General features: G+C 46.1%; 2 protein-coding genes across 7 annotated transcripts in view; both read right to left on the bottom strand.

Annotated features, from left to right (window-relative positions):
• Positions 1–21614, bottom strand: part of LOC119455593 (transmembrane protein 192) — a 26134-nt gene extending 4520 nt beyond the window's left edge. The window contains exons 1-5 of one of the 4 annotated variants that reach the window (XM_037716999.2): positions 21421–21614; positions 19904–20041; positions 16743–16977; positions 6830–6985; positions 2141–2249 (exon numbers count right to left, since the gene is read on the bottom strand). In XM_037716999.2, coding sequence (XP_037572927.1) covers positions 2141–2249; positions 6830–6985; positions 16743–16977; positions 19904–20041; positions 21421–21453 — 671 coding nt within the window. In that variant the 5' untranslated portion in view covers positions 21454–21614. Of the gene's footprint in view, positions 1–2140; positions 2250–6829; positions 6986–16738; positions 16978–19903; positions 20042–20184; positions 20333–20905; positions 21050–21420 lie in introns of those variants that run through there. The other 3 variants (XM_049668888.1, XM_049668887.1, XM_049668889.1) reach the window with 3 other exon arrangements.
• Positions 21615–42918: 21304 nt separating this feature from the next.
• Positions 42919–121064, bottom strand: LOC119455595 (monocarboxylate transporter 13). 3 transcript variants are annotated; one of them, XM_049668883.1, is made up of 6 exons: positions 120145–121064; positions 56437–56852; positions 53029–53172; positions 48670–49836; positions 47394–47519; positions 42919–46376 (listed from the first exon to the last, which is right to left on the bottom strand). In XM_049668883.1, the coding sequence occupies exons 2-6, from the start codon at positions 56744–56746 to the stop codon at positions 46117–46119; spliced, it is 2007 nt and encodes a 668-aa protein (XP_049524840.1). In that variant the 5' UTR covers positions 56747–56852; positions 120145–121064; the 3' UTR covers positions 42919–46116. The 3 variants fall into 3 exon arrangements, with proteins under 3 accessions (XP_049524840.1, XP_037572934.1, XP_049524841.1); XM_037717006.2 differs by lacking the exon at positions 120145–121064 and adding an exon at positions 59217–59342; XM_049668884.1 differs by lacking the exons at positions 47394–47519; positions 120145–121064 and adding an exon at positions 59217–59342.
• Positions 121065–130673: the final 9609 nt, after the last annotated feature.

The raw sequence follows: 130673 nt of genomic DNA on the forward strand, positions 1-130673 counted from the left end.
GTGTTTCACCGTCTAACAAGTGTTATTGCTAAGTGCAAGTTATTAGTTATTTCTAAGTGCTAAGTGCGCGCCTGCATGTATCAGAATTTTCTCAGATGTTATCGATGGTTGTACCTGCTGCATCAACAATCCTCACATTCAATATGAATCAAATAATAAACTCTCTATTCATATTCAAAATAATAAATTGTGCTTGAAAACCCTACAGGCATCTACAGGCAAAAGTGCCACATGCTGTGAACAGGTTACTTTTGAACAGGCACTGTCCTTGCGCAGCGCAAACCTGGCTTTCCTGAATATGTCGTGGCCTATCCAGTCGCACCCTTACGAAAGCCGAGACCAATTACACTGTCACGGAAAAAGAATGTCTGGCGATCATCTGGGCTCTTACTAAGTTCCGGCCTTATTTGTATGGCCGCCCATTTAATGTCGTCACCGACCACCATGCACTATGTTGGCTGTCATCGTTGAAGGATCCTTCAGGTCGTCTTGCCCGCTGGGCACTTCGCCTGCAGGACTACGATATCTGCGTGCTGTACCGCAACAGACGCCAACATTCTGACGGACGCCACGCTCTCCCTTGCCTGACGACAATACCTGCTGCTCACTATCCCAGCTGCTGTTTCTACAATTGACCTTGAGACTATCGCTTCAAAGCAGCACAAGGACCCGTGGATTGCCTCGATTATAGACTTGCTTGCTGACCCATCACCACAGTCAACCACTTGTACGTTGCGTCGTCATGCTCGCCATTTCACGGTTCGCGACAACCTGCTTCACCGACGCAGTTATGCTGCAGACGGCCGCCAGTGGTTGTTAGTAGTTCCTCGCAGTCTGTGCTCCGAAATCTGCGCATCCTTTTACACCGATCCACAGTGTGCACACTCGGCAGTTTTCAAAACCTACCAGCGCCTTTGACAGCGCTACTACTGGTGAGGAATGTACAAGTATGTTCAACAGTTCGTTCGCTCCTGCGCCGACTGCCAGCGCCGGAAATCTTCACCCCAGCTCTCGCCGGCTAGTCTGCAGCCTCTACCCTGCCCTACCCGGCCGTTCGGGCGCGTTGGAATTGATTTGTATGGGCCACTTCCCTTGATGTCGGCTGGTAACCGCTGGGCTATTGTGGCAGTAGATCACCTCACGCGATACGCCGAAACCGCCGCTTTCCCAGCAGCTACAGAGCGCCATGTTGCCTCATTCCTGCTTTGCCGATTCATCCTGCGGCATGGTCCACCCCAAGAATTTCTCAGTGATTGCGGACGTGTCTTCCTGTCGGAAGTGGTTGAAGCCATTCTTAAAGAGTGCCACGTTATTCATCGTTCAAGTACAGCGTACCACCCCCAAAGCAATGGCCTCACAGAACGCTTCAACTGCATGCTCGGCGACATGCTTTCCATGTACGTCGCCTCCGACCACACGAACTGGGACGCCATTCTGCCCTTCGTCACCTACGCGTACAACACCGCTACTAAGAGCACCACTGGCTTTTCGCCCTTTTTCTTACTATACGGTCGGCACTCGTCGCACACCATCATCACAATTTTACCTTACCAGCCGCATGCATCCGAGGGCTCGCCTATTTCTGCCACAGCAAGGCATGCTGAAGAATGCCGTGACCTCGCACATGCGTTTACTTCCAACGACCAAGAGCACCAGAAGAGAACTCGCGGCGACTCCACTTCGCGGTCACCTTGCTTCCTGCTGCGCTTGTGTCTCTGTCCCATTCACCGCCCCTGGCCTCTCATCGAAACTACTCCCGAAGTATGAAGGCCCTTACTGCATCGTCGAACGCGCATCTCCCGTGAATTTTGTCATCGAACCAGTTGAACCGTCTTCGGACCAGCGCCGTCATGGACGAGACATTGTCCCCGTCGACCGACCAAGCCATACTACGACCCTGTCATCCTGACCAGCTGTTAGGTCGCCAGACGGCTCCCTTATCACCCCGGGGTAATTGTAGCGAAGAGAGACGCTAGTGGGTCCGGCTCTAGTGGGCCCAGACGCTAGTGGGTCTAGCGCTTTTGCTCGCAACGGCGCTCGTGCTTGAAAGCTGTGTCTCGTTTGACTGTCGACGGTGCGCTGCTCCGATCTCTAATAAACCCTTTACAAAGCAAATGTGAGATATGTGCACCTAACTTACCGAAAACCAAGATCACCAGCTGATGACTGTGAATGCATGAAGCTGAGAAGAAGCTCATCATGAAGAGAATCTAGCTTGTGCTTGTTCTTGTGGAAGTTCAGTGTCATCACTGCAAAGAAGCATGAAGAAAAGTTGATGCTGAAACCTTTTCAAGAGAACACATAATGACATTGCAGCACATTTCTAGCAGTCATTTTAATTTACAGTAAAACCTCGTGAATTCGGATTTCACGGGACCGAAAAAAATGTCCAAACCGACTGTCGAATTATCGAGAGTATCCAGAAAACAATAAGCAAATGCTTACCTCGTCAATATGTTTTTACTTAGTGAATGAGTGAGCAACTCCTGTTGCTATTTTGCACAAAAGCAGAGCAGAAGCTGAAATTCTTGTCATCTCGTGACTTATTGGCTCTCGCAGCGGCGATCGAGGCCTCGCGACTTTCTTCACAGCATGGCCGCGGCGTGCGCCTTCATTTGCGACATGCTTCATACTATCACAATGTAGCTGGTGCTCTTAAACTCGACAGCTTTGCATTGAGTCAAAACGAAAACGTTTTGCCGCAACCGCTGCAGAGCAAACCACGACTACGCAATTATGCAAGCCTGCGACCAGCGCGGTATTATCAGTGGCGGTAAGCGCAAGAATACAGGCTTTAAAGACACCAAGAGGCACGAAGCGTTCCAGCATTGCTGTCATTCCCATACGATTTCAGCTGATAACAATGGCGATGAGGACTCCGCCGCTTCGTTTCGGTTGGACGCTAGCACTGTTCTTGCTCTTTTGCGTCGCACATTTGCGGTGCTCCTAGCTCGCCGAGCTCCGAAAGTTGTCCGAATTAACTGATGTCCAGCCAAATAAGTCCGAATTAATGAAAGTTTGATTGCATTGAATAATGCATATGCCGGCCGGGACCAGAGGACGAGTCCGAATTAACCGATTTTTCTAATTAACGAGGGTCGAATTAACGAGGTTTTACTGTATAGTGAAAAAAAAAGGTAAGGCAGCTTTTCCATTTCAATATATGTGAAAGCTGCTCTACTTCATTTTTTTTCCACTGATGTAGGCTCTGGTGTAACCATGCACTACGTATGTTTTAGCCCCAAAAATAGGCATCTGGGAATGAATCACATGAACACACACACAAGCGTCACACACAAGTAAACATGGAAAGAAAAATGCTGTTTGTTTTCTTATACTCACGTTTTTTTTTTGTGCAACAGTACATGGCACTCAACATCATGTACTCTGACTCACTGACTAGATTTCACAAAGCACTTAGTAACAAGCTTTGTTAAGGGTCCTTGCTATCGTGCCTGTTGGGACTTCTTTCATGGAGGAAAGAGGGGCAATCATCATCATCATGTCATCCTGCTCCTTGTGCCACTAAGCATTCCTTGGCCAGCGGCCATGTTTCCATAAATTAATCTTTTTCACATGACATATCCGCCCGGGGTTGACTGCTGTGTAGTACGACTAGCAGGTGACCTCTAGAAGGTCCACTACATGGCGCCGAAACCCGGGGCCTCTTGCATATTGCATCATGATGCCAAGCTTCTCCTGACGTGCGGAGCCAAGTGCTCGTAGATCTCGGCAAGTTGGTCAAGAGGTAGCGTAAGCTGAGCCTGCAGAATTGCCTGGAGGTGCGGTGGAAGTCGTTGAAGCCAAAGTGCTCGCAGTAAGGAATTCGTAACTTCCATGTTGCCCGCGAGAGCACGCATGTGGTGGAGGAGCTGCGAAGGCTTGCGTTCGGCGAGTTCTGTGGACTGGAGTTGTCGCACCTTCTGGTCTTCCGAGAGTGACAGGCGGCGGATGAGTTCAGTATTGAGGTGTTCATAAAGATTGGCCATTGGTGGGTTGGCAAGGATATCTCGGACCTCGTTGGCGTAGCGGGCATCGAGGTGGGCGACGACATAATCGTAGTGGGTCCGGTCTTGCGTGATGCGTGCAAGGAAGAACTGGGCCTCGACTCGGGTGAACCATGCCTCGGGCGAGTCGGCCCAAAACAGCGGAAGCTTGACAGCGACACGCCAGACGTCGTGCAAGGCAGCGTGCGGGATGTCATCTGCCGGGGTTCTGATGACCTCGGCGGAGCCAGCAGGCGCGGCGAGCATTGCGGGAGGCGTCGCCAGGATACTGTTGCACGGAGTTGGCGGTTCCGTTCCTGAAGCTGTTGCTCTTGCTTCTGGATCACCTCCTGCTGCGTGTGAAGTCGCCTGTGGAGAAGCTCCAGCTGTTGTTGAAGGGCGTCTTTCTCGTCCATGGCGATGCGTTATTGTCCGTTGTCCGGACCACCAGATGTGGGATGTCGCGTCTGCTGAAAGACGAATCCCAACATAAAAACGTAACACTGTTTATTCGATTAGTGACAGCAGCAGACGAGTATACCGATGCTACGCTCATCTCGGAGGCGGAAGAAAAAAAGTCACAGGCCTGCACAGCACGCGCAGAACAGTCACAGCGTAAGCTGGTGGAACAGCTCAAGAGTAGCTCCAATTTGGGCACCACGCACAACAGGGTCTTCGCGGCAGTCTGTTCGCCTCATTTTGACGAGAACGATCTTGTCGATCTCGAGCTGCGGCTTGTAATGCTCGCTGCAGAGCAGTCTGCTGAGCCCGATCAAGCCTTACAACTGCAACTTACATGTTGGGCGCGCTGTCTTTGCAGGCACCTTAACTAGATGGCTCCACCATACTGGCAGAGGCTCGGCAGCTCGGGAGCGCGTTGATTGCGCGCCTCGTCTGAATCACATATCGCCGTCTGCGCCTGCGGACGCTGCGTTTGCAGGCATCTTACCTAGATGGCGCCACCATACTGGTGGAGGCTCGAGTCGTCTCCCCCTGCGTGCTTGCCATATATATGAGTATTTTCTGCAGCCCGATATCAAGCGCTTGCGTGGCTCAGTGGTAGAGTATCCGGATCCCACGCAGCAAGCGCAGGTTCGATCCCGGCGGGAATCGGGTGCTTTTTTCGCGTTTCCGGCGATAGCGGTCACGCAGTGGCATCATCGCCACCCGAAACGGCTATTGGAATCAACCCTTAACAGCTTACACTGTAAAAGGACCCCCTTCGAAGCTGGCCAGCCTGTTTTTATAGCAGCCATCGGTGACGTATAACTCGGGAGACGCTGCGGTGGTTGACGCAGTGCAGAGATGCAGTGCGGTCGGAGACGCAGTGCATCGGAGACGCGCAGAGTGAGTCTCCGACGCATCTCTCTCTCTCTCTGCGCATCGAAATATGCGCAGAGCACGTCGCCACACTTCCAGTGCCTAAACCACGGCCATATGACAAGGTAGTGTAGAAGACAAGTCACTTGTGAGAAGTGCTCGCGAAGGCCCACTGCATCTATGCGCACATCTGAACTCGCTGTGGAAAGGCATGAATTAGTTACAACCGTACCAGTCAGCCTTGCTTCGACACTAGATGGGCCTCTTGCACTCCTGCAAACTATCAATGTAAAGGTGGCAGGTATCCAGTAATCACAGAGTTCTCTTTGACAGCGGAAGCCAACGAAGCTTTATTATCACCAACATCTTGAAGAGATTGGGATGCAAAGTGCCCGAAGAACAATCCAGGACAATTGGCGTATTCGAAGGTAAACAAATGCAAAGAATTATGAAAAAAATATGTGTTCACCTCCTGCAGCAACTTAATCAACAGCCCATCTGATTATTCAGAGTTCTAGGTACCCAGCGAAGTCCAAATTGACGATTTGTGACTAACCGCTAGACCAATACAAAAGTGAACCCTTTAATTCACATGACAAACTCGTCAATTTAAACATGCCATCATAAACTACCCGCAAGCTTACTTTGTACAAACACTATCCCCCAAGAAAGACATTCATGACACGTCAAGCTGAGTTAGATTTGTAGATTACCCTTCGGGAGAAGGTAGGTCAGCGTTACCATAATTTGCAGCTTGCCAAACTTGACAAGCTGGAAAGGTTGTAAAAAACAAAAAATGGACAGCAACATCACCCTGTGTTCCTACACCAGTGCTACATGATGTTACAGATTTTGAGAGCATGTGTTTGAGGCTACTTAATAAATGCCTGAAATACTCGAAAGCATCAAGAAGCATGTGTTGTCACACTGACTTCACTGTTTGAGAGCAATATTCAAAACTATATGCATGAATAACTTTTTCTGCTTCTAATCAGCTATATGGCAAAGAAACTATAAACTTTTAAAATGATACTCTATGTGTCTAAACTGGTTTGTCAAGACCCTTTAGTGACCGTTTAAAAAACAAGATACCAACATCACAGATTTTATTTATGAGTAGGTAACCAATGCACTTGGCCAAGCTGCCTTGGTATAACGAAATGACTATCACGAATTAGCCTCTGCCATTTTCTCGTTCCTTGTACGTCTCCTCTGAATCTCATTCTCTTCCTCCGCACACCCCTTGGCTGGCGCCCCTCATTGAGAAGTGCTCTTGTCTGCAGAATTTTCCGGCAGCCTTATTATAACCATATGTCGTCTCACATGGCTGCACTGTAAGTGGCAGGCGTATGCATGAAGTTATATGGCAGGGTAAACAGGAGTCGCAAAATATGTAGGTTATAGCCCATCCTGCACTATAAGCAGTGACATCATAAGTGGTCTAAGCTTTATATGTTCCAAGCCATGTCATGGCCTCTTTAACAGATGCAGTGCAATGCAGAAGATTGGCATGGTGATCTTACCAAGGTACTTGATAAGGAAAGGCAAGGCCAAGATTGTCTCGAGTGTGAGGAGAATCTGGATGTAGTTGACGGGCTTCAGAGAGGAGCCAGGACAGGCACCTCGGTCATGGCAGTAGTTGTCAACAAGCACGGATAATAAGAGGAGCATTGTGCTTCCTGGGAGAGGAATGACAAAAGACACCAGTGCGCCCCATTTGAGGATGAACCAGCAATTGCTATACAAGTGTCAGGCATGCTCGTGTTACACTGAATCGCTGGTCTACACGAAGTTCTAGGTTTTCAAAACTTGAAGGTTTAATGTAGACCACTGAATGACAAGGCCCGGGCCCCAAAGCCCAGGCTTGCTGGAGAAACTCAGTGTATGTGCCTTAAAAATGTCACTGCTTAGGTGGCGTATTCAAAGACATTACAATAAAATTGCAGTGACAATAAAACATTCAGACAAAAGTTTTTCTGACAGAATGTGTGTACAACTAACAGGAAAAGGCCAACAGAAGCAAAGGCTGGGTTAAAAATTTCTGGCAAGACATTTTATCTAAAGCTCTCGTGTACACTTTATGCTGTAAAAGCTAAGGAATATACACATATTTAAAAAAACGAAAGCAGACTCAACTCTAGTTGACATATATGCAATGCAAAGCATGCCTGGTATCGTAGGGAATGGCTGTTACGAATCATTTAAGTGCTCTGCAGTGAAACGGTAATGCTTTTGCGACATCTGTATCCTATGGGTCTGTCTATGGACAAGTATACAGTGTCCGAACTATAATACACCAAGATTAAAAAATATGTGAATGCCACGTAGCTGGACACAACCGAGGTAATGTTTTTTGCTGTCGCTTGGAGATACTCAGATAATTTTTGCACTCCACCTAATTACGTAATTAGTCTTAATTAACTTCTAAAATATTATAATTAGATTAAAAGCGGCAATGAGAGAATTGTACAGCACCATGAAAAACTTCTGATACAGCTTTCTGTTGCTCAATACGTGCTGCATAAAAGTGTTTTTCCGAGCGTGAAAGACACCTGCAAATACACGCAACTGGCATATATATATATATACACACACAATCACTTGATGGGATTTGGCTTCGCTATTTTTGTAGCTAAATACACTCTGCGTCTCTTTATACCATCCATAACCTTACATGTGTGGGCCTCGCAAATACACCTCTGGTGTCCTAATTGCTATTGCAATAAAGTGGCTCTTGTAAACAGTTCCAACATCAAGAAAAAGCTTAAAATTATATAAGGTGTAAAAGAAGCGGAACGTTTAAATGCATAGATTCTAAATAGGGCACAATAATAATGAAGGTCGGAAATGCACATTTTGGAACTTGTGAACGTTAAGGTTCATGAAAATCTTCCAGACATGAAATATCGTGTTCAGGAGGGGGGGGGGGGATAACAAGTACGTTTTTTACAAGTTTGCTCTCAGCGCTCACACTGTTGCTCTTAGCGCTCAATTAACAATTATCTTTAGAGACAGCACACAAGCAGCAGAAACATTAGAATAGCAGAGGCTGACAGCATTATTTTTATATTGCAGAGAGTGTTTTCAGCGCCTCTGCTGCTGCTGAGTCTCCACATATCTGAATAAATATCTGGATAAACTTGCCCTAAGCAAGTTGTACTACTTTTAGATGCTTTTTTGCAGTTTGCCTGCTACTAAGAAGGTGGATCAAGTACCACACCAATTTTGTGCGTGCATTTTAGCAATCTCATGCCGCCCCATCTTTTGACAAGCTTTAATACTTCTTCGCAAACAGAAAGTATCTTTCTTAAAGCTTGATGCAACATTCACAACATGGGCCAAAATTTTTAAACTTCATGAAAAATTTGGGAGAGTTGACAGGTATGGAAATGCAACACCACACCATCCCTGCCAAGACGAGCCCATAGTGAGCACTTCTCATGCATAAATTTAGGACCCACAAAGAACACTGAATATGTGATTAAGGTGTAAACCACCTACGTATACTGCAGCAATCATAAAGCAATGGTCAATGTGGTACAGTGGATAAAAAAAGAGCAGCAATATGACGCAGCTGCCAGTGGTGCTAATGACGAAGCGAGATTTGGAGCAATTATCGGAGCAACGAAATCTTAATTTTGGAGAACCCAAATACAGATTTCAGAGCACACTGGAACTAAAAAATGCCAACTGCTAGACACGTCCTAGGCTATTTCGAACACCTAAAATTGACTAGCGTTATTCCAGAAAATATTTGCCTGCTGTAAAGCAATGCTGCTCTGCCTCTGAATACAAAAATAGGGGAACCTAAATTTGAGTATTCCTTTAATTTAAATGAAGACAACAAACCTATTCACACAAAGTGCTGTAATTAGTTTACTTCAAATTGAGTGAGACCGCTCCGACCGTTGCCTTTTACATCTTATGCATTTTTCATTGACAGCTGCCAGCTCAGCCATGTTTTCAGCAAGGCTCTAGCATCAGTCAGAAACACCTGGCCAGACTCAATGTCATCAATGATTTTCTGAGCAAGACCAGCCTTGATGAGCCCCTGGTAACGCTCAAGCATTGCTTTAGACAACACCACACAATTTTCAATGGTCTGTTTTTCCTCATAGAGCCTCTGTTCAGCAACTGGCCGTTTCACAACTGGCGCCGACCGATAATTTGGACACCAGCAATTCAAACAAGCTCGATTATTTGGACTACTTCGAGGCACCATCATTGGCCCATAAGTTTCCAATTCCACACTTCTTGGAAACCAAAACCAGCGAAGCCTAGTTAATCCAGCACCGACCGCCCCCAAACCGTAGGACAAGCGAACCCCAGCAAGCCATTCGCGAGTCCCATGGTGTTGGCTCCGTGCACCCAGCATTTGTTCACTGACGTGTTAAATAGCGAAACAAGTTGTTTAAGTGGCGCTGACTCCACCCTCGATGTTTGCTCTGACAAAGACAGTGAGTGTTGCTAAAAAAACAAGCCGTCATTCGGCTATGATAGCGCGGTCAACTTCTGGGCCACGATTTTGTAGCAATGGATTCTGCTCAATTCTATACGCCGCCCTTATCATCCACCGTTCACGGCCGACTTATACCATTGATAACGCAGGCGGAGCGCGGCACTTACCACTGATGAAGTGCAAGAACGAGTGGCACTGGAAAAAGCATCACTACATAATTGCGGTCCTGCTATGCTGCCAAAGGATGAAGATTCAGTGCATGCATTGATTGTACTTTCGTCTATGTGTGGTGACAGCATGACAATGGTAGAGATGCAGACTGACCAGATTGTAGGCAAGTGTGCACACAGCAACATGTTTACAAACTTCAAACTTATTGTTGGATCATACCTTTCGGGGATGCTTTCACTTTCGTGACATTTTGCATAGCTAACAGTGGCCACGCCAACGGGTGATAGAGTTCCTGGCACAGTGCCGAGAATGCTGTCGCTTGTAGATGTCGAGGCGTCTGATGCTAGTCGCGCGAAATCCCATGAAAGTGGTATGCCCGAGAATATCGCACACTTTTTTAGCCACTTGCGGAAAAAAGTCACTTGTTTTCTGGCAGATTCGGATGTTTCAGACTCCCGATTATTCGGACCTTTAGGCGTTGCCATAGAGTCTGAATTGTCAGTCGGCGACGTATAGATAGCAGGAAGCCCAATTTTTTTAATCGCTCTAGTCATGCGTGCTATGCACATCTGCAAACCACTGCGGCCACACAAGTTTTGCGCAGTCACTAATTTTGGCACACTTCGGCGCAAAATCATGTTTCTCTATCAGGATGGTGTAGGTACTCTCATTTTGGTGCAATTTGGAGCAGGAGCGGGAGCACTGTGAAATAATAAGCCCATATTCAGCATGACAGCTTTAGGTTGAAAAGGAGACAAAATTTCTGGTGGAGCTTATATTAGACATGAAACATAGCCCTCCCTTCAGCCATTCTGCTGAATGTGTGACCACTTTGAATTAGCAAAGATAGTACACGAAAATCCAGTGAGACTTGCATAAAAATCACTGAGTAAACACAAATTCATGCAGACAGCTCCAAACTTAATGTCACTAACAGGCAAACCAACCTTGGTCAAGAAGATTTATTGTTGCCTCATAAGTTGCTTTCAGTACGTGACCATCGATTTGGCAGGCAAAATGTGGCTACTGATTTGGCAGGAAAAATGTTCATCAAATTTTGATATCACAAATATAATTGATGTAGTTTCTGAGAAAATGCATAACAGACTTACGATGTTTATGTCACAACACTCATCCAAGTTTCAGAGGAAATACTCATCCAAGTTATGCAAGCATTTTTGTATTTCGCTCCACATCACAGCCTGACAGGCTTGTCATTATCACGTGTCCATTTACCGCCAGATTTATAACCTGAACGATTAAGACACATATCTAGTGGCTCAACTTTAAAAACGCGGACTGTAAGGAGCAAACATAAAATGCCTTGGAAGGATGATGCATTAAGTTCGACCATTCAAGAAATTTCTGGCATCTTCCACGGGAGAAGCAAAAAGGCACTTGAGGCGTGTCAGAATCAAGTAAGATGAAGGCTGTACATGATGCATATCGTGCATTCTCAAACTGTAGCTATGACCTCCTGTGGTTCCAGAAAATACTATGATTGCCTATAAATAATGAGTTGATTGTCAGCAGCCTCAATCGATTCGATAACCACTGACTGCGCTGTCAGCATCTCCACTGTCGTTGTTAAGCTCTGGTTTCCTTTACAAATTAAAGTTCCACTAATAAAGATTAATTAAGTTGAAACCTGCAGTAGTGAAGTTTGAGGGGAAAGGGAAACAGTAGCTTTCGTGATATTTTTGTTAATGTAAGATGAGAGAGCACTGACAGAGAATTTGCTGCAAAACGAAAGCTAACAGTCAAAATTCTGTCTAATTACTTTAGCGAGCCTTGCTTGAGGCTATCCAGATCCACATTTTCGATGGCACAAAGTGTGCCCCATGCACTGTTCAGTAAAGCAGCACTACACCGACAGCACTAACACAGAGCGGTATCCTCTGTCGATCACTTTCTGGGAGTATTATCACTTTCGTGAGATTTCGTGCCACTCAGTACCGGACACATCGGCATCTACAAGTGACAGCGTTCCTGGTGTCATGCCAAAACAGCTTGCTTAGCACTGGAGGAACACAGTTGCTCGCAGACACCGATGTGTCTGGTGCAGAGTCATGTGAAATCTTGCAGAAATGATCAAGTGACAGTGCGTGGTCTGCATCTTCAGACAAATCTTTGTTCGACAACGCTGAACCCAGTGTAGTACCGAAACGTCATGCTTGAAGCAGAGGTCATATTCTGAGGCAATCATTTTCGGGGACAATACAGCCTCAGTTCTCAATTATGGCCAGAGGCGTGAAAGCCCGTGCTGCGATCCTCAACTTAAGTGCCATAAACAGGTCCACGTTGGTGATGCGTGGATTTTTTTGTTTTGCTGCACTTATTTTCCCTGCACCACAGGCTAACTTAAGGGGGGACGCGGGTTCTAGAATGCGGGTAAAAACGGCCAAAGTGGTAAATGGTTTTTTCCAATGGTAAAAAACGGCCGAAAAAGTGATTTTAAGAAAAACGCATTTTAGGAATGTTCGGGCCTTCAAGCACCTGCCCTCAAATTATTAACCATCATTTCGATCAGGAAATAGGAAAAAATCGACTTTGAGAACGCCACGGGAGCCGCGAAACGACCTGCGACAGGCAAAATTTTTTCAAACTTCCCGCGCGCGCCGCGGGCGCAGCCGCCACCCGATCGTCGCCATCTTGGGCTTGTTTTGTAGCTGGTTTCTTTGTGAGCATTTTGCGCCAGCTCAAAATGGCGCCGCTCAAGCTGAACGACCGCTCTCGCCACTTTCCCGAAGGGTGGTTCCGGGCCTCTGATTGGGCGGAGCGTGCGCGCGCAAGACGAGCCCCCCCGTCTCGCGCCTCCCATTGGCTGGCGCGAGTGAGTGAGGCGGCCATTTTGCTTTTTTATTTGTGTTTTGCACGCGCCGCTGTCAGTCCTCCGTCTGCCTCCGTTGCTCCGTGTTATCGGCGGTCGTCTGCTACTCTTGCGTTCATGCGGCTCACGCACATTTTTTTCATCTTACGGTGAAATGTCAGGAGACGCTCGCCTAAAGAAGAAGACGCGTCAGTCTTACGGGAAAAAACGAAAGCGTCCATGGAACGCATGGCTGAATATCGCGGATGACAGCGCGCTGACGCAACGACTTTCTGTTGCGCTCGAAGCGGAGCATTCTACCGAGGAACGGCCGGAACCACCTGATGCGTCCGAATCGCAGTCTACCGACGCCGTTGATTCCGCTGGGCCTAGCTGCATTACATCTGGTGCCATTGGATCGACTGCCGGCACATCCAGCGGCATCCAAGGCCGCGTTGACATGAAGTTCTATTCAGTGGGCGAGTCGGCCGAGCGCGCGAGAAGTGCGGCGATTTTGAAAGAAAGCCTGGCATCGCAGTGCGCAACGGAGCGGAAATTCAAGCTGCTAGACGTTGAACTGGTGAGTGACGACAAGGAAAACGGCACTGAATTTGTTATTGTGGACTTGGCCGTGATAAACACGTTGTTCGGTATCGCGCTTTGCCCCGAGTGCGGCACGAAAACCATGACTTTGTCGAAGGCGGACAGCAGAGACTTTGGACTGTGTTCGAAGCTGGTGCTCTCTTGTCGCACCTGCGACTTGTGCGAAGAGCGGTTCTCTTCTCCAAGGGTAGCCGGTGATACTGGTGCGAAAATAACGCCTTTCGAAGTGAACTTGCGTGCTATGAAGGCCATGAATAGCATCGGCAAGGGAGCAACGGCTCTGTCCGACTTTTTCGCCGCTATGAACGTTTCGCATCGTGGCCTGCACCACAAGATTTTTCCAGGGCCACATGAAGGTTATGGTAGAAGCGTGCAGTGCGACTGCTACTGAGTGCGAGGCCGCTAGCGTTGCTCGGGTCAAAGAATTGTACGCGGAGTTTGGCAACCTGCCAGGAAACATCGACGTTATCTACGACGGCAGCTGGCTGACTCGCGGACATCGGTCCCACATCTGTGTAGGATCCATAATTGAGATGTACACTGGTCTCGTCATAGACCATGTTCTGTCAAACTTTTGCCTGGGCTGCACCAACGGGCCAAAAGAAAATGAGGACGGACATGCTGCCTGGCTCAGTCAGCATGCTCCACTGTGCCAAAAAAACATAGATTGTAAGGCTGGCCAGATGGAAGTGGAAGCAGCCCTGCGCTTGTTCCAGCGCTCATTACAGAAGCACAAGCTTCGCTACACGACTATGCTTTCGGATGGTGATAGCCGAACATTTCATGCCCTGACGGAAGATGCAGTCTATGGCTATATAAAAGTGCAAAAAAAAGACTGCATCAACCACGTGCATAAGCGCATGGGAGCTGCCTTGCGCACACTTGTCGACAAAAAGAAAGCTCAAGGTGAGCCACTTGGTGGTAAAGGAAGACTCACACAAGATAGGATCAAAAAGATCACTTGCTACTATGGCTATGCCTTGAGGAGCCACAGAAACGATGTGCCAGGCATGCAAAAGGCTGTGCAGGCCACACTGCAGCACATGTCCTCGACGGACAAGGCACCCAGACACGACCTATGCCCGAAAGGCCCAGAGTCATGGTGCAGGTTCAATAGAGCTGTGGCTAACAATGAGGAGCATCCACCACATAAAAACAGCCAGCCAGATTTTGTTGGCGAGGCACTGGAGCCTGTGTTTAGGCGTCTTGGTAGTGAAGCTCTGTTGGAGCGATGTAGTGATGGAATCACCCAAAACTCTAATGAAAGCCTGCATGCCATGATTTGGGAGCAGGCCCCAAAAACGCAGCATGCCTCACTGCGCAGCATTGAAAGGGCAGTGGCTGAGGCTATCAGCCGCTTCAATCAAGGCATCACGAAGAGCAACACTCAAATTGCTGAGAAGCTGGGCTACAGAGCAGGGTCTTGCTTTGTGCGCCGCAGCCTTGAAAAGGACAAAAACAGGCTTCAGAAGTCGCAAAAGGAGCATGTGGACAGTCGTGTTACCAAGGCCAGGCTATCGAAACGGCACAAGCCAGCAAAGGATCCTGCGTACAGCCCTGGCATGCTGTAGAGTGAAGTGTTCTTTTGCTGCACGACAATAATAAATTTAGGTAATTGAGTAAATACTCCATGTGTGTTTGTGTAAGTTTACTTGCCTATGGCAAGGATACCTTACAAAATTTTTATATTCCTTTAGCTTGCAGGGCACATGAAGTGGTAAATATAGTTTCTCCTGCTGGTTTAGGGGCAGTACATGGCTTTTTGTAACAAACTTTTCCCGGTTTTCTGGGAGGGTACAACCTTATATTTAGTGTGGATATTCTCATGAAGAATAGAGCTACAAAATGATGCCATTAATATTGCTGTAGCTGCATTCTAGAAAAAGTTACAGCTGTCTAAACTTCAAATGCGTTTTTCTCAGTTCGATGTTTTTACACACCGCACTTAGTCTTACGGGGCTTTTTTCTATGATGTTTTTGAGTGACAATAACAAGTTTGGTATCAGTGTATTCGTATTGGAATGATCTAGGGGGTGATGCTATTTATGTTACTCTAGCATTATATTATAAATTACAATTAAGAGTAATAATGAGTGAAAATAAGGAAAAAATATTCACAGTAAATGTTGGGCTACTTTCTTGCCTTAAGAATGCTTTCAAACAAATAAAAATAGCATCACCCCCTAGAGCAAGTCTTTGGCATTAGGGTCATGCACTTACTTTTTGTGTTTAGCAAGGTGAAATTGCCAAAAAGTCCCGTAAGAACTACCCATATAAATTTATTTTCAGACTTCAATACTTTCTGAACCAGAGTAGCTATAAAAAAACTAATTATGTATTTGAAACCAGTGTGAAAAACTGAACATAACTGTGAAGTTTAGTTAAGATTGAAGCAAAAATAAAGAAAATTTTTTTAGAACCCACATCCCCCCTTAAATGCACACTGAGCTGGAGAGTATGCACTGCGCATGATATGCAAAGCAACCACGGCTATGGCACGTATCCAAGGCCTACAATCACTCCCAGTGCATTGCTGCTTTTGTAAACGAAAATGGCGATGGCCATACAAGTGTGCTGTGGCAGTATTTTATACCGTTTAACTGGGCAGGAAATGCATTTGAGTACTTTTTGGGCTCTGTTAGCATTACATGGTTAGATAATATGAGGACTAATGTTCTGGCAGCTTTTGCTAATGTGCGACTGCAGTTTAGCGATGTTTTGTTGTGGAGAGATATGAAATGCATTGAATTCTATGAGATTTCGAGTGTAGATATGGAAATTATTTGTTGTCTCGGGCTTTCGATATCAGAGGGTTGAACTCTACTGAAGTGCTTCGCCACCTGCACGTCTGCCTGTGCTTGTCACTTCCACCTGACAGCAGAAAGATTCAGTTCTCGCTACTTTTTCATAACTTCCTCTAGCTTTTCCCCTAAGTTTTTGTAGTTGGCAGATGGTGAATTAACGTGGCAGAAAGAGCCAAGGGTGAAAAGGACGAGAGTAAAAAGAAAACTACGAAGCACAGGAGCAGAAAGTAAAGTGTGGAGAATGGGCAAGCGCATGCACAGAGTGGAGAGGGAGCTGCAAGATCGGTTGGTGCAACCAATGATGTCATGCACAAAGGGGCAGTAGAGAGCTAAGGAGGGCACCGCACCAGGCCCCATCTTTTTCACATGAAAAGCACAGCTCGAGAAATGCAGCTGGGCAGCCAAAACACCATCACTGACTGTGGTATTCCCTTTCGGTAGTTCCTGCGGGAATGTTTCCCTTTGCTACTCAACAAGGCTTGTGCAACACATTCTTAAAAACTTCTCCAGAACATCCGAAAAGCACATAACAGTGCACCATTAAAGAAGGGCAGTCCTTTGAGATACAGCTGCATTTCATGTGTACGTACCTGCTGACACAATGTACACATTTGCTCTGCGAAGGCGTCTGGTGAGCTGGTAGTAGTATATGTATCCACTGCAGTGGAGGATGTTGTGCTGGCGGCGCAGGTAGCAGTCGATCAGTATCATGGTCACCCACAGGCAGGTGTGTGTGTACAAGATAACTGAATAAGCATCAGTGGGAGAACGGTTGCCGCCACTGGATACTGCGGGCAACACGAAGCTCAACCCAGCCATGGCAACCTGAACGAATGATGAAACAAATAATGCATGAGAGAATAAATTCCTTCTATATGAATTCACTCAATTGTCATTAACTGCATTAAGGCACTAACTAGTATTAAGGCATTAGAGGCCTTTGAATTATGGTATAAATGATCAGATTCTTCACTGCATGACCTCTTTGAAAAGTGACAGTAGGAATGCATGCCGCATGACCAAGCATGTTTTGACCGCTTCTGCCAAGTGACACAACTGTTAAAAACTTTGCCAGTAGCAGCTACTCTCTCTTCGAGAAGAAATGGCAAAATGCAAAAAGAAAAACTTTGATAAAATTGTCTTCTGACAAGATAATGGATGCTTAATGCCTTTAGTTTATTTCAAAGACAAGAAGAAAACTTCTGGAACACTACAAAAGGGGCAAACCATAGTGCTACAAGAAAGGAGTCAGCAATATTTAACTAGCAAGCAGTAACCATGAACACTGCAGGTTCTCACACACACTAGTACATATTTAAAATGTCAAGAGAACCAGCCCCCCCCCTTGCCAAAACAAAGCTTTCCAAGGAATAAAGAATTAACTGGCTAGGATCATGTGGCTTATTATAAACAAAGTGCAATTTCCCATACATACAATGAAAGAAAACAGTGCTGATCCTGTCATTTTCTTTGTGTTCAACTCTTGCTCATGCTGTTAATTTGTTACCATATTATCCATGTTGGCCATATTGCATAGTATCCACTCTGAAGTTATGCCTATTGCCAGTCAGTGACATGCATTGTCATGTGTACAGCAGCTAAAGGAATCCACTTAACAAGCTATCTCTTTGCTTTGAGTTCCGATTCTGATAACAACAATGGTCTTCCTCTTTACTTTGCCCTCAAATGTCAACTAGTCTCTCCCGCTGAGAAGCAACATTGCTGTACCGCTTGTGGCTGGGAGTGGCATTTGCAAATGCTTATTCATGTCATATTGCAACCTGGCACTCCTGCAACTCCTGTACGTGCAAGCACCTGCTATGTACCTGTCCTTGGTATGACGCCTAACATCTTCCTCTTCAGACACCTTTAGACTGGCTGGTCTCCCCCCCCACCCTTTCCCAAGTCATTTCCCGAGTAAAAAATACTGGAACCATGGCCACATCGATTGCTTGTACTAAATACTATTCCCATGTTAGAGCAGTTCTGAAAGTGCACTGGCCTGAATGACCATTTACAGTCCACCATACATCCTCCAGCTGGCGCACAGTGCTCACTTTCTCCTCCTTTCTATTGACTCCTTTTTGTTACCCCTGTATAGGGTAGCAAACTGGATGCGCATCTCATTAATCTCCCTGCCTTTCCTCTCCTTGCTTTCATCCTTCTCTGCTTCACTGATACTTTATATACATTTTTTTTTTTTCAAGTAGTCATTCAACTAATGACCACTACCATAAGTAAAAACTACGAAATTATTGTTGCGTAAAATCTTGTGAACTCGATGTGAATTGTGCAATGACATACAAATGCATCATTCAAGTTGACAGAACCAATAAACTTGATTAAGACGTCCACCACAGCGGAACAATTACGATGACATAAGCAATGACAGCTAAGGTACCATCACTTTTATACTCTGGGGGAAAAGTGATCATCATCTAGAGTGACCCAGCATTCATTGTCAACCAAATAAAGAGCAATTTTCAGATTGCTACAAACTGTGCTACTACGTACATTCAATGATGCAAATGCAGAATGTCATGCACTAAAGCAAGAAAGTAAATGGCTTCACAACGTTATTTTGTGTGTTCAGTGATCTCCAGAATATAGACGATTAGATGTTTTTAGACTCATTATATCACAGAACTTGAGCATAATTATCTGTTGCATGTGACACCCTCTCACTGATTGAAGTTTAATGCAACGGTTGCCAGCTGTTAATTTATTGCTCCTAAATTGTGTTGCATGTTCAGGGCAAGAAACCTGATTTGCCATGAATACACAACAACCAGCACCTGTGCAAAACTGTATAATGTTAATATGTAGACTACCTTTAACGGGTAAGTTGCATATCCATAAAAACCACTGTTAAAGGGTTAAATATAATGTGATCAGTCATGACTTCTGCTTCAGAAGGCAAAGGGTTGGTTAAGCCAAATGGCCATACAAGTGATCTTCACCATGAAACAGTTCAAGTTTATTGGTTAAAATATATTAAATAATTCTGTATGACACACCAATCTCACTAAATATAGAGAGTCATAAGAATGGAAACACAATTTGATGATGATGATGATGATATATGGCATTTTATGGCACAAGATGATGCTCAAAGAATGCCACAATTTCACCTATCAGTGAACATTCAATGTCAGATAATCTTGAGCATTTTTTCTCCACAAAAATCTAACATTATGCACATATGATAAGCACACAACACAATATAAGGCACCATTGGCGATATGAAAAATGTAGTAATCATGTCACTGAAATAGATCTAGGCACAAGGACACAAGAAGGCAGCACAGCACAACACTAAACTAACAGCCTGCGCTTCATTCTGATATGTGCCTAAATAAGCAGACAACTGCACATAAACAAAGCACAATAAAATGAAATGCACAAAGAAAAATAAACACATGAAAAACTGCGTACATGTGAAACAGGACAGGTTTTATGGCAGGATAATGATTGACTTCAGTTACCAGTTTTTAGAAGAATGAAGCATGCTTCTTCAAGTGTGAGGAGACAAGAGGCTTACTGGCACATTCGTCAACAAACTTTGAATTTCTTAGGCTTTGACTAGTTACCCTGTTGGTTAGCCATGGTTTGTTTTTACCATATTCTTTTAGCCAACACACCAATTTAATTTGTTAGTACAAAATAAGCACAGCATGGAGAATATTAAGCACACTGTGCAACCACTTCTGCTGCACAGAGCATGTGCGGCCAGGTGTCAAACTGCACTTACAAGACTCAGACCCTGAAAGATGATAGCTGCAGAGCTCCTCACAATCCTGAAAGGTGGCTCAAGTTCAGGTGCTGAGACTGGGTTCACAAGTGGTGTTGCATCCTTGTACATAAAGTTTACACTGTCGGCCGTGGAAGCCTGCGAAATAGGAAAGCCATGAAGCTGATATGCAGTAAATGAAGTACAGAAATGTTGCTGCAATATGACCCGCAAGTCAGCGAACATGTCTGCTAACAGTGCAGTGAGTGTTCATACCCTGTCATATGCATAAATTCGTACACCTTTGTTAAGTGACACTGTTTCTTCTTTTTTCATTTCTTTTTTTGGTCAGTGTACCGATGTGCAGGTCATTCGACCCACATTTTTGGCCACAGGCCAACTCCCCATGCTGGTTGATCAGGTCTGATTTTCTCATTTGCTTGATTCACGCCTTGTTAGGCTGGTTCTTTTTTATTTATTTTTTTATTCAGGTCTTGTTAGGCTGGTTCTTTTTTCTGTTACGCATTTTCCCCCTTTTACTATGTACGTCCCAGTCCTGCCTAATGCCTTCTGTAAAGGCTGGCAGTAATTCTGAAATAAAATAAAACGAGCACTCTATGAACGGCATTTTGCTAAGCATAGTCGAAGCACAGTATTTCTAGTCGCTCTCAAAACAAAACTGTGCGTCACTCACGAAGCACTGTTTTACTAAACTGTCGAGACCTACATTGCTCAAATGCGTTGTAACATTATATACGTAAATTTAGTCTACTAAGAGGCCAAATCACTTATGGTACATTCCCTACGAAATGTTATCACCTGCGGCGGCACGCGAGTCACGAATTTAAAGTTAATAAAGCACACTCGAGCAGCACAGTAAAGGGAAAATCCCAAAGATATTTCACCACTCTGGTGCAACTCAAATGTATCGGCTGCATCGCGTTCGTATCTTTCGAAACACAACAGGCGCCCAATAACGAGCTACTGTTTCACTAACGCAGAGAAAATAATCAAATAGCGTACCATGATGTCGTCGTGCTGCATCAAGTATTCCCATATCCCCTTCATGTTTCACATGCATTAGCTGTCCCACTAAGTAACTATAGCTTCAATAAGCCAACGGCTAGAATCCGAATCAAAGCTGTTTCAATCAAAGCTGTGTCTGAACAGCAAGGCAGCGATCGACGCGCCAGAATCAAACAGTGACCGAACTGTTGCTATAGCGATAACATTGTAATGTGATCAGCAGCACATTGCAGACGATACGCCGGTCAGTCGCGCGATGACCTACCGTGCGCGTCGAACTCGGAAACTAATATCAAGAATGAAAACAAAAGAAAAATTGATCGTCAGGGAGGAGTTAAACTAGCGCCATCCTTGGTGCTTCAATAAGATTTTAGGCTGCCACTTCGTGGTAAATATTTAGGTAAGTGCACTGTCATTCTCACTGACTTATCTGCACAATTTGGTGATTAAGAAGCGAAGCAAACATCGAATCACCGCAAGAGCCAACGGCGAGAAGGACGGAATGAACCTACCTCAAACGTCTCGTGGTCTGCCAAACTGACCATGACTTTTCGGCCGCTTCTTATGCAAACAACATCAAAAGCTATGCGATGACACTCGTGGAACAGTACACTGAGATCGGAAAACACTTATTTTTAACTCAGCTGTGTTGACACAACGCCTCTCCATGATTGCGGCGGCGGCGGCTCACACATTGTTGCCACGCGAAGACATCAAGCCTAGCCTGCAGCTTTTCCTGCTAAAAGTAACGAAATCACTTTTTGTAGCCCATGTAGCCATGCCGTATCCTCTACAGAGTTGGTCGTGCACCTGATGTGGTACCAGAGTCTTTTAATAAGTATCGAAGGACACTGATCAAAGAAATCTGCTGGTACAATCGCCGCGTACACGAAAAGCTTACGCACAGTCCGTCGATCTGACCTTCTCCAGCTGACGGACGAGGGGAAATTAAATCTAGGAACGACTATGCGTTGCGCAATGACTTGCTCGTGGTAGTAGACAATGTCTGGAGGTTATGCACAAGCGTTATATTTTCATTAAGCTGCTATTGAGCTTCATAACACTTCGACAGCAATGTGCGTCAGTGTTGCATGGCCTCCAAGATTGAGGCGTTCTGATGTTTCAAAAGCGTGGCACGCTCTGATCTCGAAGGTCATGCCGTCATGCTTTTCGCGTACTGCGAAAGTGTCGCTGGTCGCTGGTCGTCCTAGTTAAACTGAACGCTCTGTGCTCAAGATAAAATTTACGAGAAAATCTCTCGACTAAAATTGAGAGAATCAAAGCCGATAGTAAATTCAACTGTTGGTATGGGTTGAGCTGGTGTAAGTACACGAAAGAAATCGATATAATTTCTCTAAGTCATTGGTAACCGCACTGAATGCTACGTGAGGACGTCCTATTTTTGTAATAATATTTTAGAGTTCTATGCGTGTTCGCTTGGCACTCAACAGAACAAAGGCAAGTGTCACTTCAAAACCTTATGGTAAACCTTTGGACCAAAAGAAAGGACACGAAGCAACGCTGACTCCGCCATCACTCGCTCATATTATGGAATACCCCTCGGATATTCTCTAACAACGCCTCCTATAAAGACTAGTTTATAAAGTTTATAGGAGGCGTCGTTCTCTAGTTATGCTTCAAATCACCTTTGACACTATCCGTAGACTGCCCTAGCAATGCGTCACTTGCGGTCCGCTTCGCCAAGCTACAACGTCTAGATAACTGCATCAGCTTAACATGTTCGATAATCGCTCGTCACAAAGACACCAGCGAAGCGAAGCGCATCAATTTAAATGCAAAACGACAAAAAAAAAAAAAAAAAAAAAAAAAACGTGGCGGACGACGCACTGACTTTTCAGCAGAAACGGCTCGGCGACCATGTTGGCAGTGGAGCGATGGCCAAGTACGCTTTCCACTGCCGGCAAGTGTGTTGTGCCAGGTGCTGGTTGTGCGCACGTGAATAAGCTTTGTTACTGAGAACATCCCCTCCTCCCCCCATAAAACAAACTTCGAAATGTATGGCACAGTGTGTCCAGATGGAAGCGCGAGAAAGGAGTCTGCAGCTGCAGTGCAAGGCTTGTACATGACCCGTTTGGCTAGCGGCACTACTGTGAGTCACTTCATTGCTTGAATGCTAAACGCATTAGCGTCAACAACCCGTGTGAGATAGGTTCTGCTAAAATTTGTTTTTCTTTTTTTTTTTTGGGGGGGGGGGGGTGATGGCTCGGTTCGGGTTCACGCTTTTCGGTTTGGTCCAGGCTTGGAACTGGTTCATAAGGGGTTCAAAGCAGTTCGAGGAAAAAAAAAAGTCAAAGAAGGTAAAAACAAAAAAGCATTCACGTACCTTTGGGTGAAAAATGTGCGATGCCCCCTTTTGGAGAAACATACAAGTTTGCTTGGGCACTTACTAGCTGTGCGAAAACTACTGCAGATAGTATTTTTTCCAAGGGTGTTAACTTGAAAACAATTATCACGACAACGCATGCGCCATGCACATTGTATCTGACGGGTCGGAATTTGTACGTTCAGCAAGCTTCGTGGTGGCCTGTGCACCCTTGCGATGCATTACTGAATTATCCTTCCCTCAAGTTTTCTTCTTCATTAGGTAATTGAAGTTACCCTGCTCTCATTGTCCATACTACACAAAATAATCTAAAATACCTAATTTACTGCATGTTAACTGCGCATATTTTGCGTGCTCATATTATTTTAATGAAAGAATGCACCTAGTTCAAAGAGAGCAGGTAACATCATTGTAAAACGGACTGCTGGGCTAGTTGGTACATATACAGGGTGTTCATTTTTAAGCTTTACGGTATTTTTAGAAATCGCCTGTGGCAGTTAGCATAATTCTTATCATTGAGCTGGGTTGTTCGGTGGTCATTAGTAGCACGAGAAATCGAAACACATATTCAACTAATTAAAAAATCACTAATTAACTTCTTAGTTGATTACATTAAGACACATATTGCAACTTAGCCGGTGAGCTTGTCAGGTGTATCCACTTGGAATGAATTTCCTGAATGACACCAGTTTGGAGATATGCGCCATCAAACTCGCCCTAAAGATGTACTGTAACGCTTACTTTTTACCAAAATGCTGCTTTATACATTGAAGCACAAAAGTAACTTGAACACTCCCCTATTTCGTCCCATACTTTGGGAAATAATATCTCGAAACTGGTGTCATCCTGGAAATTCATTTGAAGTGGATGCTGCGTGCAGACTCACCGGCTACAATTTGTAAATTGCAATATGTGTCATAAAGTAATTAAATAAGAAGCTCATTGGTCAAATTTTGTTAATTAGTTGAATATGTGTTTCGATTTCTTGTGCTACTAATGTCCGCCTCTTCGAATAACCCAGCTCAACAATAAGAATTTTGCTACCTGCCACAGGCAATTTTTAAAAATTCCGTAAAGCTTAATTTTTCAACACCCGGTATATGTTCAAAACCAGAAACCGAGCACGATAGCAGGACAGGTTGAGAGAGGCGACTGAATGGATGCTCAACACGCAATATTTTTTATTTTTTTTAACAGAAGGACAGCAGAAAGGGTAAATAACTGGACCAGCGTTCTACCTTTACTGCCGTTATTTTTAGCTCTGCAACTCTCTTCATTTTTCCTATGCACTGCAACATGTCTTTGTCTGGCGTAGAAAGATACAATTAAGTATGACAGGAGTCTTCCGTCCTGCCAAGACCCTAACAACTTCTTGGTTACAATTGCAACACGGCTCCAGATCATCCACTATGTGAGCAAGATGCGTTGATATGGACATTGCGGCTTTCCTCCTCCTCCTCATCAGCCTATATTTATGTCCACTGCAGGACGAAGGCCTCTCCTTGCGATCTCCAATTACCCCTGTGTTGCGCTAGCTGATTCCAATTTTCGCCTGCAAATTTCCTAACTTCATCACCCCACCTAGCTTTCTGCCGTCTTCGACTCCACTTCCCTGCTCTTGGCACCCGTTCTGTAACTCTAATTGTCCACCGGTTATCCATCCTACGCATTACATGGACTGCCCAGCTCCATTTCCCCCCTTAATGTCAACTAGAATATATCGGCTATCCCCGTTTGTTTTCTCATCCACACCACTCTCTTCTTGTCTCTTAACGTTAGGCGTAACATTTTTCTTTTATTTATTTATTCATATTACCCCACAGGCTCCAGTGGAGCATTGCGTAGGGGGGGTTACAGAAAAAAGGCAATAAATACGGCATAAAAATAACTACATAGTAGGAAAGAACAAGTAAATTTGTACATTGGAAGGGAAATAGGAACACTGGTAATAGCTCTTTGTGCGGTCCTTAACTTGTTCTCGCCATTAAAGGGATAAGGACACAAAAGTTGGCGGGTGGTTTTTTGCGTCGGAACAAAAGTTGAACTGTTGAAAATGACGAATACAACAAGCTGCTTTGAAAAAAAAAAAAGAACGAGAAACATCTTTTTTTTTTGCGATTTTCTGTTGCACCTTGCCTCCAAGCGGCCGCGAGCAGAAGCTGAAATTTGACGTCATAACACCCAACCGCGGCCAAGGTCGGCCACAGCTGTCGCAGTGTTTCCAGGGGTGTTGGTCCCTTGCAGCATTTGTTTAACCCCTTGCGGCGATCTTCGCATGTGGTCCGTCTGAAACACTACTACCGTCGGCGCTCCACGCAGGTGGTGCGTCTTACATGAGGCTTCCCGCGGTCGTCGCTCGGTATTAGAGAGGTTTAACTTGTCCGGTAATCGGGTAAACGCGGGCGGACCGGGCGTTGGGGCACTTTGCCGGAACCGTAAAGGTGAGCGGCCTGTATGGTGCTGCCACCTGGTGGCGCAGAAATCAAACAGACAAAAAAAAACAGTTCATATTGCATTAACTGTGCGTATTCTACTTCTCTGCTGGTGTAAATTTTCGGCGGCAACACAATTACGCCACTGTCGAATATTTACATTAGCAGCGAACTAGAATACACTTGGTTACTGCAATATTAGCTGCTTTTTGTCTGTTTGATTTCTGCGCCGCCAGGTGGCAACACCATACAGGCCACTCACGTTTACGGTTCCGGCAAAACACCCCAACGCCCTGTCCGCTCGCGTTTACCGGATTACCGGACAAGCTAAACCTCTCTATTGACGCGTTCATCGCGGCGGAAGGAAATGCCCAGCCGCTATGTTTGTGAACTTGCAAGTCTAAAGAACCACGTGCTGTAACATTGCTGTTATAACAGCATCGTCGGTCATGACACGCCGTCGCTTACGTTTCCCAGAGACGAGAAGGTGCGTAAACTTTGGATACCTGCCTATTTGAGAGATTTAGCTTGTCCGGTAATCGCGTAAACGCGGGCGTTGGGGCGTTCGGGCGGAACCGTAAATGTGAGTGGCCTGCATGGTGCTGACACCTGGTGGCGCAGAGCTCAAACAGACAAAAAACAGCTACTATTGCAGTAACCAAGTGTATTCTACTTCGCTGCTGGTGTAAATCTTCGGCAGCAACACGATTATGCCACTGCCGAAAATTTACACTAGGAAATGACCAATAATTCTTGCATAAGTGTCTGGTGCAGATAGAAATCTTCGCGCTACGGTTCGCGAAAACCTGATCGTCACTTCTACGGCCACCTGCTCTTCTTCGTCGCTTGACGCGGAAGGCTCGTAACCGTAAGTGTTAATATTTCTTGCCAAGTTGAAATGGTCCTCGTCTGCAGACGTGTACTCATCGCTGGTAGACGCACCAGAACTCGTTTCCATGCTCGCGACGGCGGCGTCGGCTCGCTTCGAATGACCGCGGCCGGCCGGCTGGCTATCCAACGAGGGTGTCGTGACGTCACGCCTTCCAACTCCCGCGGGTCGTGCGGCGAGGCGCGCGCTCACAAAAAAGCCAAAAATAAGGCCCTCGGCTCAAAAATGGGCAAAGTGACTACTTCTTTTCGATGTAATCACACACTGAGAATTCATTTTCAGCATTTTCGTAAAATTTTCAGATTTTGTGTCCGTATTTCTTTAACCTCCAAGTTTCTGCCCCATATGTTAGCACCAGTGGAATGCAATGATCGTACACTTTTATTTTCAACGACAGTGGTAAGCTCTCAGTCAGGATTTGGTAATGCCTACCGTATGCACTTCAACGCAATTTTACTCTTCTGTAAATTTCCTTCTCATGATCAGGGTCGCCTATTTCACTTCGATAAACGTACTCCTGCACAGATTCTAAAGTCTGACTGGCGATCCTGAATTCTTGTTTCCTTGCCAGTTTATTGAACATTATCTTCCTCTTCTGCAGATTAATCTTCAAGCCCACTCTTACACTATATCTAGTTAAGGTCGTCAATCATTTGTTGTAATTTGTCCCCAGTGTTGCTGAATAGGACAATGTCATCTGCAAACGGAAGGGTGCTGAGATATTCGCCGTTGAACCTCACTCCTAAGCCTTCTCAGTCTAAGAGCTATAATACTTCTTCTAAGCATGCAGTGAATAGCATTGGAGAGATTGTGTCTCCTTGCCTGACCCCTTTCTTGATAGGTAACTTTCTACTTTTCTTGTGGAGAACCAAGGTAGCTGCGGAATCCTTGTAGATATTTGCCAAGGTATTCACGTATGCCTCATGTACTCCTTGATTACGCAGTGCCTATATGACTGCTGGTATCTCTACTGAATCAAATGTCTTTCCCTAATCTATGAAAGCCATATAGAGAGGTTGATTGTACTCCGCAGATTTCTGGACTACCTCATTGATGACATGGATATGATCCATCGTAGAATATCCCTTCCTGAAGCCAGCCTGTTCTCTTGGTTGGCTGAAGTCAAGTGTTGTCCTGATTCTATAGCAAATTATCTTAGTGAATATTTTGTACACTATTCTTTAACGTCTCCCTTCTTATGGATTAGTATAATTCTGGCGTTCTTCCAGCTCTCTGGTACACTTGAGGTCGTGAGGCATTGCGTATAAGGGCCCGGGCCGCAAGCTTTTCCAGCATGATATCTCCTCCATCCTTGATTAAATCGACTGTTAATCCATCTTCTCCAGCAGCTTTTCCCCTGGACATGTCTTGCAAGGCCCTTCTAACTTCATCACTAGTCATAAACGGAGTCTATGTATCCTGTTCATCACTACTTCGAATGAAAGTATCTTGTCTGCTCTGGGCACTGTACAGGTCAGTATAGAATTCTTCCACAGCTTTTACTATGTCATCGAAATTGCTGATGATATTACCCTGCTCATCTTTAAGGGCATACATCTCGCCTTGTCCTATGCCAAGTTTTCTTCTCGCTGATTTCATGTTGCGTCCAGATTTTACTGCTTCCTCAATCTTTTCAACGTTATAATTTCTATCTCTTACTTTCTTCTTGTTGATCAGTTTTGACAGTTCAGCGGATTCTATCTGATCTCTCGAGTTTGCCACTTACATGTTTTGTCGTTTCTTTATTAGGTCGTTTCTTTATTAGGCTTTCCTCATAGCTTTAGCCATATTAATGTGACTCACACCCATTAAAATGGGGCAGAGAGCATACTTTATTCTGCTCTTTAAGAAGCAGTACTAGACATGTAGCTTGCTATATTCAGTTAATTTCGTTTATATTTCTCCTAATATGGAGTTAAAGCCTCGAAAATTCTACTGTGACATCCATCTGTGACACCTCATCCTGTGACAGCTGCCGCAGAGAGTTAGCCATGATGCAGGCAATCCTGAATGAGTAACGTTAGCTGTGCCAGCTAATCTAAAACTGCTACCCAAACAGCTTGGTTGACCTGTTGTGCCTGACGGGATGCAGGTGAAATTGTAGCACCCGCTCAAGGTGATGCGTTAATTGTTGTTCCTGTTTATTGACGTCGCAGAGCTACCAACTATATATGTTTGCGAAGGCACAACAACTATATGTTGAGCTTTAGGCGTTTACCGGTGTAAGTGTGTCCAAGTCGATCGCGTGCTGTACACTTGCAAATGGTCGTTAGCTCCTTCTGGGCCAATTACTCCTGTAGGAAATACTTGACATGGAGAAAAACAAACAACAAAACAACTTTCAAAAATGTAGGTGCCAGAAATGCTAATTGCATAACTTGTTGACATTGTGCCGCAGATAAATATGGATCTCCCTGAGATTTCACAAATGTCCACGCGTCGCATCACGCTGAGGTTACGCATCTGCGCTCAGATTTTTGGAGCCTGCTGCCTAATGCATATATATATTATCTTGGATGACAGATAAGAGGTCCTGGAGTAATCTATGGCCGCTATATGTTTGTGAACTTGCAAGTCTAAAGAACCACGTGCTGCTTACAACACACCGAGTTTCTGGTAGTTCATGAGAAAGAACATTTGATTCATTGCCGAAAGCTCCAGTGGGTTTTTTTTTCTGTGTATTTTTCAGTTACTTTTGTCATTCAAATGCACGTTATATAAATTATTCACTTAATTAAAACAATTTGGACCAGAGAAGGTTAAACAAGAACAGCGTTCTTCGTAAGCACCAAAGAAGGCTTCGCTTAAACCGACTGGCAGAGCCCGTGGGCTCTCATTTTTTTTTTTTTTTCAATTCAGAAATGCTACTTCAACGGTGCCTCGTCCAGAACAAGCGCCTCCATTTCATCGAGGAATTTTAGGGAGAACATTGAAAAAGATGTTTTCTTAGCTGGGCGTTTGGAAGGCATTCTTTTCCTTTTTTTCACGTTTTTCTTTAAACCCGTTCCGCCATGGTACTTTAGTATAGTCACTGGAAACAAGATCTTCACTGAACACCGTGACCACGGATTTAACATTTGAGCGATTCGGCATTTCATTTCGGTTGCAAAGTCAAATAAAGAGCTCGTGTGAAACGTACCTAATTGCATTTTAGCGAATATGAACTCTTTGAACGTCCTTATAATGGGTCGAGTAATGCAGTGAAGAACCGTTTTATGATACTTCCGCACGGAAAAGAATAGGTGCCCAAAATCTTCTTTATCTTTCATTTTTGTTTTACTGGTTACCCGGTGAGTTGTTTTCAAAGTTTTTTTTTTTTTTGCCGCACGTGGAAATGCATCTGGCTCTTGGTCACGCAGTCAGCCTTTGTCCCATGCAAACAATCGGTACAGTTAAACTGCAACTCTGTTTTAGCCTTAAGAAAGACCGATATACTTCAATAGACTGCTGTGGTACAGATATTGTTTGGTCCTTCATGCAACCGATCTGTGAGGACTGGCACAATGTCCCGAGGCATCCATGTTCTTATGGAAAATGTCACGGGACCCTAACATTCTCAGCATGACCACCAACATTGAGGCATCAGAAACAGCCAGAGGTGGACATCGTATGACGAGCAATCCCTAAGAGTCGAGCGTACCCTTTCGCTTCGGCTAGCTGGCTCTTCGGCATTTACACGAACAATGGCCTGTCACCAATTATGAAGTGGCTGTGAAACGGAATATAGTGCATAGCTTGGTGCATCGCAATAGTCATGATATTCCGCACTGAAGTGTCCACCAGGTGAGTACCAAAACAACTCCCGCAGGGCTGATCTGTGTGGAATGATGTTATGACGCTATGAAGCTGAGGCAGAAGAGTACAGACACAAAAGTTTTGACTTTTCATTTTTTTTTTGCGTTAAGTCAAAATCCTGGACTTCGAAACCCAGCGAATATGCTGAAAATTCTCAGAGCACCTCAAATAATTTGCTACACAGCAAAACCTCGTTATAGTGTAGTTGAAGAACGAGCTGAACTTACTTCATTATATCCATTACTTCGTTATGTCCACTATTGCCCTTTACTGCAATATATGCCCCCAGCGGGGTGCACAACTACGAACATGATTAGACGACGACGACTTCGCGGCCCGCGGAACCGCTACATTTCCAGGTATGCGATTAAATTTTAATAAACCAGCAAAATAATATTCGGCTTGGGCAACACACGACGTCTTAGCAGCTGACACGACTGCCTTTATGATAGCTACCTTCTATTCCAATGTGATAGTCGTTCGTTTTCCCTTTCCACTTGGCTCGCCTTAGAGCGTCGTGAAACCGGCGAAACTGCGGCGCGGTCGACGAAATCAGCTTGCAGGTTGCGACGCGAGCGAAGCCCGTCGTGGTCGGGGAGCACGTGGCTACACAACACTGCGCACCGACTACGCAGCTGATCCAGGCTGATCCGCCGATCTCACGTGGCTCCGCTGCTTGAATGAGGAGGCCAACGAACCCAAGAAGGTTTTCCGAAGTGGAAATGATGTTCCAAAAATGAAGCCGGACCGCCAGCGTCTTAGGAACCGCACGATAAAACATTAGCTGGTAAAGAAACATTGTGCACAAACCATCGACGATGATTGTCATTGCAAGCGAATAGCCCGAACGAAGGAAGGAACGAACTACCGAGTGAATGACCCTACGAACGAGTGAACGAGGTGGCCACACCTCTGCTCTTCTACCTTCTCGCCCCTGCCCGCAACTCGGTAGCCCGAGAATACGCGCCCTTTCCCTCGGTGCCTTTGTTTCGCAAGTCCGACTGCCGACCATCAACCACCGCCTACAACCGCAGCCGCCGCCAACATGCAAAGTGGCGAAAGAGAGCAAAGAAACCTATTCACTTTAAAAGACTGAGCGCTTTCCTCACGCTGCCCACGAGTTTAACCTCCGTATTCTTAACTGATCCTCGACTCGAAGCTCCTTCTCCACTCGACCGAGTAGGATGATGACGATGATGCTTTATTGGCATCCTCTTTGAAACGAGGCGGTGACAAATATTCACCTAGCCTGCTTCAGTTAATCAGGTATGCTATACATGTTTCCTATCCTAGCATTTTGTATACATCTCCTTAATCTTTTTTGTCTTGCTCAAAACTTCTCTATATACCTTGTACCGCTATCTATGCCGTAACTATCCATTCGTTTCAATCTCTTCTCTGCTTTATTGCCGTCAATACTCTAAATGTTTTTTTTTTGCTTATCGCGAGTTGAGTACATCGCTGTGCTCAAGGACCGAATTGAGCACAGCGTGGCCCCTCGACTGAAAAAGACGCTACACTTCTCTAGACTTGCTGGGGAGTGTCAGTGAAGCACAAATGCTTTTCTGTCGAAGGGTGGCGCTGCCATCTACTTTCTTTAGTAAAGGTGGAGTGTTGAGTGGAAGAACGTTAGATAGCTAAGCTTGGCCGTCCAGATAACGGTGGACTTGTGTCCTTGTGTTAGTGGTTTTACGATCATACCAGAACGTCTTGTAAAACTTTGCTGGGGAACGCGTCATCAATATCTATTCAACCAAAGAAATATAATGCTTTCGTTGAGAACAACCAGTTCTTATTTTTTCATTAGCCTATCATTTAGATTAAAGAGCAAAATCACTTGATTAGGGGGTGGACTCGAACCGACAGGCTCTATTTCAGAGGTGAAGTAGTGGCAAGCGCTGGATTAACCTCTGCTGGTAAACGCCTTGAACGAACCTTTGGCTTAGCTGATCGCTGCCTCCGATATTGCGCCGGTACCAATGTGATCTCGGAGGCCACACTTTGTATCACCAGCCTGCACGGCGCGCTGCAGTGAGAGAAAGAAGTGAATGCACTGGTCTTTCGCACCGCCACGCACAAGAACGTTGGCACAAGCAGCGGCTCACCATCGCCATCGCATTTCTCTTTCTCAATGTGACGCTTCGCGCAACTAGAGCTTCTTTGTCGTATTCCACCCGACCGAAAAAATCCCCAGAGAGAAACCTGGGGTCTTTCTGCTGCATTCTTGCTTGCTAATGAGAAATCATCAGATTTTGAAGACAACGGTCTTCTTGCTGACTTCGCATGGTTTGGAGTATCCTAGATTTGGGTATCTTGTAACCACTTCCAGAAAAAAAGACGGTCCCTTCGCGCCTCCAGAGTATCGTAGCGAGCCGCAAACGGCATCAAATTGTAGCTGTAAACGAGAGAAGGAGCGTGAATTAGTTTTACGGCACGGGAAGTTAACCGAAGGGGCCTAATTAGCGCCAATATGGTAAATGATTAACCAATATGTCCTGTACTCCTGTAAAGGGTGCACCGCCGCAGATATCGACATGTTGAGGCAAAGCCAGCATACGGCACGCTTTTGAAAAATGGAGCGATCTCCGATGGCGCGAGGCAATGGTTTCTGGAAGGTGGCTTCGCCGGTGGCCACAAGAAGCGAGAGTTAGTCGCAGAGTAGGTAAAATAAATGGTATGGGCGTAATAGTCGGAAATCAGCCACATTACACCATAGTCTGCAATATATCCATGGGAACGGCAAAGAAACGGGTCAACCAAGTGTCGACGCCAAAGAAAAGGTCGACGTAATTGCGCAGGAAATACGATACGAATAAGATATAAAATGAGTGAATAATGAATATGGAAAAGAGACAGAATAGAGATATATGACCAATAGTTAATCACAGAATCATGTAAATCACCATGTAAGTACGTCGATCTTGTCTTCTTTAGCGTCGGTATTCGTTTTTTTTTTTCGTCAGTTGTTGGTCCGTGTCACTGGGGTACAAGTAACATAACGTTTGCCGCTTCGCAGTGCGCTTTAGGTGCTCTGCCAGTGCCAGGGTCGTCGGCGACGGAAGGAGTACGTGTCTGCGCTCTGCGCATGCGCCGCCCAGCCATGAACAAGATGTTCAGTATAACCCGCAAATGAATATTGTACAATAAAACGAATTCTCAGTACAACCTGGCATTATTCATTGGTTTGCGGCCGCTAAAGCCGCATCTACCTAAACAGCTTAAAAACACGCTTTTTGTTTCGGCGTAGTTGACTGATAAGGCACGTGACTGGAAATTCCTTGGAGCCGCAGGCTCGCTGCTGCTATTGTATCGTAGCCAGCCTAATGGGCAGCAGCAAACGGTGTTAACCGCACAGCATGCAACCGAGCGAGCCAGAGTGCAGTGCTAAAACCAAGGTCAATCCACATGGCCACGAAGCTTTAGACGAAAAGCGGTCAGCCACAAGGGGGGATTTGGGGGAAGAGGTTTTACGCTTGATCTAACCTCCCACTTCTGTGCGCATGCGCCGAATTGTATTCTAAGGCGCTGTTATCCTATTAGACGGGTCTATGCATTCGAAAAACTTGTCTCCGGCATGGTCTAGTGGTTAGGATACCTGGCTCTCACCCAGGAGGCCGATTCCCGGTGTCGGAAATATATTTTTTGCGCTTATTTTATTTGCCTTTTATATTATTATTTTCTTTAGTACGCATCGACGAGCTTAGGTTAAGTTAGGTTAGGCCAACGGCACGTCAAACAAACAGTCTCACCGCCGGGTGAGATTAAGTGCAAAAACCTCTCCCATGAAAAGCTTTATTTTAAAACAGTTTAAAGAAAATGTAATTCTTAAATAGCTTTAAATACATGTGATGCTACGATAAAATGCGATTGGCTTTTACTTTAGTATTAAAAAAATATACTTTTATTAGCGCCCCTGAGAAAAAAAAATTGGCAGCCGATATGCACGAAGTGAATGCTGATGATGGAGCGAAGCTCCTTGGGCGATTACGGCTGCTGCTCGAGCTTTCGCATCGGGGTCTTGCTGCCGTTGCCGGCGTGCTGCTGTTTCTCGTGCTCGTAGCTCGGGGTTAGCTTCGTGGCCGGCGGCCGTGGAAAGGGCCTTTTCGTGTAGAAAAGTAGCGGCGCTGTAGTCGACAACTCTTGAAAGCGTCCACTGGCCTCGCGGGCGGCTGCTTGCCGGTGCGTTTGCAGAGACGGCGAGTTTCCACGTAAGGAACGTAGAAATTAATGTTTCATCGCAACGGAACTACATTACTGTCCCGGATACAATTAATCTGCGCCGGGCGAGCACCTGGCATGATCGGAAAGTTTCTTTTTTTATTTTATGACACGCAAAATGATTCTAAGATGATTGGTGAAGCGCGACAATAACCTTATTCTAGGAAACCGTATTATTAACCTGCTGCTTGGAAATTGGATCAAACATCGCTATTAGAGCGATCAATGCCCGTCATTATTTTTATTGCCTTCTTAATTATTATAAATGTTCCTGTACAAAACGCATTCTAATGAGCACAGCGGAGTGTGTGAGCAGTATTGCAATAACTGTATTGTCACGTGGTAGTGACGGTCGAGAACACAGCAGCAAAACTGTGAATGGCAAAACTAACTCTTCAGTGGGCGAACCTGTGGCCAGAAAAACCGGCTACACTCAAAGCACAACGAAAGCGGCGAACACAGTTGAAATCTGATCAGCGGGTCGAGCGCGTCGGCTTTTATACATGACTCTTTCTCTAGAATGAGTCATCGAAGGTTCCAGAGTAATCGCTGGTGCCAGCGTGTCTTCGAGAAAGTACTACACAATTCGCGTCGCGCATACATGCAATCAGATTACGAAAGGTTCGGTGACAACAGACAGTGGATAGAACCATCGATAACATTCGAGAAACTTCCGATACACGCGTCCTGCGCGGAGCGATAACACTTATTAGACAGTGAAACGCGTTCACCCGAGAAAAATAAACGAGTACGCGTTTTAGTATGATAATTTTTCGTGTAGTCGCAATTCTACCGAAGGCTATTGGTAGATATTGTCTGTAATCAGAATCCTTATCGGAACTGCAAGACGCTTACACATACCTCCTATACCTAAATGCAGGCGAAAAAAAAAGTAAGACGATCAGTTTGTTCGGCATCCCGTGCACCGTTCTTGGTGGGGTTTGTTGGATTTTGAAAGAAAAATGTCAAACTATCAAAATGTAGGACGCAGAATGTTTATTAAAGCTGTCAATCTTTTTTATACAAATATTGTGAAACTAAAACAAAAGGCAAGCATCAAATTTAACTCAGTATAAACAAAAATGTCACAAATTTTTATACTGCAATAATCTACTGGGGTATCTACGGTGCACAAAATTGATGTATTGTATACACTGCTCTGAAATACACCCATAATTTCTTAGGAATTTTCAAAAATGTTTGTAAACATTGCAAATTTCTTCTAAGCTGTACATTGATATATAACATTTTCCCGCTCGAGATGATCTAACAGATGCAGTTCACACAACTGCGATATGTGTTTTTAAAGCAGATTTACAGATTTCTAAGCTTTGTTGCGTTTTTTCTTTAACGCGCTCTCCTTCGTGGGTTTCTGTAAAGAGTGCAGTGTCTGAAATCATAATTCTGCTGCACACAGTTGCTTTTTTAAATCAGCATTCTCTCTTAATTGCAACAAATTTCGCCGTCATTATCAGACGCGAACGGACGCCGTTTCGTCAGTGACCGCGGTGCCGGTGTTTTATTGGTTAGATATCAAAGCACATGTTCGCCAAAATAGTCGGCACCGCGTCAGGTCGAAGAATCGGTTTCATTCTTGGCACTCAAACTTCTGTTCCGTTATGTGCCCGTAGTCTCTCACGATGAAATGAGACTCAAAGTGAAGCTCGCACACACTGCAATGAAACAATCAGTGCCGACGAGCTTATTAAGTCTGCACCCATTTCTCTCGCACACAAGTCTTCGCTCTTCATCTCTGGGAGCTTTAAAAAAGGGATAGCTTGCGGCCTTGCTCCGGGAGAGCGTACCCAGTCTTGCACCCAGGTGCATAACAGTGACTTAAACGCTGCTCCCCCCCCCCCTTTTTTTTTTGTTTTTGAGTCACAAATGTGCGACAGAGCTCGCATGCGCGCACGCACACACCCATTACAGGCCGAAGCGCGCCAACTTGCTTCAAGAGTGGGCGACGCCAGCGCCACCGCTACTTTCTACAAAACAGGGGACGCTGGCGCGCGGGCTTCGGTCGCGGCCACTCAATAGTTCTAGTACACTGTAGCCGCGTCTCGTTCTCGAAGTGTAGGATCAGAGTCACGACGTTTGCGCTTACGTTCGCGCTCCTCCATACTGCAGTGCTTATGGCGTTTTTCACTGGTCGATTTGGAGCGGCCGCCGAAATCCTGGAGCGAGCGCTCGCAATTCACCAACCCTAATATGCCAGCGGAGAGCGAAAATGCTCCGCGCTGGATCGTACCGGAAGTCTGCGCACACACATCACAAAAATCAACTTCCGCTCTGCATGTTTTAATGGCCACCAAGATCGCCGTCCCCCACCGAGCGGAAGTGACGTATCCTTTCGTCCTATTTCCGCCCGAATCCGCGCCTCGGCAGCGGAGCAAGTGAGAGCGATCCGACGCGGAGCGAGTTGATCCGAAACGACCAGTGAAAAGCGCGAACCCGCTCCAGATCGACCAGTGAAATTCGGATTCGCAGCCGTGGAGCAAAAAATCCTGCTCCAGATCGACCAGTGAAAAACGCCATTAGTGTAGCGACTGCGGCGCGGCGCCACACCTGCGCGCGGTCGGTGTTGCGCACTGCGTGCGCTCTGCGAACGGTTCTGCGCATGACGTCGTGCGCTTGCTCGGAGAGGGGTTTCGGAGCGGCGCCGGCGCAGCGCAACACCTGTGCGCGGTCGGTATGCGCGCTGCGTGCGTGACGGGGAGCTACGACGACGACGGCGACAACGGACATCGTGAGAGCCTAAGGAGCTTCGCTCCTTAAAAAAAAAAGCCACTGCGGAAAAACGCACTCGTGAAGTTCGTCGGCTACGATACGCCCCCTGAAATGTGTTGGTGTTTTGTTCCTCCATGTGTTTTCTGAATTCCCGTGGACACGAATTTTTCGCTTGCTGAGCGCAGTGTTTCCGAGTGTGTGTTACATCGTGAGGCAACGTGTTCAGTGAACAGATTTCACGAGAAGTGAGTGAAGAGCACCGGACAAGTGTCGGCTTCAGCATCCTTACGTTCGTCCGCTAGCTGTGACCGACAGGCTCGCACCTGAGGTAACCGAGGGTACACAAGGGGTACGTCGAGGCGACGAGTTACCCACAAGCAAGACTTCAGCTCACTGGTAAAAAAAATTGGTTCTTTTTTTCGTGCGCTCCGTATTTTCCGTCCTTATGTGATTTATGTGATTGATTGATATGTCGTAGCCGCCTTTCCACTTCCCACTACAATGTTTTCGAACGCGCAGCAGGTTGCGTGGTATGCACAACGCCAGATAAGTTAAGCCTGCGCCAAGGTTCGCGCGCATGCACCTTTCCTGCGATTCTGAGAAAGGGCGGAATATAAATTGTTTTACGTGGTTCGAAACACACAGCTCTTCTTTTTGAGGAACTGTGAAAATAATTCTGTATCCAGTGGAATAAAGATCGACCCTAAACATAAATCTAGATTGTTGCCACCTGCCTGCCAATTGAAAATTAATAAAGGGCATATATTTGACATACGCGAGGCAGGAATAAACTTTTGAATCATGAGCAAAAAGCTTTATCTATATTCTGGTTGTTACAGCAAGTTACGGTACGTTCGTGTGTTCTCTAGTCACTCTAGAATAGATAGTTCTCGCGTGACATCACGGACGCAGCTTCCGACCATGCTAGTACCCAAACATGACGGCCACGACGATATGAGTGCACCAGGTTATCACGCGTAGTACATTGTTTTGCTTTTTGGCGGTGTCCGTTTTTCGCTAGATTACCGCTGTTATCGATTTGTCTCTCGGCGCAAAAGGTGCCTGTCGTACCATCACGTTTCTCGCACACGTAGCTTTTCGACGTGCTATGATCGCATTGCTTACTCCTTCTCGACACCCGTAACCCTTTCCCTTCCCTTTGACACGCGCTCTGTTTTCATTGCCCGAAAATCCATCCTCCGGCGTGACACGCGTGCCCTCATCCCCCCCGTGTCCGCTCCCTTCCCCAAAATCTTTCTCGGGTGGAGGAAGTCTTTCTCCGGAGAGTTCGGGCCGGGGCGCGTATTTTGCTTTCGCGTAAATTCACAGATAGCACTCAGACTGGCGCGAAGGAACACGAGTGGAAGCCACATACGCGAAAGTTGAGACATAAGTAAGCACCAGCTCACGCGAACGACCTTATTATTTGGTGCATGTAACCTAGCGAAGGCCGCTTTGGACGCGCGCTGCAGGCACAACCAAATTTTGAAATAGTCAGCGTGGAGTAATGCATTCGTCAAACTGGAATACACACCACTCACGCGTCAGGTAACGTAAAGAGCACTTTTGAAGAGTTGCATTCATCACACGCCAAAAGTAGCCAAAAGAGTATCACAATAAATTATAAAGTAGGAAAATTTATGCTGCTGCTATCACGACTTCTTGCCTGAAAGGCGTCATAGAAAGAAACATGCGGTGCGCCCTGAGGTCCAAATCGCGCACTTCCAACAAAGTTGGCGCTAGCTTTCAGATGCTACTATGGCCAAGCGGCGGCATGACGTGAGGCAGGGGTGCTCCCGTACGCTGCAACAGCTGTAAACATGAACGCGTGCACAGCCAAGGCGAGAACCAATAGTGTGCCAGGGAGTCCGGCGAGAGCGGCGCCCTCCTCCTCGCCCTCCTTTTTTTTCTCTCTCTCGCGTGTGGAATCATCCGCGGAAAGCAAACTACGCGGCCGGCGTGGCCCTTAAACCAGCCGTCACTTGTGCTTGAGGTCAATCGTACGAAGACGTTGCCCAGTGTCCGAAGTGCTCTGCTCCTGCGTCTGCAGCCAAAGACAATTCGAGAAAGTGTTCTCAAATGCACGAAATTGAAGAGTGATCAAGTAGGAGACTATGATAGAGGGATTGTGGACAACGCATTTTATAAGTCGCTGTTGCAGTATCTCCATGAAACGGGCCTGCATGCTTATAGTTAACCCTATTATGATGGTATGCCGCGTGGCAAACCAAGCGAAAAAAGAAAATATTACCCCGGAATGGCGGCCATGATTACGTCAATGCAAACTATCTATTGAGGCCGTTGTGCATCAATATGTTGATCGCGCGTTGTGATTATTATGCGTAAGGTTTTCGGGAGCGCATAGCGCTGGTGCACATGTTTCTTTTTTCTTTCTTTTTTTTTGTTGCCACAGTTGGTGGCGACTGTATGCCACACTGCATAATTTTTGTTTTATGGTTTTCAGTCAATAAAACTCGGCTATTGTCAGAATGTTCGGAAATAAATATGATCTATGTTTCAACGCAAACTCACTAGCAATGCTGAGCATCACTCGGCATTTTACAGTACCCTACACACCCGAGAAATGTGTAATAAAGCAAGAACATATGGTACCTAGCCGGGTGTGCACAGCTGGCTATGTAAAAAAAGTTAATCAACGCTCAAGTTAATGTCAAGGTCACGAACACGAAGTGTAGTGATTCTCGCAGTGAGACGAACACGGAACAGCTGTATGCCTAAATTTCATTGGCTCGCCGCTAGACATGAGTCCGCATTTTATAAGGCTTTAGGTCTAAAAAGCCGGCATCGACTTCGCATTGGCAACGGCCCATCGAGTGGTTTGAAAATTTCAATGCCTAGTCCACATCGTGGACTCAATGTAGGATGATTAGAAATAGCGCCCTAATCGCAAGCCTAAAAAAATAAAAATATTTGTGCAAATAAACAAAAAGGCCACTTTTCATTTTTGTACCGGTTATGGCGCCACTTCCACTTTATTTTTTTTTCTACCGGAAGTGTGCCCTCCTGCCATAGAAGCGCTTGGATGTAAAGTGGATGGAAGCATCAACCGGTTAGCAGTAGAGATAAGCAAGAGGCGTCTGGAGTATTAGCGGAAAAAAAGCAGAGAAGCGATTGATACGACCGGATTCGTTACAGGCATATGTAGGGGTACAACGTAGATATAAAACTTATGAAGAAGACAAAAATGATTAAGGAGATGTACACAAATATGCTAGAAAGAAAAGCGTGTATAAAATACCTGATTAACTCAAGCAGACTAGGGGACCATTTGTCACCGTCCCGTTTCAAAGGAGGGTGCCAATATATCATCATCGTTGATGAACCGCCATTTTCTGAAAGCATGAACTTCTATGAAAGCTGCTCTACCACGTGGCGAAAACGTCTCAATGTCTCGCTCCTACGTGACCACCTTCTATGTCATGACGTCACGACGCAGGCATATATCTCCTTGGAAAAGAAACCGAAAGTTAATTGTTCGTACAAAAAATATTATTTGCTTAGGGCGCTGTAAGGCTTGCCAGTATATTTCCTCAGATTTGGAGGTCCAATTCCTTCAGCTCTCGCAAAAGAATGAACCGTAAAAAAATTTCTCGCACGCCCTGTCTCTGCAGGCATTGGAAGAAAACAACCGAAATAAGAACAACTACTCCCCTAAGCAAAAGTACAAGAATCAGTGATTCCGTAATCAAACGGATTTTCTTCTCTGCTTATGAATCTAACTTAAAATTGAGGAATGCCGTCCAAACTGGCCATGCGAACTTTTCAGCGCACTTGTGAATTTCACTTTGTGCGTCTGAATTACGAATAAATGCAGTTCTTTCTCTTTTTTTCCCGTGAGCTTTGTGGTACGTACACCTATGCTCACGTGTGTACACGCAAATTATCCGCGTGCCTTATACTCACCTCGCTCCCTTCTTCTGACTCTAAGCCGCTGGGCCGCGTCGTTCGTAGATCATGTGGTGTTGACACAAGCACTCGATTCGAGATGTGTCTCGCGGCCGTTCAAGGTCAAGCGCAATGATTTGCCTTCGATCGGATCCCGAGAGGGGCTCGTCCCAGCGTGCGACATTGGCTCTCATCTGATGAGGATGCGCGGGCCCGAGATCCGCACTCCTAAAGGTCAGCACTCGGATGCGCCTGTTTTCTTACTCGCGACGCCACTGGCCGTCTCCATGACGACCATATATTCTGTGTGTCAACGGTGGAGTGCGTTAAGATGCGGGGAAATAAACGGTCAGTGTACACCCGGCGTGTCGTTAAAGTAAAAATATAAAAATATTTGTATTTCAAACCTTCTAGGTCCTCCATCCCGCGGTAGCCCTTGTCCTTCGAATAGGTTGAAATAAAAAAAAACTATAAGTAGCATTTTGCGTTCATGATTTTCCCGCTATCAACTCTTGAAAAAGCGGAATGTCGGTCTTCAGCTCAGTGGGCATTCAACAAAATGCACTTGCAATTAATTGTTTCTGACCAGGCGGAGCCATTGATCGGCAACGTTTGATTAATTACTCTGAATGCAATATACTCTTTGTTGACCTTACTTCTGTCGCTCTTTCTTAGTATGTATGCACTATCGACCAAAAAAGTTTGCGGACCACGGGATCTCAGCAAACACGAAATATCCGAGCAGCCTTTAAAAATAACCAGTAAAACCGCATATCACAATGTTGTTCGCATATACCAGTAGAGGCTGGAAATGGGAATACCAGGCTGCGTTTTGAGGCTGTGGAGATATTCAGGTTTTTGTCAGATCCCTTGGTTCGTAAACTTTCTTGGTCGATAGTACGTATACTATTAGCTGAAATATACTTTTCACATACATTCTTTTCGGGAAGGCTTATTGAACAACAAATACGTAGGTATAAAGTAGGTTTACGACTGCTTCAATTATTTCTAAGGCGTGACAACAGTATCAAATGAAATATACCGTCTGATACACTATTCGACACACTTAATCATACGAGATATTTCGTCGAGTCATGTGACTTTTTCAACAAGTCGCACTGCACACCTATGAGCAGAATTCATGCAGAAACGCTTCACGAGGATCGTCGTCTCAACTCCAAAAGATGCAGCTCCACGCAACTGTTTCCTTTTCGACATGCCCAAAACTATTGGGCATGTTTTTTGTCTGTCTGTCTGTTTATTGAACTCTAACCTAAAGTAGGCAAACTAATAATTATTCTTTTCTTGTCTACTGTGGGCCTTCGCTTACACAGTACACAAGGCAGGCTGCACATGCTAGTTAGCTTATAACTCAACATGTATGTGAACTACGTACTTTGCCAGTTATATTACAGTTCCACTGTGTCAAATGACTTACATTGGTGCAATAATCAACAAAGCACCTCCAAATATTCAACTTTGATTTTTGAAACTTTGTTTTAAAGAACACCATAACCATGTTATAACTGCCCCATACTTCGTTAACGATGGCAAGGACTACCATGAATCCAAAACTAGCTTGAATGTCTGATGTTGGATTCCTTACGTATTACATGTTATTAATTATTGTATTGCACCACGCTTTGGTGAACTTAAATGTTTTCATGTGTTCTATTCAATAAAAAAAAGAGAGCACTCATCGCTGTTTGCTTGACTTGTTTTAATCAAACAGTCTCGGCTTATGTACAATTGCCACGCTTCTGTTACGCGTGGATGCTTTAAGTTGACAAAGATGTGGCACGCCTTGTAAACACGAAAGATCGAACGCTGAAGCCGGAATGAATAAAAGAGAGACAGAAAAAAATGTCGCAGTTTCGCCCGAAAGGCGAAGCATCGATTGCGATAGCAAATTAGTAGAGAGCTATTCGGAGTAGGGATAGTAGTTTTATCGGCTGCATAAACTTGGACACATTGGCCTACTTACTGAATTAACAACCGTGATGTCAGCGTGCACAAGCAAACATGAATAGATCACGCTGAATGACCGCAGCCAACGACTGTCAAAACGCTGGCAGCAAGCGCAGGTTCGCGCGGTCTATCGCTTCAATGGAAACTGAGCGGCGAATGCACAGCGCGTACAAAGGTCAGAGCCGTGTGGAGATAAGAGACGGTGCGGGCGACCGGCACCGGCGGGCAAAGTGCAGAGAAGTTGTTGGCAGAGGAGAAGCTGCCCCCCCCCCCCCCCCCGCCCTCTTCCCGTTTCTTGCTTTCACGTGGGAGATTGAGTGGCAAGATACGCCTTTGGTGCCGGATCACAGCGCCGCCCCGCCTCCCTCCCTCCCATACCCCCATGGCCTATCGCGCGACGGTCGCGTTTGCTTTCCGCCGTGCGTTCGCTCTCCGTGATAGCGTGCGGGGGAGTTCGCCCTCCGTGATAGCGCACGTCTTCCGCACGCTTTCGCTCGCGCATACGGCACGCGGCGACGATTTTATCACCCTTGGAATCTATACGGAACCTCACGGCGACGGCGACGATGACGGCGACGCCGAGGGCAGAAATCCGGTTGAAGTGTCCATATAATTGCTATCGCAATAAAAAATGACGAGACCACGTGGCGTCGACGTTTGAAGCAACGAACGACTGCTTTAGGTAGTGCTATACGAAGATATCTTGGAACTGCAGCGAAAAACCAGCTGAGCTTCAACTTCGAGTCTGTTTTGAAGAACCGCATCCAGCATTGGCTGTGAATTATATTGAATTACTTCGCAAAAGCGCTGCCAACTCCGTTGTGCATGGTTAACTGTGTGTCTCCCATTTAAGTGCTTTTCGGGAGTCACTGTGCTCCATATGGCAGTCGGTATTTGAGTATGGGACATGCATGCAGTCACTCCTGCGAAGGTTATGTGGGTGTTGAAGCGCAAAAACGCCCGTGTACCGTGCATTGGGTGCACTTTAAAGAACCCCAGGTGATCAAAATTAACCTGGAGCCCCTCATTACGGCATGCCTCATAATCATGTCGCGTTTATCGCACCTAAAGCCCAACAATTTAACTTTTTATGATTTAGTTTATCGAGAAATACATTGACTTTACAAGTATCAACACTATTACCGAAATCCGTCGATTATTAGTTTTTTTTGCTCATTAGTTGACAGAGACACTAAGGCTGAACATAAAATCACAGATCAGTATTAAGGCGTTATTTTTGATATGAATTCGCACTTGTTACTTCTCTTATGTAGCTGTCCTGATGTGATCGCAGCGGTGGTCTGTGGTAATTATTACAAATGGAATACTGACAATCACAAGTTATGAAATAATTGGTTGGGTATCGTGTCGGAGTATGCAGCTAAAACATTATGATTGGCCTAAATACTAAGAGCACCTGTAACGCAATGGATGCGTTGCTACAGATGGACAAAAATGTATAGTTTGAACTTTTTTTTTTTCAGCGAGATCCTTTTAAATCTGAAATGGTACCATGTTTGCAATAAAAAAAAGGAAACACACCAGAATAGTAGTAATTAAAATTGTGATTTAAAGACCCATAACTCTACAGTATTTATGGAGGTGTGATGGTGCATATGAATGAATATGTGAAGCCCAAATTACCTCAAACAGCTAAGCATATTGTGCTCATGTGGACTTTCCTTGGTTCTTCATTTTATACTGACACGAATTTTTTAATGGTTTCAATTTTTGGCACCGATTGCCGATGGCTAGGTAAAACAAAGGTACGCCATTACCATATTACTGGAGCTTACCAAGTAGTCATTCACAAACTGTTATGATAGCCGTGTAGTTAGAACCAAGTGAAAATACTAAAATTGATAACAATGAAGAATCGATGGCAAGAGCATGCTCTAACATTCGTCCTTACAAGCGTGTGCAAGAAATGACTGCGTCCGAAGAGCACTCGGCCATCCATCACCATACGTGCGTATAACCTGGTGCGTCCCGGAAATGACTCAACGTGTGACAAGCACTGCCTCCGCCACTCACGCCGACACTACAGTGTACTAGTACCGACACAGACCGCACAAGAATGAGACGAAGGTTGTGCACTAGTCGCAGTATCCCATCTCCTATCGTAAGCAGGAAGTACGCCGTCCGACGCTGTTGCGGCAAGCGATGTTGCTGCCATACGACTCCGTCTCTCGGCTGGTTATTGGCACAATTTGACTTAACGAGCGCGTAATCCTGCACGCCTTTGTGACCGGTGCAGCAACAACTCTTTCTCCTTTCCACTTTCGAGGCTGAACGTCTGTGACTCGGAAGGAATGTGCGGACTCCTCGGTGTCTGCAGTATGCTGAAGGCGCATGGACTCACTCACGGAACAGCGCCGCATGCGGACTCACTTCAGCACAGCGCCACGACAGTTTGGCACACGTTCTGCTTCTTAGACACTTACGTTGGCACTAGAGCCACCCAGCAGGCATTCGCAGTAATCCTGGAATGCACACCACGTCACTCAACGAACGCGCGCACCTATTAGTCGCAGCACGGAAGTAGTAGACGATGAAGTACACCCATCTGAACAGCCTGAAACGCCTCCTTTTCCGAAGGTTTGCAGACGCTGGCGGAATGTTCCCGTCGCCAGACACTCGGGACGGCTCCATTCGACGAAGTCGCCTTCCGTTTTCCGAGCGTCCGACAGAGCTCTTCCAGAAACACCCGCGAACGTATGGTGGCAGCATACGACACAATCTGCCCCAGTGGTTCCGAAGGCACAACGGCGTCCGGACGTGTCACCCACCACAGCTGTAGATTGGTCGACGGAACGAGCGGCGCAGGCCGACCTTCCTGAGTGAGTATGCGCGGGGTCGAGTTTGTCTTTGGTTGTCGCTTTCCTTTCGGTCCCTGTCCGAAACCGTGGCGAAATCATCAGGCTCGATCCTAGGTGGCCGCTAGCCCGGCTTCGCAGTCCTCGCTGGCGCAGGCACCATGAGGGTTGAGCGTGACCTCCTCGCCTTCGTTGTCCCCTTCCACGGTCGTCGTTATGATGGTGGGTAATTGGGGAGCGGCGGCCTCTTTTCGGCGTCTCTCCCAGCGCGAAATCCAGGGAAGTGGGAGGCACATGAGACCTGAGAGCGTGATGACCGATCCGGCGACGTAGAAGGAAGCGTCGTATGTCCCCGTCAGGTCGTAAAAGATACCTGTGGGTAAAAAAAAGGGGGGGGGGGAATTTTGCGAGACGTAAGCGAAGTTAATATGCAGGGTAACGTTATGGATAACTGTCTTATTGTTGAAATTTAGAAAAATTTGGCGCCATGCGTTCGTCAGCGTAATTTCGTGCAGTGCGAGCGGTACCGTAAGCCTTTCTCCTGAGAAAAAGAAACGCAAGGTTTGCAGGTACAGTTTTCTTTACTTGAAGAAGGCAGTCACCATTGTTAATATAAACAATCAATCGTACAAATACATGGAGCAATGCGTTGCTTCCATCTCTGACCCCACGGAGATCTGTTGCAGCGGACATTTGAACGTGACGTCACTCTCCTCTATTGCTTTCATTTTTTTAAAACCAAGCTTCTATCCTGAGTAGAAGTAACTTGTGTGGTAATTAATAAACGTAATGTTTTGGTGTTTTTAGAAACATAATATTGTCTTTCTTGTCTTTTCGAAGGACAATTCCCTTCTTCAGTGTTCAATTACTGAACCCGTCATGCGCGGCCCACGGCCACAGATAACGGCCTCTGAATTTAGCACTGTGATAGGTGGATCAGTATACATCGGTGAAGCAGGTGGAGAAAGCCTTTTTGTCGCGAACGATTGCGTTTACTGTCCTCGGCGCAGATCCTGTCGACTCTCTGCTCATGCCTCAAAACCATCTCACCCACGCCATATTGTTTAATTACGGTAAATATGTGCAAAGTACATCACTCGTCTTTCGCCATGTCATGTCTCGGTTCACGAGGTAGTCATAAGTCAGCAAACGAGGAGTTAAAGATGAGTAGCAACGATTCAGGGATAGGTAGTTGCTGAAACCAGCGTAGACCTCGCCGATAATATCTTTACCATTTATTATGAAAGTTTTGTAGGTGCATCTGATTCGTGACTGTGTCTCTCTTCTCTTGCTATCCGTTAATTTAGACTAAAAGAGCACCCATTAGAGTGTCCCACCACGACAGGCAATGGTAAAAGTTCACGTCAGTTTAAACTGAGTGGCAACTTACCGGCGACTGGGGAACCGATGACAGAAGCCACACCTTGGAATAGCAGTAGTAGTCCGAATGCATTCGTGAGTTTTTCGACTCCGAACATTTCGACAGCAATTATAGAACGAAGGGCGGCAAAACAAGCTGCAAAGAAACAAAGAGAGAGAGAGAGAAACCAAAAAGTGGAGTTGTAGTTCAGAAGTCCAAAGTGAAGCGGATCTCAATTTAGTTGATCTGTGTCGAGAAAAGGAACTGAATGCACTGGGTTGACGCTTCATGAATACGCAGTTATGCACACAACAAAGCTCGCACGTGAAAATTCGAGCAAAATAATAATTACGGGAATCCTTGCACACTTAAGAAAAACACTTCTGCGTGTAAATCGCTAGCTCGAAATTATATTCACCACAGCATGGTATGCTGGAAAGTTCTGTCCCTTACCAACATTTTTGTTTACTCGTGCTGTAGAATGAGCTATAGAATTATAATAAATTTCCTGAAATGCCTAATTCTTTGTTTCGCTGAATTATAATATTGCTGACATTAATGGTGAATTCATGTAAATAAAATAAACTGCACAGAGGTTCCTGTATGACGAATTTTAACTAGATCAGCTGTTGTACGGATAAAACACTTTGACACCGAGAAGTGACTAACAGGGGCCGAACAAGTGAAACCTCAGCGTGGAGCCAATGTTTGCACACGGGGACGTGACTTCAAGTTTTAACTTTATTTTCATTACTGATACATTCTGCCATGGAAATATGTAATAATTTGTTTGAACGAATAGCCAAAGGCTAGTAGGCCATATCCAAAAACTATAGGCTTCGTCAAATCCAAGCCCCCTTGACGAAAATTTGTCAGCATTCTGAAGCTTTCCTTGTTCGGCCGCTGTTCCACTTTCCATTGGCGTGTTTGTGTTATTTGGATTTCGACATCATGAAGCAATTTAAGAACCAAGGCAGATAAAACGAAATAGTTGCGTATCATCTACGTAATGGGGTCTTTGAGCAACCGTACATGGATGACACTGAGCTCTTACATGGATGAAACGAGACTTAGCTAGCAACTACTTTTCCGGAACTGACCACTTGTCCTATACTTAACAGCGTTTTCGGGCATTGTCGTGTCCGAAGGGCTACATTTACTCTTAATGGACAGAGGCAGGTTAAACGCACTCCGTATACTCCTTTGGAGTGAACAAAAACTCTCAAAATCTAGAGTTAAATTCGGGATATCAAAAAAAAAAGAGTGTCGCCGGCACCTCTAACGTTTTCAGATTGTGTGAACTTACCTATGGAGAAACCGAACACGGCACTGTAGACGAGGAGCATCGTGTAGGTCTCGAAGAAGGGACATAGCGCCGTGGCGACGCCGCCCACAGTGAGGGCAACGTTATTGATGAAGAGGGCGTTCACCTGAGGCCGGTCGGACACCCAGCCGGAGAACACGCGGCCCACCGTGTTGGTGATGCCGATGGCAGACAAGATGAAAGCGGCCTTGTCCGGTGAGATGCCCGACAAGATGGCCTTGTCTACGATGTACATGAAAGGAACGAAGAAGCCCGCCAGGGTCAGGAATCCGGACACGGCCAGAGTCACAAATGTAGGGCTCGTCAGGAGCGAGACGTCGAGCATCTGCGTCAGAGTGTCGGTCATCTCCGGCGAGAGGCATCCCCACGTTTTGTGCGGTCCCTGCTTGGGCAGGTTGGCGATGCTCTGGTGGTACGAGCCGATGTCCCTCTGTGAGCGGTACTCCGGAATGCGCAGAAGGCTGGCGCTGAACAGGATGTCCTGGCGGTAGAAGGGCCTCATTTCGGGCGCCGTCATTCGACGTGTCCTGCTGTTGTTGCTCTTGGTGAAGGACAGCTTTCGAAGAACGGGAGGAGCCTGGTACGCAGGTTTGTGCTCGACCCGGAGCTGGTTGTTGTTGTGGCAGCAGCTAAACTGCTGCTCAGCCTTGACGGCTTCGGAGTAGGGCGGAGGTGGGCTGTTGTTGCTGCCGCTGGTGGAGCTGGAAGCGCTGCGTTCTTCGCTGTTCAGGATGACGTCGTGGGCGATGCGGGGCGGAGGGCAGCTGTGCTTGCGGCGCGGCCCACCACCGGTAACGAGCGTGTCGTCGATGCCGTCCTCTTCTGAATCCCACTTGGTCATGGCGTCGCGGGCTTCCTTTATGCGCAGTAGCAGAGGCTTTAGTGGCACGGGCTCCGACTTGGGTTGCGTCTCCTCTATCGGCCGGAACAAGGCACCTACCACGCAGCAGTTCAGCGTCATGCCCGCCAGGATGAGCATGGAACCTCTCCAACCGAATGCGGAGACCAGTAGCTGACAACAGGGCGCCATCAGGAAGCCCCCTATTCCGGAACCGCAGACGGCGATGCCCGTGGCGAAGGCTCTCTTCTTCTCGAAGTAGAAGCTGATGTTAACGGCAGCAGGTAGGAAAATGAACCCGAAGCCAATGCCTGAAACAACATGAACGTATGCCATTATCTAGGCGGCACAAAGTGACGATTAAGATAGTATCGGCACATGAATCGATCAGTACAAAACAAATGGTGCAGTTTATGGAAGAATTTAGTGGTGATTTAGCGATAAATGCGATAGAAATGCTTGAGTATTAGGTCGCACCTCTTTGAGGTCCCGGATCCATGACTGAAACCGCGGCGTTCACTACATGGCAAATTGCAATGTGTTGTTCAAGAGCTCACTCGACACACTTCCTGTCTCTTCAAGGAGCGAAGTGTAACTGTTCTGTGCGCATCGCGAACGCACGGCCGAACTTACAAGAGGGAAGCCAGCCTCCCTTCTTTTTTATTGCTTTCTCTTTCACTGACCCCCCGCGGACTCGGAGCTGTGCGCGAGACAAAGGAGCCGCTCCCTTCGTGCGGTTCCTGGAACTGACCCAGTGACGACGCTGCGAGGTGTCGGGTGGTGTTTCCCGGGCCTGGGGGACCACAACGGGGACGGAAACCGCGGTTCGAGAAGCACGGGACCGCCAGACTCGCCCCACCAGCCCTAGAGACAGGACCACTTTTTTACGGGGCTAAAAACTGAACGTTTTGTGTGTTTTTAATTTGCTTTTTGACCTTCCCAATGTTATTAAAGTTTGTTTTAAATATTCAACTTCGTTCGACCCGTTATCTAGCTGGATAGCGGACGCTTTGATCCTGTCAAGTGCGATCCGCGAGGCCAGCATAGTAACTGTCCGGAGCAGGTCACCGTCAGCAGCACTATATATATACATATACGCTCTTTCAAGCCCTCCCCCGACGTGGTTGCTCAGTGGCTATGATGTTGGGCTGCTGAGCACGAGGTCGCGGGATCGAATCCCGGCTACGGCGGCCGCATTTCGATGGGGTCGAAATGCGAAAGCACCCGTGTACTTAGATTTAGGTGCATGTTAAGTAAGCCCAGGTGGTCGAAATTATTCCGGAGTCCTCCACTACGGCGTGCCTCATAATCAGATCGTGGTTGTGGCACGTAAAACCCCATAATTTAATTTTTTTTCTTTCAAGCCTTCTCACCCCCTCTCTACCTCTACCACGTAACTGCGTTCCCACACTGCACACACATACTTTTTTCTACTTTGATACCCCTAATGCTAACGCATTATTAAGTGGCTGTGGCGTTCTGCAGCTCGCATCACAGGTCGCTGCTCGATTCCCGGCCACGGTCACCACATTGAGATGGTAACGGAATGCAAAAAAAAAAAAAAAAAATGCTCGTGAACCAACCTTTGGGTACAAGTTAGGGAACGCCAGATGGCCGAAATTGAACCAGAGTCCTCGAAGACTACTGTTTTTAGCGGCTTGAGCCTCTGCGTTGTTTTGGTACGCTAACCTTATATATATATAAAAAAAAAAACGTTGACAGATGTATGAAGCATACAGCAAGGACACCTAAGCTGCATAAGTGAGTTTTCACAACGTTAGCAAGTAGTATATGTTTGTTTGCCAACTCACAGCCTCGCTCGCTCGCACGCAGCAGCAGTTGCTGCTGCGTTCGAGCGCGGTCGCGGCTGGATGTTTCAGTGGTGAAGTTTATTGAATCTTGTCATGCTAGAACCTACGTAGTCTTCCGGTAGTTTCATGAATGTTATACTCACTAACACAGTCCCATATATTATAGTATTATACAATCACTTAACTGTGTGGCCGACACATCACAAATTGGTTCTTTTACAGCAAAGCTGTTAGCTTCTAGTTGGTCGGGATTTTTCGTGTCCGCATGCGCGACCTTTGCTCACAAAAAATGTGGGCCGATCCCGGAGACAGTACAAAGAAGCTGGAAGCCACGCATCACATGACGTCATCACATGACGTCATCACATGACGTCATCAGGTGACGTCATCACTTGACGAAGACGTCATCGTGGCACGTCACGTTTGACGTGATGACGTCATCGGGCGATATCGTCGCGTGACAATGCCGTTATAACGTAACGTAGCGTTTGACGTGATGGTGTCATCACTCGACCTTTGGTGTGATGACGTCATCAGACGACGTTTGAGGTGATGTCGTAATCACGTTTCGTCATCATGTCAAACGTGACGTCGCCACTTGGTCACATGGGTTTTGGTGCCATCGGATGTTAACACCGGATTTTTCGCTTCATGGGCCACATAATGATTTCGTATTTATAAAAAATGCCCCTCCTCAGCAGATGTAGTAGCGGTTTTCCACAGCTTTGCTGGACATCCACTTTCGCGGGGAATGGATGGCGACTCATTTTTTTGCCAATACATTTCAATTAAATGCATTCATATTTTTCAATGCCGACTTCCACGCAGGCTGCGATGCAGTACCATGGTGTCAGCTTTCACCGCCACTGCCATACAAGCTCCTATATAACTGACCTCGAACGTGGAGCCGGTGCAACGCATAGTGAAAAACAAAAATTACGGATTACTGGTTAAAAAAAATATCGCGCATATAAGTTGTCTATTTGAATGAGAAACACGCAAGGTAACCTTTATTTTATAATTATGCGTAATTACGTTTCAAACTCGGGGCTCCGACACACGTTGCGTTGCATTTGCTCTTGATATCGACCACGCCGTCGCACGCCGGCCTTTGCCGCACGAAAACTGCTGTGGAACTTGCCTTAGTAGATTCACTGTAAAATATGTAAGATCTCACTAGGAACCAATTTTGAGCTCCCCATTCTAGGGCCAGCTGGGCTTAAAGCAAACAATGCGCTGAAGAGCTAGCTGCACCACATGCCCCCTTCAGGCTGATCTATCTACATTTTCTTGTTAATCAGCATTTAACATTTCGATGGGGGCGAAATGCAAAAGCGCTCGTTTACTTTGATTAAGGCGCACCTTAAAGAATCCCAGACGGTCGAAATCAATCGCCCACCGGCGGCGTGCCTCATAATCAGATGTGATTTTGGCACGTAAAACCCCAAAATTTAATCAACAAAATTAAACGAGTGAAAATATGCAAATAGATTCTTCAATATAGAAACGTCTTAAGAAATTGCTTCTCGAAATTCCAACTGATCCGTTGAAGCACATTTGAAGCCCCGCTTACACCCAAAGCAAGTCACCCGATCTTTAGGTGAGTGGTTTTTGCACTGTACGCTGCAAGGCGTTGAGAATATCATGGGCGGTTCGTATGTTGCCCAACGATGCTTTGACCGGTTAGCTTACCGCTAAAGAGTCCGATGGTGATGTAGAGCTGCAGGATGCTTTGTGCGAAAAGTGCACCGCAGAAGCCAGCAGCCGCAAGTAGGCTGCCGCCAATGGTCACGGGGCGACATCCGAAGGCATTCGCCAGGCCCGCAGCCACTGGGCCTGTTGAATGTTTAGAGGAGGTAACACGAACAAATCAAAGAAGGATACAGAAATATTGTTTTGTGTGCAAAATCTCTGTAGACGCGCGCCCGTCAGTTTAAGAAAAAAGGCACCCTAAAGAAAAGACACAAAATATAAACTTTTGTCGCCTAGTGCTGTTGCGTAGAAGAAGAAAAACGCTTAACAGATACTGAAACGACATACTTAAAGGGTGCAATATTGGTGAGCGAGTGAGCTGGCCAACCGACAACACAGCCGTCCGAGATACACAAGATCTTGTTCTTAAGAGCAGTGTGAGTGGAAAGGTTGATAGCCTATATCATGCGAACCATGATAGCCTATATCAAGGCAAAGAAGAAAGATGCCCGGTGCTTAAGGGCGTGGTGCAAGAACTTAGGTTGTTCAGGTTGTGCGCCACTGCGAGATGCTGGCGTAAATTGTGGTTAACGTCCTTCTAATTTTATATTGCCCTCTTTCGCTAGCTCCTTTCTTATTCGTTTGCACGCTGCTTCACGTTAGAACGAATTATTTTTTTGCCTGAATCGGTTTTTGTGCGCTAACGAGCATGCTGCGCATAATAGAAACACGGAACTTAAAACTAAATTACCTTGGCAAAGGCCTGCCCAAACAAATAATGTACTGGTACATGTGCCTGTCACTGCTTTGGTCCCTGATCCATGTCTTATTCCCTGTACACAAATCTAGGTAGGTAGGCAAAAACTCAATTTTTGTTCGGCAAGTTAATAGGGTGGGCTTTACCCTGCCTAGGCATCTGTCACGAGCCCTTGGGCTCTAGCGGCGTCATCGGCCGGCTGGATTGCCCAGAGTTGTTGTGGGGCTGAACTGAGCAGCACAGCACAAATGTATTCCACATTACTGGATTACAGTATGTCCTCGTTTGTAACTGCCGCCACTGGACACACCCAGTGCTAAAGCTATTCCGGGCATTAGCCAGACATCTTTCAGACTAGGGTTAAACAGAGAGATATGCAGAGAAAACGTAAGGCAGGTGGTCGTGAAGCATGCCACCAGACAGCACTCTGGGCTGCTGCGCCAGAAAAACTTGTGTGAACACAATTGTCTAAGGGTAGAGTGAAAGCCAATGAGCTTGTGAAACCATTCACCATCACATTGTCTATTTATTTGTTTGTTTATTTGCATACCAACATTCGCCCTATGCCATTGTTGTAGAGCGGTGTTCAGACTGGAAAGAGTACAAAACAAAGCAGTCACAGCTTAGAAAAAGCCGTGTATTATCAAGGCGACATGGCATACCCTACACGCCCAGGGCCGGTATTTTGTAGCGATGTCTTTAAAGTAGTAATGCCTTTTCGCGCTTGTCGCGCTTTGTCAGTGGTCGGAGCGACGGTCCGCTCGTCTTATCAACGGGATCAGCCGGCCGTGAGCGGTGGATGATAAGACTAATGGATGATAAGTGATGATGATAAGTCATAATGCCTCGCTACAAAATCGCGGCCCAGGGCCGGTATTTTGTAGCGATGCCTTTAAAGTAATAATGCCTTTTCACGCTTATCGCGCTTTGTCAGTGGTCAGAGCGACGGTCCGCTCGCGTTATCAACGTTGATATCGTGAGCGGACCGTCGCTCTGACCACTGACAAAGCGCGATAAGCGCGAAAAGGCATTATTACTTTAAAGGCATCGCTACAAAATAGCGGCCCAGGTCAGTTCACTTCTCCACCATATTGCGTTTTCCACCAGGCACGTGTTGCCATTATTGTCGGCTCACATTTCATTTTGCTTATTGTTTTTTTTTTTTCGTCACGAAGACACCACGCAACGATGGAAAACGCAACAGTTCATCGCAGATAAGCGCGGTCCCGGGTGTAACGATCTGGAATTTCTTATCGGCGAACACGTCTTCAAGGAGGAGGAATGCCGGATAATCAGATGGCGAACTGTTGAAAGACGTTGCGCGTGCATTCGGCCCGTTGGCACACGCGAGCCAGATGCTTCGAAACCCCGAATAGAATCGTCCTTGCACACAAGTGGGGACCCCGATCTCAAGGAGTGCGCGAGATTATCACGGGCTGCGCGCAGCTCCACGTCACGCATGGGCTGACTCCTCTTGGAGGGAATTGCGTGCTGTAGCTATCGAGACCAGCCACGCCTCGCTATCGGTGTCACGTGTTGGCCGACAAGCGGTTGCTGGCCCGTGCCGCGGGCCCGGTTGGACAAGAACTGTTTACGGAAAGGTAGCCGAAATGATCGTAGGTGATGGACGCAAGAGCGAAATTTACTCGATATTTCAAGTGTCACACACTTGAACTATAAGAGAGCGCTCCCACTTCATGGTTACTGGTACTTCCGTGGCTTATACGTTTCACGTTTAAGTGTGCGTAATACAAGTGCACGTCAGGAACAGGGTTTAAACTGTTACATTTGCATGTTCTTCACTGGCCAGCACCTCGATGTGTTCTTTTAACTATTATAAAAGGTCATTAGTCATAATCTTAGATTGGTATGAGATACATAGACGCCCAAAAATGGACATGCCGAGCTCTTGTGCACGTCAACGTCGCATTAACTCTTTGTGCTTTGCAAGCGCAGTAACTTGGTGAACAACGGTATTGAAACTTGATTGAGTAATTAATGATTCGTGGTTTAAAAGCTTAGTCATAAAAGATCTTCACCTGCTTCATCTGGTTTTAGTACAGTGCAACTGAAACCACATTATAACCGGAAAATTTAGTAATTTCATCACTTATTCTGAATCTCCGCCGCCATCGACTGCCTTTCCTTCAACTTGACACTCTATGTGCTGCTCCAGTAGAACCCACGTTATCGCATCTACGCATTTGATGAGTTGGCCTGCTTCATTCTTTCTTCTGAAGAATGACTAAGTTATCATCTCCCAAATTAATTGGTCAATTTAGCGCAATTTATTACTGCAAACTTGTTTCACCATCCTCTCGGACAATCTCACTTGGTGAACAAATGAATCAGTAAGTCAGTCAGCCACAACCTACGGACAGGCGCTAAAGTGTTCACTCTGTGAACAAAGTGGACGACGAAACCGGTGACACAGTGTGCAGCTCCTATTTCGGTTTGATGGCGTGCAGAACAGCGCGCACAAGTGATGAAGCAACATGGCCGGGTGGGCGAAACTTTAGGCAAAGAAAACCATTCTTATTCGTTGACGCCCAAAACTCCGTCACACCGGAAGAAAAGAAAAAAAAAAAGCAGTCAGCGTACTCACAAAGCATGAATATAGGTAATTCTAAACGCCCGTTTAGGAAACGTACCAGCAAGCAGGTAGCAACCCGTCTGTATGGAAGCCACCCAGGCCGTGGACCCCTTGGATTCGCCGAAGGTGGTGGCGAATTCGCGCAGGAAGATGCCGAATGAGAAGATGATGCCGTCGACGATGACGAAGCAAATGAAGGAGGCGAACACGATGACCCATCCGTAACCACCGTCCGGGGGACTGGGTAGCTCCACGGCTCCGTCCCGGTCGTCGGGTAGCGACACGGTGCCTTCGTCGTCCTCTTCCTCGCCCTCTGTAGGTAGGGGTTCCTCTTTGCGGAGGGACTCGTTTGACTTGTCGCTGCTCATGGTGGACTGCTTTTGAGGGCGCCGCTTGTCACCTCTTGTCACCTCTCCTTGTCACTGCACCGCCCGAATCCCGCTTTTCGGCTCCACACTGTTTCGGCCTTCGACACTGCGTAGTCAAGGAGAAACGATACATTGTTTTGTGCGACTGTGCTCCCAACAATGAGAAAAAAGAAAATGGTCAGAAGCCATTGGCGGATGATTGTCAGTCAAGCGATAGCTTCTCGTTAGACCTGCTGATACGTGCTGCTGGATAGACTTCTTGGTTAGCTCTGTTGGTTAATGCTATGAGGCGTGTGGGTACTGTGCAGTTGCCCTCAAAATTGATCCGCACCACAAGCACAGTAAAACTCGTGCAATGACACATCATATCGCATACTACCATCAGGATCGGCCTTCAGGTAATCCCCTTTGATTGACTGTCTCCTGGATCGGCCGATTTTACTTGGCTCGACAGCCGTCCACGCAAAATGGGAGGAAAGAGATATCGAAAGCTTCGTTTTAAAACAATAAGGATGAATTAACGCTCCTCCAAAAAGCCGATAGAAATGTTAATAGTCGAGCCTAGTTTTGTCAAAGGCGGTGCCTTGTCATTTCTGGCGTGTTCGTTTTGTGGGGTTGGTATACTGACGTCAAAAGGTCGGGTGTACATGTATTACCTCCGCTGTGATATTCGGTGGTAAGTGATAAATTCCTTAACAGCGTTAGCGCACAACTGGATGAGCCCTTCTCATGGGTTGTAATATGTCACATTACCGTTCTCTAGCAACTGTTGGAATACTTTTCTGGCGATGGGTTCTGGAAGTTGACTTCAACAGTACCCTCCATGACCCGTATACTGTCAACGGCGATTGAGGATGCGTATGACTCAAGTCGTACGAACTTGCAGGTAGTAAATCCTAAATGCTTTGTCAGAAGTTTACATGGGAGACAGACAGCGAATGGGCTTTGCTGATGTACGCAGGTGTACTCCGTGGTTTTCGTTGCTGGATTTTCGCACAGTGGAAATATGACAGTTTTAGCAAAATCGCTATATTGTTTTAGACTCTTAAGTATTTAAACGTATTTTTCCTCAAGAGCTCTTGATCGAAGTCCCCGTTTCCAATGACGGACGTCATACTACTCTATCGTTTTTTCTTATCGTGCGAGCCTCCAAGTCGCCGCGCAGACCTTCAATGACCGAACTTGCAGGGTACAAACGTTTTGAAAGCACGTGAGACAGGATAGGAATTATCTGTCTTGATAAGCGCGAAAAGCAGAAGCTGAGATTCAAACTGCACCAGAAAAACAAGAACGCACAACGGTTGGAGAAGCCTTTGATGTGCCGCGTTCTCTCGGAAACCTGACACTTTGATGTTCAGAGCATTGGGCAATTTTCCCCAATATGCAGTGAGCTTCGAGCAACTAAACAGTCTAATGTCAATGAGCCGCATGAGTTCAATTGTCATTCAGGTGGACGGCAACTTTCTCTTTCATGTTCTGGTGCCCTTTTTGGTCTACCTGAAGGCCCAAAGACTGCACTGACGAAAAAAAAGTTCAGCACATTCAGCTCCTACACGTGAATTTGCCAAATGTTTCTGATTGTAACTTACCCATGCCATTCCCCCTCTTCCCAATAAAACAACAAACAAAATAAATAAACACACACATTTCTGGAATTTTTAAAATCTTTTGGCGAGCATGTTTTTTTTTTTTTTTTCAACCACAATCCGCAGTGTAGCTCGTTGACCTTTTTCTTCGAAACAACAGCAACAAAAGCTGACGTAACACAGATCTCTGTTCTACGGAGTATATTAATTGCCGTAGATCTGTATGGTCATCGAACGGAAGCACGCACCTATGACGAAATTCCATCACTATTGCACTGAACGTAGTGTTAGCGAGACAAAACCAATTGATGGTAGCTCGCATGATGGCGGACTCAAAAGTATTAGCGTCTGCTATCTGTGCCTGTGCATAAGCTGCACGTTGCGATAGTAATGAACAACTGAAACTTATCGCCCGACACGAGCATCATACAGATTGATATTTTTGTAGAGTGTAAAAATTAGCACAGGGCAAGCAGGACCACTACAACAGCAGCCCCGTTGCAATGAATTACCCCTTAAGTGTCACTATGTGCCAAATTGAGAACAAGTTCTCAAAGTAGTGCCTCCGCCGTCACTGTGTGCGACCAACTCACGCAACGAAAATGCAGGCTTTCAGAACTGAAGCGCGACACAAAAGCGAGAAGCCGAACTTCTCAAACTCCCGCCCCACGCAAACGTTCTAGCGGCAGAGCCGACACTTCACCACAGACCCACAGCGATGCCGACAACAGAACTCTCGAATAGCCCGCATGATAACACTGTTCCAGCACCAACTGCACTTGCAGAGCACAAGAAAAAGCCTTTCGCGTTCACGTCGCTGCGAGTGTGCGCACAGAAGTCCTGGCACAAAACCGCGTCGCCGACCAGGCAAAGGATTCGCTCACCGGGTTTTTCGTCGCTGCGGCCGCAGCCGATAAGGAGCCTTCCAACTGATGTGAAGCCCGCGACTCGAAAGACCCCGGAGGACTCGGGGCAGGGCACATCTTCGCCGGTGTGGGTGCTTATCGGTGCCGGCCGCCGAGTGGCAGATAGGGCACGCGCGCATGCCTCTCCGAGGCCGACCGATTTCTCGACGACGACTACGAGAGAGCCTGCCATCGAGAAGACACTTCCCTGGCTTCTCCTCTAGTACGTTTGTCCCATGTGATCGATACATGCACTGCGTCTACGGACTACCAGGCATCGTGCAATGCTACGTCTGCGGTCGACATCTGGACCGCGAAACAGGCCTTGAAGTGTACAGCAGCTGCAGCTCTCCCAATTCGCCAACACAGCCCTTTATAAACCTCCCATGGTCTTTATTTTCCGGAGAGCTTGAAGTTACTTCTTAGTTCCATGTGATCGATAGATGCAATACGTCTGCAAATTTCCGTATCACGTGCAATGCAAGGGTTTGGGTGGACAACCGGACGGTGAACAGGCATTGAAGTGTACAGCAGCAACCGCATCTCTCCCACTCTCAAACATTACCCTTTCTCGACCAACCATATCCTATAGTTTTCGGCAAGCTGGAGGTGGAATCGTGGTCCCGTGTGATCGATGCATACACTACGTCCGAACGCTACCAGGCCGCGTGAAATGCATGGTCTACTGTGGACATCACGACAATGAACAGGACCTAAAGTGTACAGCAGCAACGGCATCTCTCCCCCTTCTCCAACGCGATCCTTTCTCAACCACCCATATTTATGCTTTTCGGGGAGTTCGAGGTGGCTTTCTTGAGAGCTTTGCAATTTGCTCAAAAGCAGCGGATCGCCCCCCGTGAACGCCATGCAACTTTCGGAGTACCCGACGCCGGATCCTCCTCAGGAGACGCAGGGCACATAACTCGAATAATATTCCCCTCTAGCATTATTGTTTTCATTTCATTGCATCATTCCCGCGTACTTTCTTGAAAAAGAACTGTCTGGCACCGCCTTGAAAACTTTTGCGGGAAAGACGACGCAGGAAAGGGGGAGATTAGATGTCGTTTACGAAAACGCTGATGTGCGGCACAGGAGCTCGGGGTATCGCTACTCCGGCCTGTGGGTTACGATCGGTCAGTAGCTGATAAAAATTCTCTGAACTCTTAGGTAAGGCTTTTACAAGAGAAGCACTCCTCAATAGTGCTTATGAAGACATCGAGCTACGGCCTGTTCGTGCTGGCCTTTCGCAGGAGGCGGTTGTGAGCCTCATTGTCTTGTGAGGATAAGGGAATAACTAAGGGCACGAGTAGCCACAAGTGAAAAAGCCACTTGGTCGGCATTTTATATTGAAATAATAATTAGATACGGGTCGACACTGAAGACCTTCTGTGGCGTGAGATAAATTGAACGTTTAAATATTATGTTAAATGATATGTGTGAATATGTGTGTGTGCGAAATCACGCACACGCGTCTGAGCACCCGCGCACACAGACACAGGCCCAAACCGCATCGATTATGGTTAGAGGGAAGACAACAGGAGAAACGCTAAACCAAGGCGCTGTCGTTACTTTGTTAGTCAAAGGGTAAATTGTCATCTATGCGTATGTAGCATCGAACCTACATAGGAAATACATACGGGTATCTCAGAACGAAAGCTTCACAGTTGAAGAAAAATTCGTCATGGTTCGGGGATCGAACCCAAAACCCACTAATCCAATCTAGCTTCGTGCTACATGCGAGTGGATGACAATTTTTTTCCTTTATGAACCTTCTTCCACCTTGCGAGCTTTCGCAGAACTGATTTGCCATATTGAGTGTCCCTGTGCTTCGAGTGGCCGATTAATTGGCTCTCGCGCTGCGATGTGCTAGCCTCCAGGTTAGTTCAGATGGTAGAGCAATCGCCCCGGAAATGCGTTGGTCCCGGGTTAGATCCCCGAATCAGGGTGAATTTTGCTTGAACTGCAATTATTTCTTTTCTGAGCAACCAATAAGGGTTTCCTAGTGTAGCTTCGTGTTACATACGGGTGGATGACGTTGGTCTCTTTCGTGAACTTTCCTCCACCATGCGTGCTTCAGCAGAACTGATTTTCCATACTTTGTTAGTGTTAGAGACGCTGGATAGTCATTGTCACTGCAGCCAGTGGAGACCACTGTCACAGCAAAACAAACTAGAACAGTGATCAAAACGGACGTGTGCGCCAAAGCAGCCATAGTGCTAGTTCGCTTTCTGCTGCCTACGGGCCTGCGAGATAGGCTGTGAGAGGGACGTGTGCCAGCTCAGTATTTTGTGCGCTGATTTCCGTTTCGTTACTCATCTTTTTCACTTCCCTATCTCTTTAAATCCGTTTTCCCTCTTCTCTGGCGCAGGGTAGCAAGAGGGCCATTTTTTTCTGGTTAAACCCCGCATTTCCTTTGTTTCTATCTCTGTCTCCGTGTTCTTCTCCCCTGATGCTTCAAGTATGGCAATCCTTGCTCGATGACTGAGTCAGACGTGGTGCCACCAGAACGGATCACCTTGAACATTCGTTTGCAGTGCACTCAATTCAGCGGTTTTTATTTGCGTTCATCGGCTTCTCGATACTTCACACCGTCTATGGCTCATCTAGTGAAAGTTCTGCTACTTGACGCATCGGACGGTACAGACGACATAATTTTGGTTAAACGCTTGTTTTGTCATATGCTGTGTGGGTTATTACGCTAATAATGGACAAAAGTCGATGAGGCTTTGTACCAGTTAATGAGCCTTTATACAGCAGGCAGGCATCGGAACCACAGTACTTAAGTAGCGCGGACACAGGAAGACAGACAGGGGCGGTTCCTGTCTGCGTTCGTGTCACTTAAGCGTCATGGCTTCATTATCAAACAAACTCGCCCAGAAGTATATGTGCCAATAAATCAGGCTTCGCTTCTCAGCACTTATTATAGTGGTGAGACCAGCTTTAACGAGCGAGGGAGCTATGAGCACCCACACGCGTATTTTATTGCCTTAGCAATTATACGGAAACTCGAAGTGTGCTCGCGCCGTACCTGCCGCTGCTGTCGTGCTGTCACAGTACCGACTGCGCATGCGCAGCCCACGCTTGGAAGGTTAGATGGTCTTCAAACACTCGAGAGACGCGCAGCGCTGCAAAAACGACGAAGCCAAGTTGACGCACAGTCACGTTCTGCTCAATCAATCAAGATATATAATTATCGAAGATATATCATGCAGTATTGAAAAGTGAGTTTGTCGCGACCCCGTCTTATGGTTCGACCCGTTTAGATCATTGCCATAAGGTGCGCTTCACTACTTGGCGCACTAACACTTTCTTTTATTCTTTCGCCTCGCGTACGGCCAAGGACTGGAACCACCTTCCTTCCGATATCATTTCTAATTCCGCGGCCATGACTCGCTTGGTTCCCCGATTCACAGTTATTTAATTAATGACGCGTGAAGTGAATGTTGTTTATATTCTTTTTGCTTTGTTTGTGTACGCTGTACTTCGCATCATATTTGAATTTTCAGTTGTGTGAGCTTTGAAAATGGTATCCTCCCTCATATGTGCCTATAGATGTGTTGATGTCGTTTTTAAAAAAAATTTGTGTGTTCTGTCTAATCCATTCCGCTCTGTAAAGCGTTGTGCGCTTGAGGATAAATAAATAAATAAATAAATAAATAAATAAATAAATAAATAAATAAATAAATAAATAAATAAATAAATAAATAAATAAATAAATAAATCCACTTTGCCACGGAGCCATGGAGGAACAGCGTTCTGCCTTCCGCTGCTGACACGAACGTGGTGCACACAAGCACTAACGCTCCTGCTGAGCAGCTGTGTGCATACCACACGTGGTGCATGTAGCGGTCGGAGTGGAACAGACAATTAACTGCCAGCTACAAACGCCAACGGTTTTCCTAGTTTCATGTCGTCCACCATCGAGGTGCGGTGATTTCAATGCCGCTAGCGGCGCTCCTCATCAAGCCAGTGTTGCGAGACGCCTGGTAGCTACAAGAGCGTTGTTTCTGTTGCGCAGAAGCAGTTTCTTTGCGTGCTGCGTCACGGCAACATGTAGCCGCCGCGTTTTGTTGAAACATCGTCCGTGAAGCCTCAGCGCAACACTAAACCTTGTTATCGCGTTCAAAGCTTTAATGCTACGCCTTTCGTGTGAAACTGCCATTTTAATGGGAATAGCATTCTTGGCATTCTAAGACCTGTCTTCCTTTCCCCTGGCAACGTGACTATCCAAACAAAAATATGGGCCGATCCCGAAGGGAGTGCCCTTATTTTATGTGGGTCCACCCTCGTTCACGGCGCTATTCAACAAAAAAAAAGTCATTTAGAACCTCTCCGGTGCTGGGCGTAATTGAGCCCCTGTCACACGGCTTCCTCAAGCAGAGCAGCCAGATGTTTTAGCCCGCTGAGCCACGCATGCCTGCGGATCGTCCCACGGATCGTCCCACGGATCGTCCCACGGATCGTCCCACGGATCGTCCCACGGATCGTCCCACGGATCGTCCCACGGATCGTCCCACGGATCGTCCCACGGATCGTCCCACGGATCGTCCCGCGGATCGTCTTTGTAGTAGAGACCATGTCCATACACATAAAAAAAAATCCGAGGACACCGAAGCACTTATGAGTTGCGAATGCGAAAGCATTAGAGAGAGAAAGAGAGAAGGGCGGAAGGAAAGGCAGGGATCTTAACCAGACCTAGTCCAGTTTGCTACCCTACACATGGGGAGGGGGAGTGAAAAAAAGAGAGAGAGAGAAGACATGAGTCTTGATCGCACTTTCACGCACACTAAGTTAGGTGCAGCATGTCTACAGTCGGGCACTCAAGTGTGTCGCCTTCAGGTGCTGAAGAAGAGCTCGAATGGCTTTCTGGGCTGATGAGCTGTGAGGCCAGGCTCCCAAGACCTTTGCTTCTGTAAATGGTCTATCGTCCAGTCTATTTAACGCACACTGGAGAGCCTGGCGTTGGTAATCGAAGCGAGAACAGTAGCACAGAAGATGATGGATGGTCTCTTCTTACTTGCGCTTAGCGCACGTGGATGAGTCCGCCATTCCAATATACACAGGCGACACAGCAGTGTTGCTTCACATCGTGAAAGGTTTGTTGGTAATTTCAGTTTGAGTGGTGGGTTGAGGCTGTATAAACGACGGTTAGAGTTTTGCGGAGTATGCCAGTAATTCAACTAGGTACGCGCGAGATTGCGAAGCTCTCTTGCACCGTCTTCTGTCTATAATGGTATAAGGAGTGTCGGGGCTCCAGCCTGGGCATGTCGGGCAGCGTCATCGGCGAGGTGACTACCAACGACACCGCAGTGTCCCGGCAGCCACTGAAAGATTATATCATGTCCTCGTTCAGAAACGCAATGGCAAATTTCGTTGATATGGGACACCAGCTGGTCATTTAATTTCCACGTCCTAAACCTCGCAAGCTTTGAAAGGTTGCTTTCGAATCACAATGTATTGCCCATTTTATCGGTGGTTCTTTTTCAATGTATCCCACAGCAGTGCGAAGAACACTAATGTTCAATCGAAAGCAGCTGCAGGTGTCTCCTTTCGCCCGCTCTGCTCCGTCGAGGCGCGCTCATGATGTAGCGTCAAAACCAATGGGAATTTACCTGCCCTTTCGCTGCTACAGGCGCCAGCTTTTTTCGATCAATGGGCTATTTTACGCTTTCGCATCAAAAGTGTTTCACTGTACTGAAAGCTGTTTTTCAAGGCCAATTAACTGACCCTGGTCTAAGTATCGTTCCAAGTGACAATGAATGATGGCCTATAGAGCCCAAAGCTTGAAGCGCAGCTGTTGCTTTTGCTAGGCGTATAGGGGGCAGTCCAGCAGCACGTGGACTATTTTCTCGTCCATCACTCCCCACGAGCACGACGCGGAGCATATTTTTCTGCCAATTTACGCGTATCCGCTAAGTTTCGTATTGCGTATTTCTCCACATTGTTGATGCATGGTTTCTGTTCCATTGATGGAGGTATTAGACTTGGTCGCGCCGGCGTAACGCAAAAGGTGATTTAACAGCGGAGCTGTTAGTCGAGTGTGCGCCGTCGAAGACGACGCCATCACGCAGGAGCAGAGCCGGAGAGTTCACGTGACCCGCTCGCCGGGAGGAGAGATAGAGATTATAGTTGGAAAGGGTGAAAGATTGGGTTAAAGTGCAGCGCGATAACTGTCTCTCAATAGAGGACACCTCAACCGCGCTGCACAGGGGGATGGGGACTGAAAGATAAGGGAAAGAGGTCGCAGGCGCAGGAGCGGAAGCAGCAGCAGCATCGTCTAAGAAGCCGACCAATCGGAGCGCGCGCCGGCGAGGAGGAGGAGAGACGATTTTATATTCACGGGAGTCGCCATCTTGAGCTGTTACACAAACAATTTCTTATATCATAAGAAGCCAACAAACAATGACACCAAGCACAACATAGGGGAAATTACTTGTACTTGCTAATTGAATTAAAGAAATTAAAAATATTGAAAATGAAAATGGATGAAAAAACTACTGGCCGCAGGTGGAGAACGATACCACGACTTCGTATTACGCGTGCGATGCATTCTCACGCGTAATGCGAAGACGTGGGAACGTTCCCCACCTGCAGCCAGTAGTTTTTTTCATCCATTTCCATTTTAATTTTCATTAATTTATAATTTCTTTAATTCAATTATTAAGTACAAGTAATTTCCCCTATGTTGTCCTTGGTGTCATTTTTTGTTGGCTTCTTATGATATGATTAATAAAAATCGGGCCCCTCGGTTTCCTTTTTTCTCAAACAATTTCTTAGTTTTATGAAAAGTTAAGTCACGTAACATTGTCATGAAACGCTGAACGCATTTATACAACTGTTTTCATGCTTGCGAATCGACTGTAGTACCGTAAACTTCGTTGTTAAAGACAGAAAACAAAAGTGGTATCAGTCCAATATGGCGGCACCTAAACGCTTCCAAATGATCTATAATAGCGGGTGTTCGCGCCGCGCGCTCTTCGCACGACGGACGCCGCTCGACGCGAGCGGCAATACGCAGAAACATACGCGACAATCGCAGAAACAGGACCACCACAGCTCCGTTGTTTCGACAGATTTCACTTCGTGGAATTGGCTGCATTTTTTTTTCATATGCTGGATGTTTTATTAAATTTTTTTTAGGCTGTGATGTGTCCCGCTGCATGCTGCGTAGAGAGGTCTCGAGGGGCACGCTGTTTGCGGAGAATCGCAGCATGTCAGGGTTAGTTCCGGCTTAGAAAGCGTGAATTGTCTTTTCGCGGATGGAGAGTGCCGTTTTGCATTCTGTTCCTATATGCTTCTTCATGTTTTTTTTTTTTTGAAGAACGCGTTGAAATGCTCATCTTTCTTTCTCGTAATTGTCATTGTCGTTGTAGTAATTGTTGTTTTGAATCACAACTGTGGCTTTAGGTATGAGCTGTGAGATCAGCATAGTCCTGAAGGCACATTTACGGCCCAGCGGCTGACACTGTTAGCCAGGACACAGAAGGCAAGCTTTGGTAGAATAATACTATAATATACATGTATGCACACGCCATAAAAGAATAAATGTAGAAGAACGACGCAGTCAGCATGCCTGCTCTATACAGGTGCCAGAAAACTCGATACGCAGAGGCCAGCAAAAACGACAAGTTTCATAGAGCGCGTTGGTTATAGGTTTGACGAAGGCTGCGTGCGAGCGACATCTGCGCGCGGGTCCTCATACTATGCGCGCCCAGGCTGTTCACGCGCCGTATCTCTCCTCGGGCACCGGGAATCGGGGACGCTCTTGTTTATTACGTCGGTTGATGGGTTCAGAGAATGGCGTCTCGGACGCGTTTGCTACCAGCAGGCCGTGTTGACACACAGCTTGCGGACTCCCGTTTCTCCAAGTGCCCTGCGGTATCTAAAAAGGCTGCTCTATATATAGCCACACGTGCTGGTCTGAGCCGGCGCAAGCTCGCGGGATAGTCCTGCTCAGCGCTGATAGAAATTTGAAAGACACAAAAAACATTTTCTTCGTTATCTATACACACAGGTGATAGGCAGGATAAGAAGCTCATTGGAAATGCATGTAGTACGGTGAACAACATTAGTAAGTGATTTACCTGTACAGGTGTGCTGTCAGTGGGAGCCGCATTGGACAACAATGTGGTGATCGCCTATGGCGAGAAGGATAAAATGTCTTCGTGACAAGCAGTTCCACCGCAATGAGCAGTGTCATGATTAAAAAGGAAGGCAAGGCAGACGACGGAAATTATCCGTTAAGAGACGACGATAAAGAAAGCAAAGCAGTGAACAGAGGCAAAAAAAAAAAAAGAAGCGCACTTAGGAAAGACGTGGCAGCGCGAGAGGCACGGACATACGGGATTTGGAACTTAAGAAGATACGGTGTGTCAGTGCTGCGTCTCGCCAACGTCGACAAAGACCTTGGCGTGCTGGTTAAGTCCTGCCCCAGCACCTGGTGTCACCCAAGTTATCCCGCCTGAGGCCATGGCTCGATGAGGCGAAGCCGTCGACAGCGAAGGACTAGCACTCTTCACGCGGCGACGGCGACGTCAGACAAGCCCCAAGTACCAGGAGTCCGTGAGCCACGTCAGGGAAAGCGCCACGGTGAACATCACGGATACGTAGGCGGTGACTATACACTCTTCGTTTAGTTAGGAACACTGACAACTCGAACGTGTTTATTGACACAATATTCTACTCATGCGTGCAGCTTTTATAGTTTCTTGTAAGAGCGCACCTCCAGCGAGCGTTCGTATGGCAGAAGGAACGGAACTGATATGCTGTGTTCAATAGCCTTCTCTTCTCTCACTGTTTATTTATTCTCTGTACGTGTGTTTGTGATGCAATGAAGTTTTCGTTACAACTCCTTGCGTCCGAGTGTTCATTCTGCTGAGTGGGGCGGCAGGCCATGTTTAGCGTGACAAGCAGTAATCATCACAAGCTATTTGTTAAATCTTTGAAGAACATTGGAACTTTCTCGACGACCAAAGAACCGCAGCCACATGTATCGCAAGCTGAGAAAGCGGCAAGTGGACTGCTGCAGTTCCTGAAGCCGCCGGACCTTAGTGAGCGACTGTATAGTTTCGTTGTACACCTCCGGGTGGAGGAAGCAACCCTGCAGCGTTGTCTCTCCTTTCTTTTCATCCGTTAATATCTTTCCCCTGCGCAGGGTAGCAAACTGAATATGCGATTGATCGATTTCCCTGCCGTTCTTTCTCTTTGTCTCTTGAGAAGAGGCCCCAGGAATGAGATGTCAACTAATGGTGCCATCATTTAGGCTTCCGGGGTAGCCATCACATTTAACCATGCACGGCACCGTTTGGTCACCACTAGTCACGAGTAGAGACTGTTAGCCTTCGAAGAACGGGAGCCATCCAAGGAGCTTTACGTAGGCGCCCTCTCGACTAATGTGGCGGTTCATGCGTCTACAGGCTCGTTACAACTTAACTCGAGCAGGCACAGTACAGCTCGGCCATTATTACGTGTGCGTGGAGGTTGTAAAGTGTAGCCTAAATACCGGCAAAATGGTGAAATTATTAAACTACACGGGTGTTTACAATCGCAGTACTCTAGACCCAGAAGTAATCTAGCGCAAATAATTGAGAGGTCCTCAGTGCAGATAGAACCGGCCCGAAAATATATTATCCGGACAGAGTGACTGACTGATGTGCGGAGTGTGTACAGTCCAAGCATAACTTAATTTGAATATGCATGACCCGCTGTATCCACCATCACGAGTAAACGGTTGCCAATGAAATCAAACACTTGTATCTTGCGCAGCCTCCTTGCTCCTGTCGTATCTGAGCGTTGTAGCACGTTAGCGTAAGCATGCATTTTAGCTTTTACGCTCTGCCATCTACAGACGCTCTATCAGCTTTTGTTTACAGAATCGCAATGTTCTTTTTTCTTTGCGGATTTACAACTTTGCCTGCGCGGTGCTTCATTTCTTCATAAATGTTCCCAATTCTACTTCGATTTTCAAGAGAACTTCAGGACTTAAAGAAAATTATTCAAAGCTCATTCAACAGTTCAGAGATTTTAAACGTGCAGACAAAAAATAATGGTGCAAAGGCGTAATTAGGGGTCAGCGTGCCTTACGCAAGCTTGACGTTCAGTGTGTTTAGATATAAATGAACCATCAATGAAACAGTACGTGTTGATAAATTGAATATTACATGCACATCAATTCACGTAAAATAGGACCTAGAAGTAATTGAAAAGCAAAACATTTATCTAGTGGTTTATATACATATTCAAAACTCCAATGCACACAAAGAATGCAAAAAAAAAAAAAAAAACTAACGAGGAACCGCTTCCTTCTCGCCGAGCTCGAGCTACGACAACGAATAAGACGCGACGCGCTCATGATATGTGTAGATGAGGAAGATGAAAGTCGCAGCCACATATATTACACTCACGATATACTTAGTGCTAGATATATATTTGCAGGCATTGCGATCAAAACTATTACTTAGTATTCGAGGAATTGTTTAAATAAGTAGCAGGTTGAACGCTCATGTTTAACGACTTTAATCCTTATTCTCGAAGTGAAGCAATAATCGTTGCTTCGCTTCATATACCCCCGTATTGCGGCCCCACTCATCCATAGGGTTGAAAATTAATGAGCCAGATTGTCTACTACTTGGTAAACTTTTCTTAGGCGGGAGGAATATTGAGCTATTGAAAAACCGGGGCAGTATAGGGCTATCATCGGGTATATTGCTGATGTTGCGAAAAGCGCGTTTGTCAAATGTTGTGCAGTAGGTGAACGGTGAAAATGTAGTGGTTCCCCACACCAGAAAGCAGTCGATAATGACATAAAATAATAGTTAATTGTACAGGAGATCTTTTTTTAATGGAGAGTGACTTTGTGAAAATTCCTGCCACCTTTGAAATTATGCTGGAGATAAGCGTAACATGTTTGTTCCACAAGATATATACTGTTGAAACAATATGCCGAGGCTTTTCACTGCAGGAACGCAATCAATTGCTGAAGAATCAATCGTAGGAACCAGATGACGTATTCACTAATAGACTTGTTTCTTGGCCTGAAAAGCGCCGATTCTGCTTTTCCAGTGTTTATATTTAATGAATTCGAGACGGACCATTTATATAACGAAATAAACCATGCTGTAGCCTACCCTTGATGTCTGTGACGTCCGATGCTTCGAAGAATGATAGGGTATCCTACGCACAAATTACGAAGGTTACATTCTGACCTGTAGAGGCAATATCGTTAATACTAGTATAAAGGACAAGCAGCAATGGCCCAATTATATACTGTCCCGCGGGGCACCGTAAAGCATAGGTTTAAGCTAAGGTAATTTGTCGTTTATTTGCTGGTGCCGGAAATGAAAATGTGATTTAATTGTTTAGAGAAATGTGCGACGAAAACCGTAAGATACACATAATTTCAATTCTTTATAATTGTAATTAATTACAAGGAGAATTATGCGCAGGCAAGACTGATATCGAAGAACAAATAAAGCTTTAAAATCCTACGAAATTACAAACAACGCGCGTAAAGCAATCAGAAAAACCTATATCATTATTTAGTGCAACAGAAGATACACATGGTCAGAAATGTTTTGAACATAATTGTGATTCAAGCTCTGGGGTATCAAGAGTTTATTTGAATGCTTAGCAATAAATGTTTGGGGATCGACACGACCGAGTGTCGTGGAAAACTAAAAAAAAAAAAACAATTCCAAAAATTCCGTCTGAAACTATTGAACTCAACTTCTTTTGGTTGGTACAGCTGTGTCAGTGGAATAACCCTTTCTGAATTCATGCTGACATAGTGTTATGAAACTCACCCGTTCGCATGAAGGAAATTTCCTCTATAGGCACTTGGAAAATATTGGCAAAATTGATATGAGCCGTAGTTACGAAATGGATTAATGTAACCTGGTCTTTGGAGTACAGTCACTCCAGTCATTTGTGCACTTTTTTAAAAAAAGGACACCTGTCACCAGACAAACGTTAAATACGTATTCTAATATAGGATTTATATCAACAACTGGCTTATTTGGAAGCACCTGTATATCATTAACATTCCTTGATTTACTGTTTTTCAATGACAACAGCAACTTTAAATTTCATTGATGTGTGTCGGGAATAAGAAAGTGCAACCGTGCTGTTCTCTGCAGAATACTTCAGCTCTAAAGACAGATTATAAGCACTGTTAGCCAGAGATATAAGTCATGAAATGAACTGGCAAGCTTTGTTTCAGAAATTTTTTCTTTGTTTACTGGAAGTTCCATATCTTTATTAGCTGGCGACAAATGATTTAAAACATAATTTATTCGCTTCCGCATATGATCACTTATTTTCAAAGTGCTTGCATGAAATAGCTTATACACATATTATTTTCTCTTTTTTTGCTAGGCAAAAGAAGGAGGTAACACTATCTCGGTAGGTTCTCAAATTTCGAATGATCGTCGGGGCACCTACTGTCCAGAAGGCGCTGGTAGAGGGCATTTTTCTTATGTCATTTTCAGGCGTTTCTAATTATTCTCCACTGAGTAGCTATAACTCGGGTTTTTCTAAAAAAAAAAACGGCAACACAAATGATTTAAGTCAGTCCAGTGGTTTTCCAAAGGGTGAATGTAAGCATTTTACGTGTATATGTCTATCGAGTACGGAGATAAGCAGCTAAATAAGCTTAGGGGCACGCGGCTTCCCGAACGAACAACAATAGAGTGCTGACGTTGTAAGATATTTAGTCAGCTGTCTTACGAAAGAATGGCACGCACGCGAAAAAGCAGCAATTCTCTCTCGTCAGCCAGGGCAGCGTCATTTGTGGAATGTCACCGGTGAAAGTGACTCTCCGCGTTGTCACTATCAACGGCTTGGGTCAATAGCCGTTGTGAGTACCTCCCTTAGGGAAGCGATTTCTCGAGGCAACCACTCGGGGCCTCTTAGCCTTGCTGGTTGCGATAGCTGGCATATCCAGCATGTGTTCGGCACATGCCGGAGGCCAAACAAACACCAGGCCCCCCTCAGATGCCCGTTCGTATCCGCAGGTTTGCGTTTGATACCGGCCGTGAAAAGACAAAGGGAGGTGTGTAGACGGACGTTGTACCAGATAACGTGCAGTCACCTAATTTGTACAAATACTTACCTAATTTACTTGAGAACTTAGATTGTGTAATTAGACGACACCTTTGTGCATGCGGAACAGCTCAGCATCCGGTAAACCTAAATTGGTGCCATGTAACAAGGTGCAGGGCTCAGCGATTCAAACGCTGAGCCCTGCTTAGGTTTAAATTTAGGTTTACCAGCTCAGCATCCGGTAAACCTAAATTGGTGCCATGTAACAAGGCGCAGGGCTCAGAGATTCAAACGCGATGCTCGGAGAGCGTGGCTACCGAGCGTTGCGCTGCTGAGCTCAAGGTCGTGGGTTCAAACCCGGCCACGACGGCCACATTCCGATGGAGGTTGGATGCAAAAAACACTCGTTTACCGTGCTTACGGTGCACGTTAAAGAACCCCAGGTGGTGAAAATTAATCCGGAGCCTCCCGATCATGGTGAATCAGATCGTGGTTTTGGCACGTAAATCCCCAAAATTAAGCTTTAATATGTGTTGAGCACCGAGCTGATGCATTGTGGTATACAATGAAAGGAAGAACCTTTGTGAAGGATTGTGAGTGCATTCTGTTAATTGCCATTACATATTTTTTAGAAGATTGATACTTTGTGTGAGACCTACTATTGCATAATCAACGCCGACGAAAAAATTAATGTGTTGTACATTTCAAATGGCACTAGGTGATGCGGAAATCGAGAATAAGAAGTGAATGCGAGGAACCGCTATATGTTAATAAACCTGCAGCTATGTGTTTATGAAAAGAAGACTCTTTATGTTTAGGAACCGGAGAAATTGAATCTTTATCGACATTTATCAAAGTGCTGATGCGAGTATATGTGTTCTTTCAACCTGTCCAGCCAAGTACATTTTCAGATTTGGAACAGACCGGTTGACAAGAAGAATTGACAATAAAAGGTATTGTCGCTAAGGTTTTATTGCGTGTGGAGAGGATAACATAGCAGCTCATTTCAGGTTGCCAGATGCAGTAGGAAACGAAGGAAGAAAGTTGCACATTTTCCGTAAACGAACCAATCAAACAGTAATTTATTAATTAGAAACGTCATTAGGCAGCACTATGAGAAGCCGCGGCACCGACAAATATTGAATAATTGGCAACCGACTCCCCCCCAATTTGTAACCCAGTAAAGCAGCGCACTATGTTGGGAAAGCTGGTGCATAGGTATTCGAGGTACTATGGAGCAAAGTAAAAGCGCAAGGAAAACAGAAGCTGACAGGAAGAGCCGCCAACTTGCAACAAAGTAATTATTTCAGGATTCAACACCTAATATAGAAGCTCAGCAAAGAGGCGTAGAACATCAAAAGTGCGGCAGGCGCAAGCAAGTCATCACAGAGCGGTATCTAAAGACAGAAATTCCATCTTGTGAAACGAGACGGACGCAACAGATTCACCCCTTTTTTCGCTTTTCTTTATGTAGTAGGCTTCCAGTAACTCTCGGGTCAACACGTCCCGGCTTCTTGCCACACGGGTGTCCCAAAACTGCAGTGCGTAGCCACACGGGACCCAGTGGGATGGGCAGGTGTGATCTGCCGTTAAGTGCCACAACATACTCATCTTGGACAGATACAGTGGAACCCGAATATGCCGAACCCGCATATAACGAATTATTGTGTATATGGAACAGCTGTGAAATCTCCTTGAACATTATTGTATAAAATTTTTATTTCATATATCGGATTACCTATATATCGAACTTTCTTGCGATCCCCTTCTGATTCAATATATTCGGGACTCGCCGCGGTGGGTCAGTTAGTTAAGGCGTTGCGCTGTTGAGCACGAAGTCGCGGGATCGAATCCGCGCCGCGGCGGCCGCATTTCGATGTGCCTGTGGTGCCCTGTCCACCTTTCGAACTGTCCGGCTTAGGCAAGGGAATCAGTGGAAATAATTGCAGAAAACTGTAGTAAACAACCGAACACGCTAAGCTCTTCGTGATGTGTATCGTCGCTGTCGTTTACTGCGTCCGAATGGCCTGTGGCCGTGCGCTAAATGGTCAGACAGGCCGCTGACTGGATATGAGACTCACGGCCCGTTCACAACGGGCAACATGTCCGACGCGTTCCCCAGCATCTATTTTGCTAAACACCTTGTCACGCTGCACAACAGTGTTGGCAACAAGTAAAATGTTGCCAGCGTGACAACCTCAGCAACAATAACGAGCGACAACATTGGCCAGCACGGGCGACTGCGTTTATTTAGCATAGCTTTCCCATCTCGCACCTTACGGCGCATGCTATACAGCACCTCGCTAAGATTTCAATTCGAAAGATTCTTTGGATTTTACCAAGTTATTTTGCGGTAGGGGGGTTCCTTTCTCTCCTTCTTTGCGGCCTTTGTAATAACAAATACTTACTCCCCGATGGTGTAATTTGAACCAGGGTCCCCCAGTGCAACATTCCGATGTTTTGCCTTTTAGGCCACTGGCACTGGTTCGACACGAGAGAATAAATATTGTCCGAAAAATTCAACGCCGACAGGGTGCACCGGGCGACTGTCGCGTACATTATGTGAAGGCATTCTGAGAATTTTTCGTTTTTCTTTCGCGAAGTTCGTGCTTAGATTTAGTGATTTCCGGTTACTGGCTGGCAGTGGGCATGGTGTTGAACTTTCGGCAAAGCATTTTACTGCCTTGATCAACCTCCCTACCTTTCCCTTCTCGTTTCACTATCTCTCTATCTGAGCATGCCGCACAAGAAGAAAGTTGGCGGGCGTACGTGCTGTGTACTCAGCTGCGACAGCACGGTGAGAGATAGCGGCATCTCCTTGACAGCTCTAAGCAGGCGTTCACCTGGCGAGTTGTCGTATAGGCTTTATCGCTAGGCACACGATCATTAAATTTCATGTGAACACGTTATTGCATTCCTATACATTTGAAATGTGAAAATTACGAGTAAACTGGTGCCTCTCTGACAGAAATCGCCTCAGGCTTTATCACGGTCTCGTCGTATAGAGGAAAATTTGTGAGGGAGGCAATCTATGGTGATAAATAATCGCCTTCCGTCAATGCTGCCTCCTTTGCTAGTTTTCGGTTGCATTGATATATCGCAACAATCTAACAGCGGCATGCATGGTAATTGCATTCCGCTGTTAGATTCAGCAGTGGCGCGACAGGCGTTCGGGATGCTAGCGTGTAATGCAAGTATACGACACCAACGCTTTGTAAACATCTCCCGTTATGTGTCTGTTTCTGCTTCAGTCTAGTGACACCAGGACAGTTCCCGCGACAAGTGCAAATACGTCAAGACACCCTCGGCGCAGTCTCGGTTGTGCAACTGCGGAAATCCCGCCCACGCGCCCTGGTATTAGTGTGCGCAGGTCGTGCTGCTAATAAGAACAACGGCACGATTGCCAGCACAGTATGGTGCTGCGCATCGTAAGCAGCACGACGGAAAAGGATATTTGACGCGTCCGACATTACCACGAAACTTGAGTACACGGTAAACGTGCTTTTTTTCGGTAACTTCTTTTCTCCATGGGAGGTGTAACTGCCGCTAATAGGACGTAACACGAGAATACAAAACAAAGGTAAACAATCACGATGGCACGGGTGGCACAAAACGACTGTTTTCCTGTGCGTCCATATAGAGGCTATTACCTCTTCACAGCAAGTACCAGCTAGTCGTACATCGTATCGACGCATGTGCGTATCTATGCGTATACGTTAGCACTGTTCCACGCGCTTCTTTTGCCGCGTATACGTGAGATGCCAGTCCACACGCACTTCAAGATTTGCCCGAACATTACCAAAGCACGCCTCCCTCCCCCCCCCCCCCCCCCTTCCTTCAAATCTAAATGCGGTGCATCATTTAGTTTTCCGGGAAGCACTAATACAATCTTTTCGACTTTTCTAGCGCGTGTATTTTGGCTAACAGTCTTGCTGTAAAACCAGACGTGCTTTCGTAGCATGCAACGCACGTGCTGAAAAGGTCCCGCAGCTCCAAGCTCGAGTCACGCTACAAGTATTGTGGCCTTAAGAGATTGTCACTCTGACAAGTCAGCAGCACTCGCATGAAACGTGCGTGTTGTAAGTTCCCAGGAACGTTAAGCACAGAACACACTGACAATCTGTCCTCAACTGGATGTTACGCTTTTGTTTAATTATAGAACACAAATGGTTACCAAATGTAAGTGCCATTTTAGTATATTAATTTTTTTTTCTTTCTGGCACGGCCTGACACATAGTTTCTGACTGATCAACTAGCGTGCTCATGAAATTTTTTGACGCTGCACGTCGAAACGCTTTATTGTTATCGGAAAGTTGGGAGTGGGTGCTATTGGGGGAAGAGAACGAGTAATTTATTTCAGTTGCAAATTAGCGCTCATATTGTCCCGTCTTTCTGCTGTACCGTATCTTTTGCACTGTTTTAATTAAGTCGGTGCAAACTTTTAGGCGACGCCACGTCATACAGTGCACGTAACGCGCGTCACTTTCTAGGCCGGTATTTTGTAGCGATGCCTTTAAAGTAATAATGCCTTTTCGCGCTTATCGAGCTTTGTCAGTGGTCAGAGCGACGGTCCGCTCGCGTTATCAACGGGATCAGCCGGCCGTGAGCGGTGGATGATAAGACTATTACAAAATAAGTCATAAGGCATCGCTACAAAATCGCGGCCCTGCAGTAGTTTTTTTCCTGTCATGCTATCGTTGAAGAAGCTGGGATTCTATCATGGGGGGGGACGTGTAGTACGAATGTTCGAGGAAAGGAATCAGTTTTTGCTACAGTGAAGAAGTTGTAACGAATGCAAAGCTGCGCCGCAGTACACTGTACTTAGAGCACCGCTCACACCGGGGAGTACTTTGAAGGCAGAGATAGTTTCTCTGAGGAGGAAGGAATAACAGTCTGACTGTCCTGCATAGTGGTTCACGCAACCGCAGGATGGATGCGGTTATTTTTATTATTCGGAGGCGGAATTTCAATGGATTTTTATGCTTGTTTCAGAGCAGTAAGCTTCTGTTTGATATCTCAATAAAACTTGTCACGGCCATTTACTGCGCACATACTTTCACCGTACTTAGTTTTATTTTCTATCTGTTTATTGGTTTCTGCATTTCACACGATGGCTGATCCTTGCGAGTTTCCGTGAAGAAAGTTACGCCGAATTCAGAATAAACCGACCAGCGTGCACCAGGCTGCACCGCATGTCTTCATGGTGGGCACCATTCGCTTACAATCTGGGGAAGCCCAGCTAAAGGAAGTGCACACTTTGGCAATCATTTCCAACTTGACCCTCTGCCCAACAGCTCACATCGCAAGTTGTCTACGTGTGCATTCCGCACTCGAAAAGCGCTCACGTCAGCTGCTTACTGACATCCTCTGGGCGCAGTACAAAAGAAGGCCAAGGTGCTTCTCAGGTGTGGCCCTCCTGCAGAAGTCACTTCCCGGTATCATCTAGGGTGAGACAAGTGTGCGTAAGGTTCAGCGCTGAACACGAGGGCGCCGTATCGCACCACCGCTATTGGTCCTCCACGCGGGCCAGTATCTCGAGAGGGGGAGCTCTTGTCACCCCCTTTTGTCATCTCTCTATCTTGGCAGCGAAAGGCATACTGCGCAACGCGGTAGCTCGCGGAAACACGCTCAACCACGCTCATTTCATTGTGGGCCACTTAAATGTAAGCCCTACTGTTTGCTTTAGATCTCGGCGCTAATGGACTTGCAGCCCAGTTTCTTTTCGCCGATGACTGCAGATAGCGCACAACGATGATCGTTGCTGGCGCCCGCCTGATAGAGACACTGGCAGTTCTCTAAAGGTGCACGTGAGTGCGTCTTTGACAAGGGCATCAACGGTGACTCCACTGCGAAAGGAAATAGCATGAACTTAACTCGCTGCTGTTACTGCAGTTGCGTTCTTACGACACGATCTCAAAGCTCAACCGGCTGCGAAATCAATGTAAGGGCTCTTGGTGGCATGGGCCTTTTGTACAAAACATTCGGTCTTCTATCTATAAAGTGCTCTAGAGTACCAAGAAATGCACAATGAAGCTTTAAAAAATTACGACATTGTAGTGTTTTGTGCTTCGTTGGTTGGGGGACAATGCTTGTAAGTAGCGGTAGCCAGGAGGATACTGGAGTTACATATATTCTGCGAGGTACCTTGAATCTCTAGGCTATTGTGATATTACGCTTTGCTCTGCAGCACACTGTTTGAGCACTCTAGGCAGAAGTGTGGACTGCCTGTACTAACGCAATATTTTAATGAACCGGCCAACCACTGGTCGACTCTAGAGCGTCTAATTGATGATCGCAAGTGGTGGGGAGTGTGCGGAGGGGGGATAGATGTGTCGACGTTGACTACCACTGGGAATGTGGATGTTTCAAAAGGTTTGCGTTACGCCTAAGCGACTCTCAGAGCCACGTCGCATGTTTGTTCTCTGTAGTCATTAAGCGCTCTCATTGTCATTCCTCCTGTCGTCTTTGCGAAAAGTCGATAAATAAACAAGAAACATTTCTCACCATATGTGAAAGCGCTTCTTGAGCTCCATTCGCAGTGATCGCGCTGTGTTTAGTGTTAAATGCGCGCACTTGCTAGCGAATTTCAGCAGAGTTGAACATCTCGGCGAAGCTCAGCGCATAGCCCGGCAGATATCATCTAGAATGTCGCTGCCACTCAAGGATTTCTCTCAATCATCGAACAAACTTCGTTCACTCTGTCTTCGATGCACGACATGCCATAGGGAGGCATTTTGCATTCCGACATGTTAATGACCACTCGCAAATGCCTTCACCCCTGCAACTCCTGGCTTTTAATCACTCGTAAATATTAATAGCCGGTACTGTGCATGTTTTCGTTGCGACAGATATATGCAATTGCAGTCAGTATGCGTGCGTTCACTATACCTAAATGTTTTTACAGTATCTTAGAAGCACACGCGCATACACACGCACCTTCCTTAACAAAAATAAAAAATAAAAAGCAGTATAAGGCTTGCAAATCTGATGCCGATCGATTAGTACAGAGCTTGTACATCAGAAGCATAAATAGGTTGCATATTCTTGTCTTTTGTATACGAAAAATGAAACAAGTCTGAGCTGCTCCTGATTTCTTCATCAAATGACGCTGCTATTCCCGTACAGATAAAGGAGAGAGAGATACGGTGTTGCGAACAACACATTCGACGCTGACGCCTTGGTTGCTGCGAATATATTGTAGCATTAGGCATTACGTACGTCGCGTTGTGCAGTAGGACACTCAATTCAGCTCTGTCTTTTCGTCATCGTGCTTCCCTGTGAAATGACAGAATACGCAAACAGCATGCAGTAAATGTAATGTAACAACTTACCTTCTTAGCTCCGTAAAAAAATAGCTCTTATAGCGTTGGTCAAAAGAATTAAGCTAACTCACTGAAGAGCCAATCGGAGAGACACCAGCTACTCCGCCGACACTGTATACGCACAACAGCGTGAAAACTTTCTGGAACTGCGGGCTGTATGACGCTGGCTGGGCAAAGATGTAAGCCCATAGCTGGGCCGTTTGCATCGAGTCCATTATGCGCTGCAGTGTATTGCGAGGCCTCGTTGTTGAGGCATTTGCCCTTGTCGCGCGCGGAGATCTAGTCTTCAAATCCTTGAGCCCAATTGGGCACGGACACTTCATTTCGCCGGGGGATATAGGCGAACGAAGACGCTTTCTGTATACTGCGGCATACGAATTCGCCTAGAGTGAACTTGACTTGGTACTCACACATTGAACTCGCAGCTGTGGTTGCGCGCCACAAGCGCAATCTGTAGGGACTTATTATGTGTGCATTTGTTGGGTTACTACACAGAGTTAGCCTTGCATGCTGCCGGATTCTTGTCTAGTGACCGTCCTTCACGCGAAATTGGCGACGAGACTAGATTTCATAGCTATTGGCCTGTGAAAGTAGGTTCCTCCAAAAGGTGACGAGAAGCATGGTACACACTCGAATTAAACTGGTCACCTCTACATCCTTTTTTCTGTATTCCGCAGCGGTACCTGATAAAGAGCAGCTCTTGAGCATTGGTGGCATTGGGCGTCAAATTGTTTTCTTGGCAGTATGCTCTGTTTACTCTATTTTATGCCTGCTTATTTTCATGTCAAGATATACGTAATGTGGGCTTGGGTTATACACGTTGAACATGAGAATACATTTCTTGCTTCGGGCTGGATTGTTTTCTGTGTTGTGGTGACATCACGTGGTAGGCAAGCATGAATGACTTGGTTATGTACAGTCGTCAGCAATACAAAAAGAACAAATTCGGGATGCGTGGGTTCAAATATAGGAACTCGATAGATAACAATTAGTTTTACTGTTCAACATTCAGTCTCATTCAACACTTTTATGAAGAGCATGTGTATTTAGCTCCTATGCTCATTGAGAAAAAAAATTGCTGTACCCTTTCATATCACCACGACTGCATGTCCCAGTTTTCATTGGCAAATGTTCGCTGGTACCAGGAAGCTATGCCGCAGAGCTCACACATAAACACCACCTCTGCCCCTTTTCGTTTCTGAGACGGTCTTTAATTGAGCACATTTTGCTGCACTTCTTTATTTTCTCCCGATTGCCCTTTATTCCTCTTCGGTGTGCCTAGTGACAGCAACTTATCTTTGTACGCTTCTTATCAGGAGTGCGAAAACACTCCAGATTGAGGAAGAGCTACATAATAGCAAGATTGTCGACAGCGGACTCCGCAAATGATACAGGGCTGCTGGTAGTCCACTACGCACGGCCGCAGGCCTGTTTGCCGTTTGATGAGTTTGCAGTGGAAATGCATACCAGCCGGCTTAAAGGTATGCGAAGGAAATGATACTAGTGTACACTGCCGCCAAGCATAGATTAAGCTAAATCAGAATACAATTTCGCCCCAGCTACCTCCAAACGGGCTCTCAGCACGTGTGCAAAATGCTTGTAAATCGTCAGGCCCAGTTTTATAATCTTCGGGTTTCACCATAGATATTTTGTTAAAACAATACCTAATTAGAAAATGCCCATATAATAGGTACTTTACACAAACTGTCATGCCAAATTTCTTAGCGAAAACTCAATGTTTTTAATGAGTTAGCATTCTTAGAGTACTTCACGCACTTTCCAGTGGCTATCTATCTATCTATCTATCTATCTATCTATCTATCTATCTATCTATCTATCTATCTATCTATCTATCTATCTATCTATCTATCTATCTATCTATCTATCTATCTATCTATCTATCTATCTATCTATCTATCTATCTATCTATGTGTGTTGTATCTATGTATCTATGTGTGTTGTATCTATGTATCTATGTTTGTATCTAGCCGTTTTCCTTCCTGACTGGTTCACTGGATAGCCTGTGGTCGAATAGTTAGCGCATCAGGTTGCTATGCTGTGGTAACAAGGCTCGAAACCAACAATCGGATCAACTTGGGTCACTGAGTATATGCCAACGTGTACATACGTGCCTCTTTTCAACGAAACTCTTTCAGGTCGACAAGGGTCACTGTAGATGCGGGACTGAAGGGGCCACATTAAGTATGAGGTGGTGCGTGGAATCTGGAAAGGAGTTATGGTGCCGGCGCTAACGTTCGCAAATGCCATTCTATGCTTCGGATATCTTGTCGGGTTTGGAAGTTAACCAAAGATCAGTAGGCCGGTTGGCTTTGGGAGCCCACGGTAATACCACAAATGAGGCAGTGCAGGGTAACATGGGTTGGGCCTCTTTGGAAGTCAGAGAAGCACAGAGCAAAATTAGTTTTGAAGAAAGGCTCAGGAACGTGGATGAAAATAAATGGGCGGCTAAAGTGCACAAGTATCTGTACATGAAAAGCGTGGACACAGAATGGAGGAAGAGGTCTAGGAAGTTGGCAACCAAGTACAGGATATTCGAAACTGTAAATAGACAACCAGGAGTCATCAGAAAGAAAGCGAGAGAAATAGAGACCGTGAATTGGATGCAAAGAACGGAAACAAAAAGGAAAAGGGAGAAACAAAAAGGAAAAGGGAGATTTACAAGAATGAGAAAAAAGAAATCAGAAGGAAAAATCTGTACCATAACACAAAGGGCAGTGTCTTGCCTATTTGAGGCCCGAGCCGGTTGCCTAAGGACCAAAATATACCGGAGCAAATATTCGGAACTAGATGAGGCTTGTGTATGCTGCAGTGAAGATCCAGAGACCACTCAGCACATCCTAATGGAATGCGACGGGATCCGCCCAGCGAGAACCGTAGGTAAAGTGCAACTCCCAAAAGCGCTTGGGTTTAAAGTGGAAAGAAACATCAACAGATCAGCCGTAGAGATAAGCAAGAGACGATTAGAGTACTGGTGGAAAAAAAGCAGGGAAAACATTGATACGACCTGATCTGTTAAAGTTATAGGTAGCCGTACAAGGTAAATTCTTGAAAAAAAAAAAAGATTAATGAGAGGTATACAAAAAATGCTAGATAAAGAGTATACCCGATTAAATCAAGCAGGCTAGGTGACTATTTGTCGCCGCCCCGTCTTAAAGTGAATGCCAAAAGGTCATCATCATCATCATGGGTAGGCACCGCTCTTCGAAGAAACTCAGACACCGACTTGGAGCACTGGGTATGGGCCACTCGGTCTGTGCTGGTCTTCAATGAACCTCTTTGATGCCAATTAGGCTCGCCGGGTATGTACCAGTAGGTGCGTGGCGCTCTTAAATGAACGTCTTTGACGCCAACGTGCGTAACTAGGTATGTGCCATTGGGAATATTCCACTCTAGAATGACGAAAAAGATCTCTCAAATATATCCGATACTGAGAGCGCAACCGAATCCACGTCACGAGGGTTCCTCAAGGACAGCAACCCGACGCATATGCAGGCTGCGCCATAAATACACAGACGTGCGTGTGCGAATCTATGTTTTCATCAGTGAATGCACAAACAGCAAAATCACGGACAGACTACCATATCACAAACGACAATCCAGTTCATTTGCTTTCAGGAAAGGCACAATTACGCGATGAGCCTGGTACGGATGCAGGTCCACCATGATGAGTGTATTCATCGACGGTGGCGCACAGCGGGAGTGAAAAAAAAATTCTGGGGTTTTACGTGCCAAAATCACGATGTCGTTATCATGAAGCACGCTGTAGCGGGGTACTCTATAAATTTCGACCACCTGGGGATTCTTAACGTGCGCCCAATGCACAGCACACGGGTGTTTTATTGCGATAGCAAATATATGGACAATCTAAAGCGGATTTCTGCCGTCGTCGTCGCCATCGCCGTCGCCGTGAGGTTCTGTATGACGTCATCGGCGATGAAATCGTCGCCGCGCTCCGGACGCTGTATGTGCGAGTGAAAGGGCGCGAGGGACGCGCGCTTTCACGGGGTGCGAACGCACGTCGGAGACCAAACGCGCATTCTGCGCCATGCTCCCTGAAGGGCTGCAGAATTAAGCGTCTCTTTCCTCATTTACAATCACCATATATAGAGAGCAAACGCGGCTTCTTCCGTCAGGCGAAAGACCGTGGGGGGACGGGAGGTAGGGAGGGAGGGGAGGCGACGTTTAGCTGCGGCACCAAATGCGTATTTATATAAAATAGTTGTCGCAGTTTCACCTGAAAGGCGAAGCATCAATTGCGATAGCAAATTTGAAGAGAGCTATACGGAGTAATGATAGCAGCTTTATCAGCTGTATAAACTTGGACATGCAGCAGCACCGGCAACACGCAGAACTGTTGTCGACGCCGTCGGCGTTTTGCCCGCGTTCGCTCAAAATGCGTGCGGCGTTGGTGACTGTTGCCGGAGCCTCTGATATAAATAGGCACTTGGTGCCGCAGCTAAACGTCGCCTCCCTGCCCTCCCCCTCCCCCACCCTCACCCACGGCCTTTCGCGCGTCGGAAGAAGGCACGTTTGCTCAACATATATGGTGATTGTAGAGGAGGAAAGAGACGCCTACTTCTGCAGCCCTTAAGGGAGCACAGCGCAGAACGCGCGTTTGTTCTCCGCCGTGCGTTCACTCCCCGTGAAAGCACGCGTCCCTCGCGCCCTTTCACTCGCACATACAGCGTTCGGTGCGCGGCGACGATTTCATCTTCATTGACGTCATACGGAACCTCACGGCGACGGCGACGACGACGGGGCGACGACGATGACGACGGCGACGCCGACGGCAGAAATCTGCTTTTGAGTGTCCATATAATTGCTATCGCAATAAAACGTGTCGAGGGGAGAAGGTAGGTAAGATTTCCGACGCTGCTCGGCGAGTGTCCCGTTCTGATGTCGAAAAACTCCGAGCCGCCCCCAGACTCTCCGGCGACAGTCACCAACGCCGCGCGCGTTCGGTGCGAACGCGGCCAAAACGCCGACGGCGTCGACAACAGTTCTGCGCGTTGCTGGTGATGCTGCATGTCCAAGTTTATACAGCTGATAAAACTACTATCCTTACTCCGTATAGCTCTCTACTAAGTTGCTATCACAATTGATGCGTCGCCTTTCGGGTGAAACTGCGACAAATGTTTTGCATTTCACCCCAATCGCAATTCGTCCGTCGCGGCCTGGATTTGGTCCCGCGACCTCGTGCTTAGCATCGAAACGCCGTATAGTCGCTAAGCCACCACGGCAGGTTAGCTATAGTGACGTGCACTTTACTATAGAATGTCATTCCAATATCAAGTAATCGAGGGTCTCGCAGGACCTACGGAAAACATATGAAATTTTGGCGGGTTCTTGTCGGTGCTAGTCGCTCAAATGCCAGTACGCATCCAACTTGTAGCTGCAGCAGTAGGAATATCCTTGCGCAAGGAGGCACACCTCGGGCGCGGACACTGGAAGAGAACGATTTGGCGACGATGCGTTGCACGCGTGTTGCTACCTGAGCAGATACAGGCGAATCAACGCACGTGCTTCAACAAAGGCATTGAAAAAAAAAGTTGTCGCAGTTTCACCTGAAAGGTGAAGCATCAATTGCGATAGCAAATTTGTAGAGAGCTAGCATTCACAAAGGCATTGAAAAAAATGAACGCTTCTAAATGTAAAATTTAATCGCAGCTGATGTCATGAACATTTCATACGCCTTAATCTGATAGATCTGACCAAGTGAAGTACGACAGGAGAGAAACACAGCGTGTATTCATTGCTTACACGCAGGCTGCAGAAAATAATCTATTCAAAGAGCGCGGATCAGTGCTTAGTGACCAAAATTAATGTTATTTTACACATAATCCAGTCAAAAACTATCTCTGCCCTATTAGCAACGTACAAAACTATATTTTCCGCGCAATATTTCATTTTGTGCAAGAATTCTGTCCTGCAGGCATTGCCATAATGCTCAAACAGCACATGCTAAAGAAACGAACGTAAGGCGAAACGTTTAACCATTCTCTGAACTCTTACTCTTCATCTTGTCCTCCTTGTTGTAAACAACAGGCCAAATACTATCCGCTCATGCTTCACCAGCTATAGTCAAGAGCTAAGAGGGCCTTCGATGCGCCCAGAAAGCGTTGGGAATACTCTACGATCTGCAGTCGGAGAACTATCATAATCAGAAACGTTGAACGACTATACTTCGCTATCACTGTGAGGCATTTCGCACTCGGGAGGTGTGAAGGCCGCACTTCACACTAATGCTGTTGCAGCGACCCTGCCCTGCCAACTTATCGCCGGGGTCATTACGTTTGGATTCAGGTCACCGCGATATTTCCGCTTCGGTAAACACGGTAGAGTTAGCATGCAGCTGCCCCTGTTGCAGGGTTCGCTGGTGACAGCGACACTTTATCAGACAGTCGAGGAAAGTGCGAGTGGCGTTTTGAAAACCACGCTGAAATCCGGAATCGACCGGTTACCGCTCGCTGAGCATTGATCTCCTTGCGCGAGTGTTTCTTATACTCAAGTCTCGGCATTCTTTGCGAGGCATGTCTGCTAGGTACTGGAATTGCATCACGTGTGCATCACACCTAACCACCATGCCATGTCGGAAATACTGCCAGACTCTTATTTTTCATGTCATAGAAACACACGTTTTATATGAGCATTTGAGAAGAGGTCTTGGCTCTCGTTGATGAAGGCTACAGTAGCAGCAGAAGCGTCCCCCGCTGTGGTAGCTCAGCGGCTATGGCGTTGCGCATCTAAGTACGAGGTCTCGGGAGCGAATCCCGGCAGCGGCGGCCACATTTTAATGAGGGGGGGGGGGGGCAAAATGCAAGAACGCCGGTGTGCCCTGCATTGGGTGCACGTTCAAGAGCCCCAGGTGGTCAACATTAATCCGGAGTCACCCCACTATGTCCTTCCTCATAATCAGATCTTTGTTTTGGCACGTAAAATCCGATTTTTTTAGCAGCAGAAGCAAAAGTAGCAGTGGTGTGCTAGATGCTAGTGATCACCTAGGGAAAAAAAATTCAAGCCAACAGCGAAACTGTGTTTGGCGATGGCGCATATGGGTCTCCTTAGGTCACGACATTAGTATGAACAGCATTGCTCTGACAAAATAACTTTATCTAAACAGCTGTTTAGGCATTTTCTATTAGTTAAGAAAAAAATCCGATAGAACCTATCGCAACATGACTGTCGACGTTAATGCGATTTGCATTGAACCAATGTAGCCACGCACCGTATTGCGAATGGCGAAATGCGTTATGTATTCGACGTGCATCCAGGCAGGCTCCTCCCTCATGCTTCGATGATGATGACCATATGCTTTTGTCATGGATGACATGTCATGCATGCATTTCATTCTTGTCACGAAGGCACGTCATTCTTGTGATGACTTTCATGCCATCAAAATGCATGTCATGAAAATGTGTCATGACATGCCTATCCTGACATAGGGTGTTCATTTTTAAGTTTTACGCAATTTTTAGAAATCCCCTGTGGCAGATACCGTAATTGTTATCATTGAGCTGGGTTATTCGAGGAGGCGAACATTGGTAGCACGAGAAATCGAAGCACATATTCAACTAATTAACAAAGGTTCACTCATTCTCTTCTTCGTTAATTACTTTACGACACACATTGCAATTTACGAATTGTAGCCGGTGAGCTTGTCAGGCGTATCCACTTGGAATGAATTTCCAGAATGACACCAGTTTGGAGGTATGCGCCATCAAACTCGCCGTAAAAATGCGCTGTTGTCCCACTTACTTTTTTACCAAAGTGCTGTTTTATACATTAAAGCACACAAGTAACTGGAACGCCCATGCATTTCGTCCCACACTTTGGGAAATATCTCGAAACTGATGTCATCCTGGACATTCATTTCAAGTGAATGAGTCTTGCAAATTCACCGGCTACAATTCGTAAGTTGCAATATGTGTCGTAAAGTAATTAGCAAGACGTTCATTAGTCACTTTTTGTTAATTAGTTGAAACTGTATTCCTATTTCTCGCGCTACTATTGTCCACCTCTTCGAATAACGCAGCTCAACAATAAGAATTATGCTATCTGCCACAGGCGATTTTTAAAAATTCCGTAAAGCTTAATTTTGAACACCCGGTATATCCTGTGAAAGAAAGGATCATTCTGGCATCACGACGGCTTAAGAGGATGGATAGATGGATAGATCTAGATAGATAGATCTAGATAGATTATCACGATGGCTTAAGAGGATCAACAGATGGATAGATCTAGATAGATAGATCTAGATAGATAGATAGTTCCGAGAAAGAAAAAACACACAAAGGCGACTCCGTGCTTTATGTCGAAGAAGGACGTCCGAAGGACTTCCACTTGGGCAACGTGTGAAAGCAATGGCTCGCACGACCAGGCTTCTTCAAAGGTTACGTCACTCCATGGCTCATTCCATCGCCCGCTCATTCGTACAGGGGTGAGGGGAACGTGTGGAAAGGGGTGTCTACAGCGGTGACGATCGTGTTCGCAGACAATCTCCGTGCTCCCACACCACGTTTGTGGAGGCTCGGTACAATGAGCCACACGGTTTGTACTCCTCGCATTACAACACCAAGGTCGCGTGACGTGTGACGTTCCAAGCACTGGCATGCACTATTCACGTACCCTATGCAGCACAGACATCTGTTTGCCGAAGCCGATCCCTGTGTAGTCGTCACGCTGCAGATCGTTTGGCACGGGGAAATGCCCTCACGTGGTGCGCGATTGAGGCATGCACTGGCGATCGACGAGGGGAAGAGGATGTTTTCGGTGAGACAGGAAATGGTCCCCGGTCAGCGATCTTGCTTGCGATCTCGTGGCCTGTTATACGAATGACCCACGCGTGTCTGGTTCGCAGCGATCGGTCGAAAAAAGAAAAAAAGCAAGTAGGAAAATGAGCTGGGCTATCTATTGTGGTTGTGTATTCTTTCCATAACGGCCGGACAGGAAGTATATCCATCATGCCCCTCGCATGCCTTTTTATATTAGCGCTTCCCACTACATATTCTCCTTTTATCATTTAGGTGCTCCCATTAAAGTATGGATAATAACTTAAAGAGAGAGAAAAAGTAGAACAAAGTCTGCCCTGTATGATGTATAACCGGCAGAAACTAACACACTCTGTATAAAGAAAAATATTAAGGGTTTTACATGGCGGCACCACTCTGTGATTATGAGGCACGCCATAGGGGAGGGGTCTCCGGATTAATTTTGACCACCTGGGATTCTTTAACGTGCGCCCCATGCACGATACACGGGCGTTTTTTGCCTTTCGGCCCCATCGAAATGCGGTCGCCGCGGCCGGGATTTGATCCCGCACCCTCTGGCTTAGCAGTGCAACGCCAAAGCTATTACACCACCATGTAGGGTTAAAAAAAAAGAAAAAAAGAAAGAAACAGCGAACGAAAAGCGAGAAATTAAAAGTTCCCAGGGCAGGTGGTGCAGCGCTGTATCGGCCTCACCATTGAAACGACGGAATTGTCCGCACAGTACTGATGCATGATGACCATTTTGACAGCGACATAAAAAATACCATCCTAAAGTACCGTTGTCTACGTACATCTGCCCCCGGAAATACCTGGTTGTGGAATTTTGCTCCGGTGAATTCCTGTTGTGAAGCATTTCTTTAGTATGCAGTACTTTTCTCCAACATGTTCATACTATACTTGCGCAGCAGCACTCTAGACGCGTTGGCGAACCTCTTAATTTATTCCTTGAAAAATAGTTGACATCATATCACTTTCAGCACGTTTGTGTGTATTTAACACGCAAGAAAATAGCACTAATCAGCACCTCCAACAGGTGCCATCATGTCTTTAAACATTAATACAAAAATTGTTGAGAGTCTGGCAACGTGCAAGTTACCAACATTTCTAATTGCCAATCAGTATATCGAAACCAGATCGTAACGCGCTGCACGGCAGTGGCAAATGCTGGACAAACTTTCCGCAATGCTGCCACAGCCTTTATCGCCACCACTACAGCAAATAGAGAGAATGGGGTACTTAGCCATGGAACTGATTCTCAACTACATCCTAGGTGTCCAGGCGGGGAGATATGTACGTGTATCTCCATCAAGCTAACAAGGAACAAAAAGAAGTGCTTATGGTAAACACGTGCGATGTGTTGTGCCCTGGAAAATCACATTGTCTGATAGGGAATCTGAAGGGGTAGATCACGCATTTCTTGTCACTCCAGTTCATCTGGGGTGCCTCTCAGCGTACGTATTGTGCGATATTTATCTTCAGCTTGTTTGTGAGCTTGATTATGACGTTCATTACAATTAATCATCGGGTGTGTAAACGATGAACATCGCCTTCACCGACAAGGACGTGTGCCGAGCCCTTCCTGCCTCACTTGTGAACACTCCCGTGAAATGCTTGAGTATACTTGCTAGAATGTCCAACTTTCCGCAATTGTCACTGTGTGCTGCTGAGCAAGCTTGAACAACTTAGTAGTCTTGCACGAACTGTGCTTAATGATATGCTGTTTAGAAAGGGCCGTGCGTCAACTCGATGTGAGGCGCACAAAGCTGTACTGGAATATTTGTCAACCACGGGACTAGACTCTCGCCTGTTACTTTACCAACAATGCCAATCGCACGCTTGGCTATCTACGGAGAAACATTTCCAAGGAACCTTCCCCTCTAAAGTTCCTTCTTGATAAAACTCTCGTTCGTTCGAAGCTCGAGTATGCCAGTTCTGTGTGGGATTCTGGTTTCGGCACTTTTATTCATACCTCGGAATCTGTCCAAGATTGCAGCGCATGTTTCATTCTTTCAGCCTATACACGCACATCTAGTGTATTGTACACGAACGGAGCTTTAGGCCTTCTGCCTCTTTGTTGATGTAGGAAGCATTCTCGCTTACTTCTTTTTCATAAAATCTATCACAATCTGCAATTAAAACATGGTCTTCATTCGAAGCCATCCTACATATCGAACGGATTTGATCACAAACACCAAGTACATGTTTCTTTATCCCGTACAAGGTTCTGTTATGATTCGTTTATTCCAAGTGCCTCGAATGACTTGAACCACCTGCTCATATCTACTGTTCAACTGACCGATGTAAGTGCACTTAAAGCGGCAGTTGAATGTTAACTATACTCTTGGCAGCCGCATTATCTTGATACATTCACTGTGTATATCGTTCCCCACTCCCTTCTGTAACACCTTCGGCTTTGAAGGTATTGAAATAAATAAATAAATAAATAAATAAATAAATAAATAAATAAATAAATAAATAAATAAATAAATAAATAAATAAATAAATAAATAAATAAATAAATAAATAAATAAATAAATAAATAAATAAATAAATAAATAAATAAACACAATACGTCACCAACTATCGCAGGGCTTGCAAACGCGCATGGATTCAGGGAAAGGAACCAACGCGCAGTGTCATTAAGTTATACAGTATAAAAGCTAAGAACAAATGTTTAAATAACTACGTCCTTTCACTGGTCCCATTCATAGCAACAACACCTTCCGCGCTCTGTGAGGAAAACAAGCAAATAAATATGTAAAGCAAGCATCTAGTATGACGCACATGTTCCTTTGGCACAGCATCGAAGCAAACGGCTCTCGTGTAATAAAGCAGCTTGAGAAACACGGGCAACTCATGCACACACGTGAGCCTCACGCTAATGCGGTCTGCGAAGATATGCGCAACAGCTCCACTAGGTCGCTTTTATAAGTGCATATGAAGCTACATTGCAGTCATATTCTGTTTCTCTCCAGCTACCGGCAAAGCAAGGAAGGCGATAAAACCGGAAGCGAGAAGCGGGTTGCAGAGCACGTGCCCTCCATCTCAAAATGCGAAAACAGTTAAGGACTGATAGTACGGCCAGTACGACATCGCCCATCGTAACGGTCGGTCTTCCTGGAAAGACAGACCACACAGCCGACGCCGCCGCCGCCTCCTAGCACGTGACCCACACATGCAAGATGACGACATCGGCGGCGACCCGCGAAAGGTGCCATTAGTTATTCGCTACAACGAGCGGGACGGCTTGAAAACAAACTCTTGCTCGGAAGCGGCGGTCTCATCCGCATGCTGTTGCGTCACGGGATACTATTGCAAAACGCTTTGCTTCGTTTGCCTTCGTATATAGGGTTACGTTGGCCCGCCACTGCCTCTTCTCACCCCGGACGTCTGATCGTATGCAGCGCCGCAACCTTGGAGCGGCGGCGAGCCGAAAAAAAAAAAAAAAAAAAAAAACCTCTCCCACCGGATCGCGCGGGTTGAGCAGCATTTCAGCAGCGTGCACTGTGGCTTCAAGGAGAGAGTGCTCGGCATAGCTTGGCCGCGTCCACGCCTTAACCCTTGTCTCGTCTCGTGTTTGCTTCAAGCGGCTGCGCTAGCGGTTGGCGCTGCACCACATGGATGGCCTTTGACGGCCTGTCCCATCCGGCCGCCAATTCCAAGAATAGGCTATTTAAGTGAGGCAAGCGGTGTCCGCCGATAGTGATCGCACAGAACTTCTCAGAGACACCACTCCGGCGTTCGTTAACACCGTAAGCAAGTGGGTAACCGAGGACATATCCAAGTGTAATGCTCATCGATGGTGCCTTGGAATGGCAGAAATGTTATGGAGACATCTTCGTCATAGGGTGGCACCACCGCAGTCGTACTGGCAGAACCTCGATGATCCTCATGTCAAGGGCACCTTTCTTTCGAACTTAATGCACCCAATCAGCGTAATTGGCTGGCGCAGTCTATACTCGCAACGACTGTGAGAGGATAATGCCATTTCTCTTCAACGGCTATGACCATACATGGCTTTGCGTTTCACCGCTGCTTTAGAACATGCAGCGCTTCACGTTGTGTGTATATTCCCTGTGTAGACAACAAGTGTGCGAGAAGCGGTTTTCGTGCCCACGAGAAAGGCTGATTTATTGGCCCTGCCAATTAACGCTACCCTCTTTCCAGTTACTTTCCCCTTCTTGGCAGCTCTGGCAATTACAGCTCCAGTAACAGTCATGATTTCCGAGATGGCTCGCGCTTGGTAATCATAGTGGATGAGTCAATTGGACGCCAGTAATATTGAGCGGGACACTTAAAGCATATCTGAATGAATTCACGTCTGAGGTGTGGTGGTAAGTAGAGGGCGATTCTTGTCGGGTATCTTCTCTGGGTTGAAATTTAACCAAAGATCGGTAAGCCGGTGGGCATTGCGAGCCTACTGTAAAACTACAATTGAGGTAGTGCAGGGTGACATGGGTTGGGCCTCTTTCAAAGTCAGAAAAGCGCAGGACAAAAATTAGTTTTGAAGAAAGACTAAAGATATGGATGAAAATAAATGGGCGGCTAAAGCGCACCTCGAAAGCGTGGCACAGAGCGGAGGAAAAGGTAAAGAAATTTGGCAACCAAGTGCAGGGTAATTGAAAGTATAAATAGAAAGCCAGGAATCATCAAAAAGAACAAGAGAGAAACGGCAACAGTAAATTGAATGCAAAGAATGGAAATAAATTAAGTCGCAGTTTTGCCCGAAAGGCCAAGCATCAATTGCGATAGCAAATTAGTAGCGAGCTATACGGAGTAAAGATAGTAGTTTTATCGGCTTCGTAAACTTGGACACATTCGCTTGCTATCTGAATTAACAAGCATGGTGTCAGCGCGCACAAGCTAACATGAACAGATCACACTCGAACCGCCGACAACCACTGTCAAAACGCTGGCATGAGCAAGCGCGGCCGCAGCAGCGAGTGATAGCTCGTGCTGTCTATCGCTAGAACGGAAACTCAGTGGCGAAAGCACAGCGCATACAAAGGTAAGAGCCGTGTGGAGATCGCTTTCAACATACGGTGCGCGCGACAGCCCTCAGCCGCGCAAAGTACGCAGTTGCTGGTAGAGTAGAAGCCGCGCCCACTCCCTCCCGCGCTGCCTTCCCGCTTTCCTCCTTTCGCGTGGGAGATTGAGTCGCCAGTTCCTCTTGCGCCCGCTCGCAAGATACGCATTTGGTGCCGCAGCTAAAAGCGCCTCCCCTCCCTTCCTTCCACCCCCCCCCCCCCCCCACGGCCCTTCGCACGACGGAAGACGTCGCGTTTGCTCTCCGCCGTGCGTTCGCTTTCCGTAAAAGCGCGCATCACTCGCAAGTACAGCATACGGCGCGCGGCGACGATTTTATCGCCCTTGCACTTTATACGGAACCTCACGGAGATGACGACGGCGACGCCGACGGCAGAAATCCGCTTGCAGTGTCCATATAATTGCTATCGCAATAAAACCACGGAGATTTACAAGAACAGGAAGAAAGAATTTAGAAGGGAAAATATGTACGACAGCACAAAGTGTAGTGCCTTGTTATCTGAAGCTCGAGCAACAAAAACATACTGGAACAAACATTGGCAACAAGATGAGTCATGTGTACGCGGCGGCAAAACTCCGGAGACCACTCGGCACATCCAAATGAAATGCGAAGGTATTCACCGAGTGAGACCCGTAGGTAATGTACACCTTCCAGAAGCACTTCGTTTTAAAGTGCACAAACGCATCAACTGGTCAGTAGTCGAGATAAGCCAGACATATTTAGAGTACGTGTAGAAAAAAAGGGAAAACATTGATACGTACGGATCTGTTACAGGCATAGATAGCGGTGTAAGGTAGATAGAGAAGTTTTGAGGAAGAGAAAAAAATTACACCAACTTCCCGTAGGGGAACCCTGAGTAGTATGCGAACCAGCTATGGGGTCGACTCAAGGTAGTTTTATCAGCTGTATAAACTTGGACATGCAGCAGCACCAGCAACGCGCAGAACTGTTGTCGACGCCGTCGGCGTTTTGCCCGCGTTCGCACCAAACGCGCGCGGCGTTGGTGACTGTTGCCGGTCCCTCTGGGGCGCCTACCGTCGCGCCTCTAACCTAAGCTGCTTCGCATTATCGCGCGCGGAGCCGCAGGTGTTGCCATTCGTTGCGCAATCCGGAGAGGAGAGGAGCGTCGGAAAGGAGAGGAGGAATGCCGAGAGGAGAGGAGATGAGACAAGGAGAGGAGGGGAGGAGGATGCGCATGAATGCCGAGAGGAGAGGAGATGAGACAAGGAGAGGAGGGGAGGAGGATGCGCATGCGCAGTGCGGGTGTGGACGCCGCTCGGCGGAGGGACGGAGGGAGGGACATAGCCCCGACGCTTCTCTTAAGATGCTTCTCATCTAAAAAATATCAAGGAGTTGTGCACAAAACTGCTAGAATGAAAAACATGTATAGCATACCTGATGAACTCTAGCAGGCTAGGTGATTTGGACCCGTCCCGTTTCAAAGGGAATGCCAATAAATCATCATCATAATCAGCATCATTCTCGAATAATCTACATCTGCGCACCAAAGGTTTTCTGTTTCAACATCCAAGCGCTGTAAACCGAGCGTGTAGCTTAATTTTGGTCTGGGTAACTTCTGAAGCTGTGGCGTTCCAGTTAGTTCCTTAAGAAAGCATTGCTTTAAGCATTGAAGCACAATATTGACTGGAACGCCAAAGCATTTCTCCGCAAAATTCGGGAACTAATATCTCGAAACTGGTGTCATGCTGAGAATTAATTCCAAGTGGACCCGCCTTGCGAACTCCACGGCTACAATTTGTAAATTGCAGTATGGGCCATCAGGTAATTAGTTAAAAACCTAATTAGTGAATTTTTGATGATTATTCGATTATGCACTTCAATTTTTTGCGCAAGTAATGTCCGCCTCTTCGAGTAGACCAGCTCATTAACTAGAATTGGGCTATTTGCCACAGACAACTTTAAATAAATTTTGAAAGTGTTCGTTGAAACACCCTCTATATATATAGTCAAGCTGTCAAATACTGCAGCAGTGTTTGGTTCGACGAAGAGCAAACGTTTCCATGGGGGTCGAAATCGAAAAAGGTTCGGTCACATAAACGCAAATGCGTATTGCGGAATCCAGAGTGGTCCGAAGTTCTTTCCTACGGCATCCATCGTAATTCACGTACTCTACAAATTCATAACGTTAAAGCACCTCCTCTGCAACCCCCCCCCCCTCCCGAAAAGAAAAAGAGAGTAAGCTAGATGATTACTCGATTTGTCATTTGATAAAACCACACTGTCCACTTTGAAGCTTACGAGTACGTCAAGGAATAAAAAGATAGAAGCGATTAAAGACGAGGACTAGGAAAATCTTTCATCGAAATAAGTGTTTCTTTCATTCTTCTTTTTTTCAAAACAAACAACCTTTAAGCTGAACAAACACGTCACACATATTAATTCACGAACTAAATAAATAAATAAATACTGACTAATAAGGTGCGTACAGCGGCGAATAATAAATAACAAGTGAGTGAGTGACATAACTTTATTTGAAATCCGGCGATTGGGAGGCCCGGGCCTGGGGCCGGAGCTGTTGCTCCTGCACGGCATCCATGGCTCGCTGGACGGCCCAAAGTTGGTCTAGGAGTTCTGAGCTGAGTAGCGTGGCCGACCACCGCGCCCGTAGATTTTTCGGGGAGACTGCCATTTTTTCTTGATATACTTTACACCCCCACAACATATGTTGAAGGGTTTCTCTAGCAGACTTGCATAGCTTACATATATCGCTGGCGTATATCTCGGGGTAGAAAGTCTTTAACTGCACGGGATTCACATAGGTTTCTGTTTGTAATCGCTTCCAAGAAACGGACTCAGTTCTGTTCAGTTTAGTGTGAGGCGGTGGTAATATTCGCCTCTGATTTTGATAGAATTTTGTAATATCGCTAAATCTTGTTAATCTGTCTTTTTCTCTCCAGATTTCCTCCTCCGCGTTCCCCTGATCAATGGAAGTCACTCCTTGCTCAGCTCGGCGAGTAAGACCTCGAGCTTAGCGGTGTGCTACCTCGTTGGGGTAAATAAATAACAAACCCCTAAACAAATATATTTTTTATTGCTTGACTCATGACAATAACACAGTGCCCCAAAAACAGTGAGGGAGCGGACTTTTCAAAAGCGTGTTTGCGTCGTCTATGCCATAGGTAGCTGGTTCGAGCATGCCTCGCCTGATCGCATGATCCGATCTGTATACTCCTGCTTCTCGCTGCTGCAGTTGGCTTCTTCCGGTCCGGTTTATCAACGATGCCGCACTGCATACGCCAGGCGAGCCTCAGCAGTCGCGCCGCGATGCAAAACGAAGGGACGTCTTATCGTCTCGCGTGACCTGTACCACTCAAGGCATGCGACGGCTTCCTTCACTGCTCAGGGGACAACAGCGCGACTAGCGGTGGCCTTATTAATGAGGCCCCACTTGAGGAAGAGAAAACTGTCTTTTCCCAGCGACGTCCACTAGCGGACGCAGACGCCCGTTCACGCACACCGCTCTCGCACTAAGCGTGTTCGGGGTGCTTTGCATCGCTATCAAAACCAGCACCGTATAGATCGTGAAATAGTACAGCGCTGAGCGATTCAAACGCGATACTCGGGGCACATGGCCACCGGCGCTTTTTGCGCCACCGGTGGGCGCTGGGGACGCTGGTCGGATGCATTGTGGTGTACGATGAAGGCGTGAGCTAGGCCTTTGTGATGCATTGTGACTGCATTTGGGGGGCCACCCAGAGACGACCCAGCGCTCACCGCTGGCGCAGAAAGCACTGGCAGCCATGCGCTCCGAGTATGGCGTTTCAATCGCTGCAACGGGAATATCACATTGCGGCGCAGTAACCTTCACGCAACTTGGTTCGGAAAGCGAACAGTGACACTGACACGCGAAGCCACCGTGCGCAGCAATTAGGTGAATGTAAAGCAGCCGCGTAAGCCAGTGCGAGCAAGAAATACGGCGTTTTTAGTCGTTTAGTCGTTTTTTCACAATGTGGACATTTACATCGCTAGCGTAATAAAGTTCTCACTAAGACGATCCGAAAGTCCTTAGGAAGGTCCAAACAGCAAATGTAGCTGTCGGAGCAAACATTCGATAGACGCTGCCTGCATATGTGTTATAGGGCTACCAATTAATTATAAGGTAGTTAGAACAATATTGATAAGAATCACTCTAATGGCGCTTGTGCTTTTCCTCATTTGCTCGTGCGTTTCCTTTTTTTTTTCACGGGAAAAATACATAATTGAAGCAGCGAGGCAGAGATACTAGTGCTGTTTTTTTTTCACAGATAATAAGCCTATATACTATTAATTTACATCCAGGAATACCTTCTCCTTGCAGTATTTTGTTTGCGATACCAGACAGTTGGAAGCGATTGTGGAATAGTGTTTTCTTTGCTTTTCAGGTGTAGTAAGGACGTTCATTTGTGCCAGATCTGAGTCGTTAAAGATAAGGGCTTATCACGAATTGCCACTCGTAAAATCCCCAAAGCAAATGCGTCGGGTTCTTCCAGGGACTACACAGCGTTTCAGACCTCTGCTCCGGTAGGTGCATATTCGTTACGAATATCCGGATAGGCACCGCGATAAACGTGGCCAATTAAACTGAATGACAAATTTTATGCGTTCATTATTTCATCTACTGCACCTGCAACATAGGCTTGCAAAAAACTATAAATGAATTTAAAAAAAACGAGGTCATAGTCATTAAAATCGCTGGTTACAAGGTTTTTGTGATATCCTTTAACCTAACACGACTGTACCATCCTTGAAAGACATCAGCAAACACTATAGCTATGTGTTCCGTGTTGAAATGAAGCTCGCGAATTTTAATCGTGAAGTCATTGATTATAAGCAGCGACCGTCGCATCTTTAGAGTATTCAAGCTATATTCAAGTTATTATTTTATTGAATTCGGGGCGGTTTCCGTGCCAAAATCCTCGATCCGTTTACGAGGAACATCGTAGTTGCAGACCCTTGAATAATTATGCCCGCCAAGAATTCTTTGACATGCACACAATGCACGGTACACAAGTAGAGGGGGTTGCATTCCACCCCCTTCGCAAAGCGACCGCTGCGGCCGCGATTTAAGGTGCGACCTTTGAGCTCAGCAACTCCCCGCCATAGCCACTCAGCTGCACAGGTGGGTACATCTTGTGAAGCATATTTAAACAGGCTATTCTATCAAGAGGTAACTAGGAAAAAAAAAGTGTGGAATATCTATAGTAATCGCTTAACTTAACGTGAACCTTTGCAGTGAGTATGGTACGACCACATTCGTCAACTTAATGTTGCAAGTGTTCTTCTATTTTACATCAGTCCGAAAAGTGGCTTACTAGATGTTCATGCTCCCGAAACTCGAATATGTCTTGGTACCCGCTATAAAACTACCTAATAAACTGACTAGAAGTCATTTAAAATCACGCCAATCGATTTATTGCATGAAAGTGCCCCATGCCTTTCAATACCACGTCACAAGAATGTGATCTTGATTTTCCCCTCATTGGAAAGCTTCGAAAAACGCACGATTATGTCTTTTTCTGTGCTTTATGTAAGCGCACTGTTCTTCTAATGCAGTATTTTAGTATGTTGCGCTTCCTTTTTAACTGTTTAAGAGTTCAGCGCTCTAAAGCGACGCTTAAAAAGTGCATTTTTTTTTATGGGTTAATTAAAGATCGGAATGAAGGATGCAATTCCTTGACTCCTCAACGTTAAAACAGTGAATTACTAACCATTACAAAAGTTATATTTCAATATATTTCTTCGGTATACAAGTGTTTTATTATTATACTAGGTTGGTAAGAGCTAGAGGGGGAGGGGTGGCTTATATGTGGTGCAAAATAATTCGTTTAGGATGCCCATCTCTCTCTTACACTTAGGCAAATGAGCATCCTGGGAAATAAATGCTTTATTCATTCATCAGTTATTACGATATCATGCATTTTCTTCGCTTCGCCCTTCTGTGGGGCGTTGGCCTGGTAATATTTTCTTGTAAATAATCTGATATACACTGACTCATACACAGTCCGAGCGCGCCGACTAAACCAAGAAAATATTTAGGCCTCTGCGAACTTGGCGCCAATTTCGACAGCTTGCATTGTTGTATCGGAATGTTGAGTGTCGGCAGAGGTTTTATAGGCATCTCGTGTTGAATCGGCTCACTCAGGTCGCTCCCGACTAGCTTCTAACGCAGCCGCGCTGCCCCAGACCACGATGCGTCTTCATTTTTTAGCCACGACATGTGGAATTGGCTTACCGCCCGGCACGAAGCTCGTTACAGGGTGGGCGTTTTTCAATGGGTACGAGGTAAAATAATCATCATCATCATCATCATCATCATCATCATCATCATCATCATAATGAGCCTATATTTATGTCCACTGCAGGACGAAGGCCTCTCCCTGCGATCTCCAGTTACCCCTGTCTTGCGCTCGCTGATTCCAGCTGTCGAAATTGACGCCAAGCTCTCAGAGGCCTAAATATTTTCTTACTTTAGTCGGCGCGCTCGGACTGTGTAAGAGTTATTTTGAATGGCTTCTAGTGAGTTTCTTAGGTAATTTTATAGCGGGTATGACGACACATTCGAGTTTAGGGAGCATGAGCGTTTTGTAAGCCACTTGCAGCAGCACTTAACGGGCACCCAATTTAAACTGATTTTCCTGCGAAAATCCGAACGCGACGGAACCAAGCCGCGCCATTCGCGACGGGCTCCCCGCCCGCTATACTGACTCAGTCAAGCCTCGCAACAGAGCTTTAATTCTCCGATATGACAGTCGACGCTCGTCGACGCGGACAGCGTCGTATCATACCCTCCTCCTCATATCATACCCTCCTCCTCGTGTTCCTTTTCTTCCGATCGCCGACGTATAACGTGGATTAGTCAGGACGACAGACGGAACCGGCCTTGGCCAGCTCGCAGCAGAAACCCGTTAACGGCGCACATGGCGCTCAATCAATGAGCAGGCCGGCGTTGACCGCGGGCACGGTAGAGTTGCGCAAAGAATCAGGATCCGGGGCCCAACCGAGAGCCGTGTTGCGTTCGAGGCACTAATAGGAAGTGACGGCACTATAGCTCGCGTGCCTTGTCGGTCTTCTCGAGTACGATGGGAAGCGACGTGCGCGCGAGAACCGCGACTCTATATGAATAAAAAAGAAAAAAAAAAGATGTTTATATATTTCAGTACTTTTACAGCAATATAGCCCGTCCTGCTTTTTGCATGGGGCGCTGTGCGATATCTATCTATCTATCTATCTATCTATCTATCTATCTATCTATCTATCTATCTATCTATCTATCTATCTATCTATCTATCTATCTATCTATCTATCTATCTATCTATCTATCTATCTATCTATCTATCTATCTATCTATCTATCTATCTAGTACTTCTTCATTTATTTATTAAGCACTTTAGTCCTATTCTTGTGGCCAGTTTTCGTGAAAATCAAAATTGATTCGATCTGTAGACCATTGTGTTGGCACAGACGCTAAAACGCACTCGTGAAGGACGTTTCGAATACTGCGAGTTGACATGAAAATTTGCAGTTTAGAATTCGACATGCCAACCTATACGACGCATTGCTACCCCTTCACATCCGTGCTAAGTTTAAAAACGCCCGTGTGCTTGCGTTGTAGTGCACGGTAAAGAACCCCAGGTGGTCAAAATTAATCCGGAGCCCTCCACTACGGCGTGCCTCATAATCAGAACTGGTTTTGGCACGTAAAACCCCAGAAAGAAGAAGTAAGTTTAAAAAAAGTAAAACGAAAAACCTTCTTAAGACAAAAAACACGAAAACACATACTTTCGCCTTCGGTAATGCGTTCAGCATCTAACCAACTGCATAAATTATGTTGTTAAACGGGCTGGTTCGTTGCTAGATTCTTTATTCATATACCCTGCGCAATATAAGCGGGACACAGAGAGAAATACACTGCTACCACAAACACTGGACAACCGCAGTTTACTTAGCACAAGGCTACATACACACGCAAGAACCATAAAACATAGCATCGTTATACCTCTCTCTTTCATAGTAATCTCTGCGTCCCGTTTCTACTGCGCTGGTAATATGAGACAAGCGTCTAATCGTGGTATCTGCACAAAATATGCTCAATTCTCTCTCGGTCTCTCCATGTAGCGTTCCTAAAATAATAAGAACTGACTTGAAAAGCGATTGCGTCCCTCACCTTTCTTCATGTCTGAGGAAGATATGAAGGAGAGCACGGGTTAATTTCGACCACGTGGGGTCTTTAAAATCTGCCCAGAGCTAAGTAAAGAATCATTTTTTTTTTTTGCATTCCGCTGCCATCGAATATCATTACCGAGGGAGGTGATCGCCTCCTCGAAGCCGTGCTCAGCGGGAGTGCTCAGCGTGCGCATCCTCCGCTGAGTCTCCCCTTTCCCTTACGCCCAGTGTAGGGTAGCAAATCGGACACTTGTCTGGTTTGACCTCCCTGCCTTTCCTTTCTATGCTCTCTCTCTCTCTCTCTCTCTCTCCGCGGAGGCTGCGCACGCGGTGTGCCACCGAATAGGGACTTCACGTAGGGACTTCACGATTTATATTTTCGTCAATCTGGAAACAATGCTTTTGTGTGGGAATCTGTGGCTTGTGAATTCATTTACTTAACGCACCCTCTGGCACATCCAATGCCGACATGTCTCCCACGCACCCGTCCCATGTGGTACTGCCTGTGCAGCGGACTTGGCTTCCTGGATGATTTCTTGCTGCGTATACTGTACCTGATGTCACGCTCCCCAGTTATCATGACGGGAATGACGGGTTATGATAACACGTCTCTTAACACTACGTTAATCAGCAACGTCGTTTTAATCGTGATTACTCGTTAATCGCTTCCGCAAAACGAAGGCACTGCATGCTGAATGCAATCAATGCAAGCAGAATGTTATAATGGGGCAAACAGCGCTAAAGCGGGACAACTAATGAACGGAATCGAAGACACGGGAGCTATTTTTGCGCTGTTTGCTGTATTATTTTGTCATATACCAATGAGGCCGGCTAACAACCATTTTGAAGCGGAATACGTACACACACAAAAAAATTACGATACAAAGCGCGTGCTCAGAAATAGCTGCTTGGGTTCTTTTGCGTTGCACAAGCATTTGCAGCTTTTTTTTTTTCGGGGGGGGGGGGGGGGGGGGGGGAGTGTACTTTTTTTCTATAGCGCCATAGCATGGTTGAAGATAGGAAGCAATAAGGAGGTGAGGCGGACTTAGTGCTGCCCAACGTACGCGTGTCGTGTGTACTTCAAATGCTCAAAACAGACGTTTGACTGAATTCGAGGCATCACGCGAAACAGACTGCTTCGCTACATAGCACAAATGGTTTCCAGCAGAACGTATTGACACGGACAGAAAGGGACGACGACACACGCGGGAACTAGCAACATTCAGTTGCTAGTGCCAGAGACGACACACCAGCGTGTGTCGTCGTAGCACAATGGTTTCCAGCAGAACGCACATAGCACAAATGGTTTCCAGCAGAACGTATTGACATGAACAGAAAGGGACGACGACACACGCTGGCACTAGCAACTGAATGTTGCTAGTGCCAGAGACGACACACCAGCGTGTGTCGTCGTAGCACAATGGTGAATGTTGCTAGTGCCAGCGTGTGTCGCCCGTCCCTTTCTGTCCGTGTCAGTACGTTCTGCTGGAAACCATTTGTGCTATGTGGAACCAACGAACTCAGGCAAACACTATTCTGAATGCTACGCTACGTTTTGTGGCAGACGTAGAGGCGAACGTATAGGGTTCACCCTGTCCGTTTCTTGGGAATGTCGCTACCTTTTCCTCTGTTTGCTTTCTCTCTCTCTCTCTCTTGCCATTATTAAGGTTCCTTTGCGAAAATGTACACCTGAACTATTTGTACTCTTTCTTATATTTTGCCATCTTCCCCCTTGTCCAGGAATATTTCTTCTGCAGGTGTATGGTAGGCAACCTGACACGACACACGGTTATAACCACTGCCTTTCTTTTCTCTATATTACTATCCTATTATTGCGCTTTTGAATTCAATTAAATATTAACGCAGTACCCGCACAGCAAGCGCAGTTAGCTCACAGGCGTTATTTGGATAAGGTTGGATAAGGGCGGCGTGTCCCATAGCCAACGCTGCGCCAGCTCAAGATACTATTCTTTCAAACAGCGATAGCATTTAACTTGTATATTGAAACGTTGCGGCGCTTAGGACGCCCGGAGAAATGCTTGGATATGTACATTTTGCATTTCAGTTGCTCGTACAAAATTTTTATAAGACCCAGACTAGCGTGAGCCCGTGGCAGTAGTTTTTTAGCGCCGGAAATTCAGTAATGTCCGCTGATAGCACACCATGGCGTTTAATAAAAATGTGATGCTCAATCTGTGTTGTCCAATCTCTTTATCTATTTTTGCTTAGTCCGTAAAGAGAGAAACAAAATAAGACGTGGGACACGTCATGCCAGGTGCACATTCTATGAATTATCTCGGGCGCTGTTTGCCAGGAACGTCGGTGGACATAAGAGCTGCAGACACGTGTCAATTTCCGGAGCGTGTACGCTATGCGCTATTGCAATCGGCTGTGCGCAGCAGCGTTTTTGGAAGACTGATATCAGAAACTGGAAAGCTTCAGAACATCGTGCAGACAGCCACGCTTTATTTTCCGGTATTTCGGACTTTCATATTGCATCACACCCGTCTCCGTTCGCCCGATTCTCGCAGATCTTTCACGGTTTATCTCTGCAGGAGGCGATGTAAATTTGCAAATACGAGCCTGTATTGCAGCTTCCCTTCAAGAATTAAGTCCTAGTAGGCGCGCGTTCGAAAGGCCAACCATACAAACGTAACACTTCACCATACACCAGAGTTAAATCATAACTCAGCTCGCGTTGATCGAGTAAACGAGGGTTGCAGTGCTTTTCTACGTTGCGTAGCTCCGTCACAGTGTACAGTCACAAAGCGCCTGGAAATTTCCATTTGAGCGTACAACTGAATCCATGGCATGTGAACTGCTTTATATGCCTTCATTTCAGCTCTTGCCATCCTTTCGCTCATTTTGTTGATATGGAGATGCAGATGACAAAATCAATCAATTGACCAGTAATCTACCAGCGCGCAACCACTCGACATAAAGCTTCCGTGCTCTGATTGTGCAAAAACAAAATCGCTCAAATCGTCAGCCCGAGATTCGTTCATCCGCAAAAGCAAACATTTGCAAGGTGACGAAATCAAATACCGTGCCCGCCATTTCGATGTAGGGTACAGGTATGGAACATTCTCCCCCTCCCACTCCCCCCCCCCCCCCCCTTTCATTTCCCATGCCCGCCTCCCCAGACCCATTCCAGCGTCGGGCCTGGGCTCCCAATTTAAACCGCGTCAACACGTGGAGGGAGAGCCCTAAGTCTGAATGGATTTTCTACTGGTCTTTCTGGAAATAAAAGAGAACTAGCGAAGCGCTGGGAAGCGCATCCGAATGAATGCGCGTGGGACGTCTTAAATAGAACGCCTAAGCCACTATAGCGGAGTCACGGCGACTCAATGCAACGGCATGGCCCTAACCTTTGTGTCTGCTGCTCGCTTCGTCTGCTTCTTCGCTTTGTTTTCTTTTCCCAACGCGTGGTCTGCCAGCGCGGAACCCGCGGGGTTTTTTTCCGCTGCCTCGCGACTGCCGCATCCTTTGCTCGCGCGACACGCGGTCTCGCGTCTCCCGAGTGTCTTCGCTCCTCCACGTCTTGGTTAGTTGCATGCAGTACACGCCGCGCTGGCGGAATGGCTATGGCAGGTATAAGGCTACGTTAAATGGGGTCTCACTAGAGAGGTTGGAAGCAGGAAGCATACTCCCTTTACCGAATACTCCATTTCACTGCTAAAAAACCTTGATTCAAGAATGAATAAAAAAAAGGAAATATACAAAAAATGAACATCCCACGCACCGCGGGAATCGATGTTAGAGGAAGCATTTTGCTGGTAGCTGGCTACCCAGTATCGTTTGGGAGATAGCGAGAGAAAGGCAAAGGAAAGACAGGGAGGTGAACCAGAGATTATGTCTGGTTGGCTACCCTGTACCGGGGGAGGGGGACATTGTGCAAAGCCTTATACCGGGTGAACCAACGTGTCTATGTTTAGACAGGTTGGTTTAAATTTAAAAAAAAACGCTCGTGTGCTTAGATTTAGGTGCATGTCAAAGGAATGCAGGTAGAGAAAGTTAATCCGGAGCCGCCTCCAATATGGCACCCCTTATAGCCCTGCAGTGTTGCTTCGGAACTGCCCCTGACGCATCCAGAGGTGCGGGCAAACGCTGAGGTGTGGTGGCAGCGTTAGTGAGCTATTTAGGCTGCTGACAACGTAAGAGCATTGCAACTAGCGCCATCCTGAGCTTAGTTGTTAAGGAGCCGGTATTTGAACATTCAACGAGACCAGTTTGCTTCAGAATGTTAATTACGTTGATGTGTGATGTTATAGTGAGGGAGGCTGAGGACGTTTTTCTAACGAAAGTCGCGTTTCAAAAACGGTTCAGAGAAATCGCTAGGCTTTCGTAATGGTGCGACCTATGGAATTGCATCCGAATTAGTCCAGAAAGAAAGCCGAGCAACTATGGCAAATGATAATGTTACAACGCTAGAGGAAACTCATATAACATAAATCGATTGTTTACCTTCAGGAGCATTGACTTGTCAGGACATTAGGAGAAAAAAAACAAACCCTGTGGCTCTTTTTTGAAGAAAATTAAAAGAAGCCGACCGGTCCGTTTGAGGCTCACTTAAAAGAAAAAGTGAACACGGTCGGCATTGCCATCAATAGACGAAAATATGCTCGCCAGATATGATGAGCAGTACGACAGAAAATAAATTTTATTTTACTACCATCTGAGCCAATTACAAAACCCTTCTGTTGCACAGGCATAATAATAATAATAATAATAATAATAATAATAATAATAATAATAATAATAATAATAATAATAATAATAATAATAATAATAATAATAATAATAATAATAATAATAATAATAATTTACGGGCTACGGTCTCCGCGAAAAGGTCGAATATCAGCCGCTTGAACTTGCGGCCATTAAAGCAGTACCAGACCACATGCTGGTAGCATACATGAGCAGGCGTGACACATTACAGGGTTTTAAAGAACACCCGCTCAATCCACCATTTAGTGTACGTGTCTGCTGGTGCGTGTTTACGTGTGTTAAACGCCTAAAGGTGACCGGCGTTAAAACGGACAGGCTATGTTGCAGTGTATACAATATAGACTCCCAAGCTAAGAAGAATTCAGGAGGAGCGACTCCTTCAAAAGCGTGCAGAGCCTGTGCTACGTCCCCCAGCGCTTGCGCTACGTCCCTCAGACAAAAACGATTGCGTCGCGACTCGCGGAAGCACGAACAGGATGTGCCGCATGGTTAGGTGCATGGATCAGCGGAGGGATTGTCCAGATGTCGCTTCCCAAGAAGCTCTTCGCCTGCTAACTATAATGTAGGCGTGCGCACCCCCGCCTGAAATAAGCGCCACGGGAATCCGAGTTAATTTCCAGCCATCCGTGACGATCGTTTAAGCCTCTCGCTCGAAATCACCTCTCTGTGATGTTCGCATCACTGCTTTGCCTAACGAACGCGAAAGAAAAGATACCCACTAGCGCTAATCCTGCTTCACTCTCTCTCGTGTGTGCGCGCGCGTTATCTTTGAGTACTCATTCACCGTGGCAGCGTAAGTCACCTCTAGGTTGTCCCTCAGGTAGATGACATTATCACTCTGTCCTGCTCCGTAAATGCTGGAGGAGAGGATATAATTTCTTGTGCCAAGGCAAGATGCGCTACTTTGTTGCCTGTGCTGGAAGAGTTTACAAAGCGGGCTAATTGGTTATTCCACTGTAATTGTATGACATGTCAAAGACGCATCAAATGAAACTTATGCCCAGAAGAGTAATAAGCATCGCTACAAAGAGGACCCGCGATCGAGGCTCCTCGCTCGTTCCCGGCATTCTCCCACTTACTGGTTGACTCGCTCACATACCGACTCACTCACTCGTTCAATCCACCACTCGCTCACTCTTTCAGTCAGTCCTTCAGTCGCTAATTCGCTCATTAGCACGCTTAGCGACCTGCCCACTGACTCGATGGATCACTCGCTCTGTCACTCACTAATTCATAAGCTATTAGCATACTGATTCGTCTGTTTATTTGACAGCATGCTCTCTCGCACACTCAATCACTCGCTTGCTCACTCACTAACTGACTCACTCGTTCTCTCAACAAACTCACTCATTCAACTCTCCCACTCCACTTCACTGAATCACTTACTCACTCATTCATTCAACTCACTCACTCACTCCGCTCAACTCACCCACTCCACTCCACTGAATCACACACACACTCACTCACTCAGTCACTCACTCACTCCGCTCAACTCACTCACTCACTCTCTGAACTCACCCACTTCACTCCACTCATCCACTCGCTCCACTCCACTCATTCACTCGCTCCACTCCACACATTCACCCACCCACTCACTCATTCATTCAACTCACCCACTCCACTCCACTCATTCACCCACTCACTCATTCATTCAACTCACTCACTCACTCCGCTCAACTCACTCACTCACTCTCTGAACTCACCCACTTCACTCCACTCATCCACTCGCTCCACTCCACTCATTCACTCGCTCCACTCCACTCATTCACCCACTCACTCATTCACTCATCTCACCCACTCCATTTCACTCATCACTCCGCTCAACTGATTCACTCGCTCCACTCCACTCATTCACCCACTCACTCACTCTTTCACCCACCCACTCACTCACCAACTCACTCACTCATTCACTCACTCACTCATTCACTCACTCACTCACTCATTCACCCACTCACTCATTCACCCACTCACTCACTAACTCACTCACTCACTCATTCACCCACTCACTCATTCACCCACTCACTCACTCACTCATTCATTCAACTCACTCACTCCGCTCAACTCACCGACTCACTCACTCACTCACTCATTCGTTCATTCAACTCACTCACTCCGCTCAACTCACCCACTCACTCTCTCAACTTACCCGCTCCACTCCACTCATTAACTCGCTCCACTATATACTCATTCACTCGCATCACTCCACTCACTCACTCGCATCACTCCACTCACTCACTCGCATCACTCCACTCACTCGCATCACTCCACTCACTCGCATCACTCCACTCACTCGCATCACTCCACTCACTCGCTCACTCCACTCCACCCACTCACTCACTCATTCACCCACCCACTCACTCATTCACCCACCCACTCACTCATTCACCCACCCACTCACTCATTCATCCACTCACCCACTCATTCACCCACTCACTCACTCACTCATTCACCCACTCACTCACTCACCCACTCACTCACTCATTCACCCACTCACTCACTCATTCACCCACTCACTCATTCACCCACTCACCCACTCACCCACTCACCCACTCACTCTCACCCACTCACTCTCACCCACTCACTCTCTCCACTCACTCACTCTCTCCACTCACTCACTCTCTCCACTCACTCAGTCCAGTGTCGGACAGTTCTGAACGCAACAGCCTGCAGTGCAGGAGAGGCGAAGTGCGCTGTCGCGCTCCGCGGGGACATCAAGACGGCAAGTTCTGCCGTGCGGAGGCGGGTCTGTTCCGCATTTTGCTTCCGGCACGGCGGTTAGGCTAATCACTTCGTCGGCGGGCTTCTTCGTCAACGGGGCTGCTTCTCGCGCGCGCGTAGTACACGGGCACCGAGGGAGACGTGCGAGCCGATTGCAGACGTCTACTGCTGGCCGCTTTTGCTCTTGGGTGACGATATCGTAGGCGCGCAGAGCGGCGCTGCGAGCTGCCTTGTTGCCATGCGCGTCCCGTCTCCCGTGTATTGCTCGCCGAGCTAACAGCGGGGTCACCACGCGTCAGTGTGCTGCTGCGTGCGCGTGCGAAAATCAGTACGGGGCTCCCCGTATATACTCTCCAGTGTTTACACCTACTACGTCTACAATATGTTATGGAGGGATTACTGGGTCTTAATTGTCCACGCTGATATCATTCTCCTCGTATATTCTCTTAGAAACGCCATCAATATTTATAGAATATTTGCATCGCCTCACCGCTCTATGAAATAAGAGGTGGCATCTTCTTTATAGTATTTAGTTCCCGTTTCGACATTTATTGCAGTCCTCATTGAAAGTATGTGTTCATATTCTCCTGACGACCGATCTAAGGGAACCCCGTTGGAAACGGAAGGAGGAGGGTATCCCTTTCAGCCATCTGTTCCTCCAGAAAGTTACATCACTTACTTTTGAATGTTCCGACTAGTGACGGCAAGGTAAAATTCTTGAACATAGCGCTGAATGCTGCGCTCAACCCTCTGCTAACCAAAACACATGTCATAAGTCGTTTTAGTAAGGGGAGATATTGAAAATCATTGCGTTTTAATAAGAGGGTGCACCTTCAGGTATTGACGATAAGTTCGATGTGTTGCTCGATATCACTGCTGTTAATTGGAGTTCTTCCTAGCATCAGAAGGCCCTCTACTCAACAATAACCAGCACATATACTCCTAACAAATTCCTTTTTTTTTTCATGATGTAACGCGCCATCTCTTCTTGAAGTCGTCATTTTCTTTTTGAATATGACGACTGATTTCATGTGACTTGAATATTTATGCCACAGGTGCGAAATATTTTGTGCAAAGCTTGCGCCGTCTGTGCAAAAAAAAAAAAAAATCAATTTGGAGGCTCTAGAACACTCCTTCACATAATTTGTGGCTGAAGGGGGTGAGCCTCTGACGCATCAGATCGCACTCACCACTTAACATACATTTAATTATATTAGGGCTCGTGTTTCAATCGCGGAATTGAAGCCCGACACTAATGAAGTGAGAGAGAGAGAGTGCGTGCTTGCATTTGTGCTCGGGAAAGCAGCGTATCGTCAAGGCCGATAGCGAGTGCAGCTACGGCCTCGCGCCAGCTGTGGTCGTTCAATGATCCCCTGCACTGCCGTCCGGGGCTGAGGATAAAAAGCAAAAACGGCAGCGCAGACCGTAAAAAAAACCACAACAAAAACACGAGAGAGTGCCTTGTTCTCCCATAGCCGTCCTCGCGTTAGTCACTGCGCCTTGTCTCCGCGTCACCACTCGCAGCCACGGCCTTGGAACAACCTGCACCTCGGGGGTTTCGCGCCCTCCCCTCCCCCATCCCCCTTATCGCTCGCGCTTGCGTTTGCAGCTCTGTCAACGTGCCGTGATTGTTTCCCCTTATATGTGTAACGGGAACTGTTCTGATATCCTCTTTGGTCACAACCGGAGTCGACTGCGGCCGACACAGCGGTAAACTAGTTTATTTTTTAATTTTTCTACTTTTTTTCTACAGTCTGTTATCTGCTGAAGGACGTACTTACCAGAGCCGCGGCTCAGTGAGCTCGCCCGTGGGAGGTGCGTGGTGCGAACTCCACTGCGTGGACTGGTGCGTACAAGACTGGTATACAAGCAAGCGCCAAGGACAGGCGTCCGGTTGTACAAGGCGCTTGCGAGAGGCGAATATCGGCTTTGCAAGAATCATGACAAAAAGAACATGAGAAGTTAAGCCTCTTGAGTGGCTAGTTTGAGATTATTGAAGGGAATTACAGTGCGAGTGCGAAGATACCATACAAGAGGACACGCATAAATAGTGTAAGCGCGCTTGCACTATTCTTATATATCTTCTTTTGTGTACTCGCGCCACGTATTCTTTGCATTCGCGCCGATAATTTCCTATTATAAGTAACCTCGATTTAAAAAAAAGTATTAAACATAGCTCAGGCTACTTGCAGCTCAAAAAACACATACCAGGGCGAAAGGACACTGACAGAGACATTGGCCTGCGTTTCATATTTCTTTGCTGCAACCTGCATCTTACGAGCGAAAAAATATATCCTTCAACGTGGCAGTTATATCCTCTCCGAGCGATAAGCTTGCGGGATATGACATCACGGTAGTTTCTCTGGCGCATGCTGCCTTGTTACTGTGCGTTGATGCAAAACGAGCAATCGGTCAACAAATCAAACTTTTTTGTCATCTACGTAAACCTTAAACGTATACCCAGCCAGGATTCTTTGCAACCCGACAACGCCCAAACACCGCAATGTTTCGCATCCCGTGACAGTTACCAGCTGAAGAAAAATTGTCCTCTGAGTAGGATATAACTGTTTATTTGCTACTTAAACATCGCCATAAGAGCTGGAAAGAAGGTAAGAGTGTAAAGTTTTCCGCTGTGTATTTTATATCGTTTATAAATAACTTAAGCAGGATTACCTTACCAAAATCAAGAAAGCAATTCTAACACCTGCCACTGCGACTTCTCTGCCCGGAACATATGTGCTGCAGTAAAACACCTCTCGGGGGATCACTGTTGTATTAATGTTATTGAAATTTAATCTCATCATATAGGCGTGGCACGAGCGTAATTTTTTTATTGAAATGCAGGTCTCATTCATTTAATATTCTCTTGTGCAAAAAATTTCGAGAAGGTATACGAAACATTCTTTTTTAATATTAACTGTCGCCTATGGCCACTTTTTTTTTTCTTTCTTGTTTTGTTATTGACAAGAAAGAAAGGGGACGCTGGCCTGTGTACACAGTGTCGGCTACACCTCCCATAAACAGGATACCAGTCATACACACTGCTTACGATTTTTCGCAAGTTATGCACGAACAGTGACAGGATTCTTGTGCTTGTCTGTTTGATCGGACAAGCAAAACGGATGCTCATAAGACCTAGCCCTATCTGCAACAAATCTTCACCTGCATGCTGACATAAATTTGAGGCAACAAAGTCTCTTCTTTACTGAAGTAGTTTCGACCAACGCTAAATGTCGAGTCCTCCGTCAATCAATTAATCGATCAATGCAGGAATATATATATATATATATATATATATATATATATATATATATATATATATATATATATATATAGTAGTAACTGGATTTTTCAATGGGCCAAGCGTATTTAGGAAAATCAGAAGCACAACTTCGCGGTTATCTTAGGTTTATTATTTACGCAACAGTTTCGGTCGGTGGACCGACCTTTTTCAAGGGTCAGGGTGTCCCTCTTTCGGCCCTTAAAAAAGGTCGGTCCACCAACCGAAACTGTTGGGTAAATAATAAACCTAAGATAAGCGCGAAGTTGTGCTTATGATTTTCATATATATATATATATATATATATATATATATATATATATATATCGCAACGACCAAATGCGTTAACATGCAGGCATTTTACCTTAACCTTTCTTTATCGGTATTTTCTGCCTGGTGTTGGGCTGCTGTGCACAAGGTCGCGGAATCGAATCCCGGCCACGGCGGCCGCATTTCGATGGGGGCGAAATGCGAAAACGCCCGTTACTTAGATTTAGGTGCACGTTAAAGAACCCCAGGTGGTCCAAATTTCCGGAGACCCCCACTACGGCGTGCCTCATAATCAGATCGTGGTTTTGGCACGTAAAACCCCATAATTTAATTTAATCGGTATTTTCAGCCAGAAAAATTCCACCACAATTTCCTTTGCAGCTTTCGTAACGGAGGGCCAGTAAGCAGAGCGCATGATAGCGTGGGTCACAACCGAAAGCCCATATATCGACAAACTCTCGGAAGCATGAGCCCACGTGTCCGAGCGCAACTCGATATCGCCACATGTCAGTGTCACTTCGCCTTTAAATCAGCGTGACTACATTCCACGTGTGGTTTTATCAAAAAAAGCCTCCCCCCCCCCCCCCTCTCTTTCGGCTCAGACAGTATGGTGCATGGTACGCACATCAGCTGGCAAGGATTCTCAAAGACGTATGCGAACCGACAAGACGCGTTGAGGAAACACCCGCAAGACGATAAGATTGTTGTCTTCTAACCCCAAGATTGGTTGCGCCGCGCATTCTACGCTGTCGTAAACCTCGTTCTTGCCTCATTTCTCTTCGCCAGCGCTGCTTGTTTCGTTTCTTTTCTTTTCGGGCAGCTAAATATGGCGCAATTAAGTGCGCTAGTATATGGCATCTGAACTGAGGAGGAGACGTCCACGGGTTAGCACGTGATGCACGATACGTTCGCGTGAGACCCGAAGGCCAAACGCATAAGCAAGAAAAAGAAACGTTACGCCAGTCAGCTGGCAGCCGCATTTACGGGAAGGTGACCTTCTTTTCGGGCACATGTGGTAGAGGTGCGTATAAAGAGAGGCCCGATGCAGATAAGTGAAGCGAGAGTGTGGGTGGTCGTAATGCAATAAGAAGACAAGCGGAGCAGTGGGACCTTGCGATGACCGTAGATACACTGCAGTAGCTTCCCAGTATAATGTAAACGACTGTCAGCGGCAGTTGCTTGCGTCCCGACAGACGACAATGGTCGCATTCGACCTACCGCGCACGAGTGTTCTTGCACAGTCTTTGCTACATCCCATGTCACCAACTCCATGCAGCGAAAACTATGGGCGATGTCAGCCAATCAGAAAGAACGAGAAGAAGTGATCCTCTATTGTACGTCTCTGGTCGCGCTCCCCGCGACACCGATAAAATGGAATCCTGGCGGAAAGATTAGTATAGCTGCATTGTGGTCGAACACTATTCGCTTCTATGCAACACGTCACCGCTTCTATGCTCTCGTCACCGATTCACTGGCACGAACGCTAGCCTTCGCTGCATTGTACTGTGTTTATCGGATTGAGTACAGATTACAGTTCAGGTAACGGTGTTCGGCGCCCGTATCAGATACTGCAGGCCTTTAATTGTTAATCACATACAGGGTGTCCCAACTGTCACGCACCAATATTTAAATTATGCGCATGCCACGTAGCCGGACAGAACCTAGGTAATGTTGTTTGCGGTCGCTTGTAGATACTCAGATGATTTTTCTGCATTACACAATTAGTCTTAATTAATCAATCAACTTCTCAAATATTATAATTGGGTAAAAGTGTCAATAAGAAAATTGTAGAGCAACATGAAAAACTCCCCATAGAGCTTTCGGTTGGTCAATACGTGCTACATAACAGTGTTTTAACGCTATAGCGTTAAGGGCCCCGTGTCGCAGAAAATCCGGCGTCGGTGTCGGCGTAAGCATCGGCGTCTGGCGGAAATAATCATGCCGAACCACATCATCCCGAACCACCCCGACCGGGCGGGCCGGGCCCTTCGCGTGGCGCAAGGCGTTAGTGAACAAAAAATTGAATTTCTCAAAGTAAAATCCGTCGGAAAAATCGTAAAGTTCAACTTAACCACAACCTACAGACGTGATAGCATCAGATTGTAATTTTAATATACGAGAAAAAGCCTGATAAGCAGCCAGGGATGCTATCGCGTTGAATGCTATCGCGTTCCACTCTTAAAGGCGAAGCTTAAGCGTTCTCCATTTCTGATGGTGTTTCGCTGTACTTTGGTTCAACGCAACATTGAGGGGAATGTTGAAAACAGAGCCTTTCTAAATGTTGATCGGGCCCCATGTCGCAGAAAATGCGGTGTCGGCGTCAACGGCGCCCAATAATGATATCGCGTTCCACTCTTAAAGGCGAAGATTAAGCGTACTCCAAGTTTTTTTTTTTTCCGAGCGTGAATGAAGCCACGCAATATTGCTGCGCGACTGGCCGCTCGAGGCACTTTGCCTGTATTCGCTAGGTACCTTTTTTCGCGCATATTTCCCATACGCTATGTACCGTCTCGCCTGTGTAAAATCCTCATCAGTTGTCGAATAAGAGATCTCATCGGCAGAAGCCAACGTTCCGTCAGGGAAATTCACCCCTGTCCATGACGTAGAAAACTCTCCTTCTCGAAACGTTGGTTCCGGCCCGAGATAAATCTTTTTGTCCAAGCTCTGTTCGCTACTTCAAGTCTCCCCAACCTGGGAATTTGTCTTCTTTGCATGCGGTAAATTGTGAACCATGTACTCGCTGTTCTCTCTTCGCCGTTGTGGATTTCTCTTCCTTGTCCTCTGTTTTTCGATGGTTTGGCTTTGCTCCGACAACATTCGCGCGAAAACATTTGCTTTTCGCAACTCCCGCCCGCTGCTTCTTCGCCAAGAGGCGTTGACAACCCGATACTGTAGTCAGCACAGGAGTTGGCGGTATCGCAAAAGGAGCACTCAAACGCGGAAACCCTGGCGCTTTTATCGAGGATACGAACGAGTGGGTCTGCTAGGTTGCCGTTATCGCGAATCGTGCCTGCAGAGGACGAGAATCGGACACGCGCTCAGCGAAGGAGCCTTTCCTGCTATCGATCCCTGCTTGCGAGACCGTTATCGAGACTGTCCTCGGGTCAAGCGTCGTAGTCGCATCTTAGCCGGACCGCTCGTCCATCCGTTTGGCACGATGTAAGCCCCGTATCCAGACGGGGCTCAAGAGCCGTTGCAGCCTGAGATCGAGGGCTTGCAATTGCCGCAGAAAACCTCGTCGAATGGAAGGGCACAACACTCTTTTCTAGGTCTTGCTTTGAAGATTTCGATAAAGTTGAGTTATTTGATAAACTTGCGTTCTGCGAAGGATCCTCATTCGGTTAGCCTTCTTTAACGACGTGTTGTTCTCGGCGTATTTCTGCAGAATGCCCTGAGGCATCATCAAAGAATATAAATGCCAGTGTGTGTGTGTGTGTGTGTGTGTGTGTGTGTGTGTGTGTGTGTGTGTGTGTGTGTGTGTGTGTGTGTGTGTGTGTGTGTGTGTGTGTGTGTGTGTGTGTGTGTGTGTGTGTGTGTGTGTGTGTGTGTGTGTGTGTGTGTGTGTGTTACATTCGGTTTGGACGTTTCATTTAGTGTTGGCGCTCAGCCATCGTTAGGCGTACAAAGACGTTTGTCTTCCACAATGCTAAGTCTACCAAAATAAAATTGCCACGATGACAAATAACGGTGACGGAGACCCCCGTGAATTGTGATCGATGGGCATAATACTCAGATGTCGTAATCCAATTAGCGAGCTCATGTTCGCCTTATCGCAAAATTGAGACTGCATTGCCACAACTTGCACGGGTGGTTGTTAATGGCGAGAACAGCTCCATATATATATATATATATATATATATATATATATATATATATATATATATATATATATAGACGCCTCAGTCGTAATCTTCGATTGTCTTGAAAACTGTGGTTCTCGATAAACATCTATATTTTTTCTGGACGCCCTGTTTGAAAGTATGAAAGCCGAGTTGTTAAGCTGTCTATATCCACTTCTAGCGCATCCATTGAGCAAAATAATTTTTCAGCGTGAACTACCGACATGCTGCCCTGAGTAGGGAGGGAGCGGTAAAGTCGGCAGGGAATACTACTTGGTACGGTGTAGGATACTACGTAACCAAGCGATTTCGTCAAGAGGAAGCAGCACCACAGCATCGTATAAAGACAGGATCTGCCTATACGCCATGCATAATTATCTAACACAGAGCGTATACTGATTCTCCGCTCTGTACTTCGTGAAATGAGACAGGAAACATCGAACTATGTCTGTGGTCGCGCCCTCACTACCACGTTAAAAAGGACGTTCTTCTCTACGACCTGCAAAAGAAATACCTTACGCGTGCGTGCCTGGAAAACATTCGGTTTCCAGAACTCTTATAGCCCGCAAGAAAGCTTCACGTCTCCTTGGATTTCTAAGAGGCACTGATTTGCTGGACATGTGGTTAAATGTCCCAGTGACATTGGAACAGGCGCTCAGGCGAAGCAATTCCTGGCCTCGATCGCCAGGTTAAGCCCACCTGTCACACACTCGTCCGGATAAAACCTGCGCTTTTGATATTAAGGGGACACTGACAATATTTCTTATTCTACTCTTTTTTTTTCTTTAAATGTAGGTCCGAAACATATAAACCCTAGAAAATAAACCGTGATAAGTGTAAGAGAGCTGTCAATAAATTATATAATAGCTTATCTACAGCCACTTTTGGTTTCATTTTTCCTAGGAGGAGACTGTGTTGTGACGTCACGACGCGGTATGTGGTCACGTGGGAGCAGAACATGGGAGCGACGTCACGTGGGGGCGATGTTTTGACACTCACTCCAGTTCGCTCCGACGTCACGTGTGCTGTCTGACGTCATCGGCACTCACATTCGTTGTGAGGACCGATGTAGCAGCACAGCGGAGTATCCGAGCGATCCGGAGTGAATGTCAAAACGTCTCAATGTCCAGCTCCCACGTGACCACATACGGCGTCGTGACGTCACAACGCAGTAGAAACGAAACCGAAACTGGCTGCAGAAAAGCTATTACATTAAATTATTTAGGGTGCTCTGAGGCTTGCGAGTATTCTTTGCTGGTGTTTGGAGGTTCCAAACTTTCATTTAAAAGCAGAAAAGAAGACTGCGGATGGATCGTACCGGCACCCCCTTAAGCCTTCTTTCGTACCTGCCTGATGCTACGGCTCGCAAGCACCACCGCCACCGGCCAAAAAGAAAAACGAGTAGTCAGGGATGGTGTTTAACGTTATGGTTAGGGTGATAATTATAAATAAATGTAAATAGCTCAGGCGTTAGCATTGGGGAAGCAAGCATGGACCACAGCTTCTCAAGAAACCAATTCCCAAAACAAATGGCAAGTATAAGTCTACCTAAAAGGGCCAATCATGGCTCCTAATATTCTTTTGAGAACCTGCGAGTCGTTACAAATCACATCCACTTGACGCTTATAAAAAGATCGTTCTTCGCGACACGCGGAACATCCCAGCAATGCATGTTCCGCAGTTTCTTACAAACGTACCAATACAGAGTCAATGCAGTATAGGGGCACATTTACCTGTGTCGCATACGGGCAACCATAGGTGAATGCGCAATGTTTAGAAATGAGATAACAGTAATTTCGATATTCGAAAGTCGTTTTTATTGAATTTTCGTGTTTGATTCTGCGTGTAAATATTCTTGTTTGAACCACCGTATAATAAAAACAACAGAAATTTCCTTCGTCACAGTGGTTGTGTCTTGAAAATGGTCGAATATAAATGTTAGCATGGGATGATGAGTAGGCGCAGTGCACTCGTACTCTCAGGCATATCGTTGACGACTGTATGTGCGTTAGAAAAAAAGAAAGAAAAAATAAACCTGCAGATTACTAGGGGCTTAGTGAACCTGCCCTATATATCTTATAACCAGTGCCGTACTTGATTTTTCACCCATTTTTTATACATGTTGCAAGGGTCAACGCTCTCGCCCCACTTGAGGTATATCCCCTCCATAAAGCTTATCGCGTCACAGACTACCACACATCAGTGAGCCAAGTGCTCTCACACTGTTTTTCAGTCACTTGCTCGAAATAACTGCGTTCTATATTCTATCTCGCAAGTCAATGGCAGCACTGTAGAAGCTGCAGGACTCCTTAGCCAATGGGAAGGTCGAATGCTCCTCGATGTGTTATAAACCGCGCTGCGTCGTCTGCTGGCCACCACAGTAATTCACGGTATACGAAGTGCATGCGCTTAGGTCCTAACATGTAAAGTATCATGTAAACATGTAAAGTATCGCTGTAAATTATCATGTACCAAGCAAAAATAAAGTTCTCTCATCCCGCCCAAAACCAGATAGTTATGACAGGAACTATATTTCGCTGCACAAGGATATTACATGTGTAGGCCTCCTACTTTCGGCAGTGCTGCAAACGACTTGTGAGATGGAGCATAGGCGAGGATCTTGCTGCAACGATTAAAATTTTATTGCTACTGCAGTGGGAGCACGGCTTAGTATTAAGACTACGATACGTTATCAGCGTTTAACAAGGACAATTCCTTGTTGAGGGGTTATTGTAAAATGTGTACTGAACGTAGAGATTGCGCAATTATCTCTTATCAGTTAGCGACCTCCAGTAACTCCTTTGAATATGTAGTGTCATGACTTGCGGAAACATCAGCGTAGATAACGATTAGTTTTCTCTTCGCTACCCTCAATTCCTGCTAAGTGGAAGGCCGGTTTTCGCTGGGGTATGAGATCATTAAGGAAAACACCCTTCCATTCCTTTCATTTATTTCAATAAATGCAGCAAACGTTTTTTTTTTTCTTTTCAAAATCGAATGAGAAACCTGTAGAAGAGAACATAACTGATATTATCCTGGGAATTTCATCCCTAGGTTCCTTCCTAGGATAACTTTATGTTGGCAATTTAGCCTGTCAAAGAAGCCGGCTTGTTTCAGGAGAGAAGACCACTAAAAAAAATCAGCATGTTTGCTTGTTGTCGCGCTGGTGTACCTGTTGTGACTAACGCGCCCGATCTTTTTCTGAACGACCAACGAGTATCAAAAAAAAAAACTAATAATAAAAAAATCAGTGAGTGAACTAATATGAAAGACTAAAGCAGGCTTACTGTTCGTACGTGTGTATTGTTGGAAAAGTACGTTTACAGGAGCACTTCGTGCGCCAAAGGCCTCAGAGGTGGCTGTTGTTGCCTGCCTGAGCGCCGAAATCTCCGCTTTTCACCAACGTCTTTTCTTTTTATTCTTTTTTTTCTCACTGGCCTGACCGGGACTTTGTATAATAGATTTAAACGAAGAGGAAACAAGCTCGCTAGCAGAAAAAAAAAAAAAACAGAAAAAAAACCGTTGGTGCCCGGACCGCAAGGCATGCCCGTGGAACTGTCTTTGTCACCGGGAATCTTGGCGCGGCCTCAACTTCACCACTAGAGCGTGTGCTGTCACTTCGCAAGGACAGAGAAAAAACAGCGTGTGGCAACCTCCTGCGGTTGGTGGCTGTTTGCATTTGCCGAGACCACTCGAACGTGTGTAGCGCTTACCTCGATGCCGATAAGGACGGCTGCTGCCTCCGGGTCTGTGACGCGCAATGCTGAAACAGCCGGGAACTTCCGGTGATGCTCAAAAGCAGGTGTGATGGAAACTTCGCTCGGTCGTCCGCCACGGCGATCACGGCAGAAAAAGAAAATCCCAGCGTGGTCTGTGCAGGTGACGACAGTCAGTTGCGTGTAATTTCCCGCTGAGCTTCGTAAAGAAGAGAGATATAGAGAGCGAAAAATAATAATAAGGAGCACCACACGGAGTAAGAGTACGCTACACGTCTCGCAGGAGAAGAGGCAATGCGCTCGACTCTTCGCTTCTCATGCACGCGTTGGGGATAAGGCTCAGCCACACGCTCGCACACGCGGTCCGGCAGCGGAGACCTTCGCGAGGTCTTGGAGAGTAGCTCGCCGCCGACGGATGGCGATGCCTGTCCAGGGCCCGGTCGAGGCTTGGCCGCATGCGCCCTGCCGTGGCGGTCCCCGAAAGCTGTCGTCACGTGCTCACGGCCGGCGAAGTCGCGTGACGCGCCGGCGCGAGCGACGAAGGCGCCGGGTTCGCGCGCGCGCGCGCGCGCTGTTAAAACCGTCTGTGATGCAATGACGGAGCGAGAACGGCTTGTAAAAACCCTCGTCAAGCTTCCCTTGTGACACTTTCGTTTCTTCGTCTTCGACGTCTCATGAAGGGCTCGACGGCGAGTAAACCGCGTTCGACAGTGGCGAAAGAAGCACGAAGAAAGTGAAGCACGCGCCCTTCACGGCCCGTATTCACAAAAACGTTCTTACGGTAAAACTGTCCGTAGGGGCTGACGCGTACGAATTTGAATATCGGACATGTTATTAACGAAAGTGATGGGCCAACTGCAATTTGCACCTGCGAACGAAAAGCTTTGTGAATTCGACCCCTACACGGCACAACATCGTACTCAAAACTCAAGTTGAATCATACTGACATGTAGATCTCAGGAACGGTAATAGACACGAAGCAAAAAATAAAATCAATAAAATGCTTGAAAAGTTGCTCTAACTATTACGACGAGCTTCTGTTAAAGAACAGGCCGGAAAAACTCGGCCTCGTAATCGTTGTTGCTAAATTAACAAATTTCAAGAAATTCAAATGTTTGCTGAGGAACGATTTAGTAGTTACAATTTTTTGATGTGACGCAATAACTGGGGCAATCGTAATTGGTAATCCAAACTCACTACGGCAGCAATCCCTCCCGCAATAACCAAAGCCATTGCATCTCAAAATAAAAAAAGTCAATCATGAAAAAGCAACAGTCTCTAAGCTGGTGCATTTTCCTCTACATTTTCTTGTCAGATAATTGGATGCAAGAACAGAATGAGATACGGGAGCTTCACAAATTGGTGCCCTTTTAAAGCTTCTTGTCTGTTTACCAGTGGTCGCTTATTCAAAAATTAGAGAGAAAAATGAGCTGTACAAATAAAGTTAAAGTTGGTGAAGTAATGACAAATGGCACAAAGACTCCTGCAGGTGTCTTCAACTGGAGATTGTTAAGCATGGTATACTGGTATACTACTCGTATTCATGAGACCAACAAAGTTCATGTCACTTTCCCTCTCTCTCATGCTTTTACTAAAACGAAAATCATTATCATGCTCAATTTTGAATGTCTGTGTGTCAATGAGGTTACTTTCTTTATATCTTGTGTTCTCAATGTCTAAAAATATAGCGGCTGAAACAATTCAAGAAGATTGTCAAAGTCAGCGGTAGATTTCTTGTGTAACCTGTTGATACTCTCATGCCAACCGTAAATCACAAAGCCTTGTGGGCACATCAGCAGGATGGCAATATCGCTGCCAACAATACTGCCATTGCTGAGTGCCAATTGCTGATAAATTAGTTCATCCAACGAAACGACAAATTTTCAGCCTTCGGACACCTAAATTTGATTTCATGCGAAACACATTTATGCATAGGCTCAATGTATACGCATACGGCGCACTCTTCAAATAAAGGAGGCGCAGGGAATCCATCCTCGTCGACCTGCTCACAGTTCTATATGTAAGCCGGAGCTCTGGCTTGCTTGGCAAAGAAAAGCCGTAACAAACACAACCTGCTTCATCGCTTTGCCGGTGGGTGGTGACGCCACTGCAGCCTCGTAATGTGTTTTCGGTCTCCTCACATTTGCACACGAGTTGCGCATAGGTTAGGAAGGCAACAGCTGTTGGTCTTTGCCTAGGCGGTCGTTACACCTTAAGAACTTTGGCATCATGCTTTTGATGCGAAAGCGTCAGATGGCCCATTGGGCGAAAGAGCCGGCGTCTGTCGTCTGTAGCGGCGAAACGGTAGGTAAATTCCCATTGGCTGCGAGGCGACGTCACGAGCGCTACTCGGCGGAGCAGAGCGGGCGAAAGGGCACCTGCAGCACCTGCTGCTGCTTCAGCGCGCCAGGTGCTGCGTGAGGGGAGAGGGCATCGTTGCGAAGCCACGTCACCCTCACTTTCGCCCTCGGAAGCCTCTGTTGTCCGCGCGTTCCTTGGCCGCTGAAGCTCTCGCCTGCGTTCTAACTGCGCCTCTGTAAGGCCAAATCGAAACGTGCCAAGAGTCTCAACGCGCTCGCTTGCCCGCGAGGAGTTCATAACTCGAAGGACCGCGCAGCGGATTTCAAGTGGAAATTGATGCTTTCGCATTGACAGCTCCTAAAAAGTGCTTAGGTGTCTTCGGAGTTGTACTTATTTATTATTATGTATCCAATTTTAATGCCATTATAGCGGCAAGTTCATCATAAATGAATTCTTATTGGTAGTGTACCTCCTGTCGCCGATTGATTAGTCGTTATAACTTCCAAGCCGAAAAACGCCAACTTCAATTTCCAGTGGCTACATTACATGTTTATAATCGGTCATCTTTTCTCTCTCTGAGGGTCAGTGGGAAAAAAAAGCAATATTACAGTGCTTCGGCTCTCTTTTGACTTATTTTTTCGTAGTGTGCAGGTTCATGTGCACGCTACCAGCCCAATAATGACAATGGCATATTATTGATAGAATACCGGTGTCGTTGGGAGTACTCTTGGGTTCGTCTCCAACAGAAACATCCCAAATACGGGTAGCACGTGCGCGCATTTGTAGCGGTTTCTTGATGAAATGAGAGTCGCGAAAATTTTTTAGAGATTTAAAACAGTTTGGAAGATCTGGGACTTCTTAAGAGTCATATTTATCAATTAAAACGTGTGCATTGACATTTTTTGACACTTTTGACAACATCGATCCCACAAATGTGACCTTAAATGTGCATTGCTCATTGCACATTCTTATATTATGGTGCATGGCACATTCTTGTGATCTCTACGTTCTTTTTTTTTTTCGGGCGGATTACATTTCAATTGTGTTCTAGCTTGTGAAGTTGGATTGTGAACTAATAGCTTTTGTGTAACGACTTATGAACTACTCGCGGCAATTCGTTTTTGAGTGCTATTTTATTTCTATGGCTTTGTTATCCCAAGCATGTTCATCTTTTTAATGCACGTCGGAGCAGAGGAGTAGTGTTCCTATCGCTATTGCCTGCTGACTCCGGCAAACGCCATGGAAGTTGTTCACGTCGCAGCCTGTGGGTTAGTCGTCGAGGACATTTTTCACTGTTCGCCTTGGTCATTATCGCTTCGTTTCTCTCGCACACGCCAAGGTGCGCGTACTGCATTTTTCTCATCGCTTGCTACTCCGTCCTACACAGCTTTGCCGCCTTCCTCTGTTAAAAGCGGCCTCCCGCTTCCGCGCTTATCGCGACCACGGTAAGAGAGTAAACAACAGTCTAATCTTGTTTCCAGCGGCAGAGCACTTACTTGCATGCATGCTCGCGCTCGGACACACGTAGCCGGCGCTTTCCTGGACTGAACTCCGCAGTGTGACCACTGGTGATGCTTCGCGACAAGTGTTTTCACCTTGCAATTGCAACAGGAAAAAACAACGGAAGGACGATAGCGGGACAAACTCACATACACGGTGGCGCAGGCTTCTTTTTTTTTTTTTTCTTTTCGCAACACTTTCGTGCTAGTCAGCTTTCTTTTGCAGCGTTCACGTTCATCTGTTACAAACAGCTTTCTTGTTTCTCTGTGGCTGTGGTATAACGAATATATTTAGGTTCATGTCGTCGCCAGCTCCCACCAAATTTTTTATAAAGTCTGCGTCAGCCAAGCTGGAGCGCAATTAAACACTGTTGATTCATTCCACTGCTTCAAAACGCTGCAGCACACTGCTTTTCTTAGGCACTAGCTCACAAGCTTCCCTGGCAGTAACCTACTACTACCCGGCTATTTTACATCGAATTCATGAATACTTACAATGATCAACAATAGGTGGACAAGGGAAACTTCAGGCTGCAGTCAAAATTTCCACAAGGAGAACTGTATTCTTCAAGGTCTTGACGAAGAGAGCCCTGTGACAAATTGTTGACAGGAACATGCCGACTTGAAGCTATCAGCGGTGGGCGAACGAGAGTAACTTCAGGCTAGATCCAACATTTTGACAATAGGACTTGGTTTCTTGAGGGCCCTGACGATCAGGGCTCTCTGTGGCAAAACGGTTAACATCAACGTGGAGAATCGAAGTGATCAGCAATGGATGAACAAGGGAAGCTTTACTGCGGCCGACACTTCCACAAGTGGGACATGCTGCAAAAACGACGTTTAATTCATAGATTAAAAGTGTTCCACAATATTGTTCATTCAAGAACAGGTATTAATCGCTTGAATTATTTACATTTGCCCGACTACGTGTCTATGAGAGTTGATCATGAACTCAAAGTGAAAGAAACTTCATGTAAAACAAATGTGTTTAAAAAATCCCTTTTCCCCAATACGATCCGTGACTGGAATCGGTTACCACGTGATATTGTGAACATAACTTCAACTGACATGTTTGTACAGACACTTCATGATGCAATAGTATAGTAATGAACATGGTGTGGTGTTTTATCCTGTGTTACCTGTATTATGTTTCTTTTTTTTCTGTTATGTAATCACCCCCACTGTAATGCCTATTGAAGGCGCTGTGGGTACTCTGGTAAATAAAATAAATAAATACATTGTCGTCGTCAGTGCCCTGACGAACAAGGCCCTATGACAAAATGACTAACAGGAAAGCGAAGAATTGAAGCGACCAGTAGTGGGCGAACAGGGGAAGCTTCAGACTTCAGCCAACATTTCCACAAGAGGAATTGGCTTAGTCACGGCCCTGACAAACAGTACCCTGTGGCAAATGGTTAACAGGAATGTCCCGACTTGAAGATATCAACAGTGAGCGAACAATTGGGAAGCTGCAGGATGGAGCAAACGTTTCAACAAAGGGACTTCTCATTGGCAGGACCCTGACAAACTGTGATAAACTGGTTTACAGGAGTGCGCAGTGGACGAACCAGGGGATCATGAGGATGCCGCCAAAATTTCCACAGGGGAGCTTCATCAGGACCCTGACAAATTGGCTCCTGTGACAAATGGTAAGCAGGAATGTGGTGACTTGAACTGACCAACATTGGGCAAGAAGGGGAGCCTAGGGCGGGAGCCAAGGTCTGAGGATACTGACGAACAATGGTCCTTTTGTCGAAATGTTGGCTCCAGCCTGAAACATCACTTGTTCAACCACTGTTGCTGACTTTGGGCCTTTATCTTCGTGTGAACGCTTTGTTCTGTTTGGATAAATGCTTGCGAGTGATACATGTCACGAGCGGAAGTCGACAGCCATGTCGTTAATGAAATCGAGGAAATGGCGAATAGTAGGATATGTGGATTTCAAGGGGAGAGACTTCTCAGCAATTCATTTTCGTTATTAATAAAGCTAAATGAATTAAATTTGCGCAGAATATGAGATTAATCTTCTTTTATCGAACATGTTTGTAGTTTCTAAATATCATATGTGGTTATTTTTCTGCGATTCTTGGACATGTAAAAATTATCTAATGGTCTCTAATGCAAAGTTTGGGCTTACATACCAGACCTCGGAGAGTGTAATAAAGTAGCCCATATTTGTCTCTCTACACAACAGATGGCGAATAAGCCGAGAAGTTTAGTTTCTTTCAGTTTTATTATTCCGATAAAGTTGTTATGTCAACTCATGTTATCGATAACAATAATGGGTGATCGATTTCCTAAAAATGCGCATGACCAAATTGCCGCAAAATTACAATGACAGATATTAGAATGTATTTTACTCATTCTTGTGTATGTACACGCGAAATCTGGATGAGATTAAACCATACGCTGTACAATCTTGTATTGGTTCTCGTCATGGGGCTGCACCGCATGGGGAATGTACGCTCGTCGCAGGTTAGAGTTGATGAATTGACTCGTCGCGGTGGCTTACCGGCTATGGCGTTGTGCTGATATAAGCGCGACACAGCAGATTCAGTAGCCGGCCACGGCGGCCCCATTCTGATAGGGGCGGAATGCAAAAACGGTAGTTTACATCGCATTGGGTGCACGTTAAAGAACGCCAGGTGGTGAAAATTAATCCGTAGTACCCCACTAGCGGTCTGCCTGAGTCATATCGAGGTTGTGGCACGTGCAATTCCGGAATGTTTATTTTTAATTAGAATTGAATAATTTGTGGCCGGATGATCTAATGAAACTGATCTAATGGATGATCTAATGGAACGTTGAAAGCCCATTTGTGAAAAATTACTCACGTAAGACTGGTATACGAGACTTGAGGCATCTAGCATTCCAGTGGAATATCAACCCGCTTCGAGATTATAATAGCATGTGCGCCATGTTGCCTTCAAGCGCTCGATGCAGGGCGTCCAGTACTTGTGAGATAACGGTGTCTGCAGCTTAATGCAAAGTATGCGAAAAGCATGAGCCAGTGACTGCAGCATGACGACGATCTGCCTGTGTCGTTCTGGCAATTTCTCAGGAACCGATCGGGCGTTTGACCCTGGCGTGTGATAGGACAAAAGGCGAACTGAGGTTGCAGGCCAAGGATCAGCAGTCGCGCTCTCCGCCTCTTGCTTTTTACTTGGCTTTCTTGTCCCTGCAGTAAAGTCTGCTGGACGTGGACAGCAAAGGAGGCGCTAATGACAAACCTGGAATGTGCGTCATACAGAGTGAGGATATCATAATGGGTAACATACTGCAGAGGGGACGATTCCTTCCTCCCTATTTTACATCTTACGACCAGCAAAAAATAAAAATAAAGAAAAATAGCCTTGCAATGTAGATGAATTGTTAATATTGAAGCATATGGCGCCATACATGTATCGTGAGCAGCGGTTTATGTTGTTAACAGTTCATCGGCAAACAATGCAATGGTTCTAAGCGTGTACAGAAATTGACAAATAAGCTTTGGTAGTATTGTTTAAGATTCAATAGCTTTTTTTTTTTTTTGAGAGTCTCCACGAGCTGGAGTCCGATGCTAACCCCACCTGAAGCAATACCACCACCATAGCCAACATGCCTGGTTATCATGAACGCACGGAAAACCTTGCACTCCTGGCACGGACACATACAATATATTGAACAGTGTTCTGTTTGGAGGTGCTTTCGCTATATAATAAAAGCAGGTTTGCAAAGTTTAGAATACTTTAACTTACCAAGGCGAGCACGTAGCTGCCTACGACACGGCTTTGCTCGAAACCGGTAGTTGGAATACGAGCGCATGTAATACGTATCGCTTGTTGCAATACACGCGCCTGTGCAAAGCGCATGGTGATATAAAAAGGCAAAAATATAGTTCGGAGAGTGATGATAAGCTGCGGTTGAAGTGTTCGCGCAAGGAAGAACCTTCGCTTCCTGTCCACCTAGTCGGCTGGTTTTCCAGCGACTGAGACGGTGGTCTCTGCCAAGCATGTACCACTACGGGCTTGGGGCCACGTGTCTTATGTGACGGAAAACAACTCTCCGGTAATTATCATACTTGCGCAATGAGCCCACTTCACTGAGCAACGCGTGCTAAACAGTGCGAAACAAGATTGCGCTGCTGCTATAGCTAGACGTACCTGTCGACATGCTTGCATTTCGACGGTCCATTCTTTCTTAGAAAATGGTCGATCGCTTCAGCAACGTCGAGATATCACGACCGAGCGCTGAATTCACTCGCGGCGCTATAGATTATTATGGTGGTATAGCCAGGCGCTGGTTTCGCGAAAAAAGTGTGCAGAAAAGTGTATGTGAAACTGAATTGTGCCTTTTCAAAACATAAAAAGAGGAAATATTCCTTTCCATCTGTATCCTATATAAGCAGCCCTTCCTTCTGTGCCTGAAACTATGTAATCTCCTTTTGTGAGGTGGATATATATATATATAACGTCGTTGCTGTATGTAGAAGCTGTTCTGCATCTTTCTTTTTCGACTTGTCTCTCACTAACTTGTCCAATCTTATTATATTACCTTGCCACCTGTTTTGCAGTGACGTAGCTTTTCTACTAGGAAACGCAATCAAAATTTTTTTCTCCTCTTGTCTTCGGTCATTTCTGTCGCCAGAGAATCTCACTCAATATTCTGCTCTGTCGGCCACGTTCGCAACCTTTACCGTTTCTATCATGTAATCGTTCCATACTCCACCTTCCTTACCGCTCCGTACAATGATGTTAGTGTCCTCATTTCAGTATTCTTTTTGTTCCTTAGTGAAGTGGCACAACCCACTCTGGGGGATCGGCTATGAATCGGGTGGTGAAAAGACTGTTATTATCAATTTTTTTCGGGGGGGGGGGGGGGGCGATAAGGTGAAATGAAATAAGTATCTTGTAAACGTGAAATAAAATGTGTACTGTTAAAGAGATATATGATCAAATATATAAATATTACAGTTAATATTATGTCAACATAAGTAAAAAGAGAAATTTTAGCACTCAATTCTTTTTGCCTCGGGCAGAAAGTTGCAGAGGGCTTCACAAATCTTCCTGTGGCTTATAACCCAGTGTGGTAGCCCCAAAGGAAAGAATTACCGGCACAGTAAAATTCAAGCCAAGGTTTTGGAAGGTATATTCTTAAACTATTTTCCTTTGAATAATGCACCGGGGACATGTTAAAAATAACTGTTGGAGAGATTGACTATCATTGCATAAAGGACACAGAGATGATATAGCCATACCAGACATGTGGAGGTAGAAGTTAAATACTCGGCACCGTATAGTCTCGTAATCGTTACTTAAATTTTTCTATTCGAGCACCATTTGTTGTTCCGAGAAAAATTGAGATGCGGGAAATCAGTTGTTGACAACGATGATTTGGCGAAGTGATTTGTAGTAGTATATTTTCTTAATCGCACCGCAGGAATGAAAGATGACGTTGGTAAAATGGAGATTACAGGACCATCGTGGGATGCTGCTGCGAGTGCATGTGCACATTGATTTAAGGCTACACCTTTGTGGCCTGGTACCCACACTGAACGACCGAGATGCAAATGTCTTGGGACAAGAGAATAGAGTGCGTGTAATGAATTTGACAAGTTAGACGTGATTACTGAACAACAGACAAACAGACAATCAGTTAAAATTACGACTGATGACAGAGGTGATGGTAATTTGCGTAAAGCTAAAACAATTGTCAATAATTCCGCCTGAAAGATAGGCATGAAGTCAGATAGTCGAATGGGAAAAAAAAGCCTAATTTATACACGATGATACAATGCCCACACCTGACTTCGCTTCACAGATGGAAAAATCAGTCGCTATCACGGTCTTTGTATCTAGGTATTTAAGGTGGTCTTCCAAAATACCATTCAGATATTGATAGGGCATATGTTTAGCACTGTTTGCAAAGTATATCATCAAATTCAATTTTAGCGACTGGGACAGAGGAGTTTAATAAAACCACTTCGCATAGGGGAACATTTAATGAGCCCAATAGTTTTTGTACGAGAACAACTTGAGGGCAACATGAGCGAGACCATTGATGGTTAAAAAATGAGGCCGATTCAGTAATGAAAACTAATGAAATAATGAAAAATTAATTGTGACCTCCTCTGTAGAGATGCATATACCTTTAAGAACGTTTGTACTGTTAGGATATGTCACGCGACGAGTCTTCTAAGATTTTGTATTCATTGTGAGCCTTAATTCCAGATAAAAAATGCATATCCAACGCACATGTAGAGCCCATGTGAAGCGAAGCTTAATTGAAGTGGTTGAGTAAATGCTATAAACCAACGTCGATCGGTATAATTACGTTTCTTTTCAAGGTTTGCAACGCATAATCTCATATAATGGATACATTTAGGCACCGCAAACTTAACTTCAATATCTCTTGTGTCACATTGGCACATATCCATGAATATAACGCGTTATTCCATTAACAGGTAGGTGTGCCTTGGATGTATGTATAAGCTAGAATTATGTGTTCAGGTCTTATGTGGGAATTTATTTGTATTACACAGAACAGAGGTGCGCTTACTGGCACTGCTTTGGCGGTGAGCAGACAATGTTTGTATAAGCTCGTTTACTGGTACTTGCATTCGGAGCATATACGAGTACAGGCGTCGTATATATATCTACAAATATATCCGGCGAGGAAATGACGAACACTAAGCCCGGAGGAAGGGGCAATAAAATCACTACTTTAAAAGATGTCCGCGTAGTCGTG

Source organism: Dermacentor silvarum, chromosome 6 (assembly GCF_013339745.2).
Source record: "Dermacentor silvarum isolate Dsil-2018 chromosome 6, BIME_Dsil_1.4, whole genome shotgun sequence".
Taxonomy (NCBI): Eukaryota; Metazoa; Arthropoda; class Arachnida; order Ixodida; family Ixodidae; genus Dermacentor; species Dermacentor silvarum.

Coding starts and splice junctions, on each gene's coding strand:
- LOC119455595 (XM_049668883.1), bottom strand. CDS start 56,746: ATGAGCAGCGACAAGTCAAACGAGTCCCTCCGCAAAGAGGAACCCCTA. Junction 47,520..48,669: donor CGTGTTCGGTTTCTCCATAG/GTAAGTTCACAC, acceptor GTTTCTTTGCAG/CTTGTTTTGCCGCCCTTCGT. Junction 46,377..47,393: donor CATCGGTTCCCCAGTCGCCG/GTAAGTTGCCAC, acceptor TTTTACCCACAG/GTATCTTTTACGACCTGACG.